Raw genomic sequence first — 132,086 nt, forward strand, 5'->3', positions numbered from 1 at the left:
CTCTGGGAGAGCAGGCAGAGGGGCAGGAGGAGGGAGAGGGAGACCATTTCCCAGGAGCCTGAGCACTCAGCCAGCCAGGTCCACATTCTGGCAGCTGCTGCAAGGATGCGACGTGCAGAGAGAGGCAGCCCTGAGCTCAGCTGTCAAGGAGGGCTTACTACCCAGTCCGTGTCCCACTCGGCCCCAGGGTTTGGGGACAAGGGGGGAGCTGCACTTGATGGGAGGAAGGTTTGTGTCATCTAATTAGCACAAAGAATCTTGCAGACTGGTGGTCCTGCCCATCCCTGGCCCAGGGGTGACTGGTGGGAGGAGGGAGTTTTGCTCTCCCATCAGTGCTGCAGCCCAGAGAGGGGCTGGGGACTGAGCCCAGGGCAGGACAGCTCGGGTGCTCAGATCTGGCCTGCTGAATCTGAGGGTTGGCTTTAGCTGGGGGAGGAAGATTTGGCCACCCGCACCCTCTTGAAAAAAGCATGAGCTTAAGAGTCCAGTGCACTGAGGTTTGAATGATGGCTTTGCCGTCTGCCATCTGCATGGCCCTGGAGACGTTACGAAACATCTCCAGCTTCAGCATCCTCGTCTATAAAGGGGCTCAGGCTGCTACCCACAGAGTACTGTGAGGCCACAGGAGGAAAGCTGTGAGGTCCCTGGCTCTATGGCCAGTACACCGTAGGACCCCATAACTGCTGTCTGTCTTCCTCTCGGGCACTTTCTCCTTTGCCCTACCTGTGCTCCCACACAGCTATTCTGTACCTGCCTGTAGGAAAGCTCGGTCAGAGCTTTCCTGTCTGTGGAGGTGAGTAGCCCTGTCCAGGGCCTGGAACCCAAGCAGAAGTCATCCCTTCCCACAGACAATGCCCAGACACCGCTCTTGGGAGTCCCTTCCCCACCACCACGTAGTCACCCCATGTCACTCGGGGCAGGGAGGGCCATCTTCTAGGGCCCATGAAGCATGGGCCCTGAGCAGGGGTGAGTGGGAGGGGAGTGAGGGGAAGAAGAGTGAGGTAGGGGAAATAGGGAAATAAGGACAGGACCCATGACTGCCACCCCATATGTGGTGGGTACTCAGTAAATGCTGGAGGGGAGGGGAGAGGGGAGGAGAGGAAGAAATGAGAAGGAGGCAGATGAAAGAATGTATGTGCTCTGCATCAGGCGGAAGCTTCATCAGGACGGGACTGTGACACCAGGACCTCCTGGTTAGGCTGAAGGATCTAGTCTGGCTGGCCCTGGGCAGGGAGCCTGGGCACAGAAACCAGTGGGGGCCTATAGTCTCTCTCCACAGGCCCTGGGTAAGGAGCCCAATTTCCAGGGCCCGCGAAGGCAGGTGGGTGCCCAGCTGCAGGACCCAGCCACGCTGCCTCCAGAGCTGCGGCACCTGCTGTGAGGTGCCCTCCAAGAGCTGCTCACAGGCCCCCAGGCCCTGCAGGAGCTCAAGGACATGGTAAGGGACCCATAGGCCAGACCAGGGCCTGGGGACTGGGGTCCAGGAAAGAGGGGAGGCACAGGGGAACGAGAGGCAGGAGTGGGACATGTTCTGGGTCTCAGCAGCACCTAACTATGGATGGCATGGTGAGGCTGGCCCTGGGGTGACCAGGCACAGCCCTGTGCCCGCTATTGTGTCAGACACTCCCTGAACATTTGCTCACTAAAACCCAAAGGAGGGACCTGGTTCAGCACTGCTGGCATCAGAACCCAGGCTCATTCCATCCTCACTGGCGTCAGAGGGGACACAGTGCCAGCAGATGGGGAACAGGAGCCTGGGTGGTGGGGTGCGGGGTCAGGGAGCAGAGAGGGAGACCTGCAGCCTGTCTCTCCCTGCTCCCCCTTGCCCCTGCCCTACAGCTGGAAAAGGCCCTGGACACTGGGGTGCTGGGACAGCTCGGTGGCCCTGGGGGCTTCATCCTAAGAACTCTCTGGAACCCCTCAGGCAGACTGTTGGCCTTGAAAGGCAGGGCCATCCTCTGCATTCTTGGAGCTCTCCTGGGTAAGAGGGATATACAAGGGGCTGGGGTGGGAGAAGAGTCCAGAGGGAAGGCCTCCCAAGGCCCCTGCCCAGCAGCCCTTGTGTTCCCGGTCCACACTCTCCAAGCGGGCCTTCTGCTGTTCACCCTTGCTCTAGACGGTCCCAGGCCATGCCCACTTGCATCTGATTCTGTGTCCAAGCCCTGCCAAAAGTCAGCATGGAAAAGCACAGCCCCCATTTCCTGATTTTGCTTGTGCATTAAGTGAGGGTAAGTGGCACTCACCTCGCAGGACACTCCAGCCCTTCCTTCAGCGATGATTTACTGAGCACCCAGTGTGTGTCAACAAGGCACTAGGAAATCTCCACTCTCCTCTTTCAGTCTGTAACAGAGACAGACATCACACCAATATAGACAGGGAATTGCCAACGGCATGAGTGTCTAGCAGAGGCCCTGCTCCAACCCAGAACGGAGGCAAGGCTCACGGGAGGAGCCAGGAACAGGATCCCCACGCTGGTGGCCAGTGGTGTCGACAGAAGTACTGGGGCAGGCAGGACAAGGGGACTGAAGACTGGAACGGGCTATTCAATTGTCACCTTGGGAAGTTGGGATCTTCGCTTCCCAGAATTCCCTTCCCTGTATAGCTCTGGGTGAGAATCCTCCAAAAGAGGAACCAGCATGAGATTTGGGGGATGGTAGTGCAGCGGCAGCCATTCATCTCTGAAGGCTCCATGATGGACAGGTGCCGAAGTGCCCAGCAGATTCCCAGTGCTTCCTCCCAACTGCCAGTGCTGCTGACCAGCAAGGCCTTGGCCCTGTCACCACACACAGAGAGGCCTCAGACCCCATAGGCCTCCATCAGCTCTCCCTTGATAGTCCCCTTACCACTGGCCTTCATGGCTTTCCACCTTGCTTCCTCTACTCCAACCACAGAACTCTCTGTGCTGGTGTCACTTGAACAATTCAGACCAGCTTCTGCCTCAGGACCTTTGCACTGCACATTCCCTCTGCCTGGTATACTCCTCCCCCAAGATATTCATGAGGCTAATCGAGTTTATTGTTTATCATTGGTCTCCCCCTGCCAGAAATGTAAGTGCCACAAAGGCAAGAGTTATTGCCTGTATTACCCATAGGCTTGGATCTATCAAACACATGTCTACACATCATAGGTGCCCAACATCCATTAGTTCCCTCCCCCCTGCATGGATGCTCCATGGGCCTAGAAGGATGCTGTTTCCCAAGATTGGGCTTCATGTTTGGAAAGGCCAACCTGGGTTCTCGTCCTAGTTCCTTCCCGGACAGGATGAGGAACCACCATTATCCTGGCTAGTAACCACCTCACAAAGCCCTGTGTAAGGTGAAGCCCGCCATATACCCTTCATGGATCGTGTTTTAGGGAAACTGAGGGGGTGGAAGGGGTGGCAACTTACTCAAGACCACTCAGCACTTCCAGGGAAGGCTCAGTTCCCACCTTCTTGAACCTTCTGGGGAAGGATGGCCCCGAAGCTACCTAATGGGACTTCTCTCCACTTTAGGGTTCCAGCATCCCGGCCTTTCCTGGGCTTCCAGGGCCCACGAGGAGAGACACAGCATGACTCTGACGCTCGGTGGCCCTCAACTATCTCTCAACAGTGCTGAGTGACACCCAACATTGCCTGCTGGCCCAGGCCCTGGGCAGAGGGATGGTACCCCAGCAAATGAAGCTGGTGAGAGCCTCCAGGATGCTTTATCAGCCCTCACTCACAGAAGGAGCACTCCCTGGCTCTTACTCCTCAGCACCCAGGCCTGTGCAGCCTCTGCTGGGTGGGCCGCATTCAGTCATGCATGGGTTTATTCGTGGATTATGCTGAGCCCACCCCTGTGCCACCAGGCCCAATGCTGGGGCTGAGAATACAAAGGTGAAAGAGGTTCGACCCCTTGCAGTTGGGTTAAGGGACTGTGCAAACCAGCAACAAGAGACAGTGCCTGCTTCCGCTCAAACAGGTGGCTATGGCAACACCAACCACAGGGCTCAGGGGCATTTCTCAGGCAGTTCATGACTGCATGGATGAAAAGCCAGGGGCGCAGTATCCAGGCAGAACAGCACCGGCAGTGGCTGGGAGCCACCGGGCAGTGTTGGAAACCGATGACTCCAGCCAGGGCAGGAAAGGCGGTGTCGGGGGTACACTACCTGGGTCCCCAATTTTGCCAAACCTCAGCTATGGTGGGGGATGCGGGAGCACTGGCCCCAGGCTCCCACCCTCAGGGTGGGTTCCACTGACGCAGGACCCGGGAGACCGGTCTGTCCGTTCCGGATGCTTCCTTGCAGGTGGTGTGCATCTTAGAGCCCAACTTTAATCCGATGGAGGAAACAACCTCCTCCCTCCCACCGGAAGTCCTCTCATCCCTGCAGAATGCAGCCCTCTCCCTGAGCCTGGTGGAGAGCTGTGGACTGGAGATGCAGGGGCCCAGCCACTAACTCATGTGGGAGCCTGACCTGGTGCCACACCGGTCTCTATGGGTCCCTCGCAGGGCTGCAGATGCCGGCCGACCCCGCCGTGTAGGCCAATGCCTGAGAAGGGTGCCACGGCCTCCCCCAGGGTACCGGTCGCTCTGGGCCACAGCGGACTATGAGGCCCCACCAGGACCGGCTCACACACTCCCTTCCACCCCTTTCAGGACTGGTCTGCAGACATTAGTCACCCAGACCCGGGGGCGCAGGGACGCCGGTTAGTTTAGGGTCTCACCTTGGGCTGGGCCTGGGCCCTATCCACGAGCCCACCATGAGAGGCAGTAGAAGCTGGATCCAGAACAGCCCGTCTCCATCCACGGCCCCACCTCGGACAGCTGTGTAGCTCTGGGCAAGTTACTCCCCTCCCTGTGCCTCCTCCTCCAACATCAGCCCCTCCGAAATGGGGAGAAGAATCCCCAGCTCTGGACCGTAGCGAAGACTTAAAAGTTGTACATAAGAGTGCTCACAACGGGGCTTGGCTGTCGGCTATTACTGTGTGAGGCGGCTATTGGTAACAATCGTCTCGCTGTTCTGGAGGAAGCTGCCGGACCCTTCCCCAGCTGAACGAAGGGCTCGGCAATCTCTCCCGAACGTGCGCGGCCCGCCGCTGTCCTCCCGCCTGCTTTCCCCTCCTGCCGGGGGGAGATGGGAGCACGTCCCACTCTGGGCCTGCGCGCTGCGGCGGAAGTCGTCCGCGGAACCGGACGCTGGGCCCCTTCCCGTAACCTTGCGTCTGGCTGTGGAAAGCTGCGGGGCCACTGCCAGCATCGCCGCAGAGCAGCACCCGCACCCGTTTCACAGCAGGAAGTATCTCTGGTAAAACTCTCATTAGCCAACATGGCGGAGGCGTGTGTGCGCTGTGAAGGAGGGCGCATGCGTGTGCGTGCACGTGTGTGGGGCCGTGCGTGTGCGTGCAGGGCGCGCGCAGGACGTGGGAAAGGCGCAGGGCAAGAACCTGAGCACGTGTGTCAGCTGCAGGTCTTCGAGCCCCGGCTCCGTTTTCTTTACCTTAGCGGAGCTTCCCAAGCCGGAAACAAACCCCGTGCCGGGTGCCCTGGTTTTGCCCAGTCCGGGCAGTCACTGTATATGTTCATTTCCACTGATAAAACTTACCTAACAATCAAAACAATGGCCCTTGTAAAAATAAAAGAAACAAAATCTCAGAAACGTAATGAAGAACCTTTCGACCTCCAGAACTCCACTCCCCAGAGATAAGCAGTATTGACCTTTTGGTATTTATCCCTTCAGTATTTTCCCCATGCATTCATACAAATTATTTTTGTACAGCTACTTTTTAAAAAATGCCATTACAGGGGCGCCTGGGGGTCTCAGTCGGTTAAGCATCGGACTTTGGCTCAGGTGATGATCTCGCGTGGTGGGTTCGAGTCCGGAGTCGGGCTCTCTACTGTCAGCGCAGAGCCCACTTCTGATCCCTGGTCTCCCTCTCTGCCTCTTCCCCACTTGATCGCTCTCTCTCTCTCAAAAATATATAAAGTGTTAAAAAATGCATTACATTGTGTGCATGTCATTAGACATTCTCTGTACAGTAAGAAGGGAGGTTTTCAGCAAGGGGATCTTTGCAGACCTTGCACCAACCCCTGGAGTTCCGGAAGCAACCTTCTGCCAGTTTGTGTATCTTCTATCTTCTCAGACCTGAGAGCTGGTGTGGCGCCTCCTGTGAAGAGAGCGAGGAGGCCAGCACTGCCCCCATTCTCTGCTGCCTGAGTCCACTGGTCCATCAAAACAGCCACGCCTCTCTTTTTGCATGCTGCTTTTAGGGGCAGAGCCCCCCAGTTTTAATCAAGGAGTTAAACAGTGGCAAGTACTTTAAAAGGGATTCATTGTCTACTCACATGTCTTAAGGGACATTAGATGAATCCATACACATGGTCTACATTATCTGCTTCCCTTTCCCATGTCCTCACCTCCTGCAGCTGCCCCAGCACCTCTAACCACCCCTGCACTGATTTCTCCTTACTCCGGCCATCTGCCTTCCATCTCCCTCTTCCTCCTCATGCATCCTCCTCCTCTCGGAGCCTCGTTATACAGATTGGCCTGTTTTCTCTCCTAGCAAGAATCCCTCCTTTTGCAGAGGAGGGAATGGACATCCAGTGGCAATTAACAGATTCTCTTTTGTGGGCTGGCCAACATAATATAAATGTTGTTCCATATGCGTATTTTTAAAAATTTATTTTATTTTTTAAAATTTACATCCAAATTAGTTAGCATATATTGCAACAATGATTTCAGGAGTAGATTCCTTAGTGTCCCTTACCCATTTAGCCCATTCCCCCCTCCCACAACCCCTCCTGTAACCCTCAGTTTGTTCTCCATATTTATGAGTCTCTTCTCTTTTGTCCCCCTCCCTGTGTTTATATTATTTTTGTTTCCCTTCCCTTATGTTCATCTGTTTTGTCTCTTAAAGTCCTCATATGAGTGAAGTCATATGATTTTTGTCTTTCTCTAATTTCACAGCATAATATCCTCCAGTTCCATCCACGTAGTTGCAAATGGCAAGATTTCATTCTTTTTGATTGCCAAGTAATACTCCATTGTATATATATACCACATCTTGTTTATCCATTCATCCATCGATGAACATTTGGGCTCTTTCCATACTTTGGCTATTGTTGATAGTGCTGCTATAAACATGGGGGTGCATGTGCCCCTTTGAAACAGCACACCCATATCCCGTGGATAAATGCCTAGTAGTGCAATTGCTGGGTCATAGGGTAGTTCTATTTTTAGTTTTTTGAGGAACCTCCATACTGTTTTCCAGAGTGGCTGCATCAGCTTGCATTTCATAACGCATATATTTCTAAACACAATTTTCTTGAAAAGTAAATTTTGCCTGAATTTAGAAGTGATTGTAATTTGAATCAACAATGTACCAATTAAATCAAACTAGTTCTAGAAAGTGAGGTTCTATCATCATCATCTAGATGGAGAAAAATAATGTAACACACAGCAAGGGCTCTGAAACCAATAGATTTGGACTGACGTTGGTTCTATCAGGAGCGTGACCTTAGGCAAGTTTCTTACCCTCTCTGAACTTGTTTCTTCTCCTGTAAAGCAGGGGTAAAAATAGCTCCATGTTGGAGAACATCATCAAAAAGATGTGACCACCAATTGATCTGTGAGTGGTACCCAGGCACTCCAAGACTCCTCACCCCAAGCCCTGTCCTTGGAATGTGGGTTCTGCTTGACTTTCCTGCTCCCAGAGACTGCTCCAAGGACACAGACTTCAGATGGTGATGTGATGTTGAAAACACCTACGTGCTGTGTATGTGAATGAGCACAGTTAGGGCCTCTTTGTAAACTTTCAAGATTTGGAGGGCAGGTACAGGAATCCATTTGACTTGCTGTTGCCAAAGACACACCTCGTATGTAAATTCCCTTTGCTGGTATTAAAACTTGTCACCTACTTGGGGTGCCCAGGTGGCTCAGTCGGTTAAGGATTCCACTCTTGGTTTCAGGTCAGGTCATGATCTCATGGTTCGTGGGATCCAGCCCTGCATCGGGCTCTGCACTGACAATGAGGAGCCTGCTTGGGATTCTCTGTCTCCCTCTTTCTCTGCCCCTCCCCCACCTGTGCACACATGCGTGCTCTCTCTCTCTCACTCTCAAAATAAATAAACATTAAAAAAAAAAAAAACTGCCACCTACCAGCCTGGAGTGGTCTGCCTCTTTCTCAGGTCTCTCCCTGCCCTCTGATTACAGGGGCCAGTTTCAGATCACACCCAGAAAGCTCAAGCTCCCAGGAGGGTTGTGAACCATTACTCCATGTGCTTGTACCCCTTTAATAGCATGCTCACATACAGTGACTCCAGATCATTTTCCTCCCTTTGTAGGACCCTCTAGAGATCCCATCCTAACAGTGCTCACAGGATGGCCCTTGTCTGAAATCCTCTTTCAAGCAGCTAAATCAGAGTCTCTGGAGCTGTTAGCTTGTGGCCAGCAGAGGAGGTAGGAGGGGTGAGCTGCCTTGTAGCCATGGGGACTGAAAGAAACGACTCTCTGGCAGGGTACCTCATCTGCCTTTGGCCATCCCTGTGCAGCTCTCCCCTTTCTTGGGACCTCCCCAAAGCACACAGGACACAGTCTGGAAGCCAGTGTTGCCTTAGTAGCTTTTCCAGGTATGAGGTGGAACCTTAGAAATAGGGAAAATGGGTCATAAAGCCATTGACAGGCAGAAGAGGGACCAGAACCCATACATGGGTGTCTTTCCCCTACCCAAACCATTTTGATGTCCACTCCTCATGCTCCTCCCACCTCCCAGCCTCTCACTGCCAAATGCTTCTGGAGAAATACTCCCCCGCTGGGCCAATGGGGGCTGGAATCTCAGGGCAGAAGCCCTCAACTAGTGAAAGATACTAGTGTGTGCTGAGCTAATCTCCCTGCTCCTGTAAAATATGTTCCACTCACTTCCTTCCCATTTCCTTCTCACCCCATCCCTCCTTTCCAGGTGTTCAGGCCCCAAACTAGGATCATTCTTGACTCCGATCTGCTGGGGATGCCTGTAGCTCTCCCTCAAATTACCAAATCTGGTTCCTTCTCACCACATGGCTTTCCCTCCTGGCCTGTTTCACTCTGCCCAGCCCCTGGTTCTGGTCTCGCTGGGACCACCTCCCAAAATTAACTACTGATAGCACACAGCCCCTGCTCATGCTCTGCTTCCCATGGAAACCCCAGGCTACAACAGCATGTTCAATGGTAAGTGCAGTGGAGACAAAAGTAGAGTAAGGGTAGTGAGGAGGGTCTGGGAGTTTGTCATTTTGAACAGCAGGGGTCAAGGTAGACCTCACTGGAGGGTTACATCTACACAGAGGGCATGGCCTACCCATAATCCCGATCGGGGGACCTGCCACCTCAAAGGACTTGGGACAGTGGAGTGACCCCCACTGTGTTCAAGGAACAGTAAGATTAGCATGGCCAGGGCTGATGCAGAGTGAAGGAGACACAATACTTGCACACGTGCATGATGTGTGTACAAGGCTTATCCTCACACCGTTGTTTACAACAGTTTGAAGACAGAGTCCATCAGACAAGGGCATGGTTAAGTAAATTATGATCCATCAATACAATGGAATACTACCCAGCATTCAAAAAGAAGACACTTTTTATTTAATAATATGCAAATAAAGCCAAGTGTGGAATAGCGTATGTAAGAAGTGGGCATTTGGGGGCACCTGGGTGGCTTAGTCAGTTAAGTGTCCAACTTCGGGTCGGGTCATGATCTCGTGATCGTAGGGCTCGAGTTCATGAGCATAGGGCTCTGTGCTGACAGCTCAGAGCCTGGAGCCTGCTTCGGACTATGTGTCTCCCTCTCTCCCTCTGCCCTTCCCCTGCTCACACTCTCTCTCAAAATAAACAAACATTTAAAAATTTGAAAAAAAAAAGTTACATTTGAGTAAAGAGATGGCAGAATAAATATGAATGACATAAAATCTGAACCCAAGTCTATCTCACATACAAAAGCCATGCTATTTCTCCTACAACCACACATTGTTTAGGAATTTCTTCAAAACATTCTTGAAAGCTTCCGGTGTTTTGTGTCAACACACTATTCAGACCACATAGTGGAGAATATACACCAACATTTGCTTTTGCTGTGGCTTCTTTTGGCTGAATGCCCTCTCTAAACACCTAGAACATGCTGCCCTCCTCCACCAAAGACCCACCAGCATCCATTATTACAGGGTTAGGACACAGTCCAAGTGGGCTCTGGGGAGGTGGGGGGGGGTGGGGTTCTTAGTATTTCCGGACATAAAGATGAGCTTGTGAACACACCGACTGGAACAATCTATCAGCACGCTACACCTCGATGTTTAAAATAATTGTGTTGCTAATTTTCATTTCACATAGGCAGTTCATTGCCTATCCATTTAGAAAACCAGCACCACCACTGGTAGTGTTCATTAGTCATAGGATCTTTAAAGGGTTCATTAAAATTGTGCAGCTTTGGGCCGCACCCTCATCAACTGAGGGAGGTACAGTTGGTACCATTGACTACTCTAGAATCAGTGGGCAACAGGACACCCAGAATAGGCTGTGTTGCTGTTTCTAACACAGTTGAATGTCATGATAGTCATAATAAAATGGACAGTGAGCACTTCTGATATCTATAGGACACTGCAGGCATTATCTAATATAATCCTCAGGGGTCACTGGAAAGGGTAGGTATCTCGCATATTACGTTTTGTAAACGGGGACATGGACTCACCCAAAGTCACACTGATTTAAACTCAAGTCTGCCAACTCCTAAGTCTGTGCTGTGACGGTTCACATTCCTATCGCCTTCTGCAGGCGGTATATACAGACACGTATATACGACGTGGCATCACACGTTAGAGATTTTGCCTCAATTCTCTCATTTTACTGAGGAGGCAGAGTTCCAAAGCGACGTGGCTCGGCTTTCCTCTTAATGCCCAGATCTTTCTATTCCATCTTTTGTGATCACACTGTACTCTACGGACCTTAAACTATGCTCCGTAAGGGATTATAAGGATTTATGGAATGGAAGGTAGTGCACTCTCAAATGGAACCAGAATGGCAATTTAACTCAAAAGACCTAGATTTGAGCACAAATGCTAATTATCTTTATGACAAGTCTAAAATATTTGGAGCAACCATAAAATAGTCCAGAGTGCTTTTTAACCCAAATCTGTAAGGAGGAAAATAGCCGACTGAAATATTCTGCTCATCCACATTGAGGGCTGCAGAAACGGGGCAGTGGATGTACCAGATACTTTACATCATGAAGGAAGAGGTACAGATACTGTTTTAGAGGTAACGGGGGGTGGGGGGATGGGCAGGTCAAAGGAAGCTGGCTTCGAGAGAGATTTAAGACTTACCTACTCAGAGCAGGGTCACTCCCCGCCTCCGGCACGCAGGGCAGACCCTAATTCATCCCGGCTGTCTTTCTTGAGGAGCCCATGGCCAGTCCCATAATCCTCCATTGTAGAACAGACATCACAAATAAGAGATCAGACTTGGTAGGTGGGAAGTTGCCTGTTTGTTCCCTTTGCCCATCTGAATGGCAAATATCAGACCTGGAATTAAATCCATGGCAGCAGAGACGGCTCCTTTCATCACACTGTAGCCCTCCACTTCTCTGACACCAGGTTCTCCAACAAGCCTGCTCTTGTAACTAGTGCAGGGGTTGGCAAACTCCTTCTGTTAAGGGGCCAGGTAGTAAATATTTCCGCCTCTGAGGGCCATATGGCTCTGTCACAAGAATTCCATTCTACTGTTGTGGTGCAAAAGGAGCCAAAAACAATAGGTAAACAAATGAGTCAGGCTGTGTTCCAACACGGTTTTATTTATGGACACTGGAGTTTGAATTTCATATACTTCACACGTGTTATGAAATATCCTTTTGGTTTTTCTCAACCTTTTAAAAATGTAAAAACTACTTTTAGTTCATAGGCTGTACAAAAATCGGTGGTGGGTGAATGGGCCCACAGACCAGTTTGCTGGTCTCTGTCTAGAGTTAGGGGTTTTCTACTTATTCTCCGGTACGCAGAACGTGAAGAAGTGTGGGGGCTCGAAGAGCCACAGCAGTGTCACTTTGTCCACTCCAGGTGCGTCACGACTTATTTGTATGCATTCACTCCATTCGGGCGTTCACTGGGCCTCTACTCAAATCTGGGGCCTGTGCGAGATCCTGGGGACACTGAGGGAAAAATCAGACGTGGCTCTCCTCGTGGGTTCTCTCAGAGTCAGAAAAGGTACCCACAAGCGGTCAAGTATCAGAGGTGCTTGACGAGATGCCCGTGGTAGATTCCCAGGGCTGCCACAGCGAAGTGCTACCAACCAGGTGCTTTGAAACAACAGAAGTGTGTTTGTTCTCCCACAGTCCTGGAGACCGGGAGTCTGAAATGAGGGCTGGTTCCCTCTGGAAACGCCCGTCTTCTGGAGGGAGGATTGGTCCCAGGACTCCCAGCTTCTGGCAAATGCCAGCAATTCTTGGTTCCCTGGCTTGCAGATGTGCTGCTCCAATCTGCCTCCATTTTCACATGGCCTTTTGCTGTGTCTGCTTCCCCTTCTTTTCTCTAACAAGGATTTGTCATTCGATTCAGGGCCTACTCGAATTCAGGATGGTCTCCTCTCCAGGTCCTTAAACTAATTCTATCTGCAAACACCCTTTTACCAAATAAGGTTGTATTTTCAGGTTCTGGGCCGACGTTATTTTTTAGGTGAGCCACTATTTAACCCATTTCAATAGTCTCAGAAGACTGAGATTGAGGTTATCCTGAAGGCTTCATGAAGAAGGTCCCACAAGCTGCTGCTCATCAAATGGACGTGAGGGGAGGGAGGGAGCGGCAGGGTCGGGGACCAGCCAGAGTTAGGGAGGTGTGACACCACATACAACTTATCTAAACTGCAAGCGGTTAAGCCTGGCCAAAGAGCCTGGCCGGGAGAGGGTGAGACGAAGGCCAGGAAGGTCAGCAGGGATGCCACCATGGCGCCGTGGGCATCATGAGGTGGCACCATTAAGCCAGAAGGATTTGACGGAAGCCTCTAGCATTCTCTTCCACACTTAACCACTTCAGGTGCACCAGAGCTGGACTAGACAACCTTTAAACTGCTTCTCCCAATCAGCACATTTAGATTCCACGATTATGGTTTTATGATCTTAAAATAACAAAAGCCCTTGTTTTCTACCACCAGTGAGTCAAGTTCCTCTTACCACTCACTCCCTGTCCTCCCAGTGTTGAGGGCCGTTCTTCCTTCCGCCCTCTTTGCTTCCTGTGGCTTCCCTCTCACTCCTGGGAACTGTGAATCGAGCAAATGTAGTTTTCCTTCTATTACTACCACCCATACAAGAGTAAATCAAGAATAAAAGGCAAGCTAATGACCAGATCACTGATCTTCCTGCATTTAGCAAAATTTTAGAAACAATGAAAACTACACACGTAGACAATAATGAAGAAAAGGACTACTAAAAACACCCAGCTCTCCCCTAAAAGAAGGGGAAATTACATGTGTATGCATTCCATTAAAATATGCACGGGGAAGGCTTCAGAAGCCTAAAAACAAAATACCAGTAAACCAAGCCACACTTAGAAAAATGAAAGCTGATTTTTATTTTATCATCAACAGCCATTCTTTAAACATGAACATGCATACGTAATATTCTACGCACACATCACAGTTTTTAACGTTAGTTAATAAAGGTTAAACACACAACATACATCCTTACAAAAAAAGTCAAAATGCAAACTTAAAACTTTAAACAAAAGTCTTACTAATTTAAAAAAAGTTTGTGTTGGGTACCATTTGTACAACACAGTTAATTTAAACATTTTCATTTTGGCTGCACATGAAAAAAGCGGCAGTAGAAAATAAAGTCGTTGACGGTTTTTAAATAGCAGAATAGGCAGTTTTGCCATGCAGGAGAAGCAATATTAAATATTAGTTTTCAAAAAAAATCCACATTTAAAAATATTTAGTTCAAGTCACAGAATTTTTCTCAGTAGAGACCCCAATGCAACGCGGAATTAGCTGCCTCAGATGGCCCATTCGAAAGGACAGTGTCCCTTCAGAGTAGAACTTTACTGGTTTTGGCACAGAAAAGAAGTCTTGAGAACGAGAACATGATTAAAAAAGAGGGAAGAGGAACAGAGGAAAGAAATAAAAAGCAGGAGTACATGAGATAGTAATTGCAATCACTAAAAACTGTGCATTCTCAGCCACTGCAGAATACTGTCTTCTGTCCACAGCAGGCGCCCGCCCAGGGCTGCTATTGCAGCATGGATCTGATTTGCTTGGAGGTAGTCTCATCGTTCAAATGTTTTGTTGTGTACCTGAAAGTATAAGAACAGCTATTTTAGGGAATTTTGAAAAGCATGATCTACCGCGGGTCCCATCATTATCACAAGCTGGGCAAGTAGGCGAAACTCTCCTCTCACAGCATCGCGCCTTTTCTCTCCAGCTGCAGCTGCGTTCAGGCTCTGCCCTGCTTACCCTAACCACCTACTGCACAACATATCCGATAGCTCTTTACTTAAGGAAGAACTACCTTACTGAAGCGATCCAGTTAAATTCTAAGGTAAACAATGAGCTGCGCCCTCTCACAGGGAAACAGCTGTCACTCCATCTCAGGGACTGGCAAGTACAACCTGCGGCCCAACCTAGCCCACCGCCTACTTCTGTATGGCTTGTGAGCTAAGTATATTTTTACACTTTCACTTATTTTTTAAATGTTTATTTATTTTTGAGATAGAGAGAGACAGAGCACAAGTGGGGATGGGGCAGACAGAGAGGGAGACACAGAATCCAAAGAAGGCTCCAGGCTCTGAGCTGCGAGCACAGAGCCCGATGCGGGGCTGGAACACACAAACTGTGAGATCATGACCTGAGCAAAAGTCAGAAGCTTACCCAACTGAGTCCCCCACGTGCCCCTGTTTTTACACTAAAAATGAACGGGGAAAGAAATCAAAAGAGTAATATTTCATGTTAACGTGGAAATTATATGAAATTCAAATTTCAGTGTGTTTATAAAAAGTTTTAATGGAACACAGCCATACACAGATTCACTGAGGTATTCTCTAGGGTCACCTTCTTGCCACAATGGCAGAGTTGAGTAGCTGTGACAAGAAACCACATAACCCCAAATCCTAAAACATCTGTGTTTATTCTCTAGCCCTTTACAGAGAAAGGCCGGCCCCCACTCTAGTCTGTATCTAAGCTCAACTAACTACCACAGTTCCAACTGTCACATCCCAAAATGTCTCCATTCTTGAAGTGCCTTATTTCCAGGTAGATGTGTTTTGCTATAAGCATGTAAACCACAAGTAAAGAATCATGAAGAGTGATTACTATTCTATGAGAAGAGTCCCCATAGGAGTCCTTTAATAGCCGAAATTCAGTAAGTGAGCCTACTATGTATCTGGCACTGTTCCAGGATCTTACAACCTGGCAGAGAAGACAGACAGTGACACACTCACATAAGGGCAAAGGAGGAAAGTGCTAGATGGGGCCTCAGATGCCGGGAAAGCCCAGCTCATGAGGACACTGCAGGCCACAGTGAGGAGTTGGGAAGTCATTATAGGTGCAGTGAAAGCCAGTGGAGGACATCAAACAGGGTAGTGATGTGGGCCTTTATTTATGTTCTGGAAGGACTGCTCTGGCCATTGAGCAGAGGAACCAACAGAGGGACAGCAGAGGGACCAACCAAGGGCTTGCTCCAGGGGACTCAGTGAGAGATGAGCAAGGCCTGGACATGAGCAGCAATGGAAACAGGTGCTCAAGGCTTGAATATGGGACATATTTTGGAGACAATTCGGACAGAACTTAATGCTGGACCAGTTAATCTGGCCTGTGAAAATTTCACATATCGTCTTTCAGGAATATATAACTTTAAGCAAAGTACACACAGATGGCCTTTGTGTGTTCAAGAAACTTAAACCCAATTCTTGCTAGTTCTCCAGTCAATTGAAAAACTAAAGGAAGTATATGAACTCAACTCCTTGCAGAGGTAAAGACACAAATACTTATTAAGTACCTGATACATCCTCTACAATTTTACCCTCCAAAAAGGCACTTCCAAATTGTTCACATATTACTGAAGAGACACCCGAGCACCTGGCATGGGACAGGTGCTCAACTAGTATTTGTGGAAGGCAGGCGAGAAAGCAAGCAGCCAGGCTGGGGGAAAACATCCATGAAGGATTATTTACATTAAGTGGCAAGTGATGTAGCCAAGACTAAAGCTTTCTGTTTTCATTTGCAAGTGCAGATAAAGCGTATGTAGCTACACATATCCTCCTGATGTCAGGAAGTAAAAACGTTCATCATCCCTGTCTTCATTTCCGTTTTTCCCTTTCCCTCACAGGGCAGAGGGCCCCCAACTGGCACACCACCATCTCTGCTCAGAGCAGCTGCACATATCGCTACTCAGCAACGTTGTGACACCGGGAGCGGGAGTGCTCTGGCTCCTTCTGCGGGATGAGACCATGCACTTGTAACAGGTCTCACGTCCTTTCTGCCAAACGGTGCCAACTGGAGGGAGGCCTGTCCCGTCACCACACTCTTACCAAGAAAAGGCCTTTACCACCTAACGTGTGCAAAAGTGTACGGACATATACGGGTTTATGTCACTTTGTGCATAACAACCAAGTTCCTTTCCAAGTGCATATACTTTTCTACTGAAGAGAAGCAACTATTATTGATCTTTACTCTGAAATTGAATAAAGACAGCAGTTATCTAGCATTAAACCTTAACTCCGAGCTCTGGCTCTCTCTCATGATCAAGGCACTTGGTTCCACTTCTCGACCTACTGAATGTAGACAGGACTTGCTGCTTTCTTGTAATCACATCCTGTAAGCTGGAGGCACTGTGTAATTTCTATAGAGAAGCACTCCAAATAAATAGCTTATTATTTGCATGTGCAATTAAAACTTAAAAATTTTTGGTTATTAACTGCTGGCTGAGGAAAATGATGGAGTGAGCATTTCGGGTAAAGCAGCTACTCAGAAAGTAATGCCACAAAAGTGTTTTCCATTTTCTAAAGGTTTAATTAACAATGAACATTTACATAGCACTTTGGGGATTATAAAATGCTTTTTACATAGTATCTCCTTTGCTGTGAGTGAAGCATATTAAGGGTGAGGGTGATTTAGTTTGAGCAACGTTTCTCAAAGCACCAGCATTGTATCAGCAAGGGTGTTTACTTATAGAATGAGGTGCGTGGGCCCCACACCAGACCTTAGAGTCTCTCTGGGTATGGTGGCCTGGGAATGTGCATTTTTGTTTCCCTCCCAGTTACTCCAAAAACACTCCAGGGTTCAATCACACAGGAACCTTAAGGCTCAATGGTACAGCATCAAGCATATGGGATTTGAAGAATGAAATCCTGAATATGAAGACGGAGTCTGACATTGATTAATTGCCTATACAATCGGTAAGTCTCTCAAGAGCTCAAGGTAGCTATACAATGGAGACATGCCCCACACCTCACATCCATCCCCTACTTCACAGAGCTGTGGTCAAGATCAAATACAGTCATAAAGACGAAACCACACAGTAAACTTACAGGGCTACAAAAATGTTACTCACTGTAACCACTACTACTAAGTATCAAGTACACGGATGAACCTTAAGAAACTTCCCAGGTGGAAAAATGAGAACCAGCCACAAAACACATCCACTGGGAATGAAAACAGTTCGAGAGTTATCTCTGCAACAAAACCTTCATCTTCTACTTTCCGTTAGAGACGTGCGAAGAAGACTGAAAAGCGACCGGTGGCTCTTGCCTCAATGGTGCTTTTCTCCCCTCAAACACAGATTGGCGTGTGCAAGACTTTAACCCCACCTCTCACTTAGCCCCACAGCCCAGCGCTGCCCTAATTTGAGAGTGGAAAGACTGAACTACCTTTAACTACTGCAAACAAAAGTAAACTCTGAGTCTTCATGTGTGGACCACTGTCCCTTCAAAGTAAAGAAATAACACCAGACCCTCCTGGCCTCCAATTCTCTCTTCCTTTTCAGAACAGGTCTCCTGTCACTGGGTGGCTTTGGAGTCTAACCAATAAGAAAGGAGAGTCTTAGGAGAAAAAGTGAGCTGACTGGGACCCGGGGAGTCTTGAGAAAGAGATCGAGTAGTTATGGTTCACAATAGCACGATTATGGGTGAAACAAATGAGGGGCACACTGTAAAAACCTCCAGAGTAAAAAACTCCCAATCATTGTGGTTTCTGATAGACTTATGGCTGAAATAGCTTGACATTATGAGGATTTTCATGGTTATACTATGTTCTGTAATCTTTCTGCTATTTGTTCAGAAGAGACCTCCTTTATTCAGGCACTCACTGCTTACAGAATACTTCTCATAATCTTAATAAAATCCTTTGATGGTTCCATGCAACTGAAATGACACAGCATAGATTCTGCTTTATCATGTGCCAAGTGTGACTAAGCATTCAAGAGGAATAACCAACCTGTTTGGCTCACAAAACATGGGAGAAACTTAAGACTGAACTGGAAATCATTTTCATGTATCATGTGGACTGCAGTGAGAAACAAAGATGGCCTGTGACCTCAATAAGTTTCTATATAAATATTTCTGTGCTCATGTAATTTTTGTGTTTAAACACAAAATAAGCAATGAGCAAGTTATCTTTTATGTTAGGAAAATAAATTACACTATAAATTAAACCTCTGTAGTCAAGATGTTATAATATGCTGTGATTTGCATTTAAAAATAGTCCAGCATTCAAGAAATGCCTGGCTGGCTCAGTCAGTAGAGCATGCAACTCCTAAACTTGGGGTCCTGAGTTCAAGTCCCACATTGGGCCTAGAGCTTACTTAAGAAAAATAAAAGGAAAAAGAATCCTGCCTTAAAAAACAATTCCACCATTATTAGGAGCTACAGTAGCTAAATCAAGTAGTATAAGCAAGAGAAGACATCAAATAATAACAAGTTTATTTTCATTACAAGAAATACACAAAAGTAACAAAAATACTTGTAAAAACAGAAATATTAATACACTATATTAAGGGAAAAGAGGTAGTTATAAAAGAGTTTGTATAGCATTACATTTATAAAAAGATAAGTATCAGAGAGCTTTGACTATCTACAAATATAAAGAACGAACTGTGGAAGACTATATACACCGAAACATTAACAGCGGTTTATTTCAAAATGGTGAGATTATGTGATTTCCTTCTTTTGCTTTCAATTTTCCTGGGTTGGCTGAATTTTATTTACAATTAGCATGGTCTACTTTCATTAAAAAATAAACATCCCAAGAGGAGCAAAAAATGAAAGCCAAAATCTATAGCAAAGAAATGAAGCTATTTTCATCTGTGCATGCACACCACACACACACACACACTCACTCTTTATTGTAAAAATATTGTAACTGAAAATTTAAACACAAGGTTACCAATAAGCAAAATGGTATCTGCACTTTTCTAACATGAACATATATATTCATATCCTTTGTATTATTCACGTTTTGAAGCATTTTCTTACATATATTTTTTTCTGTACAGACGCACATGTACATATACACACCTGAGAGCATTTAGAAGACCTTCTACGCTATTGGGAGGTTGGTCCTTAAGAACTTTGATACAACCTTTCATCTAAGGAGAAGAAGAAATGGAAAAGGTAAAAAACTGTTTTCTCAAAGAACATTCACTATCAAAACAGTAGTACTTAAATTAGCACAACTATGGAACTCGTGAGAAATTACATTCTGGAAATGTCAAAATTATTACTGTTAGAACAGGGGGAAAAAACTACGCAAATGCTATTTTCAGTTTCTCAAACAGAACTTTTTAAGAACCAAAGCAGCAGGCACACTCATGAGAAAACTACAGGGCGGCGAAGGCAAGACTTCCCGGAGAAGGTGTGGAGCAGTCTCTGAAAGGACGGATGGACGCAGTGCCAAGGAGCAGAGAGAGGAGCCTTTCCAGGCAGGCAAACACCTCGACAAAAATAGTAAAGTTTACCACACGCTGAGGACAGAATCTTGGGGAGTCACAGGGGTTTACAGAGGGCTTCGCAAGCCAGGAGGACTCATTTGGAACTTATGGGGCAGGGACTTGTTATGGGCCATTAGAAAGGGAGCAGCTCAGTGTAGACGGTGTGTAAAGATGGGCTGCAGACTGTGAAAATGTAGAACACGCTAGAAGAGCACAGCTTTGGAAACCATGGAGATGTGGATTCAAAATTCCACTCCATCATTCACTAGAAATTACACTATGTCATTTCCCTAAATTTTAGGTTATCTGTTAGTACGGGGGAGATAACATCTACATCGTAGAAGCATTTTCACAGGTAAGTGGGCAACAAGCATAAATTTCCTAGGACACAGTAATCATTCAATAAATGTTAACTCATTTCTCTTTACAGAGGATGGACGTGAATAAAGAAAGGTAGGGAGACTGGCTGGCAATCAGTAATCTAGACACGAAATGCTGAGAGCCTGAACTACAAAAGGGAAAATGGAAGACAATTCTCACCAAACACTGGTTACAATTCTGATGAACCAGATGTGACTGGGAGAGAAATTAGAAAACAGAGGAACCAAGGGAGCTACTTTATTCCTAATATAAATTTGTGTAGAGACAAGCAAAGCTGACACCCAGATGAGAGCCACAAATTACTATGCCTGGGAGGGAGGAGAAAAATCTGTATTCTGTTACATAGTCTTTTTCCACTGGAGCACCTCTACTGACTTTGTCTATACATTATGGAAATAAATCTTTTGTTTGAAATGGCCTTTGGTCAAAGAATGAAATTTCTGATGTCTGATTATTTATTTACACTGCCAAACAGGCAGAAGGACCGCTGGCGAGTACAAGGTCCAGCTGTCCTCCATTCTACTGCACTCGTATATGGCTGTAAACCATCCAGCACGATATGAGAGGCAACAGAGACCCACCATTATCAGAAACTATAAAACTGAGGTCTGTGACAGAGTGCAACCTGCAGCTCTTTAAACAAAAGCCTACGATCTCCACTTACCGAAATGGTTGAGAATTAAATAAAGCATTGTAACTTACATCAATTTTTGAAGTTTTGGCAAATGCTCCCACTGGATGTACGTGGTCATAGAGTATTATGACACCCACCATTACCCTCAAGCAGAATGACACTGTCTCTTCATTTGTAAATCTGCTTCTGTATTCCCTGGGGGGTAGAAAAGATATGGCTGGATGAGGCACATCACTACTTAAGGAGTTCATTCAACTTTCAGCTGATGCTGAAGGATACACTCTGTTGATATCTAAAAGGAATGCTAACATATACCCTCCTTTCCCCATGGTGAGATTCCCAGGGAAATGAGGTTGATAGAGCGGTGATCACTTAGGTATTCTGATCTCTACATGCACCCTCTTGGTATATCACCCCTTTTGCTTGGCAGAGATGAGGCAAATTTAGAAATGAAAAGCCCCAAAGTAAAAGCTTCAGGACAGGTGCTTTGTAAAGGCTGTTACCACCAATATGATGGAAAAAGCCACTTGCTTAATAGAGAAGTATGTTTGCTATTTAGAAGCTAACTTATTAATCAAAGTATTACATCATTATATTACTTCATTCTAGTTTTACTAAAATTCAATCATATTCCTTTCTCGGGAAAAAGGGAAATAGGATTTTGTCTCTGCAGAAGGCAGCATGGCATGGCAGAAAGTGTCCAGAACCAGGATGGGACCATCCAGGCACATGGGTGGGGTCGGCCACCGTGCTTAAGTCCCTTCGCTTCCCAGGAGCTCACTCCCCTAAATGATGATAATGATGAATGGTTGCCCTCCTACTTCATACGGCTTTCCAGAAAGATGATGTGCGTAATAGTGCTTTGGAAAACGAAAAGCTCCACAAAAACAAAAGTTATCTAATAGAACCATATGTTATTCAGGAATCCAGGAGGGATTCTTTCTGCCTGCTGATAAGAAAATCCAGCCAGAAAACACAGTGGTACATACGATAAATGGCTTGAAAGTGAAGGGAAACCCAGAAGAGAATTCAGATTAGTGTCGGATAAAAACCACAGACTGTGAACTAATACCGAGGGACAGGGATAAGGAGAAGAGTTGGCAGCTCTTCCTTTTCCAAAGCGCTATTACACACATCATTTTGTTGGAAAGCCTTATGAAGTAGGAGGGCAACCATTCATCTAGCAAAAGGGCAAGGTTCCTCACTGAAAAGGAGAGAATGCTTAATGAGAAGCATAACCAAAACACCAAAGCTCCTCCCCCACCTCCAATAAGAGCACCACAAAATTCCCCACTCTGAAGAGTCTAAGTTCTAAGTTAGCCTGACTGGTCTCAGGCACCTGAAAACCCACTGTACTTTCTACTCAAACCAGAAGTTACATTAAGCTTCCAAATTACTTTAATATCGTTCATATATTAACATTAATTCCCACCTTCCAAATAAGACATGTTCATATCTAGACACCAACTTCGGTAGGATTGTTAGAGTGAAAAAGATCAGCTAATACTCACGGTGTTTCGAGCATGACTCTGCATACACTGGCCATGGTGCTTAGACAATCCGTGGTATTTTCTATTGGTAAATTTTTATTCTGTAAAAGTATATAGAGAAAAAAAAGTGAAAGTGATAGTTATTACTTAAGTATAATTTAAAATCCAGCACGATGTGGAAAACTGACAACTTTAGAATTTGGTTCCCACTCCTAATTTTTAAAAAAGTGTGCTAGATTCTAGGTACTGTTCTAAGCTCTAGGGATACGGCTAAGAGCTAGAGAACCAAGACCCTGTGCTCCTGAGAGTCACTTCCATTCTGGCTGAGTGGAAACAACCACTACATGCAGCCAGGGCCCCACAGGCCATGAGGTATGGGGAATTTATCCGAAGGATACTGGGAAGTCACTGGGAACACTTGAAGCAGAGGAAGAAAGGCATTTGTTTTTTTTTTTAAAGATTACTGGGGCACCTGGGTGGCTCAGTCAGTTGAGCGTCCGACTTCGGCTCAGGTCATGATCTCGCGGTTCGTGAGTTTGAGCCCCATGTCAGGCTCTGTGCTGACAGCTCAGAGCCTAAAGCCTGCTTCAGATGCTGTGTCTCCCTCTCTCTGCCCCTCCCCCAATTGTACTCTTGTCTCTCTCAAAAATAAATAGACATTAAAAAAAAAATTAAAAAAAAAAGATTACTTGGCTGTTCTTTGAAGAAAGGACCATCGTGGGGTCAGAGTGGAAAAAGTAAGGCCAGTAGGAACATGAATGCAGGTGACAGAGTGGTGGGCTGATGTGGAGAGGTAGAGGAGGAGAGGGGCAAAGTTTTCAGATTCAGGATGTATTCTGGAGGCAGAGTCAACAAGACTATCTGATGGAAGAGACATAAGAGGTGAGATAAAGAAAGGAATTCAGGATGATAACCCCTAAATCAGTTGCTTTTACAGTGGTACTATCAAGACAGAAAAGACTGCAGAAAGGGCTGGGTTTGGCCACGGTAACACTGAGGTGTCACCTAGACATCCAGAGGGAAGCTGCCAACAGGCAGGTAGATGTGTATGCGTGTGCCTCCGGGAAGGGGCAGGACTCAGTGCACGCGCACAGAAGACGCACAGAAGACGGCAACGTCGTGAGGCCTGGACAGGTCACCCTGGCTGCTGACAGGAAGTGTAACAACATAGAGAGTAACTGTCCAGGCAACACTTACCTCTGATACAAATTTTGTTGTGGCGTCACTTAAGGTTTTCAGCATTGGGGTTGCCTCAGCATAAAACAAAGACATTCGATTTGCCAATTCGTTATTTACTTCATTTTCTCCTTCTGCCTGTGTGGAAAATAAGCACTTGATATCAGTTCATAAATTATTAAATATGATAACATTTATAAAAGAACCGAGGCAGAGTGACTGTTTCGCTAATGCTTGTTAAATTACTCTAATAAATACTCTTATATTTTAGACCCTCATGTGCACGTATATTTAAAAATAGGTTAAAAATGGTATTAAGCAATTTTTCAAAAAGAGTAACCTCTCTTAAAATATTTTACATGACATCAAGCAACTAAATAAAACCTTGCTGGGCTACCTCCTGTAACAAGGAGTGGCTCTAAATGCTACGGGGGCAGGGAGATGGCGAGGGCACGGCCTGGCCTCCATCTCAGGAGCACACAAGTATCCAAACAACAAGCTGAGAGGCAATGACAAAAAAAAGGAGGGGAGAGAAAGACTACGTCTGACCGGAAGAAACAAAAATGGATTCTGAAGAGGCAGCTCTTGCAGGTGAGGGCGGGCAGGTACGCATGGTATTACAACCAGACAGGGGATGAGAGCATGTTTTCAAATGACGTGGAGTGTAACCCGGTGCACTCAGGGCAAGAAGGGGAAACGACTAGCGAAGAGTAAGGGTGGAAAGCAGGGCTGGAGCCAGATTGTGGAGGACCTTAGCTGTTGGCCTAAGTTCCTAACTTTCTACTGCATGTAACAGGGACCACTCAGTGCGCTAGAAGAAAGAACAACAATTAAGTCAATTTTCTAAAGCAAGTTGACAGATGATGGTGGGCAGAGTGTACCAAAAAAGAAAAAGACCATGGGTCAAAAAAAGGAGTTCTCCTGCTAGAGAATGACTGTCAGAGATGCGGAATGAGGCTCTCGACTGGGACAGAAGGACTATGAGATGAAAGGGGGGAGGGGGGCGAGGAAGAGACTGGAAAGCTATTTCACTTGATAACAACTGGATTTCCCTTTAATTACTGAGGGTGCAAGATGGCACCCTTGTATTTGGCCTCGAGTGGTAGCAGGATGGCTATAGCAGAGGGCTGGCTGGGTGTTATGTGATTTGATTGGATCTGATCTGACTTCACACGGTGGGTATGAAAAAAACAGACGATAAGCTCAGCCTCACAGCAAGATCTGGTCTATGCAAAACCACACTGATGTAAAATAACAGAAGCTTCATGGAAGAGAAATCCTTCTTTCAACTAAGGGCCTTACAGCAGCCACTTCATAAAATTTTGATTCAATGAAAAAAGAGGAAGAAAAAAAAAAAAAAGAATGATCTCCCTTGTCATTTTCTTTAACCTCTTAAGCCACTTACTGCTCCTTACACACTCACATGATCTTTCCTTACTAAGCTATCTAGTTAAGGCTGTAAGGCTGATCGTAGAAATTTTTCACACCAATTAGCACAATGTAGGTCCTCAAAATACCTAAAGAAAAAGATATTTTCTTTCCATTTAAGGTTTTACTTCTGGTAGTTGACTCCCTGGAGGTAGAAAAGGGTAAAGGCAAGGAGAAATCAAGGGAAATCAAGCCTTAATAAACCAGAAGAGATGTTATAACTAGCCAAGGACCAGGCACAGAAGCACTCATGGCCCACAACTCTGCTGACAACAGTACCCCTCCCATTCCAGGCCACCTTCTCTCCTGGATTCTTCCATTCTAAGACCACGGGGTCTCACAACCACTAATCCACAAAGTTTTTGTGCAATTAAAATGAAAATACACACGGGGCCTGGCTGGCCGGGTCGGTGGAGCATACGACTCTTGATCTAGGGGTTGAGTTCAAGCCCCACATTGGGTGAAGAGATTACTGAAGAATAAAATCTTTAAATGAACGAGTAAATAAATAACATGAGAATACACAGAGAAATTTTGTAAGTATTACTATATGGACAAGGAGCAGTTCTATTAAGTAGGCATAGGGATCTGAGGCGCTAGGTGAAGAGCAGGGAAGCACCACGCATGGGCTGCTACATCTTGCACTTTCCTCTCATACCTACAGTCACCCATAGCTGGTTATTGACTATGTCATTAGCTTTAACTTGATCTGAGTGAATGAGCAAATGAACAAGCAAATAAGCGAATGCACTGAACAAATAAATTAATGGCTCCCATTACCACCCCCCTGATTCAAAGCATTAACTTACTGGAACGTTATTAATCCTCATACGACTCAATGTTCTTCTGTAATAGCTGAAATCATTCTGTATGGCGGGATTTGTCATCTAAAGACATTTATGAAAGAAAAATGTATTATGTACACTAAATGACAGTGTAAAAAATAAGCGAAAAAATCTACTAAATACAGCCTTAACTAGTTAAGTAACATTCCCTAATTTGTAAACAATTTAAGAACTAAAACTGGTATCATCCACGATAGCTTTTTGCACTTAAATTATGTAACACTGTACTTAGTCCTTACAGAACATATAAACCCTGTAGACGGTTTTACAGTCGTGATCTGAATACTTCCCTTCTTTTCAATAATTTCAGGTAATACACTAAAAGGTTGTTTCCCAAAAACCAGTATTACCAAATAAACAAAAATAAGAAGAAATACTTAGGTACTTGTTTTGAATTATTACAATAAAAGTATGAATGTATGGTCAACAGGGCAATCAATCCTCAGACTAAAATCATATATATAAATCCTTTGTCCTCAAAGTATTAATAAAACAAAATCAATTTCCTATTATGCAATCATTAAAGACTGTAGTTAGGAATCCACCTGCTCTATTTATCAGACGAGGTCCCTGAGGTCCTGGAAAGTCAAAGGGCCTGTCTCACATGTGGTCACTGTAACAGAGCCCACAGTGGAACTCGGGTCTCCTGAGACAAAAGCTAGTTCTTGTTTCTCCACACTCCCTCCCTCCAACAACGTGGAGGTCGGGTGCACAGGGAAACAGAAAGACAGACAGACAGATGAGGAAGAGAAATGAAGGAAGGTAGGAAGGTAGGAAGGTAGGAAGAAAGGATCTTAACATTTTTATGTAAAAGGATATTGAAGATAAACTGGGAATGAACAGAAAAGAAAAAAAGAGTATTAGGAAAGGTCAACAGTATATGCTTCAGAGATATTTTTAAAAATGAAACTAAATGGGGGCGCCTGGGTGGCTCAGTCGGTTGGGCATCTGACTTCGGCTCAAGTCATGACCTCGCGGTCCGTGAGTTCGAGCCCCGCGTCAGGCTCTGTGCTGATGGCTCAGAGCCTGGAGCCTGTTTCAGATTCTGTGTCTCCCTCTCTCTCTGACCCTCCCCCATTCATGCTCTGTCTCTCTCTGTCTCAAAAATAAATAAACGTAAAAAAAAAAAATGAAACTAAATGAAGACTGAGTATTGGATAATTTGCTATTTGCTATGCATATAATGTATCAAAGATCTGCTACAACTTTTAAATCCAGTTCTCCAGGTTTTGCCAGGGGCCAAAGGACATCACGTAAACACTCAAACTAGGTCCCCAGGAGTCTCCTCCTACGCCCACGATTTCCATGCTGGCAGGGCCAGCATGGAGTCCTACCTTGAGTTCGTCGAACCGGAGTGTGAAGTGAAGAATCTCCGCAAACTGTTTGGCAAGAGCCTGCTCTCGCTCTAGATGCTGTGTGGGAGAGTACGGGGTACTGGTCAAGGCTCCCAGAAGGCCTCTTAGTGCTGCTTCTAAAGAAAGAAAGATTAAAACGTTAAGCTGTTTGTATCTCTCTGATTTTTATTTATTAAAAAGCAATTTATAAACGTTATAGCTTTAATTCCCCAAAAAATAAGGTCTCTTCAAAAGTCGTATTATCTAAGTATAATCACTCAAACTGAAGAGTGTTCAGTAGAACAAATTGGTCCCTTAAAGGGACCAATTCAGTTTTAGAATTCTGTAAGAATGTGAATCTCAATTAAACATCAGGATCGAACAGCAAATTCTGAATTATCTTCACCATTCTATACAGTGTTGATTTTTATGAACTGGTAACGGTTACCTAGAGCTGAGTAACTCCTTCGGTGGCATAGTGTCCACACAGTCAAAGCTCTACATGGCTGTGAATGAATGAGCAACTTCTCATACTTTGAATATGCTCCTTATTTATAAACACAAACTGCTTCCTGTCAGATACTGAAGGACATAAAGTATTTGGTTTAATAGTTAGGTCTCAGTGTCTTAAGAGTTAGACAACTTAGGAACACAATGAAAATATTCTAAATTCAGCCCATAAGTAAAACGGTCCCTTCAAAATAAGTGCTCCTTTTGGAATGCCAGACTAGTAAATGGTGTGTTTAAAAATGGTAATACTGGAGTGTCTGGGCAGCTCAGTCCGTTGAGCATCTGACTCTTGCTTTCGTCTCAGGTCGTGATTTCACAGTTTGTGGGTTTGAGTCCCACAGCGGGTTCCGTGCTGACACTGTGGAACCGGCTTGAGATTCTCATTCTCATTCTCTCTCTCAAAATAAATAAATAAACTTAAAAAAAAAAAAAAAGGCAAAGAAATCAAGCAATTCATTTGAAGATTTCAGAATCAGAAAACAAAGCCAGATTCCAGGGGCATGTGAGTGGCTCAGTGGGTTAAGCATCCAACTTCGGCTCAGGTCATGATCTCACAGTCCGTGAGTTCGAGCCCGCGTCGGGCTCTGTGCTGACGGCTCAGAGCCTGGAGCTTGTTTCGGATTCTGTGTCTCCTTCTCCCCTCCCCCCCACTCATTCTCTCTCTCTCTCAAAAATAAATTAAAAGAACAGTAAAAACAATTCTTTTTAAAGAAAACAATGCCAGATTCTATTCTAAAAACACAGGAACTTATACTAGTAGATGGTGATCTGACATGAATAAATATCAGATTAATAAGCAAATATTTATCAATAATAATAAATGTACATCAGATCATTAACCCTTAACTTAAAAATACACCAGCTGTACTACGTATGAAGACCCTACTAGGAACGAACATCCACACTGTGCACGTGACCCAGTCTCTCACTGACCTGTCACCATCAACTAGGACATGAGCATCACAGATGGGTACACTCAGTTTCAAAGCAGTTAGACCCCCAAGAGTTTGGATAGTTAACGCCAGATGTTTTGGACTCTACAGCCCTATTCTTTTCAGCATAATACATAATAAACTGTCTCTCAAATGAAGCAACATTGTATCTATCCTCTGTAACCTTATAAAATATGAATCTATGGATTACTACACAGGAGATACTTTTTATGTATTATGTGCTGGTACTGAGCTAGCCATTACACAGACATTATCTGTCATCTACACAGTAACTCAAATGACAGCTCTTATCCTTTTTTTATAGCAGGTCAGAAAACGTATGGACTGTCTACTGTGTGTCAAGCCCTGAGGATACAGAGATGAAGGCAGACGTGTTCCCAACGCCCACATGGAGCGTGACTATACAGAGAAGACACATGATTACAGTTGTGACGTGTGTTATCAAGCACATGATACAAAAGAAAAATATAGAAACGGGACCTCACCTAGTTGAAGGTTCAGGAAAAGACCTCTCTGAGTAAGTGACATTTGGGCTGAGACTTAGGTGTGCACCAAGGATGAACGAGAGTTTGCTAATAGGGCAGTGAGCCAGATGCTAGGCTGAGAAGAGCAAGACATAGCAGAAGAAGTACAAGAGGACCAGTACAGGTAGAAAAGAGCGCCGGGAGGAGAGTAACCCCGGACCAAAGTAAGATGCATATAATTTGTGTGCCAGATCAAGCATTCTGGTCTTGTCACCCTAATGTCCCTGGAGAGACTATTTAAGCAGAGTAGTGACATCATCAGATTGACATTCATAAAAACACCACTTCATCTGGGCTGTGTGCAGAACTGAACTGGAGGAGTATGGCTGGCTTACAGAAGTGCATGAGTGCGTGTGAAGGTCAATTAAGGAAAACATAGTTTAGCCATTTTGAAAAATGGGTTACTCATCTCCCAGAATTCATTCCATCTGTCAGTATTAATGTAAGTTAAGTGGAAAGCAAGGTTTGAAAGATATGAGAACCGTAAAAACTTAAAAAAAACACACACAAACACCAATACTGTTACAGGGTGTTAAAGAAAAAAAGAAAATTGCATTTCCCAGATTTTATCAAGTCTCAGGGTTAATTTAGCATTCAAAGTGCTCTACACTATGGGGGATGGCAGACCTTTCCCCCAAGGAGTGGAGTCCAGTCACTTGGCTGAGTTGGGATGGCCAGGAACCATGCCGGAGGACTTCTGTCCTTAAATGGCTGGAGTCCTCAATGGCAAATCTATGAAATAAAAAGTCATCTCAAGATGATGGCACTGCTTATCTGCCTCTGAGGCACCTAGACCAGCCTCTCATCTTGGAGGGCCTCTGTGGACACAAAAGAGTCGTGCTAGCCCACACTGCTGTGTGTCAATAGAGGAATCAGAGACAGAAGATCCCAAAAGGTGGTTCAGGTTTCTGGCTGAGTTGTAAAGAAAGGGAGGTCAAGGAAGAAAGGATGTAGGGATCAGTCTCCCTGGTGGAGCTCCTAAAACAAAACCACGTGATTATGATCCTCAGAAAAGGTGGGTGACAAGACGAAGTTAATAGACTACTAAGCCCTAAATTCTGGAAGAAATTAACTGGTAGATCAGTGCACAAGTCCAAGCTATATAAGAAGGCTGCAAGCAAGAGATCAACTGGGAGAAATGATAAAGACAGAGTAGTCCACAAGGTAGAACAGTAAGGGGAAATAACTGGATGCCTTGGAGCGGGAGGCCTCTGTGGAAAGTTCCCCTTTAGAAACAAGCATTTATTCCCACTGCTGCCATCCACACCTCTAACAAAGATTTGTCTGAGAACTTAAAATTCTCAGAAGAGAACACCAAAGATGTGGACTGTGGGTGATTTAACATAGCCAAGAAACATGGCCACACTCACTGCGGGCAATCCAGCCCAGTGAAAACGAGCAACATATTGGAAAGAGCTACTCATTATGACCCCAGGAGATGGTCCCCATAACAAGCCCTTGGAACAGGAGGAAGACGAAAGAAAGACAAAGCAGTCTGTTCACTGTCTGATCATCATACAACCTTCCCTGAGGTGGCTGCCTCAACTGGGAAGGCCTTAGACTGAAACAAGCAAGTCCAGGCATTTCCCAGGCCAGAAGGTTAGCCTTGTCAACAAAAGTCAGTTATCTTCCAAATCAGGCAAGTGATCGTTTCCCTGTCTCCCTACAAACATGCCAGCTGGCAAGGGATCAGGGTCCCTCTTCTGGAGTACACACCACAGTGTATCTGTGGTGCTCAGGCCAAGCAACCTTCTCCTTGGGACTGCAAGATTCTGAAGGATCATGTGTATCATGACAGTTATGTGCTGCTTTGGGGGCTACCTGTAACATTTATCCTCAGCTGTGGCTCAAGTAGGAAGAGAAGAGACAAAAGGTTTAGTGAATATAAACCAGAGGGCTCACCAGACTCGAGGTCCAGCCAGGATCCTGAAGCCCAGAGAACTTAAGTCATGTGGTCAAGACCACACAACTGATATGTGGCAAACATCAGGTTTCAAACAGGAAGCTATGCCTCCAAAGCCTAAAATCCATTATTATTGCTTCTCCTGAATACTCAACACATACTTGATATATCAGATGTGTCTATTCATTAATTAATCGTTCACTCACTCAACAAACACAGAGTTCCTATCATACGTAAATAAGGATGTGCTTTGGTCAGCAAGGAAACTGGAAACATTACTAACCAGGTTACTGGCCAAGAGATGAGGAGTAAACCATCCCATATAAAATGTGTACTTTGCTCATAACTTCACAGAAGCTGCTAGAGCAATAAAAGCTCCAGGCTCCCACAGGACAGTACAAAAAATGACAGCCTCTTACTACTACGTATGTTACAACATCCCTCTACTGAAATGGAACACACACTACTAGCCTGATTTAATTCCAACAGTTAAAACATAAGAGAACACGTAAGCCTGACTGGTTTGGCCTCTTTTACAATTATTCTTTTTTAGTGGCAAATGCTGAGAGACCAAGATGAGCCTGAGTAGGCCTGAGCACCATCGACATCAGTGAAACTACAAATGCAGGGACGAACTAGCAGCACAAGAAAAACTCTAAATATGAAGGAGTCAAGATAATCCCGATTAAAAAGACAAGTTCTCAAAAAATAAAAATAAATAAAAGATTTAGGTTCTCTGGGGTTACAAAACTATGGACTATTTGGTGTTTGGACAAAAGGTCAGGCAGTATGAAAGAACTATTGGTCACGCTTGAGAAAATAAGTTACATTCTTCTTTCCAATAAGAAAGAAAATTTATACCAACACTTCTATCTCAATTATTATTTCTGTGTACATTAAACAGTCTGTACTTCATCTAAGGAAAAACAGCAATTCTCTTACTTTTTAAAACACTTAGCCATTTTTAAAAAAATTGAGCTTCAACTTTCAAGCAGTTGGCGGACACAGTGGCCGAGCAGCTAATACGAAGGTACAGAGAGCAAGATATAAAGTACCAGGAAGTGCTAGGGACCTACTGCCAGCTGACTGAGATGCAGACTGACCGATTCTTGCCTCAGCTACTGGTTTTTCCCGAGGCAACTGGAGATTTAAAAACAACAACAACAACAAAACACAGAACCCAAATAATTACCATTTTTGCTCCCGGCAACTTCTGTCTTTCAAATCATTCCAGCAGCTAACTAAATCTTCCCTGCTCTGCCTCCTCTTTCTCCAAGAAACCAGGACTCCAATTTTGCTTACTTACTGAACGGAAGGCACAATTCTGACCTCTGAATAATTTTTCCCAAGCAAGGGAGAAAGATGATTTCCGATGCTTTCCCCTAGGTAACTCTGGGCATCTCATCAGCTTCCTATTTCTTATGTTGTACACTTTTAGAAACATGAACTGATCATAAGCAGCAATGATTTTAAGAACACAAAAACCTAAATAACCCAAAGGGCCTGAGGATTAGTTTCCACTTATGGGAAAGGATTTGCTGTAGGGAGAAATTCCACCAAGTGGTTTCTCATACTAGGATGCTTTAGGCTACACAAAATTCAGACATTTTCCTTGTGGAAGTTATAATTTGTGGAGGGAAATGGCCTACATAAATTAAAGAGCTGAGTTGATAGGGATGAGATCATGCTGTAATCTTACAGTCTTAACAAGACTGCTGTACCTACGTAGCAAACAAATTCAGTGACGTGAACATAAAATACTACATAATTCCTTATTAATAAACGTCTTTTTCACTAGGGAAGTCATAATTACAAAACTTTCAACTTACCTAACCTCTGAGAAAATTCATAAAATTTCTTTAATTTGCCTACTAGTGGAACAACCGCGCCCCAAGCCTTCTCCTGCAACTTCTCATCTGCTGGATGCTGGATCGCCTTCAAAATCCAAAGAATAAAAATAGTTAGATCTTTAAAAATCACAACGCTCTTATTTTCACATGAAAATACAGGTTTCAGGAAACAGAGGAAGCCCTGGTATGTGCGATAAAATAGGACCAGTCTTTCAAACCATTAGGCAATCTTTCTTGAATACAGAGGGTTACTCCCAAAGAAATGAATTTTCTTGCTTTCATCTTTCTTTTGCTTACAGGTGCTTTTCTTAATCCTCTATGGAACTTAATGCTTTTTTCAACAATCTGGCTTGCTCTCTCCAACGTCTTCAAACAAGCTAAACACACTATCTGAAAGTTGAAACTCATAATCAAGATGGCGGGTATGGCGGGGAGGCCCTTCTTATAAACACTATCAGGAGGTACTGACATGTTTAGATTTCCCCAAGGCACGAGTACTCTGACTCCATCCACACTAAACTGAAAAACAAGAAAGCAAAATAAAATGGAAACCAGAGAGATTTAGGGAATGCTCTGAATAAGCTACAAACTAAATAAACAGGCCATGTATTATTTACACAGTGTACTTTATCTGCTTGCCACTATATTCAAATTTTCTTGATTAAAAAAAAAATTGTTTTTAACATTTATTTTTGAGAGACAGAGCATGAGCAGGCGAGGGACAGAGAGAGAAGGAGACACAGAATCCGAAGCCGACTCCAGGCTCTAAGCTGTCAGCCCAGAGCCCAATGCTGGGCTTGAACCCACAAACAGTAAGACCATGACCTGAGCCGAAGTCGGATGCTCAACCGACTAAGCGACCCAGGCGTCCCTTGATTTTTTAAATACAAAATGTTTTTAAATGATATTCAAACACGACAGGATTCTGAAGTGAATCCTATTTATGTGACTACCTAGAAATATTTGAAGGAAATCTGACATTACACGCTAACAATACTGATTTCACGTTAATAGGAATATTCCAAAAGGACTGTGATACTACTCTCACATATATGAGGAAGTTCTATAAGCCTCGAGCCCCATCTTAGCAATGTTTTGTATCAAGTGGTACAACTTTATTGTTCAAGAAATAAGCAAACAGATAAAAATTAAAAGTTGTTTTTCTTCTGTTGAGAAGCCTATCTAAACTTTTCTTGCAAGGATCTAAAAACTATTTTCAAAATACTAAACTCATTCTCATAATATCAAAACACGCAGGCAAACGTCACCCACTTTCACAACTGAGGGAGTTAAAGACTCCCCCTGAGCCTGCCCTGCCTGGATTTAGAAGTGGACACTGGCTGCTCTTTTAGGACAACAAGTTATGGTTCTCGTAATTCTGATTCCTTCTCCTTTCACATGGTTTCACTGCTGTTAGGCAACATTTTTGGTACAGCACCCAGTACGGCCCAACACAGAGAAGGACACTTTGTAAATGGCAATGGTGAGACTGTCATGTAGCAGATATTATAACTCTCATTTTCAGAATCGTTAAAACTGGTATAGATATATCAAAACATTAGTGGAGAGCTCTTATTTCCCTCTCTAATAGTGGTTTACCCTAGAGAATGAGCTTTGTGTATTTAACAGAGTCTACATTAAATCAAATTTTATTCTGTTTCAGTCATGTTTAATAAAATACTATTTAAGCAAAGATATATCTAACTCCACATCCTCAGTATAGGTTTTTACATTTCACCTTCCACTTTAATGCTCCTGCACCAGATACTCACATTGCAGAAAATATTATCTGAAAGACTAAGTTATCTGGTGCAAGAGTACAAATAATTTTGATAGATCTTATTTTTACACACTGCCAAACTGACCTCCAAAAAGGCATTTTATAATACACTTGCATTAAGACTACCTGTTCCTTCATAAACCAACCAGTATTGAGCTTTTAACAACTTAGCATCATATACAATAAAACTGCTTGACAGCAGTATGCATTATTAGTAAATGTGAACATTTTTCTATAGACTGTGCTCTTTTATAGGTAGAATAGTTGTTTATTTAAGTCTTCATATTGACAGGTACCTAGTTACATCTGTTCTTTGCATATTTGTATATTGGTAAAATCAGCTTTTATTTGTACCTTCCTTTCTTAAATTGTTTTTCTATTATTCAGAAATACATTCTGCTTATAGAGTTAAACCCAAACATCAATATGCATTCCTCGGTGAAAATTTCTTCAAATGCCTGAATGGTTAAACACTTAGCCTAAATCTACAGATTTAAATGCTGTTTTTTTAAGAGTTTTCTAGCTTACATATTTTATATCTATTTTATTTACTTATTTCTCTGTCCTTACTTCCTTTACCAAGGAATGAAATGAAGGTACCTTTGTACTAAGTCTAAAGGCCTGGTCAGGTGAATTTCTTACCATTACTGGTTATTCTCCCCTTTTCTTTTACTATTCTTCAAGTGTTATTTTTCTATATAAACTTTTTTTTTTTTTTTTTTTTAACTTTGCAACATTTACCTACTTTCCCACCTGACCAATCATGGGATGCCACAAGTGCACTGAACGTGGCTTCAGCACTGAACTGAGTGACTATAATGTCTTATGGAGAACTCCAACCTTTGGTCACAACATTTAGGGCTCCTGGTTTCACATCCCCACAAGTTCTCTTTGAAATGGCTTATATAGAAGCTTTTCTATCATTTTACCCTCTTCCAAAAAATTACAACTGCATTCAGTTAAGTTGACATATACATTACAATAAGTCAATATAAAGACTCTGGGGGGAGAAAAACTTTCATTGTAGTGAGCCTTTCCACACAGAAGCAGAGTAACCCTTCACTTGGCAAGTTTAAAAAAAAAAAAAAATCCTAAGGGTTTTAACCTTAAAAACAGGTAATGGTCTATATTAAATAGGTAATGGTCTGTATCTCTGTAGCAAATGAGGTGTTTTTTCTTTATTGTTCATAGGTGACAACTGTAACCAGCTGATCAGAATTCAATCATAAAACAAACTTTTAAGAAATCTAATGATATAATACTGAACAATTAAAAATAATCTGTAGCACTAATAATCAACAAGGAGAAACATTTTTAGAGCAGCTGGTGAACTGTTGTGACCTATAGGGAAGAAATTAATTTCTCATTAGTTAATTAAGATCGTGTTTAATCATTTAAACATTTCATAAATGTTTGATTTTTCAAAATATGTTCAAATGTTTAGAACTTGAATTTCACAGGAATGGTTACATGCCTTCACTTATTGAAATCTTAAGGTTTCACTTAAGCTAATGATATTGGCGAGATTAGTCTAAGCTCTTGTATTTCTTTCTTCAACAGTTACTAACTGCTTACTAAGCACTGTGTTAGGTGCTGATGACACAAAAATTAGTAAGAAACCAGGTTTATCCTCCTCAAGCTGGAGGTGGTAGTGGAGTCATAAACTTTACATTTCAATAGTCTTTTCAAAAAGAAATGATTACCATGAAAGAAACGTGTGCACAGCACTAGGGCAACAGAGTAATGGGGAAGTAACTGCTGGGATGTGAAGGAAGGAAAGTGTACATGTACAAGACATTCAGGCAACAACAGTCCAGTGCATGAGAGGTAAAAAACAGAATTCACGTTAATCTGTAATTTCCCTCAGCTAATGATATTACCAACAGCTAATCTAAACCAGAAACCCTGGAATCATTTGTAACTCCCCTTTCTCCCTCATATTAACCATCCAAATGCCAAAAACCTGTGGCCCCTTAGCCCGAAACATTTCTTGAATTGTTTTCTGGTGCCTGCATTTAATTCTGCCTTCACTAATACTCCAAGTATCATTAGACGAATGGAGTTGGATGTGGACCGTCAACCCAGCGTCAGACTGCTCCTTGACAACCTCTGCGCACTGTTGGTTATACCCAAGAATAACAGAAGCAGAAGGGTGGGAAAAAATGAAGAAACAGAGCTATGTCTTCAAGAAATACAGGTAAGGGCCCAGAGGCCAGGGAGTTTCTTTGGGTGGTACAGGGCACCTGATTATGTGTATACTCTGAAGGGAAGAAGTCAAGCAGAAACCAGAAACACAAAAGATCTAATTAAAAGAAGGAATAATTAATAAAGTTCCAAGAGGAGGACGCAGAACAAAGGCAAAGAAATAAATCTTGGTAACAAGTAGAGACACAGCTTCTTCAGAGAAACAGAAGAAGTGGAGTAAGAGATAGATGGATAGAAACCTAGATAAGTTCAGAGGCTCACAAGAAGCAAGTTGAGACCACACTAAATATTTGCTTCATGGTGTAAAGTCATCAGACAGAGCTGGGGGAGTCCAGACCACAAGGATGATAGCAGCTTTCTCCTAAGAAGCATGGGAGGAAGGAAAAAAACAGACTGGCAGGACAAAAGGCCACAGAAAGTTACATTCTCTCCTCTTCTCAAAAAGAAAAGTATAAATAGTCCCCATTGGATACTGTAAATTTCAGGTGGAAGAGCAACCAAAAAATAAACAAAATTTTAATATACAGAAATTACGTATTTATACAACATTGTTTTCCTTTTTACCCTTGTATCATCAATACAACCACTTTTGAAATAATGCAAGTGATCTTCCTTTAAATATAACACTTAATATGCAATAGAGAATTTGAAAGTATATACAAAACAATGGAGATTAAGAAGAGGGACGTAGTGAATTTTAGTTTATTGGAAAATGTTTAAACATGCTTTACCTCTCGTATTTCATGGCCAGCTCCTCTATATGACTGCAAATCTTCCAAGATACCTTCTGCATCTTTTAATACTACATTCACCTGATTATAAATTTCCTTCTCAGACTCTGTAGGCTGGGCATCTAAATAGCAGGAAAGCACAAAAAAATTTACAGTCACATGATTTTTTTTTTTTTTTAGTACATGTATAACTCTAAACAATGAACAATCCCAATTTCTAAAGATGCCTAACATTTTATTCAATGTTAACTTCACACTTCTTAGAAAAGACTGGTAATTTTTTCATACTTCTACATTTGAATAATTAACCTCAAGTTTGTAAATATCACAAAGGAGCAAGGAAACATCAAACATTATTATTTAAAGTTACAAATCATGGCTTGGTATATATCGTAATCATTACCAATGACTGTGAATGCATGAATAATGATTTACTTTAATCCAACAGAAATGCAAGGTCTACTAATATATCTTGTTCATCTCCAGCTTAAGACTCCCAACTATTTTCCTACAAAGTTCATTTTAATGACTAAGTTTTGATATGAAAAATTAAAAACTATTTTAAAAGAACAGTAGTTAGATGCTCTCCTTTTCTACGGACCACTTTAAATTCTGTGCCAATGAACTTCTGTGCTGATGAGCACAAGGTCAAGAGTCCTGTGCAGAGGAGTTCAACTTATGACATTGCTCCAGAACAAGTAGGCTGCTGAAAACCAGACACTTTCAGCTGCAAAGCTGTTACTGAAATTTTGAAATACGAAATCAAAAGCTGACTCCCCCCATTCTTGGGACTGAGTGAGAGAAAAATGAAGGGAGAATTACAGTCATAAAAAGCATAATCAGGAACACAAACATATGGGCATTTCCACCACCTGTGGTGTCAGCCACAGAACATATGCTAATAGATGACTAAATCTGGATTTCTCTCTGCTAAACTCGAGGTAACAGAAATCCTGTTTTTAATAACTTGGTCATTTGTTTCTCTAAGGAGGAATAAATCTTTTTTATTTAATACTTGGTTTTTTGGTGTTTTTTTTTTGCTTGGAGAAAAATGGGCAATCTGTGAAACTGAGTTTCTCATAAATCATTCCAATTAGACCATGTTCAATGCTACAGTTAAGGCATGAAGCACTGAAAATGATAAACACCATGATTAACATAATGTTTTAGAGAGGAACTGTGCTGGCTGAATTCCTCCACACAAACATTTTTCTTCCGGGGAAAGGGGAGGCAGACCAAATTGATAGTATGAATGGAGAGCATTTCTGAGAACTCCCTTTTGTCTACCACTTGTGAAACTAGTACTTAGACTTCTCTGCACCCACTTCACCTCCCCACAAAATACAATGTCTTTCTTTCTTTCCTTAGAAAAGTTAAAGAAACTTAGTTCACACTTAAAACTAGGGAGTCCACATGCCCAATAACTGTAACGTATTTATTTTGCACATGGGCAAGTCAGAATTCAATTCCACCTCTTAAAACCTGCCAATTAGTCAAAATACACCAGTTTTTTTTTAAATCAACAGAGTATCAAATTTTAACTTCAACATACTCAAAAAGTACAGCAGCAACAATAATAGAGTATCATTCATGTGCAAAGCTAACTCAAGAATTTGTGTTCTCATATCTTGCCTTATTTTCCAAATCTCCTCTAAAAAATCATCTACTTTTTTAATAAAAATACTGTGACAAAATAGTTACACAAGAGGAGCCAAATTAAAACTACTCTGTGTACAAAGTCATAGAGGGATTACTAGGAGCAAATACTGATATTGCAGCTAAATGGTTTTTTTAAAAATCAGGGTTTGTCATTTAGCTGAAGTAATTTTCACATTTAGCCAGACCATAATCTCCAAAGTAACAGACACACACTAAAAAAAAAAAAAAAAAAAAAAAAAAGCACACCTCGCAACTTTTATACTTACACCAGATGCAATAGGGAAAAATACTTTTCTTACATGCAAAACAGCAGTGTTATACTTTTTCATATGGAATTGTGAAACCACAGACATAACATCAATAGTAGACACAGATCATCATTTTACTTCATGAAGTGGGAATTCATGACAAAGGACAATATTTTGACTGTTATATATCAAAAGAGATTTGTCAAGTTTGAAAATACTGAACTGTATTTTTGGTATGGTGACTAGAAGTTAACAGAAAAATGTAACACTGAGACTTACATACAAAAGAAACATTATCAAGTAGATTTAAGTAGACCTTGGAAGTGGTTAATAATTATTAAAAGTTTAGTAAGTACCAAGAAATTTAAAAATAAAGGAGAAGATTCCAGTTCCCCCTAAGGGTGGAAAAATACCCAGCACCACACTGATTAAACACTGTTTAGACTATCACAGGAAAGTCACATTTATAATTTTGAAAGCTGCTGCAGACTGCTGTAGATATGAAGACAAACAAAATAGCAGACAGGTAATAAGCACCACGTTACTGATAGCAAGTCATGCAAAAAGGTGGGAGAAAGACTATAAAAATAAAGCTTTTTTTCAAAAAATGGTATCATATAATGCAACCAAGACTTGTCACTTTGATTTTTCACGGCAAAGAATGAAACACTGTATTACCTAGAGAAAAATCTACCACTTAACCAGCTAACAAAAGGACAAAATAAAGTATCAACTACTGGGAGTAGGAGTAGTGATCAGTCACCAAGCTAAGTTTTAAAAAGCTGTTCAAGGGAATTGAAAGCATGTTTTAGTTGCTCTCATTGTTTGCAGGTAAAATGAAGTATTGCAACAATTTTGTACCACTTTCCTATTAAGGAGTCACTGAAAATAACTGCTGAAACTCGATCTGTTCTGGGACAAAGGGGGCAAAGAGCAGCTATAGAAGAAAAATAACAAAAAGCAAATCGCGTAAAAATTGCAACTGTGATATGGAGTCGTTCTGCTTTGGTCTTGCCCTCAATCATGCGGTAATATTTACGATCTGTCTCCAGAAGTCTCATCGAGGCAGGGACCTCGGTGCACAGTGCATACACTGTATACAGCAGGTAAACTCAGTGCCCAGCAGATTTTCTGTAACACGTATTTGGTGAAAGAATGAGAAGGTACAGAGATATAAATACACCTCCAGCATAAGTTAAAGGAAGCTATAATGCATTTTTACCTCTGTACAAATATAATCCTACATCATTTTAGAAAAATAAATCTAAAAAAAATGCCAGAATAAAGATATCCCAAAATACAGGGCAAAAGCAACTGAAAATATGCAAGAGGTAAAATGGGAAAATAAAGATAGACTACAAGAGTGGATATCAGTAGTTTTACAAGATTGCGGGGGACAAGTCACACAAAAGACACGAGAATTAGAGGAAATGTATGACTAAATGGAAAGGCACTTTAACAAAGAATCAGAGAAAGTAAGACTCTATTCCTCATTTATAAGCCACCACCTCTGTTTACTCTATTTCGGTCTACCTGGAGATAAGTAAATCAAGTTAACTAACAAATACTAAACTTCTACCGTTTATAAAGCATTATGGGAAGGTTGGAGAGGGACATAAAAATAAATAAAAGTCCCTCTTCTCCCGAGAACCACAATTTAATGAACTAATATATACAGTGGTTATTCAGGCTAAAGATCTGCCATTAGAAACAGCTCTTAATGTCATGATAAAATAAGCAATTCCAAAAACCAGAAGAGGCTACACAGCCCCCAATTCAATGCTCTTTTATATACTGCCATTAGCATAACTGCTGCCAAAATTCATGAGGCAGTTCTGGGCTTGTATCTTAATTGAACCATTATTCTTAAAATAAAATCATACAGGTATAATTTCAGAAAAAGGCCCTCTTTCTATGACACCTCAAGGGTAGATAACAATGTCTCACTGAACACAGAAATGTCACCTCATGCCTTAAGACCTTTGTAGATGCTGTTCCTTCTCACTACAGTGTCCTTCCACTACCTTGCCCTGAAACATTCTAACTCACCCTCCCACAACCCAACTCAAAGGTCACCATCAGAAAGTCTTCCATGATGTCCAAACTACTCGCTGCTAGGTACGGTTAATTCCTTGTGATCTACAACTTGAATGTAATTATGTAAATGAAATTATCAGTTTGCATTTCTAACTTACTAGACTGAGAACTCCCCAAAGGCAGGGGTTATATCTTAGTTATCTCTGCATCCCAACATCTACTGGCTGGCACACAGGGGGCAAGCCTTAAATGTGGAACTGAAGTGGAAACCCGTACATGTACCTGCATGCATGTAAATTAAAGGAGTAAGGACTTACAGACATCTTCATTTTGTAAACTACAGGATTCCATCAGATGTTTTATATGCACAAGAATACTTAATGTGTACACAACTTGATACAAAATATCAGTATATCTATCTGTATGGAATTATTTCTATAAGTTGCCCAACCATTGAAATGCAGTGAGCCAGATTTACTCACTGTAAATCTAGATTTATTACTCGCTGTAAATAGATTTATTATTATACTATTCCATCATTCTGAGTGATGGAATGATGGAACAGTATAATAATAAAGTCAAATTACTCTCGTAACCTGAACATTATCATTCAACCTGGAACAATGTAACACCAAATATTCTACTTAATAAAAGAATGTGGCTTTATTCTCAGTAATCACCAGGAACGGGCAAGTCAATTGTGTTGACAATTCTTAGTCTGGCCTACAACCGTTGAAGAGAGGACCCATGTGATGGGCTAAAAAGTCCCTAAAATAGTCTAATGATAAGATCAATTTTTACAAATGCATATTTCCAAAAAGAAGAAAATATGCAAATAGATGAAAGATAAAACTGACTAAGAGAATTCTAATGCTGGAATCAAAAGAAAACATATTTAAAAATCTAGATAAGAAGTAACAACAGGCAAACTCTGGCCTCATATACAGAATACCAGTAAGTGTCAAATGAAAAGTTCTACACTGGCTGATAAAGGCAACAAATATCACCTTTTACTTTACATCTGCCTTTAACAAGTTAACACTTTACCCATAGTTCTTCATTATTGCTTATTTTCCCCCTGGTGGTGTTAGCAATTTTAACGTTCTCCTGCTACTAAATTAGCTATTAAATTTTAAGGATAATGGTCCAAACCCCCAAAGACTAGAAAACCAAGACCAAATAATATTTACAATACTACTCATCTTTAAAATATTTAAAATTCATGCTTCTCACTTGACCAAAACATGATGCTAGGTTTACAAAAAGATCAAGTGCCAAGTCTTGAACAAGATCTTGACCATATCAAAGCCAAGATTCTGCAAATGTAAGGAATTCGAGACAGAATAAAAAGGAGACAGAATAGCAGAAAAATACACAAGACCAGTTTGAAACAGATGCAGATAAACTAAAATACAGCTCTAATGTAAGTCGCCTCGTCTGAAAGAAGAATCTTCAAGTCAGCAATCTGCTTAACATCCCCAAGCTGATTAAAATTCATGCTGAACATGCACTTAAATTGCCATTGCTAAATTGTTGAGAAGGGTCAAGAAAACTAACCTTCATTTAATAACATCTTCCCCTAAAAACCCAACAATTTAATATGGTCCTGATAGTGACATTTTTCTTTGCTAGCCTGTACGCAGGACCCAAACTGTAACAAAGCATCTATAGGAATGTAATAAAAGTAAAAGAACATATCAGAGACCACAAATTATTCCATAAAATAGAGGTAAGCTACAAACTGATGTGTTCCTACCAACTGTCCTGGTTTACAGAAAAAATATTTAAATTATTCACAAAGTAGAATGAACTGTGTAGTAGCACATAAACTAAAGTGAAGTTGATGGAGAATGCAATGACTCTCGGGGGATAGATTTTAAGGGATTTGTTTTTAAAACCAGAAAAGGTCTTAAATTTTAAGTATTTAAAAATCTGTTCAAATGTTTTAATTTCAGATGAAAATGCCCGGGATCACACGACTTTTAACCTTCTATCTCTTCACCCTTTCCTAACAATTTTCTAATAACGTAAGTTAAAACAGCAACATTCACACTGAAACAACCAATTTGATATCATTGTTCTCAATTAGACAACCAGATAAGCTAAAGCGATACAGACAGCCAAAAAGCAAAAGCTTTCCAACATGCACAGGGGTCAATGACACTTACCTGCCACTCTTAGACCATATTACAATAGGTCATGCAACATAAAACAAACAGAAGGCAAATTACTTAAAGGTCTGTGAACCCATTATTTTTCTTTTTATTTAGAGTTAGAACAAAAATGAATTCCTGAAATAAATACATATAATGAGTTTAACTTTTCAAATTATCTGTAAAGATTAAATAATTAAGGTTCACACTTACCTTTTAATATTATGCCCAAATTACTGAGCTTTGAATGGCCTTCATGAACAGATTTGTATTTAAAATACTTCAATAGATACATAGAATGATTAAAACCTAGTCAATTTTTCTCAGCTGCAACAAATTTTTCCCCAAATATGGCTTCTATTAACAAATCTCAAAGTAGCATTTGTCCTTTCCACCACAATTTTTTCATACAAATGTTTTCATCGGAGTATCTCAAATGTTTTCAGTAGAGATCTCCAATTATAAAATAATGTCCAACCAGGAGATAGGACTCTCTCACAAAACTTCAAGTGAAAACATTTTACTACAATGCAATCTATAAAATATGATTTCCAGTTCTAGAAGGCACCAGAAATTTTACTCAAACAATTCATAGCTCAGTCATGCAAAGCAGTTAAAAAGATGGCAAAGTGGAAACATTCGTTTAGTGCAGGACAGACGCAGTCTACGGCAGGCAAAGAGAAATAGATAGAAAATCATCTTCTCACTTTCAAAATCAAGGAAAAAATTTGGCCCCTGCTCAAGGTCTGTGCATGTCAAAACTTTAAGAAGATTCCCCATGTTAAGGTACCTGTCAAGACAAGAATGAGAAAAGAGAAAATATCCCTTTATAAAAAAGAACATCTGAAATTTATTAAAAAAAAAAAAAAAAAAAAGTAACAGGGAAAATGTTCATTAGGCCATGAATTCGTCCTTCAGGGTTGCCCAGACTGTGCTCTGGCAAACAGCAAACCGGGTTCTCAAGGTGTTGGTATGTAGGACCTAGAGGTGAAATGTGGTTTTCCTGCACACAATGGCACAACTGTTGCTCTACTTCTTCTCAAAATTCTCCCAAGACAAGTTTCATTAATGGCCTTATAATGAAAAATTCTTTAAGTATTCCAATAGTGCTAGTATTCTGAAAAAGAAATTTCTTATCAAGAATCATTCACATATAATCTTGTTTAATATTGCACTGAAACAACAATTTATTTCAAAGCCAAATATTAAGAGTTTTGGCCACAGCTCACCTTTGCATTTCATCTTAACACAGAATATTCAACTTACTTCCTGCATGCCATTAAATAATGCATATATTTCTAACCAAATTTGGATTATTTATAAATTTGTGGAAGTTGTTTAAAGTATTGATTCTGGATATGCAGCACGATTCTGGTTTTTTATAAAATTATCAGAGGATTCTGAGCAAACACTGCTGGGCGTAGTCACCAAGGCATACTATTAGAATGTTCATCATAAGGCTGCTTGCTTCATGGACTAATGAAAGGACAGCACTGGCTACAGACTCAACATGATTTTAGCAAATGAAAAACTAAAGAATTATACATATGATGGTGATGTTTGCCTACGACTGAGAAAAAAATCATGCAAACTTTGTTTGATCCCCATATCTTATTAACAAATATTCGGGCCAGCCTTCACTGCGGTGTGAATATAGTTCATCTTTCACCTTTACCATTATGCACCAGCTGTGAAGGGCTAAAGAGACTTACTTTCAAAGTCCAAGAAAAAATGTGCTGCATTGTGGTCTATGTCCCTGGTTAGCACCTTAATGAGATTACCCATGCCAGCAAACCTAAAAATAAAAATGGCAACATCATTTAGTTCCAGTAAAAAAAATTTTAAGCAGAGGCCTGGGATTCGGCAAAGGCTGGCTTGCTCATAATTACCAACAGGTGCAGGTTTATATACTTCTGGCATTGAAAATTTGGAACAACAAAAGCACATTTGGCTCTGAGTTTATAGCTCTTGTCCCTCTTTTCCACATATCAAAAAAGTTACATAAAGCAAGATTGGAAAAAAAGATTAGATTTTTTACATATTACTTGCAATATTTACATTTGATTAATATCTATGCTAATGTTACTCCTTTAAAATGTTTGAGGCATATATTCTCAATTTAAATTAACATCAAAAATAGATCTCTCAAATAAGTAAAGACCGAGACCATTATTTTTAAATAATAGGGATAGTTTCCTTCTTGCAAAATTAAACCCTAATGAGAATACTAGGAAGATGGCATTCAAACCACATTTAACCATTAAAGACTAAACGAAGTTATCAATTGATGACCCATTTAAAAATTTTTACCACACATAAACCAGTATTTCTTACATTTTCTATACTCCTAAGGTTAATTAGACTTTTCACTGTTTCACTCACAGACTGATAATTCAACAGTATCAACTATATACAACCATGTGAAGTATGTCGCTTGGAAGTTAACACAGCAAACAAGCAAAAGGGAGCCAGCAAACATCATCACAACTTAGTAACTTTGCAGAGGATGAACAGTAAAAATAAGGCATTGGCATAAATCTTGTACCAAAATTTGCCATGACTCAGGGAGGATGAAGGTGGAAGGAGGTGTCAGGAACATCCAGGAAACCAAGTTGAAACCTTGAAGTTGCAGTAACTCTAGGGAAGGCAGACCATGAGATCACAGGCACCCCACATCCTCCCCTCTCCAAGTTTCAATATGTTTTCTCCAAATATTAACTGTTGGCAAGTATGAATGAAATGAAAACATAAAAGTAACAATTAATCAATGAATCAACATTGATTGTAATTAATCAACATTTAATCAATGAAAGAAGACATCTTATTATTCACCCCCATTATAAAAAAATCTGAAAAGAGTTAGGACTTTCAGCCACCTGTGTGGTCCATTCCCCTCTTCCTCCACCTACTACTCCCTGGGCAATGGCAGGGGTACCTAACTTTAAGCTTCCCAAAGAGGAAGTAACAGCATATGCATAACAGTTACTTGCTTTAAAGGTCAAAGTGTGGCACAGGGACACACACACTTCTTAGAAAATGTTAAAATTTATTCACAAGTGTTAAATTCACAAATGTTAAAATTTATTCACAAATATGATAAATACTGAAAAGTCCTCTCTCTTTTAAAACAATATTCCTCCAATGGGAGAGGTCAGAATCTATCTTATTTTTGATATTAAAATCCTTATTACACAGAATTTCATTGGAAAGATTTTGTACAATGTCTTACACAGATGGATAAACTGAGGTTAAAGCTAAGAGGAAACAGTTCATCTTAAATACCTTATACACTGTAAAAAGTTCAATTCTAAGCTTTTATACACGGAAAGTACAAGCATTTTTCCAAAATCATCACATCCAAATAAGATCTCACACTGGTTACCAAATTTACTCAAGAGTTACTTTTTTCCTTTGAAACCATTTGGAAATAGTATATCTCACAGCTTTAATTTATGGAATATTTGTTTCCAAACATATATAAATTCCCTACCAAGAACTAAGAGCAGATATACAAAGAATTACCTAATGGTATCAAAACTTCAACTACAGATGGGAAATAAGCATAAGAAAGAAGTGTAATGTCTCTAAGAGGAAAAAGGCATCACACCGTCTGGTGGTTAAGAGTGTACTCTATGGAATGAAACCAGAATTCCAACTCTAGCTGACAAGCTGCCTGACCTTGAGGATGCTAATTAATCTTTCTGGGACTCATTTTCTTCAACAGTAAAATATACAAATCAGAGTAACTATTTTAAAGGGTTATGAGAACTCAATGAGATTAAGCACTGACTTGTTAGCACAGTGTCTGGCACACAAAATGCCCAATAAATGTTGGCTGTTGTTGTCACTGTCACCTGAAAATCACAAACTAACTCTCAAAAAATAAGAGCTCTACTTCTTTAATACAAACCAGAGTCAAGTTATTAATGAATTTCAATGTTATAAATCAGAGTAAATAACAAAGCCCAAGTTTAGTCCATTTTTGCCAAGAAATATCCTATGAGATCATCATCAGGTACAGGGAGGAAGGGAGATTAGGTTTCCTTACCTTTTTACTTGTATGCATAGTCGATCCTCAAGGAAAATAATCAAAATTGGCCAAGTTTGTCTGCTCCGTTTTCCCACATCTCCCTCTGTAAACTTCTTCCACTATTTGGTCCTTCTTTCAAGGCACCCTAGCCTAATGTGACCCTAAACTGCTCAAAGTGCATCGTACTTAGTCCTGACCTATTTATTCTCCACAAGTACTCAAAAATCTAGAATTTCTTACCTTTTCATCCCAAACACAGACACTTAGTTTGAAAATGGCCCAGCGTATCTGGTACAGGTTTCTCAACCCCAGCACTATTAACATTTGGGGATGAATAGTTCTTTTGCGGAGAAGGGTCTGTCTCATACTACAGGACGTTTAGCAACATCCTGGGCCTATTTGTACTAGAGGCCACCAGTAACCCAACACACTAGTTGTGACAACCAAAAATGACTCAAGAGATTGCCAAATGTCCCCAAGAAGAATCATCCCTGCTTGAGAACCACTGATGTAGTACAACTGTGGTCCAAGGCAGAAAGTCTCCTTACCATACAATACTCAAGGCAGATCTAGTACCCAAAGCACATTGTATGTGTCTCTTTGAACAAAAACTCATGGAATTTGGGGAGCCAGCCTGGCTCAATTGGAGGAGCATGCGACTCTTGATCTTGGGGTGATGAGTTCAAGCCCTGTGTTGGGTGTACAGAGTACTTAAATAATTTTTAAAAGAAAAATTTTTTAACGTTTATTTATTTTTGAGACAGAGGGAGACAGAGCATGAGCAGGGGAGGGGCAGAGAGAGAGGGAGACAGAGAATCCGAAGCAGGCTCCAGGCTCTGCTGAGCTGTCAGCACAGAGCCTGATGCGGGGCTCAAATTCACGAACTGTGAGATCATGACCTGAGCTGAAGTCAGACACTCAACCAGCTGAGCCACCCAAACATCCCAAAATAAATAACTTCTTTTAAAACTCACAGAGTTTTTCAAAGATCTGAAAACAGTTCACCATAACACTATCAGTTGTCATATCTTTTTAATAATGATAAACAAATTAAAACCATATCCCTGTCTGGCATAGTTTAACTCCTTAGGCAAAAACACAACAAAAAGTCCCCATCATCCTCTGACTGCAGCAAATATGAGATGGTAGCTAACTGTCAACCTGTCAGCTCTGGTAGGCACCAGATGGCGTGGGTCCAAACTCCAGCTCTGCCATTTCCTTCCAAGCTTTGCAACTGTAGTCAAGTTTCCTAATTTCTCCGTGCCTCATCTGTAAACTGTGCATAATATGAATATCCACTGCAGAAGGTTCCTAAAATCATTAAATGGGTTAACAGAAGCAAAAACATTCAGTGACTATGCTTGGCAATCTCTCTGCTGCAGAACCCATGGAATGTGTGTGGCAGCCCTATTTCCTGCCATACAGGAAGCCAGTCTGTCACAAAAGGATAAAGCCAGCATGCACTAGAGAAAAGTGTCCTAAGGTCCTCAAGTCATTGATTTCTATCTCTACTTGTTCCTGAATTCTAGCTGCCATTTCCCTCAGTTTAGCTGCTGGATTTTCCTCTGGTTTTAAGATATCCTAAGTTCTTTCAATCAATTTCCTTTTTTACCTGTTTAGTTGAGGTGGGTTTCCATCATTTACATCTAAAAAAGTTCTAATAACATTTCTAAGTTTCAGATCAACAAATGAATGTGACAAAGAGATACTAAAAGATATAAAAAATTTTTCAGATTATATAAAACTTGGGCCAAAACATTTGATATACTTCAGAAGCACAATTTCAAAGTAAATAATATTATAATTTAAAATAATAAACTGTAAATCTTACAACATCTGAATTTAGAAGGAAAAATCTAAAGATTCTCTTTCAAATTACTTGTATCGTAATCCCTGGATTAAACTAAATATTATAAGCATTTACTAAAAAGCTAAAAAGAAATTTAACACACAGACACCAGATCCAGGTTACTTCAAGTGTTCACAGTATTTCTGGTAAAATTCTGCGACTAGGAGCCTTTATGTTACAGGTCTGCTTCAAAGTTCGTGAATTATCTGGAAAGGAACTTGCTCTTCTGGGCCTAAAGTCTGTGGAATGTATTTTTGAGCTCATGAAAGGCACTTAATAAATACATTAGATCATTTTCCCATAAAACATTTGAAAAGAAGCTTCTTTAATTAGAGAAGCCAACAGAAACACAACTGTATGTTAATACACTATCGCCTCCCTTTCTACAAAATTCCTAAGAGATGTTGTTGCTTCATTTACCCTTTTGAGCTCAGGGGGGGGGCTTTATAATGCTCTCTTCTGCCCAGAATGCTAGTTGCAAAGATTTTCCCATGGCTGGCTTTTTTTTTTTTTTTTTTTCCCATTCTTCAGGCCCCTCAAATGTCCCCTCTTCGGACTAGTTTTTGTCTGCCATCTTTTTGCATAGAAGTTTACCACTACATCTCATTACCTTCTATCACATCACCTAACTTCTTCCTTCAGCATACTGAACACAATCTGAATTACTCTATTCGCTTAGTGTCAGTCTCCTTCACATCCACTTTATAAACTTCGTATACCTGGGTGAGGGATGAGAAAAAAGAAAAGCTCACAAATGTACTGCTTAGCATCCCTATAAATGAGGATTTCTTCAATTTGGCATTGTTAACATTTAAACCACAGAATTCTTCGCTGTGGGGCTGTCCTGGGCACTGTAGGACGTGTAGCGGCATCTTCTGAAGGCCTCTACGCACTAGATAACTGGTATCACCCCAGCACCCGGTTGTAATAACCAACAATACAATACCTCCAGATGTTGCCAAATACCTCCTGGGGGCAGAATTGCCCCCGTGAAGAACCTCTACTTTAAACATATGGCCACTAACATGAAGCACAGCCTCAGTTCCGCCCCATAATCCTACTATGCATCTCCAATCAACCTACTCTCCCAATTGACCAGGTGACCGTTCCACAAGGCTTGATTTTTCATCTCAAACCTCTAACAATCTATCCTCCGTCCTCACATGCAAGACATGACCTCACTACACTGTTTACAGAAAAAAGAAAGAAAATCCTCTACTGTTCTTTCTACCACCCTTTCTTCATCAATAACCAGTCTACCCTCTGCACCTGTTCCTGAGACACAACCTGGTTCTACAAGGCTTCATGTCTCCTCTACATCATCTTGCCTGTCCTCCTTTTTTTATTCATTTATTTTTAAGTTTGCTTATTTATTTTCTGAGTGAGAGCAAGCAGGGGAGGGGCTGGGAGACAGGGAGAGAGAGATTCATTCCCACACAGGCTTCGCACCGTCAGTGCAGAGCCCGACGGGGCTTGAACTCATGAACTATGAGATCATGACCTGAGCCGAAATCAAGAGTTGGATGCTTTACTGACTGAGCCACCCAGGCGCACCCTTGCCTGTCGTTGCAGCAAGAACTTGCCACGTAAGCTACCTATAGTTATTGCCTTCTACTTTTTACCTCCCACTCTTTCAGCTCATTCCAATCTGGCTTTTATTCCCACCAATACAAAGAAGCTGGTCCCTGTCAAGGTCACAGAAACCTGCATCCAGCTAAATCCAAAGGGCAATTCTCACACTTCAACTTACTGGATCTCTTAATAGCCTTTGACCCAGTCTGTCACACGTCTTCCTGAAATACTTTCTTCGTCTAACATTTAGAACAACCCATTTTTCCTGAGTTTCTTTCGTACTTCATGGCTTTTCTTTTTCCATCCCTTTCCCTTTGGCATCGGTAGTTACTTCTATCTTAAACAAAACAAAAACTTACCTTGACTGTGCTTCCCTCACCAGTTCCCACCCTACCCCTTGCTTCTTTTTGCAACAAAATTCCTCAAGAGAGTGGCTTGCACTCATCATCTTGTATCTCTCTCCATCTCTGTTAAGCCCCCTCTCTCCAACCTGGCTTCTGCCCAACCATACACCAACAAAATCGTTCTGGCAAGGTCATCAAATGAACCGCATGTTACTAATCCCAATGGTCAATTCTCAAGACCTCAACTTACTTCCTCTGTCAGCACCGCCTGACATAACTGACTCTCCCTCCTCCTCAGTACACTTTTCTCATCAGTTTAAAAGACACCCCATCTTACCTCGTTTGCTGCTATTCTAGCCTTCTTCTTGCCACCATCACCTCTTGTCAGGATTACTTCAAAAGCCTGCTTCTACTTTTGCGTTCTATTACAATCTGTTTTTGTTACAAAAGGCAAAGCAATCTCTTAAAAATATAAATCAACCACATACCTTCTCTGCTCAAAAACATGCAATGGCTTACTGACACACTCAGAATAAAATCCAAACTTCTTACGAGGCCCTGCAAAACCCTACATGATCTGTCCGACGTCCTCTGGCCTCACCTCCCATTGTTCTTCACAACAGCCTGTTGCCGTTTCTCTAATGCAACAAGATTTCTCTCCTTTGGAAGCTCTGTACCTTTTTCCCTAGCTGGAACGTTCTGTCCACGGACCTTCAAGCGACAAACTACCATACTTCACTGAGGTCGCTGCTTAATTAGACCACCTCAGAGAGGCCTTCCTTGACTAGCCCATCTGTAGTATGGCTTCCTCTTCCCAAACCAGTGTTTATCACCAACCATACGTCTATCACGTATTTCTACCTTTATCTACTTGCTGCCTGCACTGCAAGGTGCACTTTTAAGAAGGCAGGGGATCTGCTGTAACACCACTCTACCCCCAGCACCTGGAACACTCGGGGATGTTGTAGGTAGTATAGACATTTGATGAATGAATGAATGACTGCAAAAACACAGAAAACTAAAAATCTGTGAAGTTTCAGAAGTGTTCCAAGAAGGGGAGAGGAAAAAGCAAAATAAATACAACTGAAAACTGACAAGAAAACAAAAGGCCTGGGAATTTAGAAAGAGCACATGTTTTCCTAGTCAGATCAATGAAGTCTGTCTCTCACTCTCTCAGTAAAAGCCAGTAGGCTTCTGTGCAACTAATAAGAATTTTTGAAATGTTAAATATCAGAGAAATAAAGTGATAGGAGTATACATGAGTATCCAGAAAGTCTACAGTATGCCCAAATAACAAAGCAAAAACATAATATCCTTCCGGAACCATAAATATGGCTCTAAAGTAAAAATGGAGATCAGCCTATATCATAGTTCTCATCTTTGGAAAATTGAGGAGCATTCGTAACATTAAAGAAAAAAAAAAAAAGCTTGGAAAATGTGGGTTTAAGAATTTAGTTTCCTTTTTAAACCATTAAGTCTTCCCCCAAAAGTCCTATTTGGGAATTCTTCAAATCTGAGAAAGAATTAAAAACAACAGTGTCAATCCTGCTCTGTCAAAATTTTACAAGGAGGACAAACTCCAATATCAGCCCAACATCCATTTTCATCGTCAACACAGATAAGTGAACAAAGAACACAAAGAAATATGATAAAGTGTTAGAGAAAAAGGAGATACTGAAAAACATACTTTGTTCTCTCTAAAAAAAAAAACTTCACAACAGATTTTATAAGAATGCCTTAATAGAATTCCATATCTTCCAATTTACAGTGACTAAAAGTGTGTGAATGGGGAAAAAACTTATCAAACAGTAACTATAAACTGCCAACCACTTCTAGTGTTGAAGACGAAGAACTTCTTGTATTTACCCAAGCTCTGAATCCTAGGCAAAAAGGTCTTCGAGAAAATACAGTACTATAAAATGGTGCTGAATTATATTCTGTTGTGCATAAAAACATTATTTAATATTACATACGCTATTTCTCTGTATCATCAAGACATTTAGATCTGTAGAAACAACGGGAAGCCTTTAAAATTGACAAGATAGTGGGTTAATGTGGAATTCAGCCACACTTTGGCTTTGTCTGCCAAGAAATTTCTGGTTCTCATAAAACATGTACCACGAATTTAAAGAAATATTAACAGAATGTGAAATCAGTAATGAAAAATATGGTCAAATTTTCACTAACAGTGGCACACATATGATGAATGGAGGCCAAGAGTAGCTAAGGAATCCCAAACTTGAGCTTTGTTCACACTCTTCAGCTGTGTGTTCAGAAACTAATTATAACACCATATAACAAAATATATTTTGCATGAGCAAAAATATAGTAAATCACTTTCATAATTCTCCAAAAACAAACCACCAGATATACAGGAGACTGGGGAGTTGTTTTGTCATACACTCAATCAAGCACCTAAGTTTATGTTAAAAAAAATCTACTTTAACATTAGAAAAAATTAATATTGCACTCTGAATAACACTGCCAACAGAAACAAAATTACTAATAAGCAATGGTTCTTTCAGATAAAGTAATTCACCTGCTGGAACCCGTTTAAACAATAACTAAATTGTCAGGCTCTTACAGAGTAATTACAAAATACAGAGAGTAATTACAAACTACTAATTACAAAAATATAGGACATATGCTGGAATGATCCTTCTAATCAATCGACTACATAGAAAACGTTACAATTAGGTGAATGCAAAGTTGAAAGGCAGGTAGAAATTCACAGTTTTGCTATCCTGCAAGTCAGTTACCAAACTCCAATGCCAGATTTCTGGATCTAAGGTTTAATGACAAACATTTCTCAAGTGATTGCATAAAGCAGCAAGTACAAGCTAAAATAGCAGACTTCAAAAAATTTCAAATGGTATCAACAATTTCACTTTGCACATCTGCTTCTAAAAATATGCAGGCACCATCCCCTTCAAATACTGCACCAAGTCTTGCTTGCACAACTCCTTCTATGAAACGACATCACCATTTGAAAGCAAATGTTGATTTAATATTGCAAACGAACAGTAGAGTGACTCCAGGAGTAATCTAGCAGTTGACAACAGTATAAGAACAAAATATTTTCAGTATGTCAAACTTTAAAACTCTGTTAAAATTAGTTAACATCGTAATAATTAACATTTTGATAAATTTTCAATTAATGTATGCCAGATGTGTGTTTTATGATGATTTTTGGCTTTGGCTTTCGCTGAATATTGACCTTATTGGCCAAACATGTATTTGGTGCATCTACAATAAAAGCACACAAAGTAAATCTTCAACACAGCACAGAATAAATATCCAATAAACACCTACTGAATTAATTTAAGAACTGTAAACAGGTGAGATCCAGTGGCATTTCTTTATTTGAAGGATGAGTTAGGTACACAATAATTTAAAGGAGAGTCATAATCACAATTCCTTCTTAGTTCTAACATGGCTGCAACTCACATTAGGAACACAGCGGTTGATTGTACTGGTGGGAAACCAATGGTTAGCTGAGTGCCATCAAAATGGAGAGAAAAAACAACTCAAACGAGCCTAACGATAAAGCATCTATAATAATTATCCTGACATTATACTATCTGCTCTACTGATTGCACTACAAATGCACATCACACCGGAACCGTCTCGGACCTTTGTCTCCCGATTTCTTTCTTTCCCCCCTTCTCTCCAACAAGAGAAGCTGCTAAACAGGTTCGTTCATTGTTCTAGCACAATGATGATGTCTGAACAACAAATATTTGTTCGATAAATGGCAAAGCCAAGACTTTCCTTTTCCTCTTGTCCCTGTTGTGTTCTGATCTTTACGTGGTAAACATGTTTAAGCAGAACCTAAGCTCCCAGGACTTCAGCTCTCTCCCACTCCTGGTTCTACCACACTTGATAAAATATGTAGACTGAGCAGTCCCTCTGGGACTCTGTATTCACAGGGTTTTTCCCTATCACTTGTATTCCTAAGACTATCTGAGCATGAGCAATCCAAGAACTCAAATTGTGAAAGCATGAAAACGGTGGCCCTGTACTTAAATCAGCAAAGACATATGAATACTGTGTAGTCAAAAAGGTTGACTGTGACAGTTAATTTACTCTCACCCCCAAGCCCATCCTTCTATAATCTGCTTTTAATGTTAGGACTAAGAAGCTGAAGACTGTATTTCTTAGACTACTTTGTTACCTGGCTTCTCACTGGACCCCATCAGCTATAAGGAAATTGGAAGGTGGGAAGAAAGAAGGTCCCTCTTTTGGGGCACCTGGCTAGCTCAATCAGAAGAGCATGCGACTCTTGATCTCAGGGTCCTGTGTTCAAGCCCCACGTTGGGTAGATTACTTAAATAAAACTAAAAAAAGAAGGTTTCTCTTTTGTTTCTCAAGTTCTGTCAGCATTTCCTGTCATCAAAAGCTCCATTTGGCTCTAGGCTCTAGCTTCCTGGGGAATGCCTTACAGTGCCTGGCCCCCTCCAAGAGGTCTGAGCTTCCAGCCTTATGGAGTTCCTCCTTCAAGCTCCAAAATTCTGCCTAACCTACCTCATCCCTTCTTTTCCCCCAGCTCCAGAATTGACAGTTGCTTCCTGCGGTTACCATTAATATCTTAGTTACCTCATGTAACTTAATACATATTTGGTCTTTACCGCCCCCTCCCCCATGCCTAACCTAGAGCTCCTAAATCCCTTGGAACTTCGGGAGTGACAGAAGCATCTCTTATTTTAATGAGTCCCCCAGACAGCTTTAAGACTAGGGCTGGATGCCAGAAAGACAAGGTATACTCAGGTTTCAGCCTTATCTCCTGACCTCTGGTGAGGGGAGAGGGACTGGAGATTGGATGGATCACCAATGGCCTATGATTTATAATCAGTCATGCCTACATAATGGGACCTCCATCAAAACCCCTAAATCAAGGAGTCTGAGGAAATTCCAAGCTAGTAAACGCATCCACATGGGAAGGAAACATATTCCAACTGCATGGGGACAGAAGCCCCTATGTTCAGGGCACTTCCAGACCTCATCCTATATACCTCTTCACCTGGCTGTTCACTTGTACCCTTTATAAAGTCCTTTATAATAAACTGGTACTAGTATAAGTAAAGTGTTTTTCTGCGTTCTGTGAGCCATTATAGCAAATTATCAAACTGAGGAAGGAGTCATGGGAACCCCTACCACCTTTCACAGCTGGATGGTCAGAAGTAAAGGAGACTGAAGACTTGTGAATGGCATCTGGAGTAGAACGGAGTCTTGTAGGACGAAGCCCTTACCCTGAGAAGTCTGTACACCAACTCTACATCAAGTCAGAATCAAAATGAACTGCAGGACACCCAGTTGGTGTCTGGGGAGTTGGGAGAATTGGCTGGCATGGGGGGAAAAAGCCCCACACATTTGGTATCAGAAGTGGTTTTGGAAAACAGTTCAGAATTAACGTCAGCAGTGTTGTGAGTAAAAACACGCACACCTCAGCATCCTCTTTTTGCTCAGGCTTCCAACATTTGTGTAAATAAATCCTTACATTAAATCCCTTTTAAAAATACCTAGCATGGTTTCTGCTATCCTGGTTGAAATCTGACTGGTACAGAGGAAGTTGTGGAGAGTAGCTTAGTCCTTACCTTTACCAACAATATCTAATCTATCATCATCAGGTACTAGTGTGTAGCTATTAATAAAGTGATCCTTTGACTCTCCTTCCTTTGTAAAATGTAAAGGAGGAGAAGCAGGATTCAGGTATTACTAGGTGCCCAGCCATAATACCACCAGAGAAGTACTGAAACCTCACCATAAATCCCTAGCACACGTCAAGAGCAATACATTAGTCTAGTAATTACATGGAGAGAAGTTACTTGCCTTAAAGAAACGTAACATAAATGTACAACTGAACTGAAATTGGGACAATTGATTTCTAGTCTTGACTCTCTCACAAAATACATGACTTCACACAGTACTTGTCAGACTGAATCTCTCCCATTGCTCTGGCTAGGACTCTACATATGTTACACTGCATCTTTCCTAATGCTGACATCTAGTGGATACACTTAGATTTAGTATTATTTTAAAACGAAAACTCTCATTTACACTACTTTAAATAAAAGACTCACTAGTATGACTGGCTATATGCAATAAACACAATAAATCAGGAGACCAACACTGCTCCCTAAATGGAAGTGAACCATGATAAATTAATATTACATCAGATTGTCATGGCATCTTTGAGCTTGATTCAGAGATTACTAGTAATAGTACTCTTCCATGCTTCCAGCCATTAATAATTAAACCACCAATGCAAATTACCGCCTGAGGTGTAGATTGAAAAGAAATGCTTCCTGCTACAATGTCTTGCCTCAGGTACAGACAGGGTATGAGAGAACTGATACAAAGTTCCAAGTAGTTTAAGAAATTTACAGAATGGTGATGGGAATACGAAAAAAACAAAAAACAAAAACACTGAAACTCAAAATTACCTACAAGGATTATGAAGGTTTTTCTTGAAAAAATATGGTCCTCAGACAAAAAAAACAGTATCGTCAACTCACTTTCTTAAAGTGTACCACTATTTTGAAATCCACGTAAAATCATATACACATGTAAGGTAAAATATATATTTAAAATTCGAGAGAATGATAAACATGAAATTTTAAATACTGGTTATCTCTGGGGAGAAACAAGCCCATAGGACCAGGCAACTTCAAAGGCATGGGTAACATTTCAGTTCCTCAATTACTGGTGGATTCAGGGGAGTCTCTTAGGCTTCCACATTTACAAATAAAGGTATTCTTTTATATGTATCAGTAATTTAAAATATGTTTTAATGTAAAGTCACTAATGCTCAAAGAACACATATGACTCATTCAAAGGTGCTCCCAGGGGCGCCTGGGTGGCTCAGTCAGTTGAGCGTCCGACTTCGGCTCAGGTCGTGATCTCACGGTTCGTGGGTTCAAGCCCCGCATCAGGCCCTGTGCTGACAGCTCAGAGCCTGGAGCCTGCTTTGGATTCTGTGTCTCCCTCTCTCTCTCTGCCCCTAACCCACTCGCATTCTATCTCTGTCTCTCTCAAAAATAAATAAACATTAAAAAAAATTAAAAACAAAACAACAACAGAAAAAACAAAGGTGCTCCCAAAAAACGAATAGACTGCAATTCAGGTGCCTGAAATCTTTCCAATACACATGCAATGATGCATGAATGAGCCATTTTTTTTAAACGTTTTATATATTTTTGAGAGGCAAAGAGAGACAGGTCACGTGTCGAGGAGGGGCAGAGAGAGAGAGAGAGAGAGAGAGAGGGAGACACAGAATCCCAAGCAGGCTCCAGGCTCTGAGCTGTCAGCACAGAGCCCGACGCGGGGCTCAAACTCACGAACCGTGAGATCACGACCTGAGCTGAAGTCGGACGCTTAACCGACTGAGCCACCCAGGGGCCCCTGGATGAGCCATTAAATAAAAACCGTAGCACCTTGCACACTTCAACAGGTAGTCAGTGTTTACAACGCCTGCTGGTGGCTGCTGTTGTTTTAAATCAAACAACCTTTCCTTAGCTCCTGTCTGCCAATTACTGGGGCAGATACTGAAGATTTGGCACTGAGGAACTCACAGACAAGTGTATGAAACCAGACAAGATGGTAAGACATACTTTCATACAGAAGCATGCAAACACCACAATGAACATACAGAAAAAGGAACACCTAACCAAAGACTCCCCAGAAGGACTGGTTCTTAAGTCCTTCTTGTTTTCTATTTCTTTAAATTAGAAAATAATTTAAACATAAAAAAATGTATCCACATACTGTACCACCCAGATTTTGTGTGTGTGTGTGTGTGTGTGTGTGTGTGTGTGTGTGTGTGTGTCTGTCTGTCTGGTACATTGATGACTGAACAGCTTTTTTTTCTTTTCAAATTGTTATTTAAATTCTAGTTAGCTAACATACAGTGTAATATTGTTTTCAGAGGAATTTAGTGATCCATCACATACAGGTAACACCCAATGCTCATCACAACAAGTGCCTTCTTTAATGCCCATCACCCATGTAGCCCATCCCCACCCACCTCCCTCTACCACTCAGATTAAAGCAATGACATTTTGCCAGATTTGCTTCAGAGACCTCCCTACATTTTTGGGCACTACTGAACCTCCCAACCTTCCCCAACCAACTTTCCTCTCCTCCATCTCCTAAAGGTAATCTTAAAAGTATGCTTCCTTTCCAAACGTATTTTAAAATTTTTACTGTGAAGGTACATATTCATAAACAAACAGCACTGTTCTGCTTTTCAATGTTCGTAAATGCTATATTGTACATATTCCTTTAAAATCCACCTCTCACACTCAATGGTGTTATCCACGTTCACTTATTGACATACACTATTCCACAGGTCAACGAAGCCTTTTTGAGGAACAGTGACTTCTCAGTTTTTCTCTAATAACAAAGAATGCTTTATACACATATCCTTTCACACGCTACATACACTTGTATATACTTGGGCCCGTGTACAAGAGTTTCCACTGGACGGCAGTCTGGAAATTAAAACGCAACCATAACTTAACTATATTGTGCCAAACTGCTCTCCAAAGTACTTCTACCAATTCACTGTTCCACTAGTAAAGATTTTCTTCTCTCCCATCCTCCAAAACCTCAAGCTTCAAACTTTAAATTGTGAAATATCTCACTGATGTTTTAATTTATATTTTCTTGATTACCAGTAAAAATGTGCCTATATCTCTATGTTTACAGGCCATCTGTAAAATGTATATTCACATTCTTTGCAACTTGTAGCATTTATTTTTCCAGTATCTCTCCCACACCTACCTTTCTATACACCAGACTCTGTACTGCTGGGCTTAACATCTGTAAATAACATCCTTGCCAGCTGTGAGGTTACGTCAGTAAGAGGCACTAGAGGGTGAGAAAGCAGGACCGAGAAAGAAGCTTCCCTGTCTCTGGCTGGGACAGACCAGCAGCTGCTCTAAGAACAGTCAGATGAGGTGGGGCCAGTATGCACCGCCCCGATCAGAGGCAGAAGCAAGTGCAGTCTGTGGCTTCCAGTCGAGCAGTGGTAGTGGCTCATCTCTGGCGGCAGTACCACCACCCATCTTTTCTTTGTCCCTGTCTCCTCTTCCCCTCTGCTCCTCTAGGCTAATACCTTCGTAACCAATCCTCTGTATTAAATTCCCTGTTTAGGGGCGCCTGGCTGGCACTTGGGTGGCTCAGTCAGTTAAACAACAGACTCGATTTTGGCTGAGGTCATGATCTCACAGTTGTGAGATGGAGCCCCACTCAGCATAGAGCCTGCTTGGGATTCTTTCTCTCCTTTCCCACCTGTATGTTCTCTCTCTCTCTCAAAACAGATAAATAAACTTTAAAATTAATTCATTCCCTGTTTGAAATTCCCAGGGTGGTATGTTTTCTGAACTCACACCCTTCCTTCCCCTCCAGGTGGGCTTTAGGAATTCTAGATAGGAACTCTGGATACTAACCTTTTGAAGCCTAAACACACCGCAAATATCTTCTTCTAGTCTGCAATGTCGCAGTGTCCCAGTCTTAACTTTGTTTATGATACCATTTTGTCACATGTAATCCACTTTTCCTTGAGGTCTATGTTGATCATTTAACTAGTGATTCCTGCAAAACTGCCTTAGCTATTCTTGGCCTTTTATTCACCCATGTAACTGTCAAGTTCTACAAAAATCTTAATGGGATTTTGACTTGATTTTGCATTAAATACACACACACAAATACACACACCATTCCAAGGCAGAACTTCCATCTTTATAATACTAACCATTTTTTCATTTAATCTATGAATATGAGATTATAAAACATAAGATTACATGAATGCATTTTTTTAATATTTATTTGAGAGAGACAGAGAGAGAGAGAGAGAGAGAGAGAGAGAGAGAAAGTAAGTGTGCGTGAGCAGGGAGGAGCAGAGAGCTAGGGGGACAGAGGATCCAAAGTGGGCTCCACGTTGATAGCTGTGAGTCCGATGCAGGGCTCCAACTCACGAACCGTGAAATCATTACCTGAGCCAAAGTTGCACACTCAACCAACTTAGCCACCCAGGTTCCCCCAAATGAATACATTTTTCCATGCTAAACCATCCTTGCTTTCCTGGGACCAAATCTATACAGTCATTAAAAAATAAATGTATTCTGGGGTGCCTAGGTGGCTCAGTCAGTTAAGCATCTGACTTCAGCTCAGGTCATGTTCTCGCAGTTCATGAGTTTGAGCCCCACGTCGGGCTCTGTCTGTGCTGACGGCTCGGAGCCTGGAGCCTGCTTCGGATTCTGTGTCTGTCTCTCTCTCTCTGCCCCTCCCCCACTCGCACAGTCTCTCTCTCTCTCTCTCTCTCTCTCTCTCTCGCAATCTCTCTCTCAAAAATAAACATTAAATAAAGTTTTTTTAATTAAAAAAATGTATTTCTAGATTTGGTTTAATATTTCACTTTGGATTATTTCATAAATAAGACTGACCTATAATTTTTTTCTCTTCTTGTCTGGTTTTGCTATCGAGCGTATTTTATATATCAGCTCTTTCTGTTCTACAGAAAAGTATAAAAGAACATAAATGTTTGTGTCTCCTTAAAATTTGTATGTTGAAATCCTAACGCCCAATGTGATTAAACCCTTTGAGAGGTGATTAGGTCATCAGTGTGAAAGCCTCATGAATGGAATTAATGTCCTCATAAAACAGACCCCCAAAAGCTCCCTTGCTTTCTTTCTACCATGTGAGGACACAGGAAGAAGACAGCTACGTATGAACCAGGAAGCACGCCTCACTAGGACCCAACTATGCTGGAAGTGTGACCTTGGGACTTCCAGCCTCCAGAACTGTGGGAAATAAATTTGTTATTTGTAAGCCATCTAGTTTACTGTATTTTGTTATAGCGGCCCAAACTAAATACAACAGGTGCTAAAATGGAAACTCAAACTCAAGCACTTACACTTGGTATGAACGTATTCTACAACATCTGTGCCAAGCAGCCAATCAGCCCCTGCTTCAATATTTCACTCTACGTGACCACACCCAGAGTCACTCATTCGATTTTCAAATGACTCAAGTTTTAGATTTCAATTTTTAGAAACTTTTTTAGAAACTTCGGCCGATGATTAAATAATACACAATCAATCCAACATGAATCCTGCAAAGAGTCACACAAAACTTGTCTTAAAGCTGATATTCGCCCATTTGTTAATCTCTCCTCATCAGTCCCGGTTCTCACTGGACTCTGAGAACTAAACAGTCAGTCCATGTGCCACATGACAACCCAGTAACTATCTGAAATATCTGAAAACATGTTAAACTGAGGTCAAAAGAAAGTTACCCATTAGACAATATACATACACTCACATAGGCAAAAAGTTACTAACAACGTATTCTCCTGTCTAGCAATTGTAAGGACTGAGCTTCTGAAAGAGAATAAAGTTTAAATGGAGATATTTAGGAATACTCATCAGAAAGGACCTTCTTAAACATTACAGACTGAAGGAACAAAGGGCAACAAAACCATTTTGCCCCACCCAGCACCTTGCTATCAGGACCAAATGACAGTAAAAACCAGTGACAGGCCTTTCTGTGTGCCACACACGATGCCAAGTAATACATACACAGTAGTATCTTACAAAATCCTCAACCACTTTTGAGGTTGTCTAGCACTTCGATCCTCATTTTACTTCTGAGCAACCTGAAGGTCAAAGGATTAAATAACTTTCTCAAGGTCAACAAATCAGTAAACAACGAAGCTAGAATTCTTACTCAGGCAAATCTGTCTTCTAGCAGTTCTCTTAACCATTTGGCCATATTGCTTAGTCACAAATGAAAATACACACAATTCATCCAAAAAGAGTGAAGGAAAATATTAAGTGTTCCAGAAAGAAATTAATTCAATACTAGTACTAACATTTCTAAGTCAGGAATAAAATTCTCACAGAAAAAAAATTTTAAGAAAAAACTATGATGACTAGAGAAAGATGACAGATGCTAAGAAATGTCCTTACATATTTCCCTACCATTTGTCAGGTCTTTCTGTTTGAGCCTGGCATGCTAAAGGAATTTAGTACAGTGAAATTACAGGAGGGCACAAATGTTTCCCTTGTTCCTGAACTTCAATTAAAATGATTTGCTTAAATATAACTCCTCCAGGCTCATCATAATCAAACAGAATACAAAAACAAAATACAAATTTTCTTTTTGGTAATCATATCATCTTAAAGATATGTACTTGAATAATCTTTCTACATTTATATCTCCTACAATACATATCTCCTATAATACGAAAAAGAATCCAGCAGACCAAAATGCAGAATGTATACATCATAAAAATGTTTTTGAGGGGCACCTGGGTGGCTCAGTCAGTTAAGCGTCCGACTTCGGCTCAGGTCATGATCTCACGGTCCGTGAGTTCGAGCCCCGACTCGGGCTCTGTGCTGACGGCTCAGAGCCTGGAGCCTGCTTCGGATTCTGTGTCCCCCTCTCTCTCTGCCCCTCCCCTGCTCATGCTCTGTCTCTCTCTGTCTCAAAAATAAATAAAACATTAAAAAAAATTTAAAAAAATGTTTTTGAACTAAGTATGTTACCTAATAATTACAGATTTAAGGTTTCGCACAGTTTTTACTAAGGCAATATTTATATAAATCAAAGCTCAAATCACTTAACAATTCTGAGTATTTTTACCATATTTCAAACATTGCTGGTAGGGAAAAAGAGGAAGGAAGTGAGCGGTATGAGAAAAGGTAGAAAATCAGCCCCAAATACAGGGCTCGTGACAGGACTTGAAATCATGTAGCTCAGTTCTCTAATTTTATAGAAAGAAACTGAGGACTAGAAACTTGGTGACTTGGCAAAAGCGGCAAATCAGTTCTTAAAAAGTGGGGCTTAATCCAATGACCTGGACAGTGCAGGCTTTAGGGACGTATTTAAAATACGGCATCAGCAGATCACACTGACAGAACAAATCTACCAAAAAATACCCCACAGTCAGATGCCCCAACATGTCGCCTTCGAGACAAGTAATGGCGCCACTTCTGCTCTCAGCCAACCTTCAAAAGATCTGCCATTCCCTTCATCTGTAGTCAGCTGCAAGGTGCTGAACAACCATTTGTCAAATTCAGTGACACCATTCTGGGCTCTTCTAGCTTAGGCTGGCACCTGAACACTGTCCAGTTCATACTGCTGAGATAACTGTAAAACACTTGGTGACTTTTCACAAGTCTTGACCTTTTTTTGTGATTCCGTAACACACGAATCAGACCTCACTATTTGCATCCTTCCTGTGGAATTTAATTATGGACGTTTCCTCGTTAAACTTTCGGCATCTCAAACTCGATTATTTTATTTTCTACGTGTTAATTTCATGTTCCTTGAATCAGAATGTGCATTCTCTGAAGGTGGGCACTCTCCAAGGCTTACCACTTATCTTCAACTATCTTTTCCACAGAACATGCTGTTTCTGTGATTATTTACCAGCAAACAGAAGTTTCTTCAAAACTATTTCAAGAACTTCTAGGCTACACCATTAGGATATTTCGCAAGACGGTGTAACTCTACTTCTTAAAGATTATTTAGAGGGGCGCCTGGGTGGCTCAGTCAGTTAAGCGTCCGACTTCGGCTCAGGTCACGATCTCACAGTTCGTGGGTTCGAGCCCCACGTTGGGCTCTGTGCTGACACCTCAGAGCCTGGAGCCTGCTTCGGATTCTGTGTCTCCCTCTCTCTCTGCCCCTCCCCTGCTCACGCTCTGTCTCTGTCTCTCAAAAATAAATGTAAGAAAATAATAATAATAAATAAATAAAAGATTATTTAGATAGAACATAAAAAACTACATGTATTCAAATATGATGGACAAAGAAAGGTCTAGCTGACTTTTTGCTAACAAGAGCTCTTAATCTGGGATCCAGAGAAAGAATTCAGTGACCTGTGAGTTTGGATGGGAACCTTTTCACTAACCTCTATATGAAGTTCTGCAAGTCCTTCAATCAAGATTATAGGCAACAAAGTATAGTAGTGTTAGAAATACCTATGAACTTGTCACCAACAGAAATCACAGGTACTTTCATATTATACTATAATTATTGCAAACTCATCACTGTAACTACAGTATTTCACAGAATTATTGCTAAAGCTCACTCTCTAATGTGAGAAGCATATATATTACTCTATCAAAAATTTGCATTTTTAGTACTTGTTAGCTGTACTTCAATATAACTAATTTCTTTTTTCATCATATATATTTTACTTCATAAAATCATGAATCATTTGTAGAATCATTGTTCTGGGAAGGGATTCACAAGCTTCACCAGATTACCAGAGGTCCATGGCACAAAAAATGGTTGAGAACTCCTGCACTGTAACATACAGAGTAGGTGAGGTAATTACAATTCCAAAAGATCATCACGATAACTGTCTTATCAGTTTTAGTAAAATGACAGGCAAGTTTTGAAATGTAAATATCTCTGTTTATGACTAGGAAGAGCACAGAGATTTTAAGCTGATCATTTTCACTTGATAACACAAAATATGTCTACAGAAAATAACATTTTCAAATACCTATTAACTTGTAATAATTAAAACAATTACAGGATTAAAAATGTTTAAGTACTCAGAACCCTGTATCAGTAACTTTTTGTTGTTGTTGATGTGTTCTTTACTTCAAAGACTTTTTCAAAAGGACCAAAACCAATAATAGGGAGAATTCTTATTTAAGAAAGTGTGTAAAAACTTCTTCTTCCTTTCTAACATATACATAAACCACCAGAATTATGTGTTAGACCTTTCCTGATTAACAATACTGGTGATAGCTAAAATGGCTTAAAAGGGAATTCAAAGAAAAACACATACCTCTTCTACTGAAAGAAAGCTGTAAAAAAAAAAAGTTCTAATTACTTTTCCCTACTTCCTGTTCCAAGAAACTAAACAATATAGGGTATTTCCTAGAGATATTTTTAGCAGTTCAATATTATATAGAACATCTTCCTTAAATTATGTTTAGCCAAAGGAATTTTCTATATAGATCATAACCTTTCATTTGTATCTGAATTTATCATTTCCCCCAAAGACATATTTACCTTCAGCCAGTGCTGGTGATTCTGTTCTTGTCCTTCTATCTGTTTAAAGAAAGAAAAAAGAAAGAAAGTCTAAAACATTATTATAGTTTAAAACATGTTTAATTTTAAAAAACTAACTTTAATAAGGTTTATGAATGCCATCACGTATCACATGAATATGCTATACACATATGTGTGTGTATGTATATGTATGTACAGGCATCTCCTTGAATTACATCAACAACTGTTTACAGAGAACCTACTAAGAGTGAGGCATTATGTGAAGCCCTGGGAAACACCAACAGGTTTGGATGAGACACCCTAACTGCCACCCTCAAGACACTCAAGGACTAAAAATCTGTATCAAGAGAAGTACACAGTGCTCATCATAGCTTATGGAGCAGGAGACAGCAAGGGAAAAAAATTAGTAATTTGTCTTTATTCTTACAACAGGGGCCTAAAATTATCAAAGAGACCTACTTCTACACTATTATCATAATTTAAGTTCACTTCCTTTCAATGTATTAAAAAAATTAGTTTTACCAAAGGTACTAAGATCCTTATAATTCCATGACCATAACCTATTACTTGACAGAAGCACATCAGGCAAAACTCAAGTGAACCATGAAGTCCTCTGTAGGAATGACTTTACAATTTCAACTCCTGAAACATTTTTCGGTAAAATCAAATCTTCAGAATGATCTTATTCTAACTTTACAACTGAGAGCAACTATAACCACTACAGCAAACTAGCTTAGTTCGCACAGAGTGGGGGGACACATTTGACTAATGTAACTACTCACCTTAATGTAAACACTTATTTCCCCAATTGTTTATTCTATGACCAGAGTTCTGGACTTAACAAACATACAATTTCTATGCGGTTAGTAAAATTTAGAGGGGTTGGGCACTGCCTTCCAAGATGGTAAATGATCTGACACACTGTCTACTAAAGGCTGAAATGTGGTACTGTATCTGTGACAGATTAAAAAAAAAAAAAAAAAAAATTCCTGGAACCAGCAGATGGAAGTACAATTGGCAACCTTCAGCTCCACTGGATTAAGAAATTCAGAAAGTAGGAGACTTGAAAAGAAGTTTCTGCCAGAAGACACAGGAAGAATTCTCAGGCAACTATCACCTGATTATCTTAGATTCCTTACTGGACCAGCAGGCTAAGGAAAGAGTTACCATATTGGGAAGTCCTGTAAAGTGACCCTAACAACATGAGAACTTATGGCTGCTGCCACACAATGGGGACAGGAGGGAATCTATCCAGAACCTAGGGGGTTCGACTGGGGCTGGCGTGCTCAGTAATAACTGTAAATGAGCAGCTGCAACAATTATAGTCCAACAAGGTTAAGGCAACTACAGGCATCGATCCCTTGGAGAAGAAGGTCTGAGTCACTGGACCAGGACAATGCTTCCACCTGTTGAAGTAGTGGCTGAAGATAAGGCAAATCTAGATTGAGTGGTAGAGAACTGCAAAAATGAACATTATTCACTAACCCTCCTGTTGTAAGTCTAATGTAGAAGTTGTGGCCAGCCACCATCTTGAAAACTCTGCAGGAGACTGGACTAAATGCCAAGTGCTTAATGGAGGATACATGGCTGTATGGGACACCTCTTGTGCGCTACCTCACATATTCACTCCGAGGCACCTCCCCTTAACTGTACCACTGGGCTCACTTTCTGCTCACAGGCAACTTTTTTTTTTTTTTTCTGCTTACAGCAACTTTTCAGCCATCCTGAGACATGCAAACGAAGTGTGAAGATGTTAACACCAACACACTATGGGCAACCCCTGACCACTGGGGAATGGGATCTGGTAGTAAACACCCCCCTTCTTGGCACGCAGAGGCATATTCTTCGTGTCTTCTCAAAGGACTTCCTCAGGCTCAAGTCCCAGTGGCTCACAGGTGTGACCAGTTAATAATGTGCCCTTGCATTGACCTTCCTTCCCCTCTGTTTCACTTGCCCCCGTTCTCCAACTTGTTTCCTGTTAACAGGTCCCCAAATAGATTATCTGCTTAAAAAGTCCCTGTCTCAGGTTCTGCTTTTAGGATGAAACCAGGACACTTGTCTTTTGGGACACCATACTCCTTTCCTTTTCATTCTACCTCAATGGATGCTTTCTTAATCTCTGTTGCTGAACTTCTCTCAAACCCCCCAATGCTGACGTGCCCAGGACTCAGTTCTGGGTCCTCCACTCCCTTTGTGATTTCATTCCTTCATGGCTTTATGTATCAACTACATATATCAAATTTACTTATCCAGTATAGACATTTCTCTCCAACTCCACACTCTCATAGCCACTGACTGCCTACTCAAATCTCCACTAGGATGTTTTAACAGATACCTCCAACTTTAACCTATCAACACTCAACTACTCAGCTTCCCTCCCCAGACCTCATCCACTTTGTCTCCCTCAACTCAGTTGATGGCTTCTCTATCCTTCCAGTTGCTCAGGCAAAAACCCTGGCTTCCTCTGCAACTTCCTTCTCTCACACATCCCACATGCCACTAACCCTCTCATTACTTAAAATCTTCACACCTACTATTCCAGCTCCTATTAACTCAAAGCTGAGGGTTCTGCTGCATGAGCAGCCTTAAGTCTACCTGCTATTACTTCTCAATCCAAGAGCCTCCAGAACAAGGGCTGCAAAGTTAAATGAGTTTGGAGTTGGCTACAGGAACATCAGAAGCAAACAAATGTCTATACTTAATCTCAGGGGTGCCATGGCTATTAACATGCCATGCTAAAAATGCAGGTGATCTGGCGCTGGATATTCACATAAAACAAGTCTTAGATGTTATCACCCAATTAAGCTTTAGAAATCATCAGTAGGCCTGAAAAACAGTCTGAGGGCTCCATCTGGTTGATGAACCATCAGTTTGCAACTTGTGCTCTAGGACTTGTCTGTAATTTATACATTATTAATCCTAATCTTTTATTTTTTCCTATCAGTTAAGAGATGAATGGGAGCTATTTATGTTCAAAGCCGAACCATTCTGGTTTTCCTCAAAAGCTCCTCTCGGATCAATGTTACTGCAAATGGAATGAATAAACACATTTTTGCTTTTTCTGCCAAAAACAAACTTACTTCCCTAAGGCAGACCGAAGCCACCCAGAAATAAACAAAACAAGTGGCTTGGCTGGCCATTTCATAAACCAGAGCAGAAAAACCAGTGCCACTTGCATAAAACCACTAGGAAAAAATCTATTCATCCTGTCTCTTAATAAATCAAGAAATAAGAAAACACTTGTAATTGTTTTTACCCTTAGAAATCAAATGTCACCTCATAAATAATGAATATTAGATGCTATGTAAATGAGATAATCCAGGCATCTAAAATCCGCAAACCTAGACGTTCTTCAACTAAGTGTTAAAATTCCTTTGCCTCCAGCAAAACATAAAAGCTATGACTTCAGAGCATTCTGTCAACCACATTTACAGCTTTGCAGCATTTCAAATGATGACACCTAAGTCTAACTGGTTATGCAACCTGCACTGTTCCTCCTTCGTTTGGGTATATGATAAAATTGAATTCAATTTAATTTGTTTAAGCTCCCCTTGACATAACGAAAAGCGATCTTAAAGCCATCTTAGAAAAAAAAAAAAAATAGAAACTGATTTAAAGGGCCTATCGACCACATTTCCAGATCAGACAATATTATGAAAATGCATTAGTAGAGAATTCCGGCAAATACCTAAGTTTTAAGAAACTGAAAAGCTTATCCCAAATCCATTTAAGAAAAAAAGAAACATGCAAGCTTATAAATTTTTTTTTAAAAAAACAAGAAAAAACCAGTCTTACACATTAATAATTAAAATTGTGTGGAACTCACACAGATATAGAGTCAGAGGAAGAGAACAGAGAAATCACAACGGTCCAATTGTATATAAATGTAAAAAACCACTCCAAATATTTACTGCAAAATCTATTTGTATATAGTCCCAAAATAAATACCCAAGGAAATGCTATGATGAAAAAGATGTACTGCACTCTCTAAAAGCGTCTGTCCACTCTTACTGTAGCAATTAAAACTTTCCAGGTAAAAATGAGGTTTCATGAAAAATATCTACATACAGAGCTGTGGCAACTAAAAGAAGATATTTCAGGTAAGGGTAAAGCATGGCAATCAGGTATCAGGAAAGGTTTTATGAAGCCCTAGTAGCTAAGACAGATTTTAAAAAATGAACAGGATTTGGACAAGCAGGAAAAGAAGGTAGAAGGTTCAAAGAGAATATTCCATATGAGGAATGTATAAAGTAACCATCATAGGGCAATGAAGAAAACTTTATTTAATAAATGGTACTGAAACATCCCATGAAAAACTGAGATACAACCTTCTATGTCTATTCATTCTAGATGGGTTAGAGTTTAATTTCTCACAACTAAATCTCAAAAAAAATCCTCAAAAATAATGCCTTGCTTATCTTTGGATGAGAACTTGGAAAGACAGAGTCAACTCATATAAAAATTATAAATTAAGGAAATTCAAAATATTTTAATGTTTAATGTTCATATAAATGTATTAAAAATCACATCAAGAGAGGAAATGATTAACATGATAATTCATAAGAGCGAGAAAACAGTAAACACATGTATAAAAAACTTTATATTCCCCAGTAATAAAAAGGAAATATAACAAAATGGTTTAGAGCACTGGTTCCAAAATAAGATAAACCTGGGTTGAGCTTCCACTTAATTATTAGGTTCTCTGAGCATCTGTTTTGTTATTTGTAGATTCAGATTTCCATTTATTTCCATTAAGTCATCTAAGCGTCAGTTTCCCTTATTTGCAAAAAGGAAAAGTAATGTCAAAGACCGTGCAAAGATTAACAGAAATGCCAGTTTTACTGAACATGGTCACTACTTCTCTTATTCAACATCAAATTACAAGAACATACAGCCATCCATTTTGACGTTCTATCTCAAGGGCAGTACACTTGAGAGCATCCCTGTCTGAGACACGCCAGAGCTCAAATACCCGAATACAAATCTCAGGCTTCTATGTCTTCTTACGCCATGATTACTACTGTATGTTTAGCACTTAAAACATGCCGTTGTAATTATCATCATCATCATCATATAAACCATACCCAGATGCTATTTTTAAAATATCTACTCTCTAGGGGCGCCTCGGTGGCTCAGTCGGTTGGGCGTCAGACTTTGGCTCAGGTCATGGCCTCGCAGTCCATGAGTTCGAGCCCCGCATCTGGCTCTGTGCTGACAGCTGAGAGCCTGGAGCCTGTTTCAGATTCTGTGTCTCCCCTTCTCTCTGACCCTCCCCCGTTCATGCTCTCTCTCTGTCTCAAAAATAAACGTTAAAAAAATTTTTTTTTAAATATCTACTCTCTTTAAAAGTAATGGAAAATGAAGATCCTATAAATACAGAATGCTTTATAGTTTTATCCTTTTCTCCCATCTTTTACATCATTATTAGTGACCAACCACATCATTTCTTACAAATACCAGTGACTGTTCACTGAACATCTATTACTCAGATCATGCACAGACTGCAACACTTGTAGCGGTGTTGCCTCCTTGTCTCCCGCTACGTTGCATTTTACAAAATGAATAATCAAATGAGGGAATTTGCCAACAAAGATAAAAGGGCAGCAAAAACACAGAAGTGGTTAACACTGAAGTCCAACTCTAAGGGAACATAAATGAAGCTGCCAAAGAGCGAGCTGGTTGCAAGAAAGCGGACAGTGCTGCCATCAGAGAAACTAGACATGCCAGTAAGAGGAACTCTGTGAAGGTGAACTTACTAACATGAATGAAGAAAGTGGTTATGATGAAAAGGAAGCAGATGCCCCAGAAGAAGTAACATCAGAGACGAAAATTATATTAAAGGAATTTGGGGGGGGAGCACCTGGCTGGCTCAGTCAGCAGAGCATGCAACTCTTGATCTTGGGGTTGTGATTTCAAGCCCCATGTTGGACATAGAGATTACTTTAAAAAAAAACAAAACAAAACAGGAATTCTTGGATATATCTCAAGACATGGAGAATACAATGGATAAACGTTGGAAGCAAATCCAAACTCAGAAGTATGACAATGTGGTCAAGACATAAAAAGAATGTTCACTCCTATTATCCAGCTATACAACAAAAAAGAAGTAGGCAATTGCTCCCTTTTAATTACATGCAACACAAAATACACAACACACACACACACACACACACACACACACACACACACACACACACACACAAGGGAGCAAAGAATACCATGTGCATCCAGTCATGTGCTTTTCTACAGTCATGGCACTTCGCAGAGTACCTCTGAACTACAAACCTGATAGCAACAAAAACACAGACAAGTTCAAAGTTGGGAGATCCAAAGTCCCAAAGCTAAGTTCATACCTTAAGTTGCCATTTTTTTCTACTGGGGAAATATATAACATAAGCTAGTGCTTAATGGCAATAACTTAAAGTGCCAAAACAGAGATACCGCTCTCGCAGCATGTTGTAAGCGCAACATGTCCTCATGCTGCATCTAAACTGCATACCACACGTTTCAAAATACAGATACTGTAGTTGTATTTTGAATCACCTATGTAATACTTGTAAAAAGCCTATTCCAACCAATATATACACAAGAAAACTAGAAACCACTAATAAAATCAAATACTCCCATCCCACTCTTAAAATTTCTTAATTATTAATACGTCATTAATAATCACAGAAGTAATTGGCAAAATCTGGCTGGTTTAAAGACAACTTTTGTTGTGCACAAATAATACAAGCCAGGGCACTTTGTAGTTCAGGCTACTGCAGCATGACATCAAGCAGGCCAGCATTACAGACCTGATCCACATCTGGCCTCTAAGCCTCAGGGAGAAAAACTCTGTGCCTGGCTGTCGTACCCTGCTCTCCTAATTCCAGAGAGTTGGATAACCAAAACAAATATTTAAGCATCTTCCAAGTAAAAATATGCATCCATATATAATGTACTTTGACAGAAAGAGTCCATAAGTGTTTAAACTTGGAGCAAGAATCTTAAGTCTCTCAAAGCTTGAATTTCTTCATCTGCAGAAAGGAAGCAAATACCCACCCCTAAACGAGTGCCTGGCTGGTTCACACAACTCTTGGAGCACACAACTCTTGACCTCGGGGTCGTGAGCTTGAGCTCCATGTTGGGTGTAGAGATTAAATAAAAAACTTTTTAAAAAATCAAACAAACTTACCCCTAAGACTGAGAGACACAGAGAATGAGGGGCACCTCTTAACACTGTCTGCCTCTTTTGCCAGGTCTTACCTGGTCACCTCAGGCCAACCGTACTCCTTCTGCATAGGTGCTGTTACTACGAACCTTGCAGTTCTTTTTAATTTTTTAATTTTTTTAAAGTAGGCTCCACACCCAGCGTGGAGCTTTCCCTCACGACCCTGAGATAAAGACCTGAGCTGTGATCGAGAGTCAGACACTTAACCAACTGAGCCATCCAGGCGCCCCACCATCCCTGTAGTTCTAAGGGCCCAGTTTAAGAACACCAGAGTATGAGTTCCTGTGTTAATCCCACATTATTAAAATTTTTATTGTATTTCCAGCAGTGCTTATGATACAAAGTAGTAAGACAATCTGTATCCTGAAAAAGGTTAATGACTTCCTATGGAAACAATACTTGCATGTATAAAAAGTACCAAGACCACACTAGTTCCGTCCACATTATATTATCATTACAGTCTACAATTATAATAGAAATTTAGAGAAGAGGACAGTGTGAGTTGAGAGAAGAGTATATCCCAAGTGTGGGTTAAGTTCAAATGGGACCCATAACACATCGTTGTATTCATCAAAATGGCTCTTTCCCAGGACTGAAAGCAGTTATCACAGCCCACTCGTTGCTATCATATACCCTGCACTAAGCACAATGTTGGAAACACTGGAATCTCCTGTGCGTATATGCTGAATGAATGGATGAGTGATTTAGCAAACAACATAAGAGATGTAAGGAGCCTGGTGTAAACACGACTAGTTTAGAGTTATAGTCCCACAAGATTGGCCACCCTGCTAAAAGGATTTGTTTGGGAAAGTGAGTGATAAAGAATGGTTTATATACAGGTGCTATGCAACTGACAAAAATTTAGAAAAATGTGCAACTTGTCCTATTAAAATTAAAGCAATAATGAGACTTTAAATAAAATAGACTAATGTGTCCACCATGGTTTTATAGATAATGGTTTTTCCAAGCTGACAAAGTAACTGCAGCAAACAGATAACTGGTATCTGGAGATCTAGTATCTCCGGGGGAGATACTGTGCATCTGATATGGGATATTACTGCACAGCTATCTGTCTTGGTAACCATCAAATAATAGATTTTTAAAAGACTATTAAAAATGCTTTGCCACAATCTTATGTGAATTGCTTCCTAATGGCAATTCAATGAAGATTAGTAGAAGACCACCAAAAGGTCAGATACGGTATGCAGTGCAGAGTATAAAATGCCGAATAAACTACAACCTACCCCCCAGAAGCTCATTGTCTGTGAGAAGACATACAAAAAACTTACTACAATACAGTGTAACTAAGTAAAATGCTAGAGAACTGAAGTTGTGTGGATAAACTGCAATGGGAAAATGGGGGAGTAATGGACTTATCCCTAGGGCACAGTCTCAGAGAAAGCAATGATGTTTGAGTTGGCCTGGTATGTTTAAAAACAAAATAAAACAACAACAACAACAACAACAACAACAACCACCGCTAACAACTTTCAAAGACATTCCTTAAATTCAGTAAGCTTTAAATTAAGTAAAAAAAAATTTTTAAGTATGAGCATATCCACTAATCTAGAAAAGGGAATATTCTCTCCTCCTGAAAGAGACCTTTTAAGCACTATCTACCTGATTGTTAACAAGGGGCTCCTAATAGATGAACACTAAAATCCTTAAGAAAGAGGCTTTGCTAAACCAAGACTGATGCAATGTCAAGACTTCTACAGAACAATGGGTAAGACCTTCCAGTTTGACTAAACACACACACAGCAATTTTTTCAACAAGTACCATTCCATATGCTGTGCATGTCTGAACCTTGACCTGTTTGCTCTTCTTTTATTTCTTTATTGAAGTTTAGATAATTCCAGATTTTCACTACTCGAGCCTAAATTTACAAACCAGATGACAGGAAAACATTTTCAAAAAAGAACATGTACTAACTCTTTACTGATCGAAACTATAGATGTACGTGTTAAAGCCGTATCTTAAAAAGACACAGTCCAACATGCTATACACCCTACACTTCCTGGGATGAAATGGTGGGGGGAGTTATCTCCGCTTTTTTTAAATGTTTATCTATTTATTTTTAAGAGAGAGTGAGTGAGAACAGGGGAGGGGCAGAGAGAGAGGGAGAGAGAGCATCCCAAGCAGGCTCTGCACTGCCAGCACAAAGCCTGACACAGGGCTCAAACTCACCAACCGTGAGATCATAACCTGAGCCAAAAACAAGAGCTGGACACTTAACCAAATGAGCCACCCAGGCATCCCTCTTCACTTTTTGAAAACAGCCTTCCATATCTTACAGGCTTTCCTCCTAAGAATGAAATGGCCACTAATGGCCACAGGTTATCTAATGGGTTCAACAGATAAAACATCAAGACACACAACTACAAAAGCATCACATCACACAGGTTAACCTTATCTATTTCTCTCAAAAGAGCTGGTAATCCTTTAATGGAACTGGCTTTCCTAACTTTTAGAGGTTTTGCAGAGATAATCAAGTGGAAAACATTCAGTATTTCCAAATTTTGGCATACGTATGTATGTATATTGCCTCATGTTGTCTTCTATGTAATAAGAAGGGACTGTCATTTCCTGAAATCACTGTTTACATGCACACATACTATTTGGTGCTAACATGTTTAAAACAGTGTATTTGAGTGTATTATTCTCAAAACACTACAAACACAAGAAGAGAAAGCAAATCAACAAGTTAAAATGTCTCCAAACTAGGCATTCAGTTTGGGCCATGTTAAATTTGCCAAGCAAAGGGCCTCCAAATGAAAATATGATGAGAGGGTCAATGGAGCACAAGCGTGGAGGTCAGGGAAGGTCAGCCCACAAATACTGCCCCTCCCTGTACCCCCACCACTTCCCATCTGGAGAGCGCAATCCAAAGACCAGGGATACTTGAGAAATCATTCAGAGGAACAGCAACAAGAGACCAGGGCCACAGTGTCCTAACCAGACTGTGACTGCAACATAATCTGGGCTCTATGTTCCTGCTGCTTGCCCTCCTGCGGTTACTGCTCACTTTCTGAACCTCTAATCTAATTTCTAATCTCTCCACCACCACCAATTCTGTGAGCTACCTGCCATCATGCAAGAAACTCCTCTTCCATCCAAATTAACTTGTGTCTCAAACTTTTAACCAAAGATTCTTGAATGAATTCTCAAGAATATTCTGGACTCCTATAGAAAGCTAACCATAATTTCTTTCCTAATTTAAAGTCATTCCTACAAATAAGCAAAACTTAACTATGTTACAAATGTAACTTGGGGCTCTGAATATAAACAATAAAGACACTCTGAAATTAAAGATTACAGAAATCATTTTTGAGACTTTTAAGAGGCACCTTAAAATTTATTAAAAGTTTGTTTCACAGTATAAAATTTGAACATTAAAAAGGTTGAACATTAAAAAGGTAGAACATTCAGAAAGAAGACAAAATACTAAGATCACTTTACAATGTTATCAGTCTAATAAAGAACTGTTAAAAAAACTTCCCAGAAAAAGAACAATGAAACACATTTTGAGGAAAAAAAAAACACTAAAGTGATAACTGATTTTTACAAAGTGTTCTTTCTGCAATAAAACACCTTTTTTCGTGTTATACATTCTAAAGTGCTCCAAGAACAGTACTGCATAGATTCCCTACCTGGGCCTACCTTTTCTTTAGATCCCTAATTCATATGCTTCCCTTACTGAAAAACAAGTAAAATTACTTTTCATTCTTTATGAAAATATTTCATGTTCCAAATCAAAAGTGGAATTTTCAGTTATACTAAAAATCAACATTTCTTACATCCTGGATAGTAGCCTGTCGTCATACTAAATCCCTTAATCCATTTGATATTTTGAAGGAATACATTTAGAAGAAGCAAAGCAGATATTAAGGAGAGTAAGAATGTATTTAGAACTTCAGAAAGCAGCACTATAATAAGGAGGGAAAGGGGTTATAAATATTTGCGAAACCTACTCTGTACCAGGCATTTTGCTAGAGACCATAATTTTTTCATATAACAATCAAAAACAGATGATGTTACCCTTTCCACAAAAAGTAAATGAGGGGTGTGCCTAGGTGGCTCAGTCCATGATCTCAGAGTTGTGGAATCAAGCCCCGCACTGGGCTCCGTGCTGATGAGAGGAGGCTGCTTGAGATGCTCTCTCCTTCTCCCCCCACTCAAAGTAAATAAACTTAAAAAAAAAAAAAAAAAAAGCAAAGGAGGAAAACGAACCTCAAAAGCTGATTTACTTACCTCATGTCAGTGCTAATAAGGGCTGACGTGACTCAAGCACAGATCTGCCTGGTCCCAAAGATAATGACATTTTATCCACAATAAAATGTCTCAAAGGGAACATTCTTCCTGTAAAAATTTGTTTTCATTGATAGTTTTCTTTATTACAAAAAACAACTGTAGCCATCACCCTGAACAAGCAGAACCTGTGGGATGTAACCATAAAGCAACTTTTTATCTACCTCTGTCCTTTATTCTGTGGTGACAGTTCAATGTCCCTGAGCTTTTATTTAGGCAAGCCTATGACTCTGGTCATTTTTGAGTTATAAAAACTGTCAGAATTTAGAAATTGACAGACCCAGTTTAGTGTAATTATCAACATTTTTCTTCCAATGCTACAGCTTCTGCCCCGTCCCAGCTGGGCCTGCAGCTGGCTACCCCCAGGCATTACAGGCCCTCCCTTCCACTCTCCTAACCCTGGGGTAGCAGTTAAGTGTCACTAGAAGGCATGGGCACACTCAGCGCAAAAAGTATTTAAAACTGATCTACTGAGAGAATGCTTTCAGGAGTCCCACGGAAGCTCTCACCCACTCCGGCACTGGGAATCCCTCACTGTAATACCCTGATGCGGGATAATGCAGCTCCTGCGGGAATCCAGCCACTTCTTCCTCCCTCTCTGCCTCACACCGCCCCAATCCTATGAGCTTCCCCTTCCTAGTAGCCCTCATCCGGTCTGTAGGAAATACGCACCTTCCCCCAAAGAACTCTGGGAGGATGGGCCGAACACCCATACAGTAACCTCGCTTTGCTGTGCCACCAGCACCGATAGCTTATCTTTCATTACGGCACAGTGAGACAAACATATATCCGCTGTCTCCCCTGAACTGCAGAGTTACATACTAAGCCATCCAAATAGTTACCAGAAAGCTTCTGTACTTGAGGGGGAGCACACCAAGAAGGGAGGGGGGAAGTTAGAAGAAACTCCTAGCACAGGGCCAGCTGGGTGGCTCAGCTGGCTAAGCGTCTGCCTCTTGATTTCAGCTCAGGTCATAATCTCTCGGTTTGTGGGATGGAGCCCCACGTCAGGCGCTGCACTGACAGCTCGGGTAAGATTCTCTCTCTCCCTCTCCCCCACACTCACTCTCTCAAAATAAACATTTAAAAAATATTTTTAAAAAAAATCCTAGCACACTAACAATTTGGTTTACAAACACTTTTCCAATTTCCAACAACCTTGTTCAAAAACTATTCTAATTTCCAACTTCTTGAATCTTTACACTAACAGATGGGGTAGGTACTAGAAGTCCCAAACCCATTTTCCTGCTCTTTATTTGGCAAGACTTGCATGGTATCCTTATAACTCTCTTTAAAAATGTGTACCTACTGACCGAGGGCCAAACTCAGAAAAAAAGAGCTCCATTTCAACATATTACCTGACATATTTAGCACTTTACTAAATTTTCCACAAAAAGGAGGAAGAAAAATCCATAATCCCACCACATAGTTATTAGCCACAGTTAACACTCAAGTGCGCTGCTTTCCTTTCTGTAAAGAGTCCATTTGTCAATTGAAAATTTCTTACTTCAAATTTTCTTTTCAAAATCCTGTCCCCAAACCCCTCATTTATATAATTTCATCGAACAATCCAGTTTCCCACACAATTTCGGTGTGCCCTTTTCAAACACCAAACTTCCACTAAGCCAATGTAAAGGTAGCTTTCTGAAACTTGTGACATTGTCACTCCCCAAACTCAAAACCTATAATGGCCCCCCACTGCCATTCAATCTTTTAAAATTATGTATGGGCACCTGGGTGGCTCAGTAGGTTGAGTGTCCGACTTCAGCTACGGTAATGATCTCACGTTCCTGGGTTCGAGCTCTGCGTCGGGCTCTGTGCTGACAGCTCAGAGCCTGAAGCCTGCTTTGGATTCTGTGTCTCTCTCTCTCTCTCGCTGCCCCTCCCCTGCTCGTGCTCTGTCTCTGTCTCTCAAAAAATAAAATAAAATGCTAAAAAAAATTTTTTTATTATGCATAATCTGTACAGTCTCCTATACACGTTACATCTCTAAACGTGACTTTAAATATATAAAGCATACTGCAAGAAACATGTGAATGCCAGGGGAGTTTCTGGCCATTGGATCCAACATACACTCAAGATGGGAAAGTGTCTCAGGATTTGGCCACAGTTCCACAACAACCACTGAAAGTATCTCAAGATCTCAAGATCTCAAGGACTACAGATTGAATCCGCAAAGTGCAAAACAGCAAAGAGTGTTCTTCCTTTATTAACGTGGTAAAAACAAATTTGCAGCAGGGAGTAGTCCTCATATGACTGCAAATAAAACTCTATCACCACACATATAATATTTACTGGCTCCGCACTCATAACCACAACTGCCAAAAAGTTAATCTAATGTTCAAGAGCAGATTTATGGGAACTTTAAATGTTTAAAACCGGATTTGGGGATTAATTTTATTAATGTTTCACACATAATCTGCCATCCATTCACAGAGCACACATTAAAAAACTTGTTTTAAAGTCATCTTTCAACAGATGAAGTGAGAAATAAATTCCAATTAACATGCTACCAAGTAAAAAAAAGCACTCATACGGGGCGCCTGGGTGGCGCAGTGGGTTAAGCGTCCGACTTCAGCCAGGTCACGATCTCGCGGTCCGTGAGTTCGAGCCCCGCGTCAGGCTCTGGGCTGATGGCTCAGAACCTGGAGCCTGTTTCCGATTCTGTGTCTCCCTCTCTCTCTGCCCCTCCCCCGTTCATGCTCTGTCTCTCTCTGTCCCAAAAAAAATAAATAAAGGTTGAAAAAAAAAAGTTAAAAAAAAAAAAAGCACTCATAGTTCTTAGCCCAAAGAAAGAATCTTTGCTCTTCTCAGAAGTGTATGTCAGTAAAAACTCACAGAATTACAGAAGTGCCTAAAAGAAAGAAAAATAATCAGTTCTCTCTTAAAGCTGACAATAAATGTATTCACTCAAAAAGTACACGAGAACAATGAGTGGGCAAATACTGATGTGCCTTTATGTATAATTGTGGAGGATGTGCATGCACTCATACAACATGCATACGTGTGCGAGATATCTGGAGAGATGTTCACCATAACAGTGACTGCTTAGTGACTTTTGCTTTGTTCTTCTACTTTTCCATTTTGTTTCCATTTTTTTTTTTTTTTATAAATGAACATATACTTTTACAAGAAAAGAATGCTATTTGCGTTATTAAAACACGGCACGAAAAGCTACAGTAATCAAGACATGTGGTACTGGCAGAAGGACAGACATGTAGACCAATAAAACACAAAAGTGAGTCCAGAAATAAACCCATATATCTAGGGTCAAATGAGTATCAACAAAGATACCAAAGCAATTCAATGAAGGAAAGGATAGTCTTTTCAACAAATGGCGTTGAGACAAGTGGGTATCTATATACAGAAAGATGAACTTAAGAAATTTACCTCATACTACATACAAAAGTTAATTAAAAATGGATCACAGACCCAAACACAGGAGCTAAAACTATAAAATACAAAACATTTAGAAGAAAACAAAGGCATAAATCTCATGTCCTTGGGTTGGGCAAAGAATTCCCAGAGAGAGCACCAAAAGCATGATCCTTGAAAGAAAAAGATAAACCAGACTCATGAAAGTTCAAAACCCTTGCACCTCAAAAGATACCGTTAGGAAAATAACAAGACAAGGCACAGACTGGGAGAAAAATATTTGCAAATCACGTGACTTGTAACTGCTTGGGATAAACTGTCTACCAGCACCTGTTTAGCCCTACTTTACGACTTGAAGACGGTTTCCTATAACACTGTAAAGCAGTTATGCTTCTAAAAAAATGTTCACTCATCTCTTCCTGTGAGACCCAAACAAGAGCCTAGTGAAAGAACTTCACTAAAAGTTCTGCTTGTATACCTCAAGTAGGAAGAATTCTGAAGTGTTTAAATACTGTTTTGAATTATTTAAAAGCATAAGCTATCAACCTACCCAAACCAGGCAAACTCGGAATGGTTTAAAAGAAATAAATTTGATTTTAATAAAACATATACAATTTTTAAAAGCTGCCGATAAGGAACACCGAAGATCAGCTAAAACAAAGTTCTTAAATGAATTTTTAATATGCTAATGGACTAGTAAGAAGGGGCCAGTGACACATACCAAAGAGAGAACACTGGCCAGTTGTCACCATGGCACACACTATGATGGAACTTTTGGCACACCCATTTCAAAGGGTTGCCAACCCCAGGCTACATATTTTGACTACTGCTTCAACGTGCTGTTCTATAAATAAAAAGGAAAAGCTTGGGTTTAACTATATTCACATTGTAATGAGGAAGTCCCACTTACTGAAGAGTATTTCCAAAATGCTTCAGCCCTAGATTCCCAGACATCAACCTTTTACTCACTAGTAACTCAGAAGTGGTGCCACTATAGCTAGATTACCTTACACGTCCAGCTCTGTACATTCAAGTACACTCTAACCCGAAAGAACAGAATAAATGAAGCTGACTTTTTTGTATTTTAGAAAACTTGGTAAATAATATTTACATAATATGAGAATATATTAAATATTTAAGTCAAAACCAGTTTAAATGTAACAATGTTCAACATGTTAGCTTTTAAAAAAAATTTTTTTTAATGTTTTTATTTATTTCTGAGACAGAGAGAGACAGAGCATGAGCAGGCGGGGCAGAGAGAGCTGTCAGCACAGAGCCCGACGCGGGGCTCGAACTCACGGACCGTGAGATCACAACCTGAGCTAAAGTCTGACGCTTAACCGACTGAGCCACCCAGGCGCCCCCAACATGTTAGCTTTTAAAAGAATACTGTTTAGGGGCACCTGGGTGGCTCAGTCGGTTAAGCGGCCGACTTCGGCTCAGGTCATGATCTCGTGGTCCGTGAGTTCGAGCCCCGCGTCAGGCTCTGTGCTGACAGCTCAGAACCTGGAGCCTGTTTCAGATTCTGTGTCTCCCTCTCTCTGACCCTCCCCCGTTCATGCTCTGTCTCTCTCTGTCTCAAAAATAAATAAACGTTAAAAAAAAAAAAATTAAAAAAAAAAAAAGAATACTGTTTAAATGTTTGTTTATAGAAAATAAACTGGAAAGGAGTTAGAAAATGCCAATTGATAAAATGAAGCTCAACCTCCGTTTAACAGATATTTATTTATTTATTTTTTAATTTTTAACGTTTATTTATTTTTGAGACAGAGAGAGACAGAGCATGAACGGGGGAGGGGCAGAGAGAGAGGGAGACACAGAATCTGAAGCAGGCTCCAGGCTCTGAGCTGTCAGCACAGAGCCCGACGCGGGGCTCGAACTCACGGACCGCGAGATCGTGACCTGAGCCGAAGTCGGACGTTTAACCAACTGAGCCACCCAGGCGCCCCAACCTCCGTTTAAAAAAATGACAAATTCAAAGTTTAAACTTCCCTCCAACTATGCTAGCTTCTCTTAACTTCCCTAAATCTATATTGTCCCAAGATCTAAAGGAAAAGATGCCTTTAGATCGTGGAGCGCCTCAGTGGCTCAGCTGGTTAAACATCCAACTTTGGCTCAGGTCATGATTGTACAGCTTATGAGTTCAAGTCCCACGTCGGGCTCTGTGCTGACAGCTCAGAGCCTGGAGCCTGCTTCGGATTCTGTGTGTCTCTCTCTCTGCCCCTCCCTCACTTGTGCTCTGTCTCTCTGTTTCTCTCTCAGAAATAAACATTAAAAAAATAATAATAAAAATAAAAAAGCCTTGTTAAAAATGTGCTTAACACTTCTGTTACAATTTTCCAGAATTTTAAGGCAAGAACTGCAGTATGATATAAACAAAAGCAAAGTAATCTCATACCTTGCAACACAAGATGGTTTTCTCACATTTCACTTTAATGTAATGTCCCTGAAATTCTTAAAGAAAAAAACACGTATGGGGGCTCCTGGGTGGCACAGTTGGTTAAGCGTCCAACTCCTGATCACAGCTCAGGTCATCATCTCACGTGAGACAAGAGCCCTGCATCAGGCTTTGCACTGACAGTGCAGAGCCTGCTTGGAACTCACTCTCTCTCTGCCCCTCCCCTGTTTTGCTCTTGCTCCCTCTCTCTCAAAATAAATAAATAAAATGCTTAAAAAAAAAAAAAACACACATCTGATTTTTTTCAAATCAAAAGATGTCTGGACACGTTAGTCATTCCTTTTTGAGTAAATGTTATTAGTTATCAACTTACCTTGGAGAACATGTATCTCAAAATTCCACCAAGGTCATCATACATTTGCCTCAAAATGCAGATCAAGAATACCAATAACAACATGTACCGTGTTCTTACCACATGCCAGGTACTTTCTTAAGTCAGATTTATTGACGTATAATTTACATATGTTGAAAAACAATTCTCAGACAATTTTTTTAATGTTCTGTAAGCAGAGCAACACTGACCCACTGCCCTTTGCTCTGGACTATATTTTCAAACAGCCTTGAAAGATAAAGATAAATGTTAACCTCTGGAGCAAAAGACAGGCATGCTTACTGTCCAGTGTAATAAATACAATGTATCCCTCTAGAGCAAAGGGCAGGCATGACTGCTGCTCATTACAATACCCTTGGGTTCCCTAAACTCAGGGCTTCTCTCTGATTATGTAACCCACTACGTGTGCAAATATTACCTGAGCATCAGGAAACCAGCACAAATGCTGAACCTCTGGCTACCGCTCCTGCTATTCATGGGTAACAAACTGCCCTTCATCTCTCCCACAGGAGTCTGTTTTCGGTATACCAGCATCGATCAAAATGTGGCAGGGTAACTTACTAGCTTGCAAGAAGGTAAGATTTCAGACCATTATGGTTCTGGACAGTTTTGGGAATAAGGACGGGATGCTGACAGAACCATCCGTGACTTTCTAGAAGAGAGAGGATAAAGGCCACCAAGGGCAGAGTTCTAGGAAATGGGAAGACACCCTGGGATCTGAGCGTGGTCCTAGTGGTAGATGGGGAGAAGGTGAGAATACAGATCCCTACTACTCTACCGATTAATGAATAGGAGTTGGACTAATGTTTAGAAACTGAGCAGTGAGAAGTGGAACTGAAATCACCCACCCAAATGGTGTTTGTTCATTCTCCTCCGGGCTGGCAGAGGAAAGGATGTGGCAAGACAATGCGGCAACAAGCCCTGTCTCCAGGTGAAAGGCAATGTGGCTGTGACTGCTGAGCCAAGGAATCCCCAAAACTAAAATAGATTATGTAAGTAACGATGGCCTTGCTGCCAATATGGAGTTTTAGGTGCACCAAAAATATGAGAAGTTCCTTTGAACTACAAGGGAATGACCAAAAGTGAACACAAAGCTTTGATTTGTGGTACAGACAGCTTCTCTCTCCCTCCATGCTCCCATCTCTATCCCACTCTACCTCCACCCCCAAACTCTTCTGCTTTACAGAAAAAAATGATAAAGGATGGAGTTGAGGTCTCTCTGACGCCCAAAAAGAACTGAAGGCCATAAATACCCCTATTGGGCTGCCTATACCCCTATAAGGAACTGCAGAGACAGACTCAAAGTTTTAAGGTTCTTTTAGATATAGGAACCCATGTCATCACCAACCTACCTCGTCCCATGAGAGGAGGGAACATCCAGATTCAATTAAAAGGGTTTGGGCAGGATTTACATACAGATGGGAAGAAAAATCAGTATCATGTAAGAGTAGGGCTCTTTGGGCGAGTTCAATGTCCTATTGTTGCTGCCTCTACAATCCAACATATAATAAGAATTGGTGTGTTATATGCTTGTACTTGCCCACCCTGTAAGTGCCAGAGGGGATTCTCCCAATCAGGAAGGGCTGCATGTAGAAAAATGCTAGTGCCTTTGGGACCCTACAACCCTAATGGCCGTTTCTATTTACAAGACTCTGTAACTTATGATTTTACTGCTTAGACCCTCTGACAAAGGGAGGCAGACAGTCTCCCCCTGGAAGTCCCCCTGTGGGTTCTGAACTCTTCGCCTCCCTGACACAACTCTCTGGCATACTCCTTCTATAAGGTAATTGTTAGCATGCTACTAGCCTCTTGTGGAAACTGAATGCCTGAGTCATTCATGGAGACCTCATGATCCCCAGCCTGATGTTCCTGCTTTGGTTTTCTAATCTACTACTCCCCCTTGGTTTACTCTAAATGGTAGTTTTAAAAATGGGTCACATGTGCCCAAGCTTTCAAACCTCCAGACTTATCTTACAAAAACAGCACTGATCATTCACTTTACCAACTCTCTCTGCCAAATAAAGGACCCAAAAGCATGAAGTATCAACTGTCAATGTTAGGTGAGGCTCCTCTTCTCTCCCCAAATCAAATTATTTGGAATCCTGAGCAATCACTGCAAAACAAGATAGGTAAGAGTTTAATCCAGTACAACAGCAGCTGATAAAAGCAGATTTTTCTTTTACTTCCAATCAACCTAGAGCCTGACAGGGGGTGCTTTTGAAAGCGGTTTCCTGTATGGTTTGTCTCCTCAGTCATCATCCACAGAACTCTGAGAAGCTGCAGGAATATGCAGGCGCAGACTCAAGGCCTGGCTTCATTACCAGCATCGCAGAAAGGGACTATATGTCATGGGGCAAAGCCCTGTGCTTGGCTATGCCACCTGGACAGAGCCCAGGGAGAGTGACCTCCTGGGAGTACCCACGTGGGTCCTATATTCCTACTTGGGGACAGGTCAACTCCATGACTAACAATGTGGAGAGAGTCAACTCAAAATGCGTCTTTGAGAAGGCATCTGGCTTTGTCTTAGCCCCAGGAGCATCTCAATTTTACATGAAATAGTAACAAGACCTCTGGGGAAGATTTATCACCTACTCTACCACCAGAAGCAAAGTTACAGCCTCTACAGAACGTACATGCAGTAAATCATCAAATCTTATGGATTTAACACCACTGCTCCACTGTCAACACTCAAATACTGAGCACTATCAATTCTTTCCTGGACTTTGGCAACAGCCCCTTAACTTGCCTACCTGTACTCAATCTTACTTCACCTTCAATCCATTCTCCAGAAGCTGTCAGAACAGGCTGACTATTTCACTCTCTCCCCCTTAAAATCCTATAATGGTTTCCCCATAGCCTTCAGTCCAAACTGACCTAAACTTGTTAACATGACTCACGCAGCCAGCCTTACAGTTTACCTATTATGTACCTCTTACCCACCCCTCCTTTACATCATACAAAACCAGTATCCATTTCTAAAGTGTACCTGACCTCTCTTATCTCCAAGCTTTTGCTTCTCCATCTTATGCCCATGCATTCTTCCTTTAGCCTGACTGACTAATGGTCCACTTTGCAGGTTTTAATTCAGATAGCATTACAACATGGGCTTTTAAGACTCATAAGATGAGGTACCTATGGAACAAATAGCAGTGAATTCACATTGTCTATTTTTCTCTATCTTCTACTCTAAGGAGAGACCACTAATATTTATTCACTGTTAATATAACCCTGCTTAGGTGCTCATTAAGTATTCAGGTGATTAGGGACACCTGGGCGGCTCAAGTCATTTAAGCGTCCAACTTCAGCTCAGGTCATGATCTCACGGTCCATGGGTTCGAGCCCCGTGTCAGGTTCTGTGCTAACAACTCAGAGCCTGGAGACTGCTTCAGATTCTGTGTCTCCCTCTCTCTACCCCTCCCGTGCTTGCATGTGAGTGCATGCGCATGCTCTCTCTCAAAAATAAATAAACATTAAAAATTTTTAAAAATGTATTCGGGTGATTAATAACAATCCTATACCAAGTACTGTGCTAGCTGTAAAAAAAAATACATCAAAAACAGGTTTTTAAATGACCATTCAGCTTAAAAATACATTATTTTAATAAAATTATATTCTGCCCTCCCTATCACATTGCACTGAAGTTAAATTAAGAATGTCAATATGAGGGGCGCCTGGGTGGCTCAATTGGTTGAGCGTCTAACTCTTGGTTTCGGATCAGATCATGATCTCAGGGATCCAGTCCCACGTTGGGCTCTGTGCTGAGAATGGAGTCTGCTTAAGATTCACGTTCTCTCCCCCTGCCCCTCCTCTTCCCCACTCACATTCTCTCTTAAAAAAAAAAAAAAAAAAAATCACTTCAAGACCTATTAAATCACAGATTTCATCTAAATTAGTGCCTTCAAATTCTCTATTCCTCTCACACACAGAGAAATAACATAAATAATTGCCAAATAATTATATCTAGGAATATATAACTCTTTTCATAGCAAGTGTGTCCTAAAATTGACCTAAATAAGCATTCAATGTAAAGTGAATTATCTAAGAACATGCCAATTTTTGATTGGAAGAAGTATTATTCTAAGCACAGTAAAGAGTATCTTTATCAGTCTAAACTTAACACAATACCAGACAAAATGTACCAACTAGAATATATCAAGTAGAGATTACTTGCATGGCAGAAAATAACTGCACAGGATTAAAAACTTCACAGTGTTGCATACAATAGTACACTGAACAGCATCTTTTCAAAATAAATAGCTACAAAAATGTATCTTTGCATTAGGTCTTCACTTAAACAAAATCACCCAACATCTTTGAAAAAAGCCATTCTCACCCATGGTACCACAATCAAGACGTGGGATGTGTCACAAGAAATGTGTATATTTAAAGAACCAACGTTCTAAGAATGACTTCCTTGTTTGAAAAGTTTTACAAATGTCACTCATTTGCATTCCAATATATTTACATGAGTGGGAAACGAGTGAACCTACAGCAAGTTAACAGGAAATCATAATCCTGTACATGCTCACAAGACAGCAGAGAAGAAGTGAACATTTTCCATCCTGTGTGTCAGCTGAAAAAGCCTTTAGATTGGCTGTTTTAAGTACGCCTTCTAAGTATGTAATATAAAATACAGGACCTCAAATTAGTACTTCGAAACCAAATTTTAGTAAAGACTATAAATCATAGAGGCCTGGGTTTATGCCAGCCTTCCTCACCCTACTTGGGAGCATACTTGGACAAGATACCTAAGCTCTCTGAGTCTGACATTCCTAGTGTTAATTAGGAATTAACTAGGAATTAACATATACCATGCAGTTGTCATAAAACTACCTTAATCTATATAAAAAACTTGGCATACAGTAAGCATTCACTATTACAGCATAATAATTAAAGAGCCAACACCAAGTTCTATCAGTAAGTAGCTGTGTCACTTTAGTGTAACCTCAGCTTCCTAGTCTGTGACATGGGAATACGAACAACCCTAACAGGGTTGTTGTAAAGACTGAATGTCTTAGAACTCAACCTGGCAAGTAGTAAACGCTATGTGTTAGTTACTACTAACATTATCACTATCACTGAAACATTACATAACCACTGTCAAAGTACTTAAGATACCTTCCATTTCTGCCACCTGAAAAAATAGCTCTTGAAAAATTAACTTAATTTTAGGAAACTGATCATAACATAGGATAAGCTTACACACCCAAGAATTTTTATGCTGATTTTAAGTGCACAAAATGTTATCTGAATTCATTGCTCATGAATACTGACAAGACACATGAGTCAAATAACCATTCTAAATGAACAATCCACTCAACGGACTAAAGCATAACACAAAATATATGTCTACTGTACTTTTTTCCCCAAAGATCCCAAAGCAGTTTAAGTAATCAAATACAGCAATCCTCGAAATACTTGAGAAAACTGCAGCTGAGACCAATCAACATTTTTCCCAAACCTTTTGCCACATAATTACAAAATGATGTTATAATCAAAAACTCTTTGACCTTGCCATTCTTTCAATTATTCAAAACATTTGAATATCTACTGAGCATCAGTCTAAATTCCGACACAGTAATAGAAAAGGAGAGATGAAAAATAGTGGGAATGCCACTACCAACATAATTAAATATTTCCGAATATTATAATTTTGTTTTCCTTAAATAGTGAAAGAGCAAATTATAGGCTCTGTAAGTTGAGTGCATCAATACTTAATAATTTAAGTAACCTCATTCAAGTGACAGTCCAGTCAGTATTTTCACTAAGGAAACCAGGAGTAAGATGACTGAAGCATCCCTCTGTACTCCCCAATTACTTACTATGGTAAATGACCATTCCAAATATGAGTTAAATAATCCCAAGAGTCACACTATAACATATTTTTAACCCATATTTGGGGAAAGCTCAGAAAAATGGGACACCATAAGTTTGATTTTGTTAAATATCACCTGTAATCTATATAAACTATATTTGCTTAATCTTAGAATCTGCAATTATATTTTTGCCAGGGCAACTAGAATGAATTTACTAATCACGTCTCCCTTGGCTGAACCAGTTTCTTAGGAGAGAAAAATCTAGCCTCTCTTCAATTATCAAACGATCTAGAATTCATACTATAAAGCCAACATCTTATGAAGCAAGAGTTTCCTCTGGAGCAGCTACATAACTGTTAAAAGTTTTAAGGAATTGGAAAAAAAAAAAAAAAGTTATCTAACAAAATTGCTCTGCCAAAGAAATGCAATCCTAACTATGAGTTAAGAAATCTTACTGCTAGGGGCGCCTGGGTGGCTCAGTCGGTTAGGCATCCAACTTCAGGTCAGGTCATGATCTCGCAGTCCTGGAGTTCGAGCCCAGGGTCGGGTTCTGTGCTGACAGCTCAGCTCGGAGCCTGGAGCCTGCTTCGGATTCTGTGTCTCCCTTGCTCTCTGCCCCTCCCCCACTCATGCTGTTTCTCTATCAAAACTGAATAAACATTAAAAAAAATTAAAAAAAAAAATCTTACTGCTGGAGTGGTTATCCAAAACCTAAAAGAGAACAAACAGCCAAGTGCCTTTTTAATACCTAGCTCCCCAGAAAGGCTGTTAGAAAATGGTGATGTCAACATTGATAGCAACTGTATCATACTGATATGCAGACAGGTATACCTCAGACCTAAAAACCTTCCTTTGACTTCATTATTATGGACTATGACGGTCCCATGAAAAAATGGCCGGGGGCGGGGGGGGGGGGCTCTCATTTCATTTTATGAATGCTGATCAAGCAGTGTTACCCAACTACAACACTTCACAAAGGGGCTATCAAATAAGCCCCAATTACCAAGGTGTTCTAGACAGGAAACTTCGGTTTCTATTATTAAATACAATTAAAGAATTAAAAGGATCAGTGTGTTTTTCTTGAGGTACATTTGTCTAAAGTGATTTGCATGAAGTCCCCAAAGACCCAAGTGATTGAAATTCCTTTAGCTATATAAAACACTCCTCTGGAATGTCTGTCAGCCAAATTGCAAGACTGTAAGAACACAAAATTGACTGATACACATTTTCCACACAAAGATTAAGTTGGAAAGGGATGGCAAACTCAATAAATTTGCAGGAAGGGGGTAACAAAAGTGTAAACAAATTCCAAAAATCTTTGTCTTATCCAGAATAGCACTTTGTGGTACTGCAAGAATTCAGGCATTTCATCAGTATTCCGCACACCAGGGGACACTCGATAACTACTGCTGACAAATTAGACGAGAAAAAGTCTCACCAACAAACGGTATTAACAGGTAAGGCTGCAAAATCAGGCAAGAAACCGATCGAGGAGGAACGTGGAGGTGTAGAAAGAGTAACAATCTTCTGCCAAATTTTATATTCAGAGAAAATTAATACATCATAGATACCCCTCCAAGGGAAAAAAAAAAAGACATTTGGTACGGCCAAGAATAGCCAGGAGTTATACACATACACACACACACACACACACACACACACACACACACACAGCAACTGCCACTTCCACTACAGTTTGACAGTCACCGATTTGGGTAATTATAGCAGAAATTGTGTGTTTTGGAAACACACTAGACCACACCCTAGGACCGAGAATTTGGACTTTAAATGCTGGGAATTTAAGAGGTCAACGCGGTGTACAAGTTGGACGGTCTGGCCGCACAGGTGGAAGGGTGGAAAGGGGCAATAAAGACACCAACTTCCACGCGGGTGACCAGGAGCGCTGGCTGTCGCGGCGAGGCGTGGTGGAATCCGAGGGAAAAGGGGGTGTGGATCTGTGGGCGAGTCCGGGGAGAAAGGGAGGGAGGTAAGGTGGCCGCGAGGACGACAGGGAGCTGGGAGCCGCGGATGGGGGGCGAGCGCCGACGCGGGAGGGGAAGAGCCAGGGAGCCGAGAATCACGCACGGCGGCCGGCTCCAGGGGGGTGGGAGGGCGCGCCGAGCACGCGCGTGGAGGTGCGGGTGGGAGGAAGGGGCGGAAGAAAGGAGGTCCGAATGAATGAGCGCCGGCGGGGCCCGGGCCGCGGGGGAAGGGGCCGGGGCGCCGCGGGCCGGCGGGCGGGGGGCGCCCGCAGAGGTGCAGCCGCAGCGCCGGGGGTGGGCGCCGGGGCGGGCCCACGGCGCCGGGGGCCGAGGAAGCCCCGCGCCGGCGCGGCCCCCACCGCGCCCGCCTCTCCGCCAAAATGGGGTCGAGGGGCAGGCAAGCGAGGGGCGTGAGGGAAGACGGAAAACGGTAAAAATAAATCACTCACTCTCCGCTCGAGCCTCCTGGCTCTCTCAGCCCCGCTCCTCCGCCCTCCTTGAGCCGCGGCGGCGGCCCCTCAGCGGCGCTAGAGGGAGCCCCGGGCCCGGAGCGGGGCAGCGGCGGCGGCCGGACCGGGAGCCCCTCCGCACCTGCCCCTGTGGCGGAGCCGCGACGAGCCAGGCGGCGGCGACGGCGGCAGCAGCAGCAACAGCAGCAGCAGCAGCGGCGGCTCCGAACGGGGAGGGCAAGTGACCCGGATGTACAGGGTAACGGCGAGGAGGGGGAGGGGGGAATGCCAGGAAGTGAGGGCGCCGCGGACCTGTCCGGCCGTGCGCATGCGTCGCGCGCCCGCCCCGCAAGGTAAATCCTCGGCCTTCCTTCCCCGCCCCTCTTCCCCCCGCCCCTCCTGAAGGGGGCGTGGCGAGGCCGGAGACAGGTGGTCCTGCGCCGGAGGAAGGAGAGGAAGGGGGCGCGGCCACCGCCTCCGCGCCCCCCGCCCTCCTTAAAGGAGCAGCATCGTCGCGCCGAGATGGCATCTGGGTGGGTCAGAGTCTTGCAACCTTCTCATCTTACACTGGGAAAACTGAGGTTCACAGGTGGGGGTAAGCTGCTTCAGGTCAGCTAACTCGGAAACACCAGGAACTGGAACTCGGAACTCGCCGATCAGTACTCTTTGTGCTGAACTCAGCGAAGCTGCCACATCCCACCACCCCCCACGCCTCAAATGGCTGGGCTGGCGAGCAAGCCTTTCCCCCGCTCCAGGTACTGAACCTCACTGCCGCTCCCCGGCAAAGCAGAAGCGCGGGCCGACTCCCCAGAGCCTAGAGGTGCACCGTTATCGCCTACGATGGTATCGTGGAGACACCCTGGGGAGATGTTAAATGATCAGTCTGAGGACAGAAATCAGGCGCCACTTGAGACTTGTACCTTGCCACGCATGGCTCTAAGAGATAAATGAGATGTTACAGAGTTACGCTCTGGGCAAAAATGTCGAGGGCGGGGGGCAGAGAATTTGGATGTGGCCCAGGGCACAGCATCTTATTTCCAGAATCTCTCTTCACCCTGGAACATAAATGCTCCCTCTTTACATATCAAAACAGAACATTCCATCCAGCTAGTTCATCCTAATCCTGCTATGACACAGATTTTTTTCATTAACACTAAAGTGTAAATGATTACAATGTTACCTTTACCTGGAATATTTTCAGTTTGATCGGATAATTACCATGGAAGTAAATGGTTCGAAATATTTTGGGGTCAAGGCCCCTACTGAAAATCCCACAAAAGTAGGGGCTTTTCTCCCCCAGAAAAATGCACATATGCACACAAATTTGCATACAGTTTCAGGAGATTTATGGACCCAGGAAGCCTACCTATGAAAACCTGACTATGAACTCTTGTTCTGGTCAAATAGGTAAAATCCCAGGAACTATCCAGGCCTTACCAGATGTGGTAGCCAAGAAAGCACTCCTTGCCCCAAATACAGAAGGGCAGCCCTTCCCTTATTTAGTCTTTTGTCTTCCTCTTGAATTACCTGGAGACTCCACGGTGTTAGCCATACTATATAGAAATGTGTTAAGAGTCAAGGAGAGATTAGATGGCTTTTAAAAAAAAATTTTTTTTTTAGTGTTTATTTTTGAGACAGAGACAGAGACAGAGCACGAGCAGGGGAGGGGCAGAGAGAGAGGGAGACACAGAATCTGAAGCAGGTTACAGGCTCTGAGCTGTCAGCACAGAGCCTGTCGTGGGGCTCAAACTCGTGAACCGCAAGATCATGACCTGAGCGAAACTGGACGCTTAACCGACTGAGCCACCCAGGCACCCCGAGAGATGGCTTTTTGAAGGCATACACTAAAGGCAAGTGTCATAGGCCTCAGACTTTTACCCTAATTTTCATACTTTAGGAAAATTTAGGAGTTCTATACTATATTATAATCTCTATCAATTTCAGTTAAACTAAGGGAGCCAATATTTTGCAAACATTGATGCTGACAGAACAGTCTTCACAATCCAAGAACTTTGGTCCGTTTTTCTTACACGCTGATACACAGTCTTAAACAATTCTGGTCCACAGAAATCCACTGTCCTCAATTTGTGCCAGAGGAAGAAAGTTCATACACCTGCCCAGTCCCTTAAATATGAGCTCTGAGTAACCATACATCTCTACCTCAATATCCCAACAAAAGCAGAAATCTCTTCCATAGTATCAACCCCATCCAGTTTAGCTCAAATATCTCCCATTATGGGGACCTCCTTATTGCAACGGTCAGCCTCTTCTCCTTATTGCAATGGTCAGAGGTTCTTGAGGAACCTCTCCTTTTACACTGAGCAGAAATCTGATACCCGACAATTTTCATCCATTGGTCCTAATTTTATCCCTGGAGAGCAACACAGACATGAGACCAGCCTGGGGGAGCTTACAGTCCAGCAAAGAAACGTCCGTTGTTGAATGATAACCATAAAATAAGATGAATCCTGTGAGGAGGGTAGAGCACCCCCTTCAGAGATACCTTTCTCATTGTCTGCCCCAGATCCCTGGCCTGTGACAGAACTCACAAGTAAGCTCTACCACTACACTACCCCATGTGAGATATCCTGAAAGAGGGAACAGAAGACAAGACCTTCAGAGCAGTGCTGAACTTATCCTTCCTCAATCCTTTGTCACCCTGCATGAATGTAATCCCATTTCAGCTGAGGTCAAAGCTTTCAAAGTTTTATGTTGAAAAAAACAAGCAGAAGGATGCAAAAAAAAAAAAAAAAGAGGTTTACATAAGAACCCCAGGCTCTCGATGATTTAATCACTGTGGATTGTTAGCATTTTTTTTTTTTTTAGTCCTTCCAATGTGCCAGGCACTGTACTAAGCACTTTGCTTGCTTTTCCTCTTTTGCTTTTTACAACCACCCTATATGGTACTATTATGACATCCCCCTTATAAATGAGGAAACCAAGACTCAGTAGGAGATCCAGGATTCAAACCCAATCTGTCAACTCCACCGTGTGTTTCTGCATTTCTATAAACTTGACTCTGCTTTTGTAAATTTCAGAAGTTCCTGATCTCTTCTTCAAATGTTGTTTCCTTTGAAAACTTTATTACTAAATCAACTTTAAAACATTAAGGGGCACCTGGGTGGCTCAGTCGGTTAATCGTCCGACTTCAGCTCAGGTCATGATCTCACGGTTTGTGAGTTCGAGCCCCACATCAGGCTCTGTGCAGCAGAGCCTCCCCCACTCACACTCTGTCTCTTTCAAAAATAAATAAATAAACATTAAAAAAAAAATTTAAACACTATAAACAAATTGTTTCACTTACTCATTGATTCATTCCATCAATACACAATTTTGCCACCCTACTGCGTCCTAGGCACCACGCTGAGGGTCTAGATTGGAGGTCAACAGATGTGTGGTACCTGCCCTGGCAGGGCTCACAATTTCACGAGAGAAAGAGCTGTAACCTCAGAATTACAACACAGCATCATTCGTTGTCATCTAGGAGAGTGGAAGAACCAACACTCCCTGGGACAGTTGTGAAGGCTTCAGACCGGATGCACTTGGTCTTGAAGAGACTGGGGGAGGGGACGAGAAGAAAAGGCACATGGGCAGAGAGGAAGGGGAGTTTATGACATGCTGGAGGTAAGGTTGGGCGAGTGTGACTGTGCAGGCCCTCCTCAAACACCATGCTAAGAAGTTTGAACTTGCCTCCTGAAGGCAATAACAAGTTAACAGAAACTTCTCAGCAAGGGAGAGACATGATCAGATGCGTTTTCTATCAAGGTCACTCTGACGACAGTGTCCAATGCGGACTATGGTGGGAAGGAGAATTGAGGTCCGCAGACCGCTGAAGCTTTTGTACAGTCCAGCTGACAGATAATTAGTGCCTGGTTTAGGAAGCTAGCAATGGAGAGGGAGAAGGGGCACCAGAATTAGGATACTCCTGTCGAATCTCCAGGAGTTTGTGACTAGCTGAATCTGGGCAAAGTAGCAGCAGGAGCTGTGGAACCTGACCCTGAGGTTCCTAGCTTAGCAGACCCATCAGAAGGTGACACCATTCAATCCCGATACCTTTACACAGTTTTCCTTCCTGTCCTCTCCCAACCTTTATTCACGTCAATGCACACTGCTTCCATTACTATTTCAGATACGTGCAACTATTTCCCAATGCCATTTCATATTTCTACAGTCACATTTATCATTTTAATGGCGGCAGAATATTGCATCACGTTGAAATAGCTCAATTTCCTTCGGTTGCTAAAGGTTCACACCCTGCATGCCTGGTTTACCCTGGACTCATTCGGTTCTGAGCATTTTGCAAGAGATGAGTTGAGTGAGGAAAGAGAGCCTTTAGGTGAAGGGTGTCAGAAAAGTGTGCCCTCAAGAGTCAGCCAAGCTGCAACTCTCATGGGAGAGTACTGAGAGAATGTACTGCATTGGAGAAGATGCAGAGCTGTGACATCAGCCTACCATGTATTCACTCACCCAACAATGCTTTCTTGTGAAGCAGAGAGACAATACAACAGAACTGAAGCCACCTGGCCGAGCCAGGGTCTGAATCCTGTTCTACTGCTTATGCAAGTTCTCCAACCTCTCAGAGCTTCAGTCTCCCCCTCAAGTTTGTGGTGAAGATTAACCTGGATAAAAGTTACAAAATGCTTGGGACACAACTAAGCATACATTAAGTTCGATAATAATTTTCAGTCTTGGTTCCCTCCATATGCTTTCTTGACTTCCATCATTTTCAGAGTTTCTGAACAAACCCACCAGGCAACAATGCATGTATTAGAGTTCAGAGCCTGAATCTGCCAGGGTGAACCAGGACCACTCACATGACCTCTCTAACCTTTCATTTCCCATCTGTGAAATGGGCATAAGAACATCCATCACAGGAATGTTGCAAAGCTCTCATAAGTACTGTCAGTATAGGAATATATGTTCAAAGCCCCAAAGCACAATGTCATTAATGCCTATTACTGCTGTTATAGACATTGCTGTATCCTTGGTTTCTTCCCATTAAAAAAAAATGACTTCCACCTAAGTTCCTTGGACTGCAGTTCTGGGTTAAAGGATCTGAATATCGCTATGGTTCTTGATTTGCGTTGCTTGGATTGCCCTTAGAGAGGACTCTTGATGGTGCTACCATGGTTAATTCAAATATGACATATTAGTCCTCAACCTAACATTCAGGGACTTCTATCAACGGCTTCCCTCCTCCTCTTGGTGGAAACAATGAACACTGAATCCTTGAGGAAAGAGGCACCCTCCCAGACATTTCCAGGATGGCCAGCGGTTCGAAGGCTAAGGACTAGGACTCCAGCGTCCGGCCTGATGGCTGAGCATGCAGTGGGCGAGTTTCCTGAATGCAGAAGAGGACACAGGAATGAGGCCTGGGCATCCCCAGACAGCACTCGAAGCCTGCCCGCCATGAAAGATGGCATCAGAGCTGCTACTCAAAAGAAACAAAGTACAAAGCCAACAGCTCAAACCTAACACACTCCTGTTGTTTAGCAAAACATTAGCCAATCTCCCAGGAGCCATAAAGTTGTCCTTAAGGCTGTATTTCCTCAGAGTTCCAAGGCTCTATGAACCTCCATCACATTCCCAAATGTAACATTTCTCACAGGTGGGCAGTTCCACGGGGTGACCTACAGGAAGGCGGTAAGCTCTCGCAGCCTTGCATCGCTGGTCCTTCCCTGCGCCTCAGATGTGCCTTCTAGCCTCCTCAAGTGCCTGTTTCTTGGCCTTCAGGTTCAAGGGTCACCTCCTCAAAGGGGTCCTCCCGGTCACACCTCCCTCACCTCCCTTCAGTCATTCCTATGTGCCACCGGCATTTTTTTTTTCCTTCACGGTAATTTGTATAACCTGTAATTATTTTTATTTTTTTAGCTTAAAAGTGTTTTTAAAAAGCCTCCCATAGGGCGCCTGGGTGGCTCAGTCGGTTAAGCATCCGACTCTTGATCTCGGCTCAGATCACCCATCTCACGATTTATGGGTTCGAGCCCCACATCAGGCCCTGAGCTAATGGCGTGGATCCTGCTTGGGATTCTATCTCACCCTCTCTCTACCCTTCCCCCACTTGCTCTCTGTCTCTCTCTAAATAAAGTTCAAACAAAAAAAAAAGAAAAGAAAAAGAAAAAGAAAAGAAAAGAAAAAAGAAAAGAAAAGAAAAGAAAAAAGAAAAGAAAAGAAAAGGAAAAGAAAAGAAAAGAAAAGAAAAGAAAAGAAAAGAAAAGGAAAAGAAAAGAAAAGAAAAGAAAAGAAAAGGAAAGGAAAAGAAATTCGCCTCCCACTAAAACATCAGCTCTGTGAAGGCAGAGGTGGGAGCTATTCCGCTCCAACACCTATCACTGTGCCCACCCAGCTCCTAGGAGACCCTCAATAAATGTGTGGAATGATTGGGCAAAAAAGGGCGGTTCCCAGCCCCGGACATCCTTCTTTCACCCTAAACTCTATGAAGAACAATGTTGACTGCAGACAAAAAATTGAAAACACAGATGAGCAAAAGGAAGAAAATATAAACACTCATGATCCAACCTCCCACCAAGTGGATCCCCTTCCAAATGTTTTTTCCTGTATCTATATAAAGATAATGCATATATTTTTATAGAAATGGCTCCTAAACTGTAATCTGCTGTGTTTCATTTCACAGTATATCTTAATCACCTTTCCTTAATAAAGATACTTCTGCTGCCTTGCTGTTAAAGGTTCTGGAACACTCAGCCATGTCACTACACCACAGAGTATTTAACACATCTCCCAGTGTTAAACTAAAGGGGAGGTTTCTTCAATGTCAGTAAAGGTAAAATGTTTTAATACAGCACTTCCCTCTTGACAAGCTTCCCGTTTTTTCCTCTGTGTTTGTATTGCTTTAGTTAGAGCTTGTATTTGTACAGAACCACACTCCCTACCACCCATTCACCACCTGGAGTTATTAGAGTCCCCATCAGCTGGAGAAGCAAGATTGTTTGCAGCCGGCAAAGGTGACGTGTGACGAAGCCAGGACGATGTCTCGGAGTTCAGTTTGGGACTCTGCTGCTGATACAGGCGACAGAAAGAAAGTGCGCCTTTTCTTGCCAAGATTTTAATGTAAAAAGAGGAAGAGACTTTCGGCAAGCCTTCACTTCCCCCTCCCAAGCCCTGTCCAGGGGCAAAGTTTTTCCCTGGAGGGATGGACTGGTTCCCAGGGTTTACTGAGGTCCTGAGCAGTCTGTGGCCCAAAGCCCACTGCACCACTTAGAGACAAAGAACTGGCTGCAGAAAAACCCAAGAGGGCATGCTCGGGATGCACTGTCCTTTTCCACAAGAAGCAAGTCCAGCCCATGGCGTGGTTGAGACGCCACTCGGCATTTTCCAAAAAAAAAGTGTTAATGTTTGTTTATTTTTGAGAGAAAAAGAGAGAGAGAGAGAGAGAGAGAGAGAGAGAGAGAGAGAGAGAGAGCGCATGAGTGGGGGGAGGGGCAGAGAGAGAGGGAGACACAGAATCCAAAGCAGGCTCCAGGCTCTGAGCTGTCTGCACAGAAGCCGATGCGGGGCTCCGGCTCACCAACCATGAGATCATGACCTGAGCCAAAGTTGGGCGCTTAACTGAGCCACCCAGGCCCCCTGCCACTTGGCATTTTTGGCTCTGACGGTGGTCAGGTCACTGCCCTCCGGAAGGAAGGACCTTGCCACACAGACACAACAGACCCCATTCCAGCAGGACTGGTCAGTGCTCAAGGGCACTGGCTGCCTTGCCCACCTGCCACCTCCACCATGGCTGGGCCACCTTACCAAGCTGTGCAGGCACAGGAGGGGGTCACCTGAACAAGGGGGCGAGATATCATCAAATCAAAAATGGCACCGGAAGACAGGAGGGAGAGAAACAGCTGGTGGGGGCGTCTGTTCCTGGCCCTCAAGTCATTGTGACCCAGAAACCCAAACAGAGGTCCATCTCTGCTGCCCCACCCATCTTAATACAGCTCTCCATCCGAGTTAGAGGAAAAACTTTCCCAGCAAAGAAGAAGAATCCCCTAATTGTGTCAAGGGTCATGAAGTTAATCCATGCCATTTTAAAAAGCTTCTTCATGGGGTGCCTGGGTGGCTCAGTCGGTTAAGCACCCAACTCTTGGTTTAGGCTCAGGTCATGATCTCGTAGTTTGTGGGTTCAAGCCCCATGTCGGGCTATGCACTGACAGTGCAGAGCCTGCTTGGGATTCTCTCTCTCTCCCTCTCTCTGCACCTCCCCTGTGTGCTCTCTCTCTTTCAAAATAAATGAGAATAAACTTTAAAAAAATAATAATAATAAAAAATAAAAAGCTTCTTTGTGTGTTTTACAGAAACACCATGGTTGGAGAAAAGAGACGGGTTTTTCTTGAAATTTAATGGCAAGATGGAACTACCACCACTCGATACCTTGGCTCGACTGCTTAGTTTCTGCCGGTTTTGAACAAAATGATTTCCACCCATCTTTATAATGACTGTTTTCACTTGAGAGAATTAGGCACCAGGAATGTATTTCACTGGAGGTCACAAAGCTACTAAGACAGGGTGTCAGGATTTGACGCAGGTATGAGCAGCTGGTTACGTGGCCCAAGTCATACTGCCTTTCTTGCCTCCCGTTCATTTTTCTCTCTACAAACATTAACTAACTCATTCAGTGTCCAAGCTCCATCTAAAATATCAGGCTACTCATTTACAATACCACCTAATTCACCATTATTGGGGTTTTTTAATTAATTTATTTATTTTTTAATTTAAGTAATCTCTATACCCAACACGGGGCTCGAACTCCTGACGCTGAGATCAAGAGTCCCATGCTCCACTGACTGAGCCAGCCAGGTGCCCCTAATTCACCATTATGATGAGGATTAACTAAAGCAACAGATGGAATGTATGAAGTTGCTAACATTCAACCACTTTTTACCCTAAAAACATTGATGACATACAGTTAAACCTAATATATCAACGTTCTTGGACAACTCTTAAGTGTTTAAATGAAAGTACATGGCTGATTATCTTGCTTTTTGAAATCTGCAGCTTTAGTATTCAAACCCATAAGGCAGTACATCATGGTGACTAAGAACACAGGCTCTAGACAGACAGACCTGAGTCTGAATCCCTTCATTTAGTCATCTGTAAAAAATAGGAAAGTCATGGTACTCACTGTCAGAATTAAGTTATTTCATGTAAAGCACTTAGCACAGTGCTTTACAAATGTTAAGTGCTCGATAAATATTAGCCTTTTCTATTATTATTATTGCTGTTATTATTAACTTGCTTTCATTCAGATGGTTTTGGTATAAAGCTGCCCATTGTAGCATTATTTATAATAAAAACCAGAAACAAATTCAATTTCCCACAACAGGGAAACAGCATACCAGGGTTCTGAAAGAACTGTCTTTAGAATTAAAGAAAATCAATTCAATTAAGATTTAACAGCCCCTGCTTTGCCACTCAGGGGCTGTATAATTTTGAGCCAGTCTTTTCTTTTCTCTGGACCTGTTTTCCTCCCCTCAAAAATGAATGGTTTACTCTCAATGATTCCTAAGTTCCCTCCAGATTTAAAGTGTACAGTCCTAAGGCTCTAAATAAAATATAATCCCTCAATATCAAGGATAATATACAACCCCCAAGTGCACACAAAGATGGGAGCAACATGAGAAAATATTTTATAAATACTGCCAACCTTCTTCAACCCTCCTGTTTTTTTTTCTGTAACAGCAGTCACCTCCTAAGAGAATTTGTACTATGTTTATTGTCTCTCTCCACGAAACAGGTGGAAACTTCCAGGAAAGCAGGGAATTATGTCTGGTTTGTTCACTGATGTATCTACCCCCAGCCATTACAGCAATGCCTGGCACAGAGTAGAAGCTCAATTAACATTTGCTGATTGAAAATTTGTGAACATTCTGGGGCACCTGGGTGGCTCAGTCGATTGGGCGTCCGACTATGGCTCAGGTCACGCTCTCACGGTCCGTGGGTTCGAGCCCCGCGTTGGGCTCTGTGCTGACAGCTCAGAGCCTGGAGCCTGCTTCAGATTATGTGTCTCCCTCTCACTTTGCTCCTCCCCACTCATTTTCTCTTTCTCTCTCTCTCTCTCTCTCTTTCTATCTCTCAAACATGAATAAACATTAAAAAAATTTTTTTAAATAAAGAAAATTTGTGAACATCCTAAAAGAGCAAAGTACAAAACTGTATATATAACAGAATGCCATTAATATACAATACGCACCCCTATGGGAAACTGGCAGATAGGATCAGAGAGGTTAAAACAGGATGAGGGAATAGGGATGAAATTTTTTTAAGTTTCCCTCAATGTTTTGAACAATTTTGTTTTAAAAGACAGCATTCAACAAAGCATGTAGACAGAAGAAAGATGTAGAGAAATAGATGAAGTGACCAAGGGGTGTGCCTCTGACAGAGAGCAGTAAGGAAGGGCAGGAATATGGAAACAGAATCACAGGGGCAGAAAGAAAACTAGGTAAGAAGATGCAGAAAAGAAAAGCCCATTTATCTTGGACTTTTAATTACAAGCTAGCATCTCTTATTTTTATTTTTTTTTTAATTTTTTAATGTTTATTTATTTTTGAGAGAGAGAGAGAGAGCATACAAGCAGGGGGACAGAGAGAGAGGGAGTCACAGAATCCGAAGCAGACTCCAGGCTGCGAGCTGTCAGCACAGAGCCCGACATGGGGCTCGAACGCACCAACCATGAGATCATGACCTGAGCCGAAGTCCGATGCCCAGTCGACTGAGCCATCCAAGTGCCCCTACAAGCTAGTATCTCTTAAACTTTCCCCAAGTTGATAGAATTTCCCCATCAATTCCCTCAATCGATGGAAGCTTTGGTGAATTTGAGCACAAAGGTGCACTTGGGGCTGTTACGTGTTAACGTTTTGTTTGTTTTCAGAAACAGAACAGAGAATGATCAGGGGAGCAAGCAACATACAACTGCCAAAGAAATGATATAGACATATGGCCTGGAGAATTTAAAGTAAAGAATACTTCCTTTGGCTTTGGGGAGTTAGAGGAGAAGAGTCAAGAAGTTGTTCTCGGAAGGCCTGGTGTCCTGAATTGTACCAACTCACAGGGACCTTAGTGCTGTTTGTGGCCTCAATCTTGAACCTTTCACCCTTGCATTTGATCACACATTACAGAGGAAGAGGGATGGAGTCTGAGAATCTGAAGCAGGCTCTGCACTGTATAGCAAAGAGCCAGATATGGGGCTCGAACTCATGAACCATGAGATCATGACCTGAGCTGACGTCGGATGTTTAACCGACTGACCCACCGAGGCGCCCCCATCACAGATTACTCTTAATGCCTCCAGCCTCCCCACCTGCTTTCCTGAGCTCCTCATCATGTCCATACATTTGAACTTTGAGCAAACTGGGTCAGATGCCCCACTATGAATGATCAGGACCCTGTGCTTCTCCTTTATAGCGCATACATAATTGCAATCGCATGGTGATTTGTGTACTTCCTTAAACGCTGGGAGCCCCACAAGGGCAGAGACCAGGCTGTGTTGTCACCACTGTAACCCCAGTGCTAGCACAGAGCTCGTGCAAACAGGTGCAGCTGGTCACAGAGATGGCATTGGTCCAGCGTTAACCTAGTCCCAGGGCCTCACCCCAACTCCAAAATCCCAACATGGACACAACCCTAAAATCAGTAAATCAGATAAGCAACCCAAGGAGGTGAGATGTAAACTCTCCCCAAAGTAGCCACAATGATTAGGTCACTAGCTGTGGAACCAACCGGTTGCAAGATAGACCTTTAGAAAGAACAATGGGGATGTCAAACACGAGCTAACAGTGTGAAAAAAGTTTTGAGTTTTGAGGCTACAGAAGAAAAGACATTGCATAAGATTCAAAAAAACAAACAAACACAACACCTTTGCAAAAGAGAACCAGTATGGTCCAAGTTACGAAGCAGCTTAACTGGTTCGGCTAGCTTCTTCTCTAAAATCATGGTGCTGGGGCGCCTGGGTGGTTAAGTGTCCAACTTCAGCTCAGGTCATGATCCCGCGGTTCGTGGGTTTGAGCCCCGCATCAGGCTCTGTGCAGACAGCTCAGAGTCTGGAGCCAGCATGCTTTGGATTCTGTGTCTCCCCCTCTCTCTGTCCCTCCCCTGCTCACACTCTGTCTCTCTAAAAAATAAACATTTACAAAATAAAAAAAATAAAACCCTGGTGCTGATTTCATTGTAGAATACACGTTTAATGAGAAAGCATCTCTCTTTCAGCTTTGACGCACAAAGGTAGAGAGGAGAATGGTTGTTCTTGTCCAGGCCCCGGTCTTATCTAAACCCACAGCCCCAGAGAAAATGTCTGCCGTATCCATTTCAGCATGTACTTAGCATTTTTATTTAATAGGCCACTTGCATTAATGAGTACTTGATGAATCACCTAATTTTAAACATGTAGGGAACCTTGAAATTCACCTTCAATCCAACATTTACACTTAAGAAAAACCAACAGCCCAAGAGAGACTCAGAGGCGTCTCACAGGTACACAATCCCAAGGCCTGGACTCAGGGAGAGTCAGAGAACTGCTGAGTTCATGTCCAAGGGTTGGATCACTGAGGCGTCAACAGAGCCCTGTAAAAAAAATCTCTACTTAATCAGCAGTGTATATTTGGTGCGGTGTCTGGTGTGATCTTTCAGGGGAAAGGAGGTCAATTAAAGCATCATGCTTTCTTGGCCCCTCATTACACACAAATCTCTTCCAAAGTCAAAAAGAAAAATTAATAGACATGTACCAAATGATAAAGAAACAAGTGGAAATGCAGGTTGTCTGGGACTTCTCAATCACCCATAGGAGTGGAGAATGGCTTCTTTCTTGGTAGTAATACTAAGCTAGTTATAGAGTTCCTACAGTTACTATTTTCTGCTGTTGTGCCTTTGTCTGTGCTGTTCTCTGTGCTATGAACACCGTTCCAGACACTACCATACCTCCCAGACAAACTCCTATCTACCCACCAAGACTGCAGTCAGGCATCTCTGGATGCTGGATAAGCATCTCACCATCACTAAGTTCCTGTTATTACCTTACAGTAACACACGGCCCTACTGATGCCTGACAATCCTTCGAGGAAGTGTCAAGATTAGCAAATGGTATGAGGTTTGTAGAGCACCGTGTATCCCATTGAGGAAAGCACTACAAACACACAAGGTAATGTTTTATTAATCTACTTAACCTGATTTCCTTGAAACACAGAGAGTGATTTTGATGGATGAATCAACCAACCCAAGATTAATAGCTTGGTTTACTATGCTCATTTCTCTTTCCAAGCCACAAACCAAAATAAACTCACTCTCAATTTATAACTTTGCAAAACGTGCTCTCGCGTATCGACTCCTGAATCCACTGTGGTTATTAAAAGCATGGTTGCATCCAGCAGGACGGGCCAGGTTACGCTGTGGTAACAAACAGCCCCGGGGTCTCGGCCCACAGTGGTCATTCTGGGATCGACAGGATGAGACCAGCAATTCCATCTTTCTGGACTATACCTGACAATCTGGATTGAGCAGCTCTGTGGCTGACATCAGTTTAACAGATACGATCTCCTCTCTTCCTTCTCCAACCACCTACAGAGCTGTCTTGCAGGGCTGCAGTGTGGATTAGATGTGACAGTGTTTGCTATTTACCCAGGATACTGCCCAGCAGACAAGCAGCAGTCAGTTAACGATAATAATAGCTAGTATCAATATCATTGCCATTATCCCTATTCCTCTCCAAATAATAATTGTGATGTTATTATTAAAATTCTCACATGGTTCTTGAAACTGTCTGCACACTGGAATCACCCAGAGAGTTTAAAATCTATTAATGCTGTGTCCCACCCCCAGAGTCGGTAAATTAATTCATTTAGACTATGTCCTGAGGGCTTTGGAATCTAATCTTATCTTATCTTATCTTATCTTATCTTATCTTATCTTATCTTATCTTATCTTATCTTATCTTATGTCACTGAGAGAAAGAGAGAGCATGCAACTGGGAGAGGGGCAGAGAGAGAGGGAGACAGACAGAATCCCAAGCAGACTCCATGCTGTCAGTGCAGAGCCTGTTGTGTGGCTCAAACTCACAAACCATGAGATCATGACCTGAGCCAAAGTTGGACACTTAACCGACTGAGCCACTCAGCCACCCCTGGGCTTTGGAATTTTAAAAGATCCCCAGGTGATTCTAATGTACAGACAAGTTTGAGAACCACTGTCCTACAGGCACCCATGTTCATATCTATTCTTACATATATTTGCATGTGCATGCATTCACACAGGTGCATATACAAGCTGGCCAGGTTCCACGAATCCTATGTGGTGGTCACATCAGTCAGGATGAGTTAGGTTATGCTGTGTAACAAAGAGCCCCTAAATACCAGTCCTAGTGACAACCACGGTAGTCACCCTCTACAGTCAACAAGGTGAGCCCAGCAATCCCACCTGACAGCGAAGCCTATGCATCTACCCTCACGTCTTTCCTGTTTCCTCTTTTTACTTCATACTTTTTCTTTTTTTTTTTAATTTTTTTTTTTCAACGTTTATTTTTTTGGGGACAGAGAGAGACAGAGCATGAACGGGGGAGGGGCAGAGAGAGAGGGAGACACAGAATCAGAAACAGGCTCCAGGCTCTGAGCCATCAGCCCAGAGCCTGACGCGGGGCTCGAACTCACGGACCGCGAGATCGTGACCTGGCTGAAGTCAGACGCTTAACCGACTGCGCCACCCAGGCGCCCCTACTTCATACTTTTTCTAAGGTCCAGTTTAACAAGTTTGCCAGGCCCAGCGTAAATCAGAAGCAAAAAAAATATACTGGCATGGACAGACTGTTCAGAGGAGGACCACTGAAGACTATGTAACGGAGACTATGCTTCATTCATCTATCCCCAGGCCCTGAAACACGGTAGACAACCTAATATAAATCCATTATTATCCATAATAGCCTGGAAAAAAAAAAATGGAAAGCAGACACAAGAACTCAAAAAGCACAGCTGCTAAGCTGAAAGTCTTATATGTCAACTTGGCACTGACCACCATTTTGATTTCCCCATTTTTGTTAATTTCCCTCAGGATGAAACTATATCCAGTGGGATGGAAGTGAGGTCAGGAGATCTGTGAACAGACCAGTGTTCTTTCAGTGGGCAACAAAGTGCACAACACTCATGGTAGGTTCAGGGAGCAGTAAGAACAGGTCATTTGGGGGCACCTGGGTGGCTCAGTCAGTTGAGCAGCCGGACGACTTTGGCTCAGGTCATGATCCCACAGTTCGTGAATTCGAGCCCCACATCGAGCTCCCTGCTGTCAGCACAGAGCCCGCCTCAGATTATCTGTCCCCCTTTTTCTCTCTGCCCCTCCCCTACTCGCTCACGCGCGCGCGCTCTCTCTCCCTCTCTCTCTCAAAAGTAAACTGAAAAAGGGGCGCCTGGGTGGCGCAGTCGGTTAAGCGTCCGACTTCGGCCAGGTCACGATCTCGCGGTCCGTGAGTTCGAGCCCCGCGTCGGGCTCTGGGCTGATGGCTCAGAGCCTGGAGCCTGTTTCCGATTCTGTGTCTCCCTGTCTCTCTGCCCCTCCCCCGTTCATGCTCTGTCTCTCTCTGTCCCAAAAATAAATAAACGTTGAAAAAAAAAATTAAAAAAAAAAAAAAAAAAGAATCACACTGGCTTTACACAAACTCTTCATCAAAACAAATGTATTCTGTATTTTGAATACATGAGTTCTCTCGAGCCCAGGGGAAAGAAGCATTGTATAGGATTACATAACAGTTACCCTACTACTTTAAAACCAAGTGGACGCCTCAGGCAGCCAAGTCAGAAGGAGAGAGAAATCATTTTTGTAAAATTATCTGAACGCAACCACCTCTTCTGATGCATTGGAGTTGACAATGGTTCTGCTCTTCTCAGAAGCTCTTTCAATTATAGGTTGCTTATCTGGACCTGGGAGAGTTTTCCTCCCATCTAGAGTTAGTTAAGGAAAAGAAAAAAAAAAAAAAAAAAAAAGCAGGCAGAATTCCGCTAATAAAAGCCTGAAATGAAAAGTGGTAACTACTCCCAAGGCCCTGCTTATTGTAGAGGAGTCATTAGACAAACCTTTGTAGGGTCCCTGTTAACGATCTATTTGCTCTGCAACCGTCACAAGAAGGAGAAGTAGGGAATGTGGGATGCACAGCCTCAAAACACCTCGCTCTCTTAGACGTGTGGCTGTTGGCAAGCAACTTAACCTCTCTGAACTTGTTTGCTCATCTGTGAAATGGAAATACCTACTCGACAGGGACAGTATAAGAACTAACTGAGGAAAACGTATAAAGTGCCTAGCGTTCAAAAAATGTAGTAAATGCCTTTCCTCTGATCACTGCCAAAGTCTCAGAGTGCTCACTACAATGTGGAGCTTTTTAAGAGAAAGGCCTTTTCTTTCTTTTTTTTTTTTTTTTTTAAGAGAAGGGACCTTGCTGTTCCTCCTACGCGCCCACATTCTACACACTGCCCCCCTTAAGAGACTGTAGTTGCCTCTTCAACATCATTTCTTCCCACCAAGCAGCATCCTTCAGTCATTCGGTCCTCATTCCCAGTTCCAGGGATGGGGCCTGACTGATCTAAGGCAATCAATGTTATCCTATTTCCTCTGCCACCATGATGGTTTGAGATGGATCATCCTCAGATGATGACCCAACCAGAAGGGAGCTCAGAAATTTTGTGCTATGGCCCTGGGGAGAGATGGCAGCTCTCCCTCCTGTGGATGTGATCAAACAAATACGTGGGCTGAGAAGTACCAGCAGCCAGACCACCACGTTAGACAGCTCTGCTCTGCACTTCCTGGAGCACACCTATTTTTCCTGAGGTCTGCTGGCGTTGGAACAATACAGAAGCCCTGCTGGCAACCCTCTCACTACTATGAAGGGAGTCAACCTGAGAACAAAGCCAACAGACACAAGGGCAGAGCCCAGAGGATCACAAAGAAATGAAGCCAGAGCCCTGATCAAAGCGTACCCGAAACCTATCCCACTTCTTCACCTTTTGGTTATGTGAACCACTCAACTGCTCCCATCAATTATCCAGTTTGAACTAGGCTTTCTGTCCCTTACAACTCAAAGCACCCTAACTGACACATCCTCATGCATGGCTGAATGAATCACCGAGCAAGAGATTATGCAGAAACATCATCACTCTTCCGAAGATTGAACGCAGATTTCAAGTTTCCTGGGAGCAAGAGCCCTCACTGGTCTTGGTCCGCCAGCATCCCAGGCTTAAGAGAGTTTCTGGACACAGGCCCTCAGTAAATACTTTTTTAAATAGGTGAATGGAATGAAACTAACAATATCACCCGGAATTTCAGAACCTTTTAAAACCCTACACTCCAGATGTATCTGGATCAGAGGAATGTGATGAGGGAGCTGAGAGCCATCAGTAAGGCCTGAGCTCAAATCACAGATCCAGCTGGACGTCAGCGTCCTCCCCTGCCAAATGAGCATATTAATACCTACCTTCCTGGGCAAGGAGAGCCATGCAAACACACCCAAGGTTGCATTCCAGAAATATGTATGTGCCTCTTTCTTTTGGCTAACACTGTTTCATAGCGTGAGTTCTAGTCTGAGGTTCAGGAAACAGGATCATCACGTGGACACAATGTGGGCCAAACCGCAGGTCACCCAGCAGAGCCAGGCCTGGGAGGGCGAGGACAGGCAGTGTGTACCCTGAGCCTCCCACCCCTCAACATACTGCCATTCCCTTCAGGAAAGGGAGCCTGGGCAGAGGGCATATATCAACAAGGCCTTCCGGCTGCGACGCTTCCTCTTTGCTTTGCTGGTAGCTTCCTGACAGAAGCTGGGGACTGGGACCAGAGCAATCGGCAGTCCCCGCGCATCCCTAGCTGCTGCTGACCTAACCATTCACTGGTGAGGTGGAGCTCAGCTACACGGTCAGCTGCAGGAGGGTAGGGGCCTTGCCTCGTTCACCGGTACAGCCCCAGCACCCAGAAAGCACTCAGTGAAAGTCACCTGAGCACATGGGTGGAGTGAGTGGATGCACAAAGTGACGAAATCAGGATTCTCAGAAGAGAAAAGTAGTAAAGCCCTATTAGTGCTCAGACTGCTGATTATGAAGCTGGCAAACCCAACGCCCAGAAATGAGAGGCTGGCACCTGGGGACTCAATTCTGGCCCTAGGACTCCCGTGCCTAGGTCTGAGCCACAGATCCCTTCTCTGACAAATAACCATTATCAAGATTAAATAAGAATTTTTTTAATCTTTATTATTTTTGAGAGAGAGATAGAGAGTGAGCAGGGGAGGGTCAGGGGGGGCGGGCACAGAATTGGAAGCAGGCTTCAGGCTCTGAGCTGTCAGCACAGAGCCCTAGGCGAGGCTCGAACTCAAGAACCACGAGATCATGACCTGAGCTGAAGTCAGACGCTTAACCAACTGAACCACCCAGTGGCTCACAATTTTTTTTTTAAATGCAGCTACAAGAGGGAGAAAGGTTGACAGAATATATAGCAAGATTTTAATAACAATTAGCTTTTGATGACAAGATTATGGGAGGACATTTATTTTTCGCTTTTGTGTAAATTTTCAGATTTTCTATAGCGAACATAAATAGACTGTCCAGTAACAATAAAGCGAACATAAAAGAGGGGAGACGCCGATCCAAGCAACTAGCCCCAGTGCCTTAGACATAAAGCAAGGACCCAGCAAAGGTTCCATTTTTAGGAATGCCCTTCACACATCTGGAAACAGCTCTCATATGTCTCCTATTTCTTAAGTATTTCAGCTAATTTACTGTCACCCTTACAGGACTTGATTTCAAGGCTCTCTTTTATCCTTCCTTCTCTGCAAAGGCTCCATCTGTTAAAACCCCACTCTGGGTATTGTATAAACCAGCTCACAGAATCAGCAGCACGCTCCCGTTTGCTCATTCATCTGTTAATTCATTCACTGAGTAAACACCCCTTAAAAACCTACTCTATTGGACATCCTTGCTCTTACCCACCCCGCCCCCATTCACACACGGTTCCCAGATTTTCCTGGGGAACACCCACCACCCCTCACCTCAGTCCCTGTGCTCTGGGAGGTGCAGACCCTAACCTCAGCTCCTTCAGGGGGCGGGCACTCGATCCAGGATGGCCAATCAGAGCATCGCATTCTCTTAAGCCACAGGGATTGGTTCCCGAGGGGCATGTTGCCCAGATAAGACCAATCAGAAACAGAGACTCAATTCGGGGACTTTTCTTTAACCATTGAAAACGTGACCTTTTTATTCCCTTCTGCCAGAACTGCTGAGAGCCGTCTTGCCACCACAATCCAGAAAGAAACGGTAGGTGATGCTGAGGGTTGCAGAAAAACTGTGTAAGCCTTAGCAACACCGTTGAAACCTCCATGCGTTAATTTCCATCCCTAGACTTTTCAAGGACATAAATCCCCTTTCTGGGGAAGCCGGTTCAAGTCAGGGTCCTGCTTTGAGGTCCAAAGAGTCCTGACTGATGAAATCCGAAGGGCTGTGACATAGGCTGCACGCTGGCTATGCACAGAGGAAGCGAGATGATCCATGCCACCTTTCCTGGCACTCAGTGCGATGTGGAGACAGCTACAAACAGCTACAATTATTTAAAGCCGGTAAGATAATTGCTTTAATTAAGTACGACATGGAACAAGAGGAGCATGGGGGGGGGGGGGGGGTGGCGGGGGAGAGCCAGGAAAGGCCTCCGACAAGAAAGAGCATTTAAACGTACCCTGCATCTGCATTCAGGCAGCAGAGATAGAATTACTATTTGGGGAGTCAAGAGAACACGGCTGATACACATCCAGCTCCCAGTAAACGAAACCCACTACAACCCACATGACACACGGGGCGGTGATACTTAAAGCACTTAAGGGCACTCTCTGAACAAGCCCACAACACAGCATCTCGAGAGACGGCAAAGTGCCAATGTCCAACAGCCCTCACTGGCAAGAATTTCATCTGAATGTTACAGACGATGTCACCCTCTTAAATAACTCTCAGGTCAGTTTTTGTGATTTGGATGCTATGCTACACAACGTTCAGTTTTCACTCCAGCCCTCTTGCCTGTTTGGATTACTGTTGATCAAATCGCACAACATTGTAACAACAGCCCTCTCGAGATGAATAACCTGTTTACCACATTTGTTACCAAATGATAAGGGAGAGGGAAAAGAGCACGTGTCTGGTTCCCTAAAACACTGCATGATGGGTTGGGTTAGAAATATGGCCGCAGGGAACAACACTGGCAACAATAAAAGAACCTCTGGGAACATCTGTTTTGCTAAGAAAGGCCTTGAAGGCCAGTCTTCCTAAGGGAGCAAAGCCAGTGTCCCTCAGACCTCTGACAATGTGTACATAACACAAGTTGGGAAGATACTTAATGAATCAGAAAAGGATACCGCAAACAAATTCTCCCGGGTCTTTGCTGTTTCTAAACACATCAGCAATTCATTTGGTCCACAAATACAGCTCCAAGTTTCCAGGGCAAAGAGTCCTACAGATGGAAAAATTAACACTGACAAAAACTTCCGTGTGGTCTCAAGAGAGGTGCTAGGGTCGAGTGGCAGGAGGGCAAAAGGCTTGAGAACCCTTCCAGGTAGCCTGGATTTCTCGGAAGCAGCTGGGTCACCTCTGCTCTAAAAACACTTGAAAGAGTGCTGTTGACTTTGCACAAAGACTTCACTTCCCTTCTCCTGAAAATGCGACTATGACTATGATCACAAGTTCAAGTTCACTGGGCAACTGCTAGGATCCAGGCAGAGCCTACAAACAGGGAGACCCAGGCGTACCGGCTCAACAGGACTGAGCCTGAAACCAGAAGTACCTGCCGTTCGGCATATGCTCAGTAAACACTGGGAATTAGCGACCCCGAGAAGACCGCTGATCTCTTCTAAAAATGAGAGGGGCTTTTATGTTGAAAGCTCCCAAAGAGAAGTTTTGGTTAACTAGTTTGTTTTTTAACACAAAAAATAATATATGCTCATGCTTAAACATTCAACAACAACAACAACAAAAAAATAGAGGCACCTGGGTGGCTCTGCTGGTTGAGTGTCTGACTCTTGATTTTGGCTCAGGTCATAATCTCAGAGTTGTGAGATCGAGTCCTGAGTCAGGCTCTACCCTGAGTGTGGAGCCTGTTTAGGATTAGGATTCTCCTTCTCTCTCTCTCTCTCTCTCTCTCTCTCTCTCTCTGCCCCCCCTCTAAAACATTTTTAAAACATTTTAAAAATTAAAAAAAAAGAATTCAGAAAATAGAAAAGATACACAACAAGACATCTTCCATCTGACCTAGAGCACAATCCAGTAGCCTCTTCCCCCAAGAGGTGAACAGTATTCCCCACAACCACCTCCTTCTTGGTATCTGCCAGTAATAACCGATGCGTAATCAAGCACATGAGGTGTGTGGACTTACTTGTATCTCCTACTTTTTCCCCCCACACATGGTGGGAACATACCACATACACTTTTCTGCATTTGTCTTTTCTTTTTTTAACTTAAGATTGTATCCTGGAGGGGCGCCTGGGTGGTTTAGTTGGTTAAGCCTCCGACTCTTGACTGTAGCTCACGTTATGATCTCACGGTTTGTGGGATCAAGTCCCACATTGGGCTCTGCACTGCCTGCTTAGTATTCTATCTCTCCCTCTCTCTGCCCCTCCCACTCGTATTCTCTCTCTCTCTCTCTCTCTCAAAATAAGTAAATAAACTTTAAAAAAAAAAAGAGAGAATGTATCCTGGAGATCACAGCTTCTTAGCACACATGACCTTCTATTTTAAACAGTGGCCAAGTATCCCACTGTAAGAATATACCGTAAGTGATTGAATCAATCCCCTGCCAACATACATTTCAGCTGCTTCCTCGATCTTGCTTTTATTATAAACAACGCTGCAATGCACGTACATTACATATATCTTCACATACCCCATGGATGACTATAGGAAAGATACGACAGATAGGATAAAATCTTGGAAGTAAAATCGCAGGGCCAAGCACTCAGAAAACGCAGATAGTGCCATATTGCCCTTACTGTCACTGTCCCCAACTGTGTGGTAAGTATGCCCATTTCTCCACCCATACTCACAAAACGTTGTTTTGTGTTTTTAAATACAAGGGAAGAAAGAGCACCAGAGCTCTAGTCTTGTCCCCCTGGCTCTCCCTGCCCCTGTGATATCACACATGACATTACTACTTCCTGTAAGTCCCACCCATGATGCACAACCCAGAAATCCCAGTGTAAAAACAGAATGCACATCAGAGCCACTGGGGTGCTGAAGCCAGCTCACACCAGCTCAGGAGAGCTGAGTGGACACCTTTCTTCCCGATTCTGGGTTCAGGGACATCAGGCTTGTAGCTTGAAACTGGACATGGGAAGCATCTGTACCATAGAAATCACCAAATGCTACAAAGCAAGGCTTCTTTTTTACGCACCCCCCCAGAGGGACCTTGGTCACACATATCACACATCAATGCACACCTACAGTGGAAACTGAGCCTCAGCCATCTCTCTTTGAATATTGCCACCAGCAAGAGGGCCACAGATTCTTGTGACTTAGTCACAAATTCTTGGAACCTAAGGACTGGAGAAGATCTCAAGGGATATCTAATAGTCGTGTCTCTTTTGTCATTATGTCTTTGAATACTGCCTTTCCCCAGCCCATCTGTCTAGGCATAAGCAATATCCTCCTAGTTCCTCTTCTATGCCTCCTTACCATTCTTGTGTATTCGCATCTCATTATTGTTTAGTGCTTATTTTTGAGGACAGTCTACAGTGTGACAATTACACACATAAATTAACTAACCAATTAATACTTTTTAAAAAGGCTCTCAAGTGCTCAGTTTCACAATGGACCCAAGTCTCATTTCTAGACCTACTGTGACATTTCAACCTTAACACCCAGATTCCATGGCCTGCTCCTGGGCACAAAACCCCACAAGCTGTCCTGACTTCAGCCCACGTATCCAATTGACTTAATTTTCTCTCTTCATCTCTGACACTAAAGGGCTTCCCTTTCTGATGAGCTCCCTTAGGTACAAGTCTTACATTTTTGTCCACTCTGTGTTCGTATCACGAAAGACACAAATCAGCATAGTCTCCCATGCTGGCAGAGTGTGCTAGGTCTCCAAGTGTAACATAACCGCCTACCCGTGCTTGAGTTCTGTGCACATTACAGCGGCAGCTACTCAAGGGTAAGCTTCCAAAGTCAGCACGGATATGAACACCGGAAGCAGTCAAAATTCTCCTTGAAAAGCCCGTAATAGGGGCGCCTGGGTGGTGCAGTCGGTTAAGCGTCCGACTTCAGCCAGGTCACGATCTCGCGTTCCGTGAGTTCGAGCCCCGCGTCAGGCTCTGGGCTGATGGCTCGGAGCCTGGAGCCTGTTTCCGATTCTGTGTCTCCCTCTCTCTCTGCCCCTCCCCCATTCATGCTCTGTCTCTCTCTGTCCCAAAAATAAAAAATAAAAAATAAAAAAATAAAAAAAACGTTGAAAAGCCCGTAATAAGGCTTCACAATGGACACTGACAAACCGTCTCCCAACACAGGTCCAACACAGGCTGTGTCCCTTCAGCACTGGATTTGGTGTCTTGGGTTGAGCACCAGAAAGAAACAGCTAGCTTGGATTTCAGAGCTGTGTTGTAGGATAATTAAAATCTATAAATACAAGACACACCCTTGATGGCATAGATGCTCATACTCCAAAAAGCCACAGGAACAAAGAGTGACAGAAGGAACAGCAGATCTGTGTCTCATTCACACTCACTCCAAGAGAGAGACGCCTGTTGGGTGGAATGACAGGATCACCCACGCTATTTAAAGTGTTATTTTTATCTGTACTTTGTTTTTGTTGAGCAAGTATATTTGGATCTGGATAAGTGTGAAGCAGTAATCTATGACAGGATGTATCCAGGACTTTTGTAAGTCAGAACAGTGGTTAGCCCTGGGGCAGGACTCACTGTGAAAGGGCATGAGAGAATGTCCTGGAGAGATAAAAATCTTGAATGCCCTGTCTAGGTGGGGCCAAGATGGGGTGACATATTAAGAATTCATAAAGGGGCATCTGGCTGGCTCAGTGGGTAGAGCATATAACTCTTTATCTTGGGTTTTTAAGTTCGAGCCCCACACTGGGTGTAGAGATTATTTAAAAATAAAATCTCCGGGGAGGGGGCTCCTCGGTAGCTCAGTTGGTTAAGCCTCTGACTCTTGATTTTGGCTCAGGTCATTATCTCACAGTTTGTGGGTTCGAGTCCCATGTCAGGCTCTGCAGGGCTCTCTCCCCCATCTCTCTCGGTACCTCGCCCACTCGCTCACTCACTCTCTCTCTCAAAAATAAAATAAATAAGCTTTAAAAAAATAAAATAAAACCTTGGGGCACTTGGCTGGCTCAGTCAGTTGAGTATGCTACTCTTGATCTTGGGGTTGGGAATTTGAGCCCCACGTTGGAAATAGAGATTACTTAAAGATAAAATCTTTTTTAAAAATCCTAAAAATCTTAAAGTGCCTGGGTGGCTCAGTCGGTTAAGTGTCCAACTCTTGATTTCAGCTCAGGTTATGATCTCACGATTCCTGAAATTAAGCCCTACATCAGGCTCTGTGCTCACAGCATGGAGCCTGCTTGGGATTCTCTCTCTCCCTCTCTCTCTGCCCCTCCCCTGCTGGCACATGCACACGTGCCCTGTCTCCCTCAAAACAAATAAACATTTTTTTTAAAATCTTTAAAAAAAATAGATTTGTACATTTTACAGTGTGTAAGTTATACCTCAATTAAAATAAAAGTTACAGGCGTACATGAGAGACTACTCCACGACAGCTTGCCACCTGATCTCTATTCGACAGCTAAAGCTCTCTAGGGGCCACCCAGCCGAACACAGGGTAGTAAGGACACCAGGAAGACAAGGGACAGAAGAGGCAGAAAAGGGAGTGACTGGCGGGGATAGCGGGTACCCAGGCTCACCAAGTTCATTTCTTTTCTTCTTTCTTTCCTTTTTTTTTTTTTTTAAGTTTATTTTCTTTATTTTGAGAGAGACAGAGAAAGTGCAAGCGGGGTAGGGGCAGAGAAAGAGGGAGAATCTTAAGCAGGCTCTGCGCTACCAGCTCAGAGCCCACGAGGGGCTTGAACTTATGAAACTGTGAGATTATGACCTGAGCTGAAATTAAGAGCCGGACATTTAACCAACTGAGCCACCCAGGCGCCCCAAGCTGGTTTTCCATGAGGGGCCTGCCAACAGTTAAGTGCATTGGCTCTCCAGCCAGACTACTTGGATGCGAATACTGGCTCCACCCCTGCCATGGGCTGTCTGTGTCCCCACCAAATGTATGTGTCGAAACCTAACCTCCAAAAGGACAGCGTTAGGGGGCAGGGCCTTCAGGAGTGATTAGGTCCTGTGGAGGGAGCCCTCATGAATGGAATCAGCGCCCTGATAAAAGAGACCCCAGGGAGCTCCCTCACCATTTCTGCCATGTGAGTTTACAGCAAAAGAATGGCCATCTGTGAATGAAAGTGGGCCTTCACCAGACACCGAATCTGCCAGCACCTTGATCTTGGACTTGTCAGCCTCCAGAAGTGGGAGAATTAAATTTCTGTTGTTTAATGCCCCCCAGTCTGTGGTATTCTGCTACAGGAGCCCAAATGGACTAAGACGACCCTTGCTACTGGAGTGAACTTGGGCAAGTTACTTCTCTTCTTTGATCCTCAAGTTTCTTTTGAAATTTAAACAAGATAATTCAAAGCTTTTGGCACAGCGTCTGCCATTCAACAGCATTCAATAACTGTCAACTATTACTCCTGTTACTGACGACAACAGGCTGAGAGCATCTTCTTTCCTCCAAAGTTCTTTTTTAAATTATTTTTTTAAGCTTTATTTATCTATTTTGAGAGAGAGAGCAAGGGAGGGGCAGAGAGAGAGAGAATCCCAAGCAGGCTCTACACCATCAGCACAGAACCTGACGCGGGGCTCGGTCCCACAAACCGTGAGATCGTGACCTGAGCCGAAACCAAGAGCAGGACGCTTCACCCACTGAGCCACCCAGGCGCCCCCTGTCTCCAAAATTCTTATTTAAATTAAAATTTTAAATAAATAAATAAAAATAATTTCACCTGATAACCTTGTAGGGTCTCAATAAATATTCGTGGAGTGAACAAAAGAAAGCACATGGATTCTAATTTCAACAGAGCAGCAGGTTCTTATTTCTACTAAACTGAAATCCATGTCCTGGCCTAATACTTCCATCCACTTTAATTTTTCTTCACAGCAAAGTGGTCAAGAGCACAAGCTTGGAAGCAGATGGCCACAGTCACATCCAGCTGTTACTTACCAACTTGGTAACCTTGAACGTGTTGCTCAAATTCCAGGCCTCAGTGTCGTCTCCTGTAAAACAGAGTGACAGCAAGGATTAAGCACGCGACAAGAGACCCGAGCACAAGGTGAGCCCCCAATAAATCCTAGACACTATTATTCTTTCCCATACTACAGACACTGTGAGAGAATAACCCCTCTCAATTCCATTTCTTCAGACCATCAGGGTTTACAGAGTATGTCTCACAAATATTTTTCTCATTTAATGTTCAAAATAGTGGTATGTATTACAAATAAAGAAATGGATGTTCAGAGAAGTTAAGTAACTTGCTGACGGTTACAAAGCAAAGAGCAAAGACCCAAACCAAAATCCTATGACCAAGGGATAGTTTGGCTAGACTGTGTGGTCCTGGGGATAGAGGGTGGGGCCAGGCTGTCCTTTTCAAATTCAGAATTCCAAGTTAAAGGATGCTGGAAGTCTGAGTTACAACAGGAGTATTTGGGTCCCAGCAAAATGCTCAGCTCAACTTGAGATTGAACTGGTCTGAATCATTCTATCCCTGAATCACTTTCTGTTTTAGGTTTCTTCACGGCTGAGGAAAGAAAACAAACTTATATATAACACCAACCCCATCACCCTCAGCATCTCTTACAGCAGCAAAAACTTATGAATCAAAGGGAGTTTTCATAAAACCAAAGTCAAACAATATCCCATGGAACACAGTCGCCAGCGTTTAGCGTGCGGGTCAGAGCACGGTCTGCCGCGTCTAGACATTCTCATTATTGCACGGAAGAGATACAAACTGCCTTTCTCTGGCCTTTATTTTGATTAAATCTTTAGCTGCCTTAGTGTTTTCTCTTTGCTTTTCAGCGGGTGATGAATTACAGGAAGCTGATCCACTGGCCTCACTTTACTCACAAAAGGTCTGGAGGCTGAGCCCAATTGTGGTAGGAGAACACTACCGGCTGATCATGTCAGCCACCTGTGCTCTCCTGCCATCTCTCCTCTTGTCCCCCCCCACCTCCCCCCCCCCACACACACAGGTTTCTTGTCCCTGTGGCATGAGTATGGTTTAAAATCCCTTTTATTTCTTTATTTTTTAATTTTATTTTTGTAAGTAACCTCTACACCCAACGCAGGGCTCAAACTCATGACCCCTGAGATCAAGAGTAGCCTGCTCCACTGACTGAGCCAGCAAGGTACCCTTAAAATCCCCCTTGTTTTAAATTTATTTTTGAGAGACAGAGCACAAACATTGGAGGGGCAGAAAGAGAGGGAGACACAGAATCCGAAGCAGGCTCCAGGCTCTGAGCTGTCAGCACAGAGCCCAATGCGGGGCTCAAACCCACGAACTGTGAGATCATGACCTGAACCGAAGTCAGACACCCAACCAACTGAGCTACCCAGGCGCCCCTAAAATCCCCTGTTAAATCATGATTACAGAATTGCTTGGTGGCCAAAGAAACAGGAGATTTAATTTAAGAACCACATAAGCATACTCACAAGCTCTGTCCTTGTACAACACGCCCATGCCCTTCAGGGCCTCACATGCACACACACACTCACACCCCTCATCTACAGTTCTCCTGACTCCTCTCGCTATGTCTTCCAGTTACATAAAGGACTTTTTTCTCTTTCTTTCAAGTTTTTTTGACCAGATTTACAAAACAGAAAATGGAAATAAGTTGTTCACTTGGGAAAATTTTTAGGGCCTTGGGAAAATCCCAGAAATCGGAAAAAAAGGGGCACTAACTCACTCTCACAAAACCCTTTTTTTAAGAACACAAAGAGTAAGTTGACCGTTACATCACCTAGAGACAAAATCCAGGAGACAGTATAAAGGTCCCCAGAAGGAAAGTGGTCGTCTCCAAACAAGGGTGACTTTTTTTCACTTCCATGATTCGGAGCAGAGAGAACCTGGACTATGGCTCTAGAAACCAGATCTGGCCTTGTCTCCTCTTTAGACTCACACTATGAGGCTCCAGTCCCTTCTCAGTCTCTCAAAGCTGTGTGACTTTCGGCAAGGCAATGAACCTCCCTGAGCTCCTGCAGCCTCTGCTGTAAAATGAGAATACTCATTCTTTCAAGAACTAGCTACTGAGCACCTATGATGGGCCAAGCATGTGACCATGTGGCAAGGAGTTAATTCCAGGAATTAAATCTTCCCAGCCAGCCAGGAGCTCTCATAGATTAGTGGGGCAATTACAGGCAGACAAGCAATTACAATGGAGTATGAAAAAGTGTTACAACAGTGGTGGGTATAGTGTTGGGCAATCATAGAAAAGGGTATTTAACTCAGCAGGGGATGGGAAGTGTTGGGTATAAGAAAGGCTTCCCCAAGGAGGTGATATCTAAGCTGAAAACAAAAAAACAAGTTAGACTTTGCCCAGCCCAGATAGGAGGGGATCCAAGCAGAATTGACTGCACATGCAGGTGCCTGGGTGGCTCAGTAGGTTAAGCGCCCTACTTCGACTCGGGTCATGACCTCGCAGTCTGTGAATTTGAGCCCAGCGGGCTCTGTACTGACAGCTGAGAGCCTGGGGCCTGCTTCGGATTCTGTGTCTCTCCCTCTCTCTGCCCCTTCCCCATTCACACTCTGTGTGTGTGTGTCTCTCTCTCTCTCTGTCAAAAAAAAAAAAAAAAAAAAAAGAATCACAGCATATGCAAAGGCCCGCAGGCTAACTTGCTGGTTCCTTGCTTGTTCACGTGGTCAAGGACAAGAGACAGGAAGAGAAGATGTAGGATATACAGACCTGGATATGCAGGCAGGTGGGCTTGCCAAGGTAACTTCCCTGGACTAGGTAACCTCCTGAGGTCCCTCTGTCCCCTAAGGGCTGGTTCTGTGGTTTTCTGAGACCTCAGGTCCTCCTGCCCTGAGAGCCCTTTCATCAGCATGCAGGAGCCCCTGGGTCCACTCCAGGGCACGAAGGAAGTCCCAACCACCCAACGTGGGCCCTCCTCCTTCCTCTTTATTTTCCCCTCAGGAGGGGCTGGACAGAGTGATTCAAAGAGGAAACTGTCTTTTATTTGTCATTTGTTTCTAAAAATAAAAAAAAAAAAAACATCCAGAGCTCACACATACAGTCTGTCTTCCCACCGACCCCCTTTTCCCACCCAGCCCCTGAGCTAGCTGAAGAAATGCTGGAATTACCTGTGTCTCTGCCTCCTTCAGGTCATTTTAAGCTACCTGAGGGCTAACGCTGAGTTTGGTCACCCTCTTAGTCCCAGCACCTGGGATTCTGCCTGATGCATAGTAGGTCCTCAAAAATGCATACAGGACTGAACTGATTTTCTCTTTCTGCAAATGAACACACATCGAGATGCCCCCTCTCCCCCAGCAGCTCTGGGGCCAGGCTAGAAGACCTACAGACCCCAAGGGGCCACCTCGACACTTTCCCCCACTACTCTACAGACGAATCTGGGGGCTGAGTGAAGCCCCACCTGGACACTGACGATCCCCTCGTTATACCAGTGAAGAATCCCAGGTCCAAAAGAGTGACTGACTTGCCCAAGTCTTAGCAAATGCAACATAATATTTTTAAAAGGCCACAAGATTATTTTTTAAATTTTTTTTTGATGTTTATTTATTTTTGAGACAGACAGAGACAGAATGTGGGTGGGTTAGGGGGCAGAGAGAGAGGGAGGCACAGAATCTGAAGGAGGTTCCAGGCTCACGCAGGGCTCGAACTCATGAGTGGTGAGATCATGACCTGAGCTGAAGTCCGACGCTCAACCGACTGAGCCACCCAGGTGCCCCGTAAGGCCACAACGTTCTTAAGGGGAAGGCTCTACCAGAAATGTTAATTTATTTTCAGGGAAAATGTTTAACGTTGACAGAACTAAATGGAGGCTTTTTTTTTCCCCCTCCACCAATTACACCATAAGATCCCTGGGTTTTTCTAGGCAGGACTAAAATTTCCCATTGAAGCAAATCTATTTGTGAAGATGACCATGGATATTTTAGGGACTGGGTATGTTTTCGATTATGGATCATTTTTTTAGGATAACTCTCCATTATGTGATCTCAGGCTATAACAATGTTTAAAGAAAAGTTGAGCTCCCCAAACCACTTGATTCCTTCGTTGTTGGTTTTTTTTAATGTTTTGATGTTAAACAATTTTACTGTGACATCAAAGACAATTTTGAAAGATGCCATTTCAACCTATAATCCCTCCACAAAAGAATTCCTCATAATTCTCCATGTCCTCTTTAATTTTTTTTATTCACAGATCTGTTCTCTGTATATATGTATGTATTTCATTAAAAGGAATTAACCTCTAGTGTAGAAGTTCCCTAAATAGTCTTTTAGTTTTTCCTTAAAAAAAAAAAAAAAAAAAACACAACCCAAACCTTAAGCAAGTCACTGGCGTGATAAATGCCGCAGAGCACAACCCGGGGAAACATTAAGTGCACCGGCACATTCTGGGTCAGAGACATTTAGGGCAACACTTTGAAGCCTGCTTCATTCAGCAGTTGTTCTGACACTTCCCACATCCCAGCTCATAGGAAACAGAAAAAGGAAAACAGGTGTTTTACTTATTCCACCTGGCCTAGCAAACTCATTGCTCAAGAGTTTAAGTCAATATTTTTCTGCAGTTGAAATAACATCTCAAATAGTGTAACACAGTGGTTCTCACCCCGGCTGATGTAACCAGAGCTCATGGGAGAGGGAGGAAAGTTTTTTTTTAAACCCTGCTGCTGGGTCCCAACCCTGTACAATCAAACACTCTCTAAGGATGAAACCCCAGCACCGTGGTTTTCTGGCTCCCCAGGTGACTTAATGTGCAAGCAGGACCGGCTTAGAATAACTCATTAGTCAAAGGAAGCCCATGGGAAATCTTATCTGGAAGTGAAGAACTCCTCGTAATTAAATAAAATAGCAGATGTAAAAGTACCTAACAGTGCCTGTGACCCAGAGGACACTTAATAAATGTTAATTAAGCACAAAAAAATAACTGAAATAATTACTCTTTCTCCGCAGCGAATTCATCTTGTAATTTTATTGGCTTGTTTATCACTTGCTGTTTTTTTCTTAGCCATGATTCATTCTATCTCTGGTAATAAAATTGTTAACGTATACCCATAATCCTGTTCAATTACAAGAGCTCTGTAATATTTCCAACAACCCTTAATCACTTATTTAATAAAACTTTCCCCCCAGAACAGTGGCTAATATATACCAAATACTCAATGAAGAGGAGCTATTTATAATAATTATTATTATTCAGAATTCATGATAATTCTTCTCAAGTAGGCTGAAACCCATTTGACAGTATTTGGAGAGCTTAACAAGAATGTAAAAAAAAAAAATTAGGGCAATATTTTACACACTTATTAAAACAGGCTTTTAAGCAAACCAGTTCTTTTTATAATTTTGTGGGGAAAAAATTAAATATGATCATTGCTCAGGTAGCTGGCTTATCTACCTATTCAAGGGGCCCAGAAAAAGCTACTGTTAATGCTTAGCAGTTTCCATAGTTACTTGGAAACGCTAACACGGCAATTAGTTACAAATGGTCTCTGAGCCAACTTGCCTACCACTGCCTCCCTGAACCTGAGTTAGGAAGGTGATTTTTTTTTTTAATGTTTATTCTTGAGAGAGAGAAAGCACGCATGACAGCTGGGGGGAGAGAGAGAGGGAGACAGAGGATCTGAAGCGAGCTCTGTGCTGACAGCAGAGAGCCCAATGCGGGGCTCAAACTCACAAACCATAAGATCATGACTTGAGCCCAAGTCCGAAGCTTCACCACCAACTGAGCCACCCAGGTGCCCCTTGGTGGGTTTTTTTTTCCTCAAGTTACTCAACATACAATGTAGGATTGGTTTCAGGAGTAGAACCCAGTGATTCATCACTTACATATATATAACACCCAGGGCTCATCCCAACAAGTGCCCTCCTTAATGCCCATCACCCATCTGGAAAATACTGTGGAAGCTCCTCAAAAAATTAAAAATAGAACTAAGCTAGGTGATTTTTTAAAGTTTATTTATCGAGAGAGAGAGAGAGAACACACAAGTGGGGTTGAGGGAGAGGGAGAGAGAGAGAATCCCAAGCAGGCCCTGCACCGTCAGCGAAGAGCTCAACCTCGGGCTCAACCTCCCGAACCGTGAGAGCATCAATGGAGGAGCTGAAACCAAGAGTCGGATGCTTCACCGACTGAGCCACCCAGGCGCCCCAGGAAGGTGACTGTTCCACGTGTTCACATCACCCCTCAGTTCTGAGAAACCACAAATCTGTTTTAAAAAACAAAATGTAATTTCTTAACCCAAACAAGGAGCTCTTCTCTATGAAAATGTCCGAACCTCTGGCTCTGTCCTGTTCAGATGAAACTGGTCTGTCCTCATCCTCTCCTCATGCTGTGCCACGACAGGAGACCAGCAGCTATGCTGGAGGATTTGCTGTCCCCAGTTCAGGATTCACACTGGTCAGAATAACCCTTCTGTTGCTTGTACCTGAGCAAGCTACACCCTGCATCCCTATGCCTTCCGTGTCCAAACATCTACTCTGTCAGGTTTTAAATCAGCTGGACTCAAAAATAATGATGTACAAAAATAATAAAGACACGTACATTAAAAAAACAAAAACAAAAACAAAAACAAAAAACACGTACAGAGACGCCTGGGTGGCTCAGTCATGATCTGACCCGCATCGGGCTCTGTGCTGACAGCTCTGAGCCTGGAGCCTGCTTCGGATTCTGTGTCTCCCTCTCTCTCTCTCTGTCCTCACCTGCTTATGCTTTGTTTCTCTCTGTCTCTCAAAAACAAATAAACATTAAAAAAAAATTAACAAAAAAACCACGTACAAAAATAATCATGATGTGCACTTCTTTATGTGTATATTATATGTCACTAACAAGTGCTATGGTCTAAAAGGTTGTGTTCCCCTAAAATTCACACACTGGAATCCCAACACCCAATGTGGCAGTATTAGGAGGTGGCGCCTTTGGGAAGTGCTCAGGTCGTGAGAAGGGAGCCCTCATGGATGGGGCTAGTAGCCTTATAAAAGAGGACCTTGCGAGCTCCTTCACCACTACCACCGTATGAGGACACAGGGAGAAATCTTGTGACCCAGAAGAGGGCACTCAGCTGACCATGGTGGTGCCCTAATCACCAGCTTCCAGCCTCCAGCCAATGAGAAAAACCCGTAGTCTATAAGCCACCCAGTGTGTGGTATTTTGTTACTGCAGCCCTAAGACAAGGTCAAACGTGATCACACAAGGGCCTTTGGCTAGTAACAGCTTGGTTGCTCAGTACGAATATAGTGCCGACTGGGGGTGCCTGGGGGGCTCGGTTGGTTAAGCATCCGACTTTGGCTCAGGTCATGATCCCACGGTTCGGGAGTTCAAGCCCCGCATCGGGCTCCACGCTGATGGTGCAGAGCCTACTTGTGATTCTCTCTCTCTCTCTCTCTCTCTCTCTCTCTCCCTCCCTCTCTCTCTGCTCCCTCAGCCCTCTCTCTCTCAAAATGAATAAACTTAAAAAAAACAAAAAACAAAAAAAGAACGTAAGGATGACTGTCACCGGCCAGGAAGAGTCAAAGGGGCAAGAGAGATGGAGAAGATGACAGAGAGGCCCTCTCGAAAGACCTCATGCTCAGGGGAGCACGCGGACTGGCTCCTGCAACACCAGGGCTCTGACAGAGCAGCCACGGGGTGACGAAGAAACACAAAGGACAGGGTCACAGAGGCAGCCCCAGACACCAAGCCTGAACGAGAAGCAGAAATGGGGAGGTGATAGTTGGGGACAACAACGTTAAGGGAAGAACTGCAGTTCACGTCCATCGTTCCCTCAACTCTATCTCCTGAACTTGACATTGCCTTCTCCGCCATTTGCATTAGCTCCCAACATTTGGCTCTTTCAATGAGATCATAAGCACCTTGACGGTCGGCACCTTGTGTCACTAGTAGAAGAACTAATTTTAGTTTCTGTATGATCAAGTGTATACAGTACTTTAGATAGCTAGACACGGATAGTACCTGAATATTAAAACTGGTGTAACTCACGTTTTCATTTAACCCTCTGGTTGGCCAAGCACTGAATTACTAGTGTGAGATGGTCCCGTGAAGGCCTCACGCAAGTGATTCCAATTTGTCCTGGCTGATTCATTTTTGTTGTTGGGAAAACTGCCATGTCTGGAACCCCCACTGTAATGGAGCTACAGAGGATCCCTAGAGGACACACTCCCAGACTCAAGCTATGGCGGGCGCCATCTCCCCAGGACCATTCCAGAGCCCTCCCCTATGCTGGAGTTTCTAAAGTGTTCCTCGATCTATTCAGGATACAATCTTTTCTATTAACCAGGTTCTCCATGACTCTGTCACTACATATTATCATTATTATTATTATTATTATTAATTTGCCAAGTACACAGTCCAGAAAAGCAGCTAATACACTGGGCAGAGATGGCCCTTGAAACATAGTCTCAGGTGTTTTTAATTTCCTAATCACAACTATCGCTAACTAGCTATGGCAATCTTACCCGACAACAGGACCCACGATCTTCAGCAGCATTGCTTTTATTTGCAAAACCAGACATATGCCTAATCCCCAAGAATGTGCTTCAAATATTAAGGATTATACATGAAGGTTCTGCATGCATCCACATGCACGTAAGCATAGTTAAATATATATCAACTTTCTACAGTCCTAACACAGGGAACATACAAAATCCTCCTGACTTCCAATGCGTGCCCAGAGATACGAATCCCACACATATTTGGGGTTCTTTTGAGATAACGTAACTGATTCTAGGGTCCACCCCAAGTTTACAAAAATTCTCTGGCTTGGGGTTCCCCCCCGCCACAAAAGTAGCCAAGCTTAACTTCAAATATTTTGCCATCCTAACATTTGGAGGAATAAAGCACACTGTCTTCACGGAGGTTGTAACTCTCCTTCTTGAAGGACTATGAGATGCCACATGGCCACACCTTCCTCCCAGCTCCAGGCCTGGGACAGTCAGCAACGGTGTCTCCTAATTACCGCCTCCCTTTCCTCCCTTCTCTCCTAGAGAGAGAAGGCTCTGTCAGCACAGAGCCTGATGCAGGGCTCGAACCCATGAACCGTGAGATCATGACCTGAGCCGAAGTCAGATGCTTGCTTAACCGACTGAGCCACCCAGGAGCCCTGAGGTGCAGAATATTACTTCTGGTCTAACTCCCTGATTCTATAGAGTCACAACTGGCTCCCAAGTATTCCCACTACTCACTACCCAGGGACGATCACTTAGCTTCCTCCCATTTCCAGACTCCTTCACCTGGTGACCTGCTTCCCAGATGTCCACTCTCAGTCCCCATTCAGAGAGCCTTCAGTGTAGACAGGGGCCCCTGCTGGGCACACCTTACCCCGAAGCTCCCTTTCCCAGAGCACTGTTCTCACTATACCTGAATGATGCCATCGCTTATTCAGCTAGCTCACTTCGGAGCTCTGAGTGACTCTTTGTTAAATTCTTTATGTCCTGGACCTGGGCACAGCAGTGACACTTACATGGAAACTGGGTCGTGAAGAGAGTGACCAATGCATCCCCGTTTATCAGGGAAATTCCCAGCTTTAGCAAGGAAAGTCCCAAGTCCCAGGAAACCCCTCAGTTCCAAAGCAAACCCCTCAGTTCCTCAAGCAAAGCAGGATGGCTGGTCACTCTAGCAGGGGATACCAGTCAGGTCAGACAGCCTGCTCACTGCTCCTTCCGCTAAGTGTGCTCAGACATCCAGGCTGGGCCCGGAGTCCTATCTGTGCCAACTGGTCCCTGTAGCCCACCACTGTCCAAAAGAACTTTCGGCAACATCCGCGACGTCCAGTAAGGCGGCACCAGCCACGCGTCATTACTTGGCACCCGCCTTCTGGCTCGGTGAACTGAGAAGCTGAGTTTTTACATTTTAATTAATTTTAATTACTTTAAACTTAAATCACCCCATGTGGCTAGTGGCTACTGCACTGGGCAGCTCAGCTCCAGTGTTACATACACAGAACCAGGGTCCACTGCTGTGCAGACGAATGAGCTTTGAAGTCAGACAGACCTTGGTCCAAATCCTGGACCAACTCCCTCATTTACAAATGTGTCACACCTTCTTGGGGAAACACATTTCTTCATCTGTAATCCTTCCAAATTTACTAGGGGACAATGTTCAGGAAGTGGCTGGCCCGCTGAACTTCAAGAAATAGGATTTCTTTAGAAGTAAACCAAATCTGGGGCGCCTGGGTGGCGCAGTCGGTTAAGCGTCCGACTTCAGCCAGGTCACGATCTCGTGGTCCGGGAGTTCGAGCCCCGCGTCGGGCTCTGGGCTGATGGCTCGGAGCCTGGAGCCTGTTTCCGATTCTGTGTCTCCCTCTCTCTCTGCCCCTCCCCCGTTCATGCTCTGTCTCTCTCTGTCCCAAAAATAAATAAACGTTGAAAAAAAAAATTAAAAAAAAAAAAGAAGTAAACCAAATCTATGTAAAAATGCTAAAAAAAATTTTTTTGACTCTGAACCCCAAAAGCGAATGAATGGGAATCATTTCAACCAGATCTTCAAAATACGCATCAGGTTTAAATTCAGATTCTAAACTGCCACGGCTGTCCCACGGGGCTCGCCAGGACTTGATTTCTGTCCCAGGCCTGTCGAGGGCTGTCACTGAGCCCCATCAGAAGGCGCCCTGGGGCAGCGGGCACTGGGTATCTAGGAGACACTGAGCCAGCTCACCTGAGCGTGGCCCTACACAGAGCCAGGAGCAGGGATCCAGGCTGGTCACAGAGAAGGGAGGAGGCAGTGCAGAGGAACCAGGGACACGGGGCAGGTGGGGCAGAGCGTGCTGGGAGGGGGGGACCACCCTGGAGCACATCCTTCACAGCACACAGCCCCCTACGCACCTGCTCCCTCCCGCAGGCTGCCAGCAAGGAGCCCCCCACCCCCACCCCAGGGCAGCAGGTGCTCTCTGGAGCCTGCCCCCTTCCCCAGGCCCTAAGGAATCCATACCCAAGCAGCAGGAATGGGCGGTATGTACCCCCCCAGGGGCAAGCTGCAAATCAGCATCACCCTGAAAGCTTTTCAAAAACCAAGTGTTCCCCAGGACTGGGAACTGGTGTTTGTAAAAAGCTCTCAGGTGATTGCTGCGCAGCTGGGGACTCAGTATTCTTCATCTGAATGCTTGGGAAGGGGATTCTTTTTCTAAAGTTTTTTTTTTTTTTTTTTTTTTGAGGGGGGTGGGACAGAGAGAGGAAGGGAGAGTGAGAATCTCAAGCAGGCTCTGCACTGTTGAGAACCCGCGAGATCTCCATGACCTGGGCCGAAGTCAAGAGTCGGATGCCCAACTGAGTCACCCAGGTGCCCCTGAGAGGGGATTCTTATATGCAGCCAAGATGAGAAGGATCACCCACAGAAAGAAATACTACCTAAGGCTGCAGGAAAAAGTCCTCCCCACCTTTTTTAACACCCAGTGTGGGGCTCAAACTCATGACCCCAAGATCTAGAGTTACAAGCTTCTCCGACTGAGCCAGCCAGGTGCTCCAAGAAGTCCCTTTCTTAATGGTTCCTTCCCCTTGCTGCAGGGACAGCACTGAGAAGGCTGCAGGGCCCTTCAAGCTGCCCCCCTCCCTCACATCCCAACTTGAAGAGCACCTTCTGGTTCCCCAGGACCCACCAGTCCAAGGACGAACCTGTCTAATGTCTCATGTGCAGCACTGGTGGGGTGGAGGGTGTCCTTCTTGCCCACTAACCCCTGAGCACCCCAGGGCAGATGCTGAGGTCCACGCTGGTCCTATGTCTCAGGGCTGGTTCTGGCACTGAGGAAGCCCACAATAAATGCTATTATTGTGGTTCTTACCCTCATTTCACTGAAAAGGAAACCAGCTCCTAGAGATGGTATGACTCACCCAAGGCCCCATGACACTGGGGGCAGGGCTGGGACAGGAACTCTGGGCTCCTGGGTTCTTCCTCTTCCTGATACCCCAGGCTGCTGCCCCACTGCCTCCCCCACCCTCACTCCACACACACACACAAAACATACACCTTTTTCTTTTCTCCCTTTCTTGGTCAATATGCAGGCTGCCAGTCCAGATAAATTCTCAGTACTCTAGGGCTTTCAGTTCTAGGACCCCACCTATCCTCAAAACAGTCTGGGGGCTCTTCTAAGAACACCCTTTGGGCACTATACGGTGGAGGGACAGTTTGGGCACAGCTTTGGAGTCTTGACTCACCTGGGTTGCCACTTGGCAGCTGGGTGATCTTAGATGGATTTCTTAACCTCTCTGGGCTCAGGTTCCTCAACTATAAAATGGGAATGATAATTTTATCACTCAAGATTGTGGGGAGGATTATTAGCTGAGATCAATCAAAGAGACCAGATGGGCACCTTGGGTCAGCCAGCAGGAAGCGCTAACATTGTTCATCACCTGCTCCGTGCTCCAGATTCTGGCCCACAAGAGCTTCCAGAGTGTGCATCCTCCTGCCCTATTTCCCCCCATCTCTTCCCCTGGGGCCACCCTGGGCCAGATGGCCCACCTCACAGCTCCTCTCCTGATCCCTCCTCTTGGGTGCCTGGACCCCCCTGGAGGACCAGATGGCTGTTGAGGTGTCTGAAGGCACCAGACTCATCCCCACCCCGCCCTGCCAGAGCCCCCAGAAATAAGTGAGAAGTAGCTTTTTTCTATTCCTCATTCCAGACTTCCTTAATTAAAATCAAATATTTGCACTCTCCAAGGCCTATAAACCTGAACTGTCTACAGGAAGAAAAAAAAAAAAAAAAAGATGCAAAGAGAGTAGTGTGGGCAGAGGTGGCCTGGGAGAACCTCAGAGAAAGGGCAGTCGATCTTGAGCAACCGCACAGAGCCAGCCAAGAGCCCGGGGTGAGTGGGGGAAAGCTGCCATCTCCAATGCAATCACCCCTGCTTTTCTCAATCGACCTCCACAAGAATCAATGGCATATTCGCTCCGAGAAAGGCTCACTGAAAATCATCTGAGGGTACGAACGTTGGCAGGGGTTGGGGGAGGGGATGGAAGCAAGGACCACACTACTCCAGCCCCTCCCCAGAAGCTGTCACACAAGCAGGAAGTGCGCCCCTGCTCCACCCCAGCATGGCTGTATCAGCCCATAAAATAAGAAATATCTGGAATGGGGTGGGGACTGGTTGCTGCCCAGAGCCCTACCCTCAGTGCCTCTATGCCCCCCAGTGCTCCCTGACACCCCTCCCCCCAGGATCCAGCAAGGAAAGGATTAAAAACAGGCTTCCAGAAATTACCCTGGTGGGTTAAACATTCTGACCATCACCCCCGGGCACAGGTGAGGGGCATGAAGAATGCGCACAAAATTTGGGGGTGATTCGAGGAGGGACAAGGCCTTAATGTTTGCCGGAAGAAGAGAGAGAGAGGGAGGAGGAGACTGGTTCATGTG

At 42.6% G+C, this 132,086-nt stretch overlaps 1 protein-coding gene and 1 non-coding gene across 7 annotated transcripts; both read right to left on the bottom strand.

Annotated features, from left to right (window-relative positions):
* Positions 1-13,514: 13,514 nt before the first annotated feature.
* Positions 13,515-121,634, bottom strand: CYRIB (CYFIP related Rac1 interactor B). 6 transcript variants are annotated; one of them, XM_047074188.1, is made up of 13 exons: positions 121,478-121,634; positions 118,743-118,795; positions 66,555-66,593; positions 66,328-66,346; positions 37,630-37,751; positions 32,893-32,998; positions 27,174-27,310; positions 25,804-25,881; positions 23,588-23,704; positions 22,412-22,491; positions 20,969-21,095; positions 19,473-19,543; positions 13,515-14,258 (listed from the first exon to the last, which is right to left on the bottom strand). In XM_047074188.1, exons 1-13 carry the CDS (start codon positions 121,617-121,619, stop codon positions 14,195-14,197), a joined length of 1,155 nt encoding a protein of 384 aa, XP_046930144.1. In that variant the 5' UTR covers positions 121,620-121,634; the 3' UTR covers positions 13,515-14,194. The 6 variants fall into 6 exon arrangements, with proteins under 6 accessions (XP_046930144.1, XP_046930146.1, XP_046930147.1 ...); XM_047074190.1 differs by lacking the exons at positions 66,328-66,346; positions 121,478-121,634 and adding an exon at positions 44,434-44,516 and having other exon boundaries at positions 118,743-118,765; XM_047074191.1 differs by lacking the exons at positions 118,743-118,795; positions 121,478-121,634 and adding an exon at positions 44,434-44,516.
* Positions 86,460-86,664, bottom strand: LOC124507991 (small nucleolar RNA SNORA73 family). Its single transcript, XR_006961199.1, has one exon. It is a non-coding gene; the product is annotated as a small nucleolar RNA SNORA73 family (small nucleolar RNA).
* Positions 121,635-132,086: the final 10,452 nt, after the last annotated feature.

Source organism: Lynx rufus, unplaced genomic scaffold, assembly GCF_022079265.1.
Source record: "Lynx rufus isolate CCGP_SWC_20201006 ecotype Redwood Valley unplaced genomic scaffold, mLynRuf1.p SCAF_12, whole genome shotgun sequence".
NCBI lineage: Eukaryota > Metazoa > Chordata > Mammalia > Carnivora > Felidae > Lynx > Lynx rufus.

What these genes read in the sequence shown, in the direction of transcription:
- CYRIB (XM_047074188.1), bottom strand. Translation starts at nt 121,619, where the DNA reads ATGCTGATGAAAGGGCTCTCAGGGCAGGAGGACCTGAGGTCTCAGAAA. An exon ending in CAACAAAATTTGTATCAGAG is followed by an intron (nt 22,492 to 23,587) that starts GTAAGTGTTGCC and finishes ATACTTTTACAG; the next exon opens with AATAAAAATTTACCAATAGA. An exon ending in CCAAAACTTCAAAAATTGAT is followed by an intron (nt 19,544 to 20,968) that starts GTAAGTTACAAT and finishes TCTTCTCCTTAG; the next exon opens with ATGAAAGGTTGTATCAAAGT.